We start from the raw sequence: 144179 nt of genomic DNA, 5'->3' as shown, positions 1-144179 counted from the left end.
ACCTTCATCCTTAATGAAGCCTCCCAGCCTGGCTATATCTTCCACCACTTGCCCTACCCAGACCACCGTGGTGGCGGTGTGGCCCCTATCACCAAATCACACCCAGGAGTCTGGCAGGTCCTCTGAACTCGGGAGTGTCAGCACTGTGCGTTCTCTGAACTCAGGTGTGTTAGCGCTGTACGTTCTCTGAACTCGGGAGTGTCAGTGCTGTACGTTCTCTGAACTCGGTAGTGTCAGCGCTGTATGTTCTATGAAATCGGTAGTGTCAGCGCTGTGTGTTCTCTGAACTCAGGTGTGTTAGCGCTGTACGTTCTCTGAACTCGGGAGTGTCAGCACTGTGCGTTCTCTGAACTCAGGACTGTCAGCACTGTGCGTTCTCTGAAGGTGTGTTAGCGCTGTACGTTCTCTGAACTCGGGAGTGTCAGCACTGTGCGTTCTCTGAACTCAGGACTGTCAGCACTGTGCGTTCTCTGAAGGTGTGTTAGCGCTGTACATTCTCTGAACTCACGAGTGTCAGAGCTGTGTGTTCTCTGAATTCGGGAGTCAGAGCGCTGTGCGTTCTCTGAACTCAGGTGTGTCAGCGCTGTACGTTCTCTGAACTCGGGAGTGTCAGTACTGTGCGTTCTCTGAACTCAGGAGTGTCAGTTCTGTGCGTTGTCTGAACTCGGTAGTGTCAGCGCTGTGCGTTCTCTGAACTCGGTAGTGTCAGCGCTGTGCATTCTATGAACTCGGTAGTGTCAGCACTGTGCGTTCTCTAGACTCGGTAGTGTCAGCGCTGTGCGTTCTCTGAACTCGGGAGTGTCAGCGCTGTGCATTCTCTGAACTCGGTAGTGTCAGTGCTGTGCATTCTCTGAACTCGGTAGTGTCAGCACTGTGCGTTCTCTAGACTCGGTAGTGTCAGCGCAATGCGTTCTCTGAACTCGGGAGTGTCAGCGCTGTGCGTTCTCTGAACTCGGTAGTGTCAGTGCTGTGCGTTCTCTGAACTCGGTAGTGTCAGTGCTGTGCGTTCTCTAGACTCGGTAGTGTCAGTCCTGTGCGTTCTCTGAACTCAGGGGTGTCAGCGCTGTGCATACTCTGAGCTCGGGACTGTCAGCGCTGTGCGCTCTCTGAATTCGGAAGTGTCAGCACTGTGCATTCTCTGAACTAGGGAGAGTAAACGCTGTGTGTTCTCTGAACTCGGGAGTGTCAGCGCTATGCGTTATCTGAACTCCAGAGTGTTAGCGCTGTGCGTTCTCTGAACTCGGTAGTGTCAGCGCTGTACGTTCTCTGAACTCGGTAGTGTCAGCGCTGTACGTTCTCTGAACGCGCGAATGTCAGCACCGTGTGTTCTCTGAATTCGGGAGTGTCAGCGCTGTGTGTTCTCTGAATTACCAGTGCCACTAGGTGGAACCACCAAGGTCACTAACGGTGGCCCTAAACGCAGCCAAATAAGTGGGACAGTTGCATCCCTATCCATCAGAGATGGAGAGACTGGGAACCCGCAGATGGGTGGTGACAGAACTTTAACATTTTTCACGCACATGATGAATTGATTTTATCAATGAGTGAACTGTTCCAGACCTCAGTATGGTCAATGGAAAGATTGTCACTTTTCCGATGAATAATTCATACTGCTTTCTGTTGTCTTCTAGGGCTTTCATGACTTCAAGAACAATCAGGGGAAATGGAAGAAGGCGATTCCGCGGAGGAGCTTAATTCCTCTGAAGGTGCTCCGTCATGTCATATCCAGCCATACACCAGCGCAAATACTCTCACCTCGGTGGGTCCTGTTCGGCAGATAGTTGGGTTGTCACCTGGTTATTCACCACTCAAAAGTGTGCACGGGCAGACACTGGTGGAAAGGGCAGCTGTGGAGAGTCTGTGTCAGAGGGCGCTTTCCTCTCCAAGCTCTGCTCAGCTGGACACAGATGCTGAACCCATCGCCGGCCATCGTTGAGAAGGAGAATGATTGAGGTACAGCTGCACCTTTGTGAGGTATTGGAAAAAGTGCCACACACACTCTCTATGAGAGGATAGAGGAGTCCAACTCAATTGCTGGTGGATTGTTGTCACAGGTAAGTGCAAGATTTTTTTGTAATGGAGAGAGTGATAGCCCTTTCAGTTCATGAACACTCCTGGCTCATGTGGAGGTCTCATTATGAAACCTGTTAGAGATGAGTGAATCCCTGGCATCACGGGAAGCAATGTGCATGGCTGCACTGGCGATGGGTTCCCGATCTTCATTTTCTTCCTCCTTCTCCTCTTCATCCTCCTCCTCCTCCTCCTCTTCCTCTTCTTCAAAGTTGGAGCTAGCGGAAGATGCTTGATGAGTGCATTCGACCTCCTCATTGGTGGGGTTTCTCACAGATGTCATGAGCCACTTTTGTAGGGGGTATCCCTTGTCACAAAGGAGCTGGCCCTTAAGTCTGTCTCCTGTTTGGAAGAAGTCCGGAATGTTGGACTCACGCAAAATAAATGAATCATGACAGCTGCTAGAGAATCTGGCATACACCTGCAGAAATCTCTTCTGGTGGTCGCACAACAGCTGTCCATTGATGGAGTGATAGCTCTTTTGGTTTATGAACACTCCTGGGTCATGTGAAGGTACTCAGATTGCTACGTGTGTGCAATTGATTGCGCCCTGCACCCATGGGAAGCCAACCAGAGTTGCCCTCTTAGTTTGGCTGATGTTGTTGCTGGGGAAGTTCACATAGTCAGATGAAATGGCAAACAAGCCATCCGTGACCTGTCTTATACACTTACGTGCAGACAACAGACATCCTGGAGATGTAAGGTTATGATGAATATAAGGTTCATAATACAGTAGAGAACCAGGCTGAACACATAAAGTACAGAGGAGATCTAAAAAAGAGAATGAGAGGGGCAAAGAGAGAATAGCATATGAACATAAGAAATAGGAGCAGGAGTAGGCCATACGGCCCCTCAAGCCTGCTCTGCCATTTAATGAGATCATGGCTGACCTTTGACCTCAACTCCACTTTCCCGCTCGATCCCCATATCCCTTGATTCCCTTAGAGTCCAAAAATCTATCAATCTCAGTCTATCAAGAATAGTAGGCAAATGTAAGGAATCTTACAACACCAGGTTATAGTCCAACTGTTTTATTTGAAAATCACAAGCTTTCGGAGGCTTTCTCCTTCGTCAGGTGAGTGTGGGATTCGGATTCCATGGAAGGTTACCGCATTTATAGTCAGAGAACAATATCTGGTGATTACAGATAATCTTTCCAACTGCCCGTTGTCAAGGCAATCAAAGTGTTCAGACAGAGAGATGTTACCTACAGGTGCACCGAATACGCAAACGGCCAGAACAAAAGAGAGAGAGAGAGAGAGAAACATCCGAAAGGAAGAGAAAGACAGAGAATGACCCGTTGTATTAAAAAGATAACTTTTTTTCTCTGGTGGGGTTACGTGTAGCGTGATATGAACCCAAGATCCCGGTTGAGGCCATCCTCATGGGTGCGGAACTTGGCTATCAATTTCTGCTCAACGATTTTGTGTTGTCGTTTGTCTCGAAGGCCGCCTTGGAGAACGCTTACCCGAAGATCGGTGGCTGAATGTCCTTGACTGCTGAAGTGTTCCCCGACTGGGAGGGAACCCTCCTGTCTGGCGATTGTTGCGCGGTGTCCGTTCATCCGTTGTCGCGGTGTCTGCATGGTCTCGCCAATGTACCATGCTCCGGGGCATCCTTTCCTGCAACGTATGAGGTAGACAACGTTGGCCGAGTCACAGGAGTATGAACCATGTACCTGGTGGGTGGTGTCCTCTCGTGTGATGGTGGTATCTGTGTCGATGATCTGGCATGTCTTGCAGAGGTTGCCGTGGCAGGGTTGTGTGGTGTTGTGGACGCTGTTCTCCTGAAAGCTGGGTAATTTGCTGCGAACGATGGTCTGTTTGAGGTTGGGTGGCTGTTGGGTGGCGACACTACAGACTTCCTACAAAAACTCAGCACCCACGGACCAGTTGAACCAGGAACACTTCTCACCACGATGGACGTCTCGGCACTATACACCAGTATCCCCCACGATGACGGCATCGCTGCAACAGCATCAGTACTCAACACCAACAACAGCCAATCCCCAGTCGCCACCCTACAACTCATCCGCTTCATCCTGGATCACAATGTCTTCACCTTCGACAACCAGTTCTTTACCCAAACACACGGAACAGCCATGGGGACCAAATTCGCACCCCAATACGCCAACATTTTCATGCACAAGTTCGAGCATGACTTCTTCACTGCACAGGACCTCCAACCAACGCTATACACCAGATACATCGACGACATTTTCTTCCTATGGACCCATGGCGAAGAATCACTGAAGAGACTACACGATAACATCAACAAGTTCCATCCCACCATCAAGCTCACCATGGACTACTCCTCAGAATCGGTTTCTTTCTTGGACACACGAATCTCCATCAAAGACGGGCACCTCAGCACCTCACTCTACCGCAAGTCCACGGACAACCTCACGATGCTCCACTTTTCCAGCTCCCACCCCAACCACGTCAAAGAGGCCATCCCCTATGGACAGGCCCTGCGAATACACAGGATCTGCTCAGACGAGGAGGAACGCGATGGACACCTACAGACGCTGAAAGACGCCCTCGTAAGAACGGGATATGACGCTCGACTCGTCGATCGACAGTTCCAACGGGCCACAGCGAAAAATCGCATAGACCTCCTCAGAAGACTAACATGGGACGCAACCAACAGAGTACCCTTCGTCGTCCAGTACTTCCCCGGAGTGGAGAAACTACGCCATGTTCTCCGCAGCCTTCAACATGTCATCGATGACGACGAACACCTCGCTAAGGCCATCCCCACACCTCCACTACTCGCCTTCAAACAGCCACCCAACCTCAAACAGACCATCGTTCGCAGCAAATTACCCAGCTTTCAGGAGAACAGCGTCCACGACACCACACAACCCTGCCACGGCAACCTCTGCAAGACATGCCAGATCATCGACACAGGTACCACCATCACACGAGAGGACACCCCCCACCAGGTACATGGTTCATACTCCTGTGACTCGGCCAACGTTGTCTACCTCATACGTTGCAGGAAAGGATGCCCCGGGGCATGGTACATTGGCGAGACCATGCAGACACTGCGACAACGGATGAATGGACACCGCGCAACAATCACCAGACAGGAGGGTTCCCTCCCAGTCGGGGAACACTTCAGCAGTCAAGGACATTCAGCCACCGATCTTCGGGTAAGCGTTCTCCAAGGCGGCCTTCGAGACACACGACAACACAAAATCGTCGAGCAGAAATTGATAGCCAAGTTCCGCACCCATGAGGACGGCCTCAACCGGGATCTTGGGTTCATGTCACGCTACACGTTACCCCACCAGCGAAAAAAAGTTATCTGTTTTTAATACAACGGGTCATTCTCTGTCTTTCTCTTCCTTTCGGATGTTTCTCTCTCTCTCTCTCTCTTTTGTTCTGGCCGTTTGTGTATTCGGTGATCCTGTAGGTAACATCTCTCTGTCTGAACACTTTGATTGCCTTGACAACGGGCAGTTGGAAAGATTATCTGTAATCACCAGATATTGTTCTCTGACTATAAATGCGGTAACCTTCCATGGAATCTGAATCCCACACTCACCTGACGAAGGAGAAAGCCTCCGAAAGCTTGTGATTTTCAAATAAAACAGTTGGACTATAACCTGGTGTTGTAAGATTCCTTGCATTTGTCAACCCCAGTCCATCACCGGCATCTCCACATCAAGAATAGTAGGAGAATAGATTAGCAGCTAATATGAAAGGGAACGCAAAAGTTTTTTATAAACATATAAATAGTAAAAGGGTAGTCAAAGGAAGGGTGGGACTGATTAGGGACAAAAAAGGAGATTTTCTTGTGGAGACAGAGGGCATGGCTGAGATACTAAATGAATATTTCTCATCTGTCTTCACTAGAGAAGAGGATGTTGCCATTGTAGCAGTAAAGGAGGAGGTTTTAGCGATATTAGATAGGATAAAAATAGATAGAGGAGGTATTCAAAAGATTGGCAGTACTCAAAGTAGAAAAGTCACCCGGTGGAGATGGAATGCATCCTAGGTTACTGAGGGAAGTAAGGGTGGAAATTGTGGAGGCTCTGGCCACAATCTTTCAATCCTGCTTAGATATGGGGACAGTGCCGGAGGACTGGAGGACTGCAAATGTTACACCCCCGTTCAAAATTAATGGGCACTTGGAAAAGTATGGCCTAATAAATGAAAGTCAGCACAGATTTGTTAAAGGAAAATCGTGTTTAACTAACTTGATTGAGTTTATTGATAAAGTAACGGAAAGGATTGATGAGAGTAATGTGGTTGATGTTGTATACATGGACTTTCAAATGGCATTAGTAAAATTAAAGCCCATGGGATTAAAGGGACAGTGGCAGCATGTATACAAAATTGGCTAGGGGACAAAAAGTAGAGAGTAGGGTGAACAGTTTTTCAGACTGGAGGGAAGTATACAGTGGTGTTCCCCAGGGGTCAGTATTAGGACCACTGCTCTTTTTGATATATATTAATGACCTGGACTTGGGTATAGAGGGTATAATTTCAAAGATTGCAGATTACACGAAACTCAGAAATGTAGTAAACAATGTGGAGGATAGTAACAGACTTCAAGAGGACTTAGACAGACTGGTGAAATGGGCAGACACATGGCAGATGACATTTAACGTAGAGAAGTGTGAAATGATTCATTTTGGTAGGAAGAATGAGGAGAGGCAATATAAACTAAATGGTGCAACTTTAAAGGGGGTACAGGAACAGAGAGACCTGGGGGTGTATGTACACAAGTCTTTGAAGGTGGCAGGACAAGTTGAGAAGGCTGTTATAAATGGAGGCATAGCAAAAGCAAGGAAGTTATGGTAAACCTTTATAAAACACTGGTTAGGCCTCAGCTGGAGTATTGTGTTCAATTCTGTGCACCACACTTTAGGAAGGATGTTAAGGCCTTAGAGAAGGTGCAGAAGAGATTTACTAGAATGATACCAGGGATGAGGGACTTCGGTTATGTGGAGAGACTAGAGAAGCTGGGGTTTCTTGGGAACAGAGAAAGTTAAGGGGAGATTTGATAGAGGTGTTCAAGATCATTAACGGTTTTGATAGAGTAAACAAGGAAAAACTGTTTCCAGTGGCAGAAAGGTGGTTAATAAGAGGACACAGATTTAAGGTGATGCGCTCCCGCTCCAAAAATCAACTATTTTTACTGCCCACTTACCCCCAACCCACCTGTTCTTGGGGGTTAAAATTACCCCCTTTGTCTTCAAAAAACTATGTAACTGATAAAAGGTTTGCCTTTTGTCCCTTTGGTGATGGGGGAAACAGACTGACAGAGCCACAGATGGCCCTGTCCTCTGTGACTAGGAAAATCCATCATAAGGTTTTGAAGCCCAGTATGAGAGGAAATATGGGAAGAAGACTACAATTTTCAGCCATTAACATTTCACTTACCAAAGTGTAAAAGCTGTTAACATCTCTGTTTCCTTGTTTACTTTAAAAGAAATGACTGTAGCATGAAAGAAGCCCCACTTCAAAAAATCACAGCTCTGGTTATTAATTTTCTATTCTGGCACAAATACAACAAACTCCTTGAGTAAATTGGAACTTGGATCTCCCACATGCAACTTTGCATCTTGAAGGTCTATCAAAGAGAAGGGCCTATTGGTTGCCAATAGATTATAAGGAGTGACTTTCTGAAAAAGAGAAGTTTTTTTTTGTTATTGGGATTTGGGCAATGCTGACAAAGCCGCATTTGTATTGCCCATCTCTAGCTGCCATGAGAAGGCAGTGGTAGTGGCCCTTCTCTTTGCCCTGCTGCAGTGTTTCTGTTGATGGTGTTCCAATGCTGAATTTAGGTAGGGATTTCTAGGATTTTAACCCACTAATGATGAAAGAACGATGGTATATGTCCAAGTCAGGCCTTTTAAAGGAATTTGGAGGTGGTAAGTGTTCCCATGACATTGCTGCTCCTGTCCTTCTTGGTGGTAATGGTCACGGCGCTGGAATATGCTGTCGATGTAAGCTTGGTGAATTGTAGTTGTGCATTCTCTGGATACTACATACTGAAGCCACAGTACACTGCTGGTGGAGTGGGTGGACATTGAGTTCAATGTCAGAGATGTTGATCAACTGGACTGCTCTGTGCTGGATGGTGTCGAACTTCTTAAATGTTGTTGCAGCTGCACCCATCCAGATAAGTGGTGAGTATTCCATCACACTCCTGACTTGAGCCTTGTAGATGGTGGAGAGACATTGAGGAGTCAGCATGTGAGCCATCCATCACAGAATACCTAGCCTCTGTCCTGCTCTTGTAGTTACATTGTTGATATGGCTAGTTACGTTTCTGGTCAATGGTCAACCCACCCCCCCTCCCCACCCCCGAATATTGATAGTGGGGGATTTGGTGATTGTGGCACCATGGAAGGGTAGGCGGAGGTGGTTTGGCCTCTTCTTGTTTGAGTTGGTCATTATGTGACATGAAGGTAACCTGCCACTTGTCAGCCCAAGTCTGGATGTTATCTATGTAAGGAGTCTTACAACACCAGGTTATAGTCCAACAGCTTTATTTGAAATCACAAGCTTTCGGAGCTTTCCTCCTTCGTCAGGCACCTGACGAAGGAGGAAAGCTCCGAAAGCTTGTGATTTCAAATAAAGCTGTTGGACTATAACCTGGTGTTGTAAGACTCCTTACATTTGTCCACCCTAGTCCATCACCAGCATCTCCACATCATGGATGTTATCTAGGTTCTGCTCTGGGCTGACATGGACGGCTACATTATCTAAAGAATGTAAATGAAGCTGAACACTAGAGTCATCAGCAAAAGCCCCACTTTTGATGTTATGACCTGGCTGACTGAGTTCTTTTGTTTTTTAAAATTGTGCTTTTTAGTATCTAGCTTGTCTCCTTGCTCTGCATATTATTTAATCTGTAAATAAATCTTTCAAAGTAGTTTTACCCCATATGCATTGGTCTGATACATTGTAATGTTCTGCTTTTTCACAGGTGACTAGAAAACATTGTGGGTGTGACATAAATTATATATTTTTGGCTATCTAGCTTTGGCTTGGTGATTGCTTCTTTAAATTCAGTCAGAATGCAGCCAGAATCTTGTACCAAGCTTAACTTGTTACATATGTTTCAAGTTTCCTTCAGTTATCTGCAAAGCTTGAGGGAGGAGACAAGCTACTTTTGAACAAACCCATACTTTATGATTTGTTCACTTACATGTACAACAGTCAATTATTTTCAAATCCGCTCAACAGTTATTCAAATCCAGGAAATCCCGGTAACTGTTTTCAATGGTACTTAAGGAACTGTGGCTGTTTGATTCTTTAAGTAGATTTGAAATTTTCAAGAGAATGATTCAGGTCACTATTGGCTCCTGCAGAGTAAGAAATACAAAAAGAAAAGGCACATTGCAGATATAAAAGCATTCTACAAAAGAATAGCTTAGCATTAGATTATGACCTGTTATTGTTTTTCTTTTGTAGAGTTAGATAAAGGGATTTTCATTGTAAACATATGTATTATATTACTGTTAGTTATACACGTCATCATTTATCAAAGGTGGAAGGGACATCCTCTAGCCGCATAGTATAATTTCAGTCATTAAAAATAACTAACAGAAAGGTTGTCCTCTTTGGTATCTTGAACACATTACCAAAAGGTAACGTAGACGTCAAGGCTAGTGAAGACACTCACAAAGGCATAGGGTGTTCAAACTTACCTGTAAAAGTGATATAGAGTAAGAAGGGTAGAAAAGCCCTGGAATCATAACAGTAAGCATCCATGTATTTCCCAGTAGGTCATTAGGCTAATTGTTAAACTTGGGCATGGTAACACATATACAGTGTTAAATAAAAATGTTTGTTTCAGTTTATAAGGGACCATTCTATTTATGTGAACAGGAGAGCAGGTGTTTCCAAATTGTAACACCCCTTCTTAAGAAATAACCTTTCTGATAAATACTCAACAATAAAATCCTTAATATTAATATTCAGAATCTTAAAAGTAACATGCACTCTTAAATTGAATATTACTAGTGAATCTCCCATGGCATTGCTTATACTTAGTCTGCAGTCTGGAGCATTGTTGTAATGTCTAGCTGTTAACTTGACTTGTCCTATGAAGGCTACTGCTCTAAATAGGCAAATCCAGTTGACTGTAGCTTCACACGAACTATTAAGATCAATTTGTAAATTTCAGGTTCATGGTCAATGACTGACTTTCTTCTCTTTTAAGTTAATGTGTAACAAAAGGTGCCACTTTGAATTGTGACATCAAAGGTATGACATTTGGAATGTGACGTCTGCAGTGTGATGAACTCACACTAGATACAAGACCTTGATATTTAGATAAGACGTATAGATGAGTTTATTCAATACAACATGTTATTTAATCTTATTGGTCTATAGTTTCCAGGTACATCCAGGTACATGAACGGTTTTGATAGAATAAATAAGGAGAAACTGTTACCAGTGGCAGAAGAGTTGGTGACCAGAGGACACATATTTAAGGTGATTGGCAAAAGAACCACAGGCGACATGACGAAACATTTTTTTACGCAGCGAGTTGTAATCATCTGGAATGCACTGCATGAAAGGGTGATGGAAGCAGATTCAATTGTAACTTTCAAAAGGGAATTGGATAAATATTTGAAGGGAAAAAAATTACAGGGCTATGGGGAAAGAGCAGGGGAATGGGACTAATTGGGCCAAATGGCCTCTTCCCGTGCTGTACCATACTATGATACTATGATCTTGTTACCCTATTTAGTGAGTAAAATGGAGTATTTATTTTAAAGGACTGGCATTTATATAGCACCTTTGACGATCTCAGGATGTCCCAAAGCACTTTACAGCCAATGAAGTACTTTTGAAGTACAATCACTTTTGTAATGTAGGGAAACGTGGCAGCCAAGTAGCGCACAGCAAGGTCCCACAAACAACAATGAGATACATGACCAGTTAATCTGTTTTTACTGATGTTGATTGAGGGATGAATATTGGCCAGGACACCAGGAGAAACCCCCTGCTCTTCTTCGAAAAGTGCCATGGGATCAAAAAAAATAAAATGGCAATATGCAATATCATTAAAAACTAAGTTTTGTATCTTCGCAAGCATAATTGTTGAATATGAAAACTTTTATTTTGACAGATTTTTGATACTGAGCTTTAGGATAAAACACCAAAAATAACAGCATCTGTATCATTAATTATAAACAGGACCAAGAGAAGGGAACAATTTGAAACAGTTCTGTTTAATTCAAACAGCACTTACATTAGGTAAGAACATCTCGGACATGAAACATATCCATTACAATAGTAAGAATTACAAGATTAATCTTACCCACTGCCTTCCAGCCCTTTGAGATGCAAATATCAAAGCAAAACATTTTTTGGAAATAAAGCAAAGTTAAAACTCTTTGGGGTATATTCTGCTCTGATAGGTAAAAAAGTGTGATTACTTTTTTCTAAATTTAAACACCAACCAATCAAAATGGTGGGTAGTGGTGATTTTCCTGCCATCAAATTCATGAAATATGAATTCGATAGTGGGGGAATGGCAGAATACCGCCAAATCCCCATGGACTGCCAATAGTGCTTTTTTCACATTCCACAGTCACCTAGATTGCATATCAATTGGTATAAATGCCAAAAGTTTTGTTCAGCCAGCTGTGGAATGCACATTACAGAGCAAAACTTTGTCCTCATGACTGGCCATCACATTTTAAAAGCCTGATTTACTGATTGGGCATGGAAGCAATGATCAATGTCATTCTTGAAAAAATAAACTACCTTTCTGGTGCTGTAAGGCAGTCAATCACTGTGCAGCAGAGATAATGAGCATGGCAAAACATCTGAAATCAGTTGAACTAGGAGTCCCAATCGGGTGAACCAGGCAGAAAGTACAAAATAAATGTCATAACATAGAAAAGACAACCCAGTGTAGGATATAATTTAAATATATAGTACCACCAAAGGACAGATATGGATATGGCAGGCAGACATGGTGTAAAATTGTGTATTTGTGATTGACTTTGAAATACTAATGAATTTGAAACTGCCAAATAACCTACTGAGATGAATATAAAGGACAGCAAAGAATGTGGAATTGGATCAATTGTTACTGATTGAGAAATGAATGAATTTCAAACTGTCAATTTGCCCTGCCTTAATTCATACTGTTCTTATAGGCAAGAGTTGCACACAATAGGAGAGTAAGAACTACAACAGGTGGTACAGCCTCCCAGGAAAAACATTTAACATTCATAGGAAAGGAGGTCCTTGAAGGCTTTTGGCCTAGTGCAGTTTGACAGGAGCACAAGCAGGTGTGCAAACTAACTGTAATAACCATATATTATATGATTTTTCTCCTTATGTTGCATCAAAGTGTCAGTACACATTGTTGTGCACAAGTGCTTAATAGTTCATATAACAACAACAGTACGCAAATGGATGAGTTTGCTTGTGTATTCACAATGTTCCCTCTGCTCTCTTTGCAGAGCTATGGGGATAAAGTGGTTTGCAGCACTCAGCGGCACCAAGACAGTCAGCACAACAATAACTGTCAGCATACACTCTTTACCAAACACCTTGCAACATTTAGGTAGTGACGTCTTTCAGGAAACACAGCAAATAGCACTGAATACCAGTGATGAAGGGACAGAAGAAGTACAGGATGATGAGAGGCAAGCAGGTAAAGGGTAGAGGACCCACAGGCTGCCTACCTTTCTTCAACTGTCTCAGGAAATAGACATTATGGGGCCTCCTGTTATACATAGAATGTTAAAACACAGACAGCATTGAAAAGTCACTTGTCTCCATACAATCAGTAACTATACCAGTGAAAAGTGAAATGGATATTTTACTCCAAGCAATCATGGCCAGCTTCAACTCACTTGGAAAATGCACAGACGCAACCATGGGGGAGGGGTTCATAGGATTCATGCTCGGAAAGAGCAGGGGGCCTCATGAGGGAAATTCCCCTCCCAGCAGTAGCTTGCGTGCAGAAGCACAGGAGCAGCCAGTTGGCTCTTATGTCAGGAGCAGTTCTGGGTGATTATGTAACTCTGCACAAGGGACAGCAAGTAATACATCCGGAATCACTGAGCCCACACGATTCAAACAAGTTGCAGTGAGTTTTACATATCACATACAGCTGGCCAGTTGTCTAAAGGAAAACCCACTACTTCTCCCTCAGCTATGGGAGTACTTGGGATAGGACACCAAGAGAAGTGGTACAAAGCAGTGTATGATTTAAAAACAATAAATGCACAGAAAAAATATGCTGAACACTTAGAGCACATGCACTTAAATAGCACATGTACTCAGACATCACATGCATTGAAAGACAATATAAAATTCTGTTACTTTGAATATCTATTGCACTCTGTCATTCTCTTTATTGTGCAGTAAAGAGTCAGCTCTCCAAAAGCAAAACAAACTGAGCAAATTCAGTTCTTAGCAAAAACTATGCAAGAAAGATAAGTAGCAACTCTTGTCATTGAAAAATATCCACTAGAAAGTAAAAGGGGTGAAATTAGTCCTTGGCGAAAGCATGAAATGGGAGATAATGAATCAGCAGCACATTTTACACTATTCCATTGTGGAAAAGAAAATCGAGCAACGGTATAAAACGGGCTGCGGTTTTGTGCTTTCGCTGACGATCAATTTCACCTCCATTATACCAAAATGCAGAGCTCACTGAGACTGGAGGAAGAACTGGGCAAAAAGGCCTTCCCTCACCCATCTCCCTGTCTGCAAAGACTGGTCTAAGGCTGGTGGCGTCTGTATACCACTGTCCTCCTAGTCTTCCATGGCTTGCTGCTGCTTCTCATTGAAGTCCACAATGTGTGTCCATGGTAATATTATGTGGCATGCAGTATACTGTTGTAATTTTTCAGGCCTTCTAGGAAACATATTACATCTTCTCACCCGAGTGGTCCAAAAAACTGAAGTGTTGCTTCAGCACCCCAAATGTCTCCTCAATGGGAAACCTGGTTCTTCTATATAATCTTTATGTCTGTTCTCTGTTAGGGTATAGGATTGGGAAGCTATCAATGTTGAAAAACACTCGTTGCTTTGGCTCCTCATGGTCTCTGCTGAAATGTGTGTGGGTGGATGAAACACTGTTTCAGTTACCAGCTCAGAGTGACTCTATGGTATAAAAGTGGAATGCAGTAATGACCTTCAGTACCACTGCCAGTGCATTATGAATTGTTCACTGTATGTGCAGATCTTTGTGGACCAGGTAGTATGCCTCAGTCATAGTGCCCTTCCTAAGTGTCAGCCTCAGCCTCAACATACTTCTGAGTCACTTTCTCCTCCAGTTCTTGCTGCATTATGGTCACTGCACCCATTCTGTGAAACGGAAAAATCCTCTGTACAATTGCTTTTTGTGGCAATGGTGTGCTAATGCATGCAAATCTTCTCCTTCCTTCACATCACTAATCCCTGTTCTGAACGAGAATTCAGGACACCTTTTTTGATAATCTACACCATGCACAAAAATGCACCTGTTTTTTAACATTGATCTTTAACGAGGCATCATTAACAAGACTTTAAGAAGCATTTTTCTCATTTTCTTTCACCAGTCTCCTTACAAACATTTTAGTTAGTGAGCGAACTGAGACTAGCAGTAATAACAGATGAAAAGCCTATTGCACATTTCTGGACTAGTCACATCTATTTTTTCATTCCTAGTTAACAACCAGAGGAAAATATACCCCTTTATTCCTTTTGGTTGGGCAACAAGATCAACAAATGGCGCATTTCAAAGTTATTAAAATATATGCTACCTAACACCCAATATTTTGTTCACTTTTCTTATGAGGTTATATTTCACGCTATTATTTTAACCATTATAGCAAAGCAATGGAGGAACACATCAGTGTTCGATCTTTTCCTGCCAGGAAATATAATATTGCTGTTTTGCACCAAAAGAAATAGCTGCAATGGATGATGGTTTGATGCGACTCCTTAGAACGGACCAATTTTTCCATAGGTTTTCCAAGTCCACTAATTGATGCAAATCAGCAATATGGTTCTTTTCAGGGACAGGTCAACTAAAAATAGGTCTTTCTTGTTTGAAATTACCCTTAATGCAATGTTTAATTTTTTTAAAAACAAATGAATACAACTAACATATACTGTTAATGTTATAACATCCTCCCTCCCACATACGCAAAGCACAAAGAGACAAAAAGTTAGCTTGTCCTGAAATTTCTGAAGGGCTCTATGTCCAATGAAGCAGTGATAGCCCTGGCATCAGAAATGTACCTGTAACAATTTCATTCAATTATCTTGTCTGCCAAATGCAACCAATTATGGTGATTAGGGCACTTTTTTGGACAATCGATTTTTGGAACACAGTGAAATTTAAGATACTATCCCATTCACAGCTGCTTCCTTTAAAAAAAGTCCTCCAGTTTGTTAAGTTGCGTATATAGCTGTTCTGTACTAGACAGTGTTCGCTTCTGTTCAACCAATGTAGCCCAATCAAAAGGATGGAGGATGAAAGAAAAGCTAAACTTAACATTTCTGTCATTCTTCATCAGCAGTGTCGACACTTTCTTCAGAAGCAAAATGGAAACTAACCAGGTATAAGCTGAAAATAATATTTACAATGTAAACTGAACATAACATGCATGTGGTTTAGATTGCCAAATCCTTCCCTATTAAGTTGTAGCCATTAAGAAACATCTGGATTCCACAATAAATCTATAAAGATGAGGTTAAGAGCTAAAGACACCATTACAAATAGATCAGTCTTTAGATTTACATTTCTAACACACGCAATTGTAAAGTTTTTTTAACACTATGATAAAAATAAGGCACCGATAAGATCGGTGTTTTGTAGGCATTAAAATGTGAGAGAACACAGGCATCATATAATGTGATTTTGTACTTCAATATAAAATTCAGACATACCCAGCATTTTATCTGTTGTGTTGTGTGCTACTGTGCTATGAAATGTGCTTCTGACATTGATACCAAACAAGCCACAATGCTACTTAGTTATTGCATTCATGATGTCAAATTATTGATTAAGCATAAAATATATAGAAGTTGTGTGACAATACTTTTAAAAGAGACGGTGGGGATATAAAAAGAATGATTACACCCATTCTTATCGGAGCTATTTAAAACATGTGCTTGCAGGACAAACAGCAAAGCCAAAAGCACATTAGCGCACAGCATTCTACATGAAAAGATTGTTAAAAATAAGATTTTTCATTCATTTAAAACAGTCATTATTTTACATTTGTGTGGAATGAACCGGATTCTTAATAGGGAGTAGTGACTTGAGTAATACTTGTGACAATTCTCATGTCTATTTATAAAATTTGTGGAGTCAATTTTAACCTATAGAGGGTTTCAGGCTGGCAGGAGGCGTTGGGCGAGTGCAAAACACACTCTCTGGCGTAGGTTTGAGCCCTATGGTATTTTAACCTGCCTTCACCTGGTGGGAAAGCCACAGCAGCTTCCTATCTCAGGCATGGGTTAAAATGCAAATGGAGTCCTATTGACGTAATAAATTCACAAGGCCCTTACCTGCTTTTGGCGGGCATCACAGCTGTCTGCAGAGTCCTGCAAGTTAAGATCGCAAGTGGCGGGAAAGGGGCAAGTTTCGAGTCTGTAACTAACCTGCTCGGTTTTAACTGCCCACCCGCCCGGTTTCAGCCTGGGCTGGTAGAATTAAAATCTACTGCTGTGATCAACTACTACCTATCAGGAATCTTCTGTTAATACATTACAATTTCAGTTCTGGATACATTCTGTATAACAACCAAATTTGTCTAGAGGTTACGCATTGTTTTAATTATGATCACTATATCCCTTACAATATCAGCATCTAAGTTTGAGCTTGGATGATGAATTTGTAATTATCAAGGGTACAATTAATATTTGATTATATGTTAATGATGGCTATGGATAAACTCCTACTTCAACATGATTGTTACAAGGCTAGTATTTTATTTTTACTTGTAATGCATCATTCATCCAGACTCTTTCAGGCTATTTGCATAAAGGCACCATAAGTAAATTTGATGTCAATATATTTTAAATTAAAAAAAATGATTTTCTTCAAATCCTGTTTTCATGTTGCCAGCAGGATTTTCTTTTTATTATTTGATAATGTATTGTGTCACGCTATCTGATACAGTCCCATTACTCTTAACTGACAACAGGACAATGTGGTGTTGACATATGGAAGGTGTTAAGATGTTACTGTCCTTGAAATATGGGTAACACCAGTTAGTGATGTACACATATTACAGAAAGACTTATATTTGAATGAAAAGGCACAATGATACATAGTCATACATTGGTAACTACACAGTACATTGTACCCCAGCAGACAAGTTTGTGTCAACACCTTGGTTTCTTTAATTCCTTTCATAATTTCCTTGTCTCCCTTTTTCATTTCTTTAAATATTTTTGCTCTTTTCCTACTTTCTGTTCTTGGTTTCAGTTTTACTGTGTTTTCTTATATTTTGATTAATTTACGTTTTGGCTACATTCAGCTTCTCTCGCTGCCCTTTTTCAAATCTATTTATGTTCTTTCCACATAAATTCTTCTGTGAATTTTGTGCTGATCAACATGAGGGATGTTAGCGTTGGGAATTAGAACTCTGTCCATTTTGGTACCCAGTATCAGCATCAAGCACTCCCAAATGTAGAATGATTAGGGCACGGCAAAGTTCTCTTTAATCTCTCCTCAACAATATGCCTCAGCCCCTGAGAAATGCATTATCCCTGATGCATCAGTATAACATTTTGCATTTCCCACAACAGCCTTTCCCGTGGTCTGTCTGAGTGAGATTGCCAATTTAGTGCTAATTATGGGTAGTTTTGTGCTGTGGGACCATACTCATTAGGTACTGGATTGAGACTGCCCAAACTCATTTTATATGTAGGACCCTTACAGCTAGCAGACAGGCGAAACTTTCATCCCATCAGTCTGAGCTGGTTTTGGCCCAGGTCCCAGAAGTGAAAGGCCTATTGATACTTAAAGTCTCTTTTGTCTTGCTTTCACTTGGCATCCTCATGCATTATAGGAGATTTTTTTCTTTTCTTCTCTCATTTATTTCTCTTTTTTCTTCTGTTGTTCTTTTGTTTTTATTTCCTTCTACATCTTTCCAGAATTTCATTTCCTCAGGTATCTATATTTCAGTTTCTCTTGTCTCTTTCATTGCTAAGAACATAAAAATGTATTACTGTACTAGAAAAGCTCATTCAGCATATTCACCTTACTGTAAAGTCTAACTCCTGTTTCAGGATATCCACCTTCTTGTCCAATGCCCTTTCACAGTCTCCAATTTCATTTTCCTTTTCTAAATGTTTTTTTCACTCTTTCATTTTGTTACCTATTCCCATTTCATCTTTTTGCTTCTATTGTTTCCATAATTTTTTTTCCTTCTTTAATTTCTTAACCTTTATAATGATGCATCTCCAGGGAATTCTGTACACACTCATCTGGCCATTTTTTGATTCACATCCATGAGGCTCAAGAATCATTTAATATTACATGTTTAGATAATATTACTGAGCTATCTGGAATAGCTTTATTACTGTAATGTTTATATATATATATGTATTTGTAGATGTATAATTATAGATATAAATAATTACTAAAACATTACTTATTTTCTGTCTCCTCACTCGCATTTTTGTTCTTCCACATTCTCACTTCTGTTAACAAGAAGTTATACTCCTATAACACCTTTAACATAATGAAACATCCCACACTGCTTTACAAAGATGTAGTCAGACAGCAAGGAGGAACTGGGAAATGACTAGCAGGTAACCAAAGGCATGGTTAAAGATTATAGGTTTTAAAGGTGGGCAGAGATGTTCAAAGGGATTTAAGGAGGGAATTTCAGAATGCAGTTCCATGATGGCTGAAGGCTCTGAGATCAATTCCCTTTGTAGTAAAAGTTTCAGGCCTTTCTAAAAGCTTCATTGGGAAAAAGGTCTGTTCTCAGCTGGCACGAGCTGGCTGAGGCTGACCGGTATGATTCCTAGGGAAACCAGTATCTCTCCCAGACACAACCCCTTGGCGTGATAGGGGGGGGGGGGTGGTTGGAAGATCTGCCCATGGATCCCTCCCCCACTCAAATTTAAAGAAGCAGTGCAAAGTGTGGTGGAATCCTGGCAGAACATGCTACTACCCTGAAATTCCTGACACCACTTGAGCGGAAATCTTACTTTCTGCCCTCTCCAGCCCCAGGAATTTCAAGGCCTTTATGTTCTTTTGAGCTGAATCTGTTGCCTCTGGACTATGAAATGTGGAGAAAAAGATAATTTTCCAGTGGATTACACATAATGAATGATCTTATTGGAGGGAGGGGCAGGATAATTGCTACTCTTTCTGCAGTTTTAATTCCTTACATCTATATTGTGGTTCATTTAATTTCTTTCAGCTATGTCTTTCTTTCTACAGTTTCTCTCTTTACCTTTCTTTTCTTATCTTTGTTTTTGTTTCTCCAATTCTTTTATTCTTTTTTTAAATCTTATTTTCTTGCTTTACCCTTGTCTATTTCTTCACATTTATTTATTTTAACTTTTTTCTGTTTCTACTTTATAATTTTTTTTGTTTTGCATTATTGTTATTTTTCTTTTCCTTTCATCTCTTCAGATCTTATTTTTGACTTTTCTGTCAGTATCTTTCATAGTTTCTTTCCACCGATTTGCATTTCTTCTAAGCTATTCTATTTTCAACCGTGGTATCTCCCAGCAGTAATTTCCCACTACTGTGATTAATTGTTGCCCCCGAAACTAGGTTTTAGGCTGCTACCTGACAGTCTTTTTAACCCAGGGTCTGTTTGTTTCTAGGAGGAAAACATAATTTCTCTCACGTTTTGTGATTTGACCTTCTGGAGTCATTTTTGTCATTTTATCTGTGTCTTTATGATGAACAGTCAGCCTAGTGTCTTTCTTGAGTGCTTGCTTAACTTGCTGACATAGTTCCCTTCCCTCTCACACCTGTGCACACACTACCAATACTGCTCATTGTACTTGAGCACAGACAGGTTTACCACAGTACTTTGCTAATCAATTAGCACTGTATTATAGATAGAGGGAGCATGTTGGGAACTGCAGCCTAGCACTACCAGAACCTCTAAATATTAGGGCTGCTACTGAAAAGAAAGCAATTTCTGGAAGAGGGTGCTTAAGCAAAAACAGCAGAGGCTCAGCCCCCCCCCCCCACCCCCACAGCCCTTTCTGGCATTGTCATTGCCACCTGCTTAAAAAAAAGTATGTAGAATATTTGCAGACTTTTTCAGCTCGGTGCTGTTAACTTCACTTTGACAGCACTGCAACATCTTGACTTTATTTACATTACATTCCAGATATGTGCCACATTAGACAGCCTTTCATTGCATTTTAATGTGTGTAGTCTACCAACCTCTAACATAATCTATAGTGTTAGAACTTATATAATAAAATGGGAAATGACAGATCAAATTATGTTAGTTAATAACACATTTGTACAGACTGGTTGTATTTAGTCATATTATGTTCAGTAACTGATATGCAGTATCACATAATTTATCTATGCTATTAACCTATACTGAATGCAACTTGTAAGTCTTTTGCATTTAAAAATAATTATTGTAAAAAATACTCAAAATAAATTAATTTTAGTTTTTTAAGAATTAGCACATTACCAAATAAATATTTGTTCCTTATCTCTGATCCAAATTGGCAACAATTACCATTAAATTTACTCATTCTTTTGAAGTAGGGTTTCTGACTGACAGAAGGCTTAATAATGTGAACATGGTCATCTTACAACTTTTTGTTTATTACATTTTATTCTTTGCTCTAAGGTCCCCAGCTTATTAACTATTTGCTGCTCAAGAGGAAAGATAGACAAATTGATCACTTTTCTCTGCCCATAGTGCTCAGTGAATAGCCACGCAGCTATTAGGAGATGCGAGAAAGTGAGTTGAGGTCAGTCACCTATTATTGTCCCTTCCTGTGCATGAGCACCTGGCCTCCAGTTGGGCTGCACTAGGATATACTTTAGCTGATATTATACCACACTTCATAAGCTGGGTATATGCCATATGAAAAAAAATGTGTTTACCCAACTTGGTGGAAGTTCACCACTAATGACCAGTTCCAGAGATTAACACACATTTGATAAAAATGGAAAACTAGGTGGTATCTTATAGGTTGCACTATTTCACCCATTCTTACCTAGATGGGTTTAAATTGATTGGCCAACAGTCTGAAAGTGCCTGGATTTGCTTCCAACTAAAATGATCAAATCAAACAGTTCAATTATTTGTGTTTTTTTAACGCCAGATCTGAAAACTGAGAACCTTACACACTGTACTGATAATTAGTATATAAGTATAAAGTCCAAAATGTCAAGATGAAATTCTGGGTTCCAGAACTATTAAAATACTCAGTAATCCCATAATGCAAATGTTTTCTAACATGGTCTGACAATGTAATTTTGTGGTAATTAATGAACTAGAAAGGACTAGTAAAAACTGAGCATATTTTTCCCCAGATAATTTGCTTGTACCAACACCTACTTTCCTAGTGTTGGTACCAATGCAAATCAGTAACTGGCCAGATACCTAAAAGCAGTTGCTGATTTACTATTTTTCTCTTTTTTTTGGTGTAGTTTGCTAAAAAAAACCTTGTTTACTCGAATCTTAAGGCTGAAACAAGTAGTTGCTTTGTTGCTCCAGCCAATGTGCTTTAAAAGAACAGCTGTCAGATAACAACTGCTTATCGTATCAAAGTATGAAATACTGAACTCCGTTGCAGTATGTGATAATTATATTGACCCTGTATAAAAAATCTGAGTTGTATTTCAATGCAACTTATTACAGGATAAATTCAGCAGTGCTGAGTAAAACTGATATAATTTGATATTCTTATATTGTTTGAACACACCAGATCATTATTCTTATTTTAAGAAAATGGTTATCCCATGACAAGTTCTCTGAAAGCTCTAAACTAAATCTGATACTTTTCCCCCTACAATTATGTACATTGAAATATGTTGTTATGAATTTGCTTTGTGCTCATAGAATTAACAATGCTGGTGATAGGAAAATTAATCTCCCCCAATTACATTTTGTGGCAGTCCACACTACTTCTAGGTCATGTACAGAATGGTGTGGGTGTAGGTCAGTACTACAGTAGACATTGCGGAAAAGCTGGCATTGGTAAGGACACATGTATCATAAAGGGACAGTACATCATTTATACAGCAGATGCGCACTCTAAATACAACTGCTATACCTATCAGAGATACTGGAGAAATGAATACTAGTGTCCCCCCCATCAGCAATGCATCATGTCCTGCCCTCAAAATAGCAGTTCCTCTGCTTTGGTGACCATATATAGTGTTGCTTTACAGCATCCATGTACAGGAGTTAAGAGGCTGATCAATACACCAGCCATTGGGCAATGCTAAGAGGAAATTTTCAACTTTTAATCCAGTGAGTACTAAAGGCACCTTCACATACCATATAACCAATTATTTTAGCGAGTGGTTATTTTTGCAAGTTTTTTTTTAATCATTAAAATGACAACTATTTCTGTTCACTATAATTAATAATTGTGGCCAATTATGTTTGAATGTTGGCTTCTGATACATTGACCAATCAACAGTATTATTGTGCTTGCTTTCTGTGGTACTAGATTTTGCTGCCGTGCTTTGAATGCAATTGCTTCCAATCACAAAGTTTGCTACGGGTAGCTACAGGGAGTCAGAGAGCAACTCACTTCAACAAAAAAAAAACAGATTCCAGTGGTGATGGCCATGTATATAAAATGTTAATAGCCAATATTTGCATATGTTTTTCTCCCTTTTGAAAATCACTAAAATATGAGATGCTAATATTTCACTGCCACCACCGTGTAACAGTAAAATTTGTGCCTCACCAAAATAATTCACTATAAAGTAGTTTCTTCTATTATGTAGCCTACATTCCAACGTCACAGAAACATCCTGTATTGCAATATATGACCACAATTTTTCTGCATATCCTCAACTAATGACTTGAACATGTTGTTTGGGCTTTTCAAACAGTATAATTTTTCTCTAATTCTCTAAAAACTCTTGTGCCTTATCCTAGATGTTACATTTATAGTAAATGATACACATTATACAGGAAATTGTGTTCCCTCACATTTTCCTTAAAGTCATTTCTTTTCCAGCATTTTCATGAACTGAGCCAATAATGAGGCAACTGTCGTGATCTGCAACCGTTAGTTTGGTTAAGAAAGAGTCTGAAAGAAATTGTGTTGAACCCCTGAGCCAAGGCCCACTGCAGTCCACAGCATATTCATTAGGATTCCAATAATGAATGCCACCGACAAACTTGCTGTCCCTTTGATTCTTTCATTTCAGTCCAATGGTTCAGTTCTTCCTCACCTGAGCTGTTGAGGCCTAGTGAAATCCAGCCAATCATTTCCTTGCGTTTCATGCTCCGTTTGTTATACACAGACAGTATGAGTGTCACATCGGAAAGCTGAAACAATGCTACCTGAAAAATGAACGTTTCTTTGTACACAGGATTTGGCTGGCCTCGACGGATGGACGTCTTACATTTGGACATCTCCTGACCCATAGAATTCAGTAATGTTAACTTGACATAAGTGTCTGGAAAACAATTTGGTTTAACAGCGGCATCAGAAGCAAGAAAACACTCTTTTTATAATCGCTATATTGCTACCAATATCAAACACTTAGCAAGCTTCCACTAGCCACAACACTTGGTAAGCATACTAGTCAGTCTCCATAACGGAATATACAATACATTGAAGAAATGAAAAGGTATGCCTAAAAGGCAGCAGAGGTGATGAAAATGAATCAGGAACAAGGGGCAACAGGGAGCACAGAGAATGCCATCAAAACAATTTGGCATGGGATGGACATTAAGTATAGCAATGCTGGAACAACAATCTCTCCATGGTTTTTTTTAGTTTTTGTTTAAATTCTGAACTAACTGGCAACAGTTATGAAGAAAATAAATTTGTTGTTATGTGAAAATAACTGAACCTATTTGAGAAACATTATGAACTTGAATCTTGATGAATCTGAATGTCCATTTCTGAATGTTGGGCATAACCTTTTTCTTGCAGTAATTTATTGTCTTTTTTTCCAATTTTGTACCGATCAAGGTGAGGGTTGACAGTGCTCAGAAATGTTAAATTTTCCTCTTTGTCGACAGTCATATATCATCAGGCATTCACAGCATAGGCTTCATTCAATAAACAACTCTCCTATCCTGGGTCAGCCCTAACTTCAGAAGAGCACTGTGAAATTTTCATTTCAAAATGGGCTTCCTGAGTGAGATTGCTAGTATTGTGCCAATTACTGCTGCATTTCAGATAGTTTTCTGCTGTGGATTATACCTGTGCTACATTGAAACTGCCCAAATTTACTTCATGTAGAACCTTTAACAGCAATCAGTCTGTACTGGATTTAAACACGGGTCCCAGAATTAAAAAGATGGTATACTAACATAATATGCTCATTAGGGCAACCTTTACTTTAAAAAGGAAGAAAAGCTATTTTGTCTTTGATATTCCTCATACATAGAAATTACAAAACAGAAACACAATATTCAGCCCCATCAGTCTGTGTTGGTGTATATCCTCTACATGAGTAGTCCGAATCCCCTGTGCCTGCTCTGTTTTCATATCCCTTTAATCCCATTTCACAATCACCAACCTATTCTTAAATGTTAACTTTGCTGCCCATTACTTGCCTGAAAAGTGGTCGACCAGCAGAGGAAAATCTGGTGGCCACTTTGGACAATTATTTGCATGCCTGATTCAATTTTCAGGCAGGTCTATAAATGGGCGGCCAGCACTCCCATCCAAAACAGGTGGGAGGCTGTTTAAATATGCAAATCAGGATCCAGTTATACTAGGCATTGAGTGGTCTAATCAGTGATGCTTAAAGGGACTGCTGCCGGCCACTCAGGTTTTTTAAAAAGATATTTGTGCAGCCAGGAGAAGCGTTCCACTCACTGCCGGCCCATTGTCATCCTCCCTTCAGGACCCTCTCCCCCAAAACAGGCCCTATTAGCCGGCTGGCTTAGTGGAGTAGCTGCCTGACTTTCTGCTGCCCGAAACTGTCGAGCTGCAGCTCGCCAGTAATATTCAAATAAGGCCCGAACCTGAAAATGGTTCGAGCCTCTCGACTGTGGCCTTGAGTGGGTGCCGCAGGTGCATCACCAACATCATGCCCATTTTGGACCTAAGTTGAAAATCCACCCTGTCATAGTCTCTGCTTCGATCACTAATTCTGGTAGTGCATTCCAAAGCCTCACAACCCTCTGTATAAAGAGATTTCTCCTGCTCTCTATCTTAATTCTCTTACATTTAATGTTATATTATGTCTTCTCATTCTAAACCCCTCAGTCACTAGAAACAGTCTGTTTCTATTAACATTGGCCCATCCCTTCATAATTTTAAACACCTCTTCATCTGTACTTTTTAGAAGAAAGGTAGCAACTGAACTAAATAATAGTTTTCTATTGCCAAAATATAAATATTATTGTGATTTATTTTATTTTTAATTTATTGCTCTATCCCTCCTGACTTTCAGTAATGTCCATTGGAGAAAGCTTTTTTGTTTGCCTGATCTGGTGGAGTTCAGCTGGCTACTTGAGCTGGTTTTCAGAATGTGAGCAGTTGTAATTTGGCAGAACCACAGTTTCGGGGCAAATTGTCACTTACCCTACTTGGATCTAGCTATCAAGAACATGGTTTTCCTAGTTTTACCTGCAATTTCCTAATTTTGGCACCATTTCCCACAATGAGTCACAGACTTAATTATAAAGTACATTTGGATTTGAACTCTGCTAATCTCAGTGTTTTGGTGATACATTATATTGTGACTGTTGGGGGGCGATTTTAACCTAACCTGGCTGTCGGGAAACTGACGGGATTGGGTGCAACGCCGGTTTTACACCCTGCCCGATTTTATTCTCCATTGAAGACAATTGAGAGCAATATTGGGCGAGGTGTAAAACTGGCCAATCCCCAGGGTTTCCCGCCTGGTTAGTTAGGTTAAAATTACCCCCTTGGTTTCAATTTTCTGGATGACTAATTCATCCAGATTATCTAGTAATTTTGTTTAGAATTTCTAGGTTTTCTAATTTGCAACCATTCATTATTAAAAATAAATTGTCAATCGTGGTTTACCATGTTCGACCAGATAATCACATTGTGATTCAAGGCATAAAACTCCAATGGACCAGATCACATTAATTCTATGAAATGCTGATCAGGGCACAAAACTTAAATGCAAGTTCTGAATCCAAGCATGAGACATTCCCAGTTCTGAATCTTCAAAATATTAAATTGGGTCAAACAACTGTCAAACATCACCCACAGAGAGCAGCACATTTTAGAAATTGTGTTAAATATATACACAGTTGTATTAAATATTTTCTGTTTTAATTTGGCAACTATTAAATAGTTAAATAAATTATTCATTCACAAATAATTAGGCAATAAAAGATTTGTCAACTATCTGCATCTGGAGCTTTATAAAAATCCTGATCAAACCCATTCAATTTCTTGGCAAAGCAGATATGCGTTTGTCAGAGTTCAGCAGCATCTTTGCTTTTAATTTAAAAACCACTAAACTTCTAATATTCTCATTCTATATACAGTAGTGATGCATAGAACTTTGTACCTAGTCTGAATGACCTTCCCCACATCTTTTTCCATAAGGAGAGATGGTTAGTTCCAGCAGTATAGTTTATCCTGATCACAGAAAATAACATTAGTTAAGTCTCTTTTAGTAAGCCAGCGCAAATGGTGGACAGCTTCACTGCTGGCAAGTTTCTTTCACATGAAAGAGACAAGAGCCACTAATAGCGATCCTGTACTGCAACTCACCTCGGATTATATAAACCTGCCCACCTATCAAGTGTTTTAGACAACAGAACAGTCCATCTGACAACAGGGGGTGGAAAGCAGTAAAAGAGATAATGGCCAGATGTCAATAGTTGGGTGAGAAAGGGTCATAGGTCAAAAGTTAAAACGAGGAACACTGTTTACTGCAGTGGTAAAAATACAAGAGCTTAACAGTTTAGTAACAAGAAAGAGTTCAACAGAGAGGGTTATTAGTATCCTTATGTAATGACACAATTTTTCATTATCATGCCACAAAAGTGCACACTTACAATTTTTTAGAAATGTAATTACTTTGCAATCTCAGTATATTACTACCTCTTCCCTCTTCATAAACAAGAAAGTCATAGGCCCTTGTTTCCCTCGTATTGCATAGTGACATCACATTGCCCACTTTATTGACCACTATGTCAAAATCTGGAACTAATTTTCTTTTTCATAAAGTGAAGTGAGTTTGTGATTTGTCTGGCTAACAGATATCAAACTAAAACATGGGGCCCAATATTAGGAGCGAGGCGAGTTGGCAGCGGGGGGTTGACTGGGCGCATGGGTAACGCTGCAGTGAAATCGGTGGTTTTGGCACGTGATCGTAAGTAAATTGAAGCCATTTACCTTGGCTTCTGGGTTTCGCGCTGGAAAGCTGCGCAGCGGGCGGACTGCGCACCTGCATCATAGGCTGTCAGCTGGAGGAGCCCTATTTAAAGGAGCAGTCCTCCACTGACGGATGCTGCAGAAAATAGGCAAAATTACAGCATGGAGCAGCCTAGGGGGAAGGCTGCTCCCAGGTTTAATGATGCCTCACTCTAGGTCTTACTGGATGGGGTGAGAAGGAGGAGGAGGAGGAGAAGGAGGGAGATCTTCCACCCGGCGGACGGGAGGAAGTGGCCTGCCTCTGCCACCACAAAGGCCTGGCTCAAGGTGGCAGAGGAGGTCACCAGCACCACCAACATATCACGCACCTGCATACAGTGCAGGAGGCGCTTCAATGTCCTAACCAGGTCAGCTGAAGTGAGTACCCTTATTCATTTCCTTACACTCCGTCTGCCACATCACCGCCCCCACCCCACATCTCCTTCTGCACTGCCAACACTACTCTATCTCATCACTTCTCACACCCACTGAACCCTCATCCTCATCTTACCTGCACTTTCTCACCTCCCCAGTACTCATTCCACCACTACCACTCAACCCAATCCTCATACAATCTCATGGCTCTGTTTCATACTCATCCTCTCATGCATCTCTTTCACGGTCAGCCTCACCCAACCTGCCACTACCTGTGCTGCAGCCACAGGGCATGCATCACGTATGTGTAGTAGGAGGCATAAGGCAAACGTGTCGTGAGCATGAAGGGGATGCACAAGGGTGTTTGAGGGTTTATCATGGTTTTTACTTATATTTGATTTCTGATCAACTCACATTACATATTATATTGTCACCACTACTGCCACGTCTTGGCCATTCTTGACTGGCTTGTGCAATAAGGCCCTTTTATGAGGTTCTCCATGAACATTCTTCATGCCACCCATTGGGTCACCCTACAGTGGGTGTATGTGTAGTTGCACGACTACTTTGTGCAGGTGCCTGTTGCGCAGCACTGTGTTGTGTAGCTCCACGTGACGGAGGTGGACGGCGTGCCTGGCGAGGCTGGTGATGTTGCTCGTCCTCCAATGGAGTGATGAATGCAGCTATGGAAACCCCCCCCATTCTGATGGTGTGAGTGTGAGGGGGTCCGCAAGGTAGGTAAATGTGTTTGGACAGCAGAGTTTAGGGTATTATGTAATAATTTTGAGTGTGGAGATAACGGTGTGGCAGGCAAAACTTTGTCTGAGGTGACAAGAGTGCCCTGCTGCAATGAATGAGGTACTCCTCCCAACTGTCAAGGAATCCTCTGCATCTCCCAATGGCTGCTGACTGAAACACGTCTGCAACAACAGGGAGTGTTTCCCACAGCATGGGAAACACGCTGAGGAGAGTCCAAAATCCCATCCCTGCTAAAATCTCTTCCCAATGAGGATTGTCAACGACCTCAAGTACCTCCATAACTATCTAAACTGTCATCCTGCCGGCTTTAATTGCCGGTGGGAGTCCCGCATGCGGGGGCTGCGCGCGCACCGATTTGCGTCATTGGGGAACCCGGAAGTGGGCGGGTTAGAGCCAGGCTCCGGACCCACTCCGGGATTCCCCAATTTTAGGAACCCCCACGCCACGAACGCACCCACTCGGCCATCCTAAAATTGACCCCATGATCTTTTCTGTGAACATTTAGGACGGGCCTTCAAATGTCACTTGAAGTGGGTTAACAAGTCCTTTTGAGATATATAAATTTTCAGAATGAGTTTCTTGTCAAGTGCAGTTTGTTTCTACACACAGTAATAGTGCAACAATTACAAACTTTAATGGTACAAGCAATGGGAAAAGAGTGTTAACTTTGAACTTTTCACCTCAGGCCATGTAGTGTAAAATGTTAGCGAGTTACATGACCAATCCAACAAAATAGGTTTCAAAAAAAGGTTACTTCAGGTACATGACTGAAAAAAGGCTGAAGTAAGCAAAATGATGCAGGAAAAAATGATAATGATCAAATTGAAAACAGTCAGATAGTCAAATATAGACAAATGTCGCTGTTACTTAGTAAGAAAATTGTTGCACTTCCACTGTTTTTATAAAACATGATGCTTATATCTATATAATAAAATACTAAAAGAATTGTTATCTACAGTCTGATGCACACAACAATAGTTTTACTAACTTCCAGTGGCTTTACCTCTGAGTGCCAGTATAACATAAAAAATCAATGTTTATTGCGAAAGGCAAACTTTTTCAAAACTTTTGCCAATTTATCAAAGTTCAATTTTCTACAATTTGCCTACAAATTATTTTCAGAATTATTGCAGAAAAATCCAATTATATGCAAAAAAAATTGCATTTTTGTAGATTGTAAAACCATTTTTCGGAATCAGAACCGAAGTCAGTAAAAAGTCAATGGGTTAAATAATATGGCTCGAATGTAATACCACCAACTATGGCACTGCTCAGGGCAATCAAAGTGCATTATGTGGTCACTGCTTCATTTAAATGGAACTTGGGTGGCTTGATGAGCCTAGCATTAAATTTGTCAGCAGGCTCCTAGCGCTTGTTGTATTGCCACTCATGTTGGGCTTTGCTGAGTGCCTCAGGCGCACTGTAGGCCTCAGGACTCTGTGCCCGATCTTCCAAGGACTGGGCAGCTTCTAACTTTATTGACTCCAATATGTATTACCAGAGCAAATACTTACCAGCAAAGCTCCATAAGCCTTGGTAAAATAATTGTATGAATAAACCAGGCAGCATCAGTAAGTTTCCCCATGGCAAAAGCCATAGTTTTTGAGTTAATGCAAAGTATTTGCACAATAAAACAAAGTATTAGGAATTTGTTTACAGTTTACAGTGTGAAGTTATTGAACAATATAAAGATGATTATGTTTAGAGGTTGCTATTAGAGTTTATAATATATTTTACAGTTTGTTAGCAATTGTTGGCAATACCTTTTGATTAGATATTTTTTAATGCAGGATTGTGAAGGATATTGAGGACACAAAAATGTTTGCAGGCTGGCCCTAAAAAACTACTGCTTGAGGGCTTTTGCAATTAAGTAATATCGTGTAAGCCTAGTTTAGTTTTAGTCATTCTGCAACAGAAAAGTTTGTGACTTGAAAGAAAAATATTAGGTTAATATGTACAGAATCTTAATTGATATTTTTCCAGATCTGTTTAATAACCTGGTCCAGGAAAGAGCTCAAACTACATAAGTTTTAGCAAAATACTTTTCCCGGCAACATTAATCTGTAAAGTGATGGGAGTACGCAGTGGAAGAAAGTCCTTAAAAGAGGCCCTTTTTCGACTGTTTTTGAAGTGTAATTGGGACCATAAATTAAATCTTCTCCACATTTGCCTTTAGTTTTAGTTCCTTTTATTTTCTCATAAAGTTGCTATTTTTATTGTAGATAATGACACTAGCATGAATAAAGGCTACTATGTCTGGCGGACATATGAGGCTAGAAATTACTGTTGGCAATAACAGTGGATGAACACTTAATTCATCCGTATGACATTCCCCTGTCCACTATTTAAATGGAGCTATTACCCATTTAAAATAAATATCACCAGTAGTGATTTCTAGCCTGTAAAGAAGATAATACAGATCTGAATAGTAATTAATTGAATATTAATTAATATTAATTAGTTTTTATTTGTTAGTCAAAAACGAATATTGCTGTAAGGCCTTCACATGCATAAGGTGGTATTTAAATTGTAAATTAGGCAGCAACCTAAAGAAGATTTGCACGTATGTACAAATGTATAAGTATATTTAGCTTTTTAATTTAGCTTTGGCTGAATTCAATATGGGAGTATATCATTGCTGTGGAATGAAACGTTTTCCATTTTGGGCACCCAGCGTAGCAACAAGTAATCCTAGGCCAGGTACAGGACAGTCATCTGCAGATTAAAGTTCTTTTTAATCTGCCCCAATCTTAATCCCAACTTCATAAAATGACCCATTACTGCACCAATATGATTTTTTCCATGTCCCAGACCAGTCATCCTTATGGACTAAGAATGCCCAAAAGAGACTGAGAATGCCCAGTTAGTGCTGAATCATTGATGGTGTTGTTCAGTGATTAACATCCACTTGTAACTGATATTGAGCAACTCGTTTCACCTAGTATTATTAACAGGCATCATAGAACAGGGATTTTCATCCCATCAGTCATCAATAAACTTGAGTGATAGAAGCGAAGGACAGTTTTAAACCAAGGCAATTGATACATCCACTCTGTACCAGGCATTTATAGGGATCAAATATAATTCAATAAGTAGTTTGAAATTTATTTTTGTCTTTTTATAGATCTGACTACTGAGAAGTAAAAAATTCAAACAACTACTTATTAGTTAGAATCTAGTACATATACTATACTGTAATATGAAACTTTCAATAAATGGCGAAGTGGTTACTCTCTTTTAGTACATGACTGTGTGCAGGATCTGACGCTGGTGCAATCTGGAAGCAATAACAATTTAACACAGAAAATATAAAGCAACATACATAACCAGGAGGAGAATGCTGACTATTATTTCATCAATGACCCAAATAGCTTTTAAGCATAATGACAGAGTCTTCCTACTGAAATAAAAGTTGGGACTTTACTCCTGACCATGTGTATTCCGTATATATCCCTTACTAAATTAGCATTACTGAAGATGAAAAAGTCAGGATTTCTCCACAGCTACACCCAATTTCCAATGAACATTACCTTATATGTTTTTTCTAATTAATAACAGAGAAGAAATATCTTCATTTGGTGACCAACTGAGCGCCTGCACTATTATAATAAGATTAAAAAATGTTTTTAAATGTTATATATACTTTCAGTCAACACAAGAGTCATTCATCATTGTTGGATTCTAGACAAGCCTTGTACTCACTAGGTGGTCTGTTCACTGCCAAGTTTTTGAAGTGGCTTCCTTTTATGACTTCGACTGACAGTCTGCCAGTGGTGGCATTATACAGCAGACCAACTAGGATTTCTGGTGTTGAGCCATGTGCCAGAGACTGGCAGGAAGAAGTACTTTCACTGCAGGACATCTCAGACATGCTCATCTGGGAGTCACAGCCCTAGAAGCAAAATATGAAAATATTACTATTTAAGATAAATGCACCAAACAAATGCACTGGAACTTTTATGTCTTCACATTTACTAACTAACTAACCAGAATTCCACTTTCCAAATATTTTTTTTTAAATTATGTTTTTACAAGACATCAACCTAACTTTCTCATTAGATGCTGACTGATATGAGTGCATTTACACCATTTTCTATTTTTCTTTTAGATTGCTGGTAATTATATGTTTTTTTATCTCTATCATATACCCTCAATTCATACAAAAGTTATAAACAGAAGCAAGTGGAATTTTGGCAAAAAGACTCATGAAAAGCCGTATTTCTGCTTTTCTCTGATCAAGTTTAATTATTATTTCCCTTCAAAATAGAGCTATAGTCAGATGTAAAGTACAACTTAATGTTTGTATAAGAAAGCACAAGAAACAACAGGTTTTATCAATGCAATGAAACTGGCATTGAAGAGCAATCACATAACATTTACATTTTTCAGGACAGTTCGTACAAATGCATTGTAATTCTGTTACCTTGGAATCGATTTTCGGATGGCCGAGCGGGTACGTTGGGGGCTCATAAAAACGGGGAATCCCGGAGCGGGTCTGGAGCCCGGCTCCAACCCGCCCACTTCCAGGTTCCCCAGTGACGCGTTCGGGTGCGCGCGCAGCTCCCACATGCGGGATTCCCACCGGCAATTAAAGCCGGCGGGATGACAATTTAAATACTTACTTACCTAGTTGAGGTACTTGACAGACCTCATTGACAGGAGATTTTGGCAGGGGTGCAATTTTCATGGCTCCTCAGCGTGTTTCCCGTGCTGTGGGAAACTCCCTGTTGGAGCAGACGTGTTTCAGTCAGCAGCCAGTGGGAGATGCAAAGGATTTTTTGACAGTTGGGGGGAATATCTCATTTATTGCAGTAGGGCACTCTGTCACTTCAGACAAAGTTTTGGCTGCAACAGCTTTGTCTTTCCACTCAAAATTATTAATTTATACCCTAAACTCTGCTGTTCAAACACATTTACCTACTTTACTGATCCCCTCAAACTCACACCGCCAGGATGGGGGGGGGGGGGGCGCCATGGCTGAATTCATCACTTCATCCGAGGACGAGCAACATCACCAGCCTCGCCAGGCATGCTGTCCACCTCCGTCACGTGGAACTCTACAACACAATGCTGCGCAACAGGCACCCGCACAAAAGAGTCGTGCAACTACACATACACCCACTGTAGGGTGACCCAATGGGTGGCATCAAGTGTGGGTGTTCATGGAGAACCTCATGAAAGGGCCTTATTGCATAAGCCAGTCAAGAATGGCCAAGACGTGGCAGTATTGGTGACAATATATTCAATGTGAGTTGAACCAAAATCAAATATAAATAAAAAACATGACAAACCTTCAAACACCCTTGTGCATCCCCTTTGTGCTCATGAAACCTTTGCCTTACGCTTCCTACTACTCATACGTGATGCATCCCCTGTGGCTGCAGCAGAGGTAGTGGCAGGTTGGGTGAGGGTGAGCGTGGAAGAGATGCATGAGAGGGTGAGTATGAGACAGAGCCATGAGATTGTATGAGGATTGGGTTGAGTGGTAGTGGTGGGATGAGTACTGGGGAGGTGAGTAAGTGCAGGTAAGTTGAGGATGAGGTTTGAGTGGGTGTGAGGAGCGATGTAATAGAGTAGTGTTGGCAGTGCAGAAGGAGTTGTGGGGTGGGGGCGGTGATGTGCAAGATGAAGTGTAGGAGAATAAGTGTGCTCACTTTGGCTGACCTAGTTAGGTCACTGAAGCGCTTCCTGCACTGTATCCAGGTGCGGGATATGTTGCTAGTGCTGCTGACCTTCTCTGCCACCTCGAGCCAGGCCTTCGTGGTGGCAGAGGCAGGCCACTTCCTTCCGTCCGCCGGGTGGAAGATCTCCCTCCTCCTCCTCCTTCTCACCCCATCCAGTAAGACCTGGAGTGAGGCATCATTAAACCTGGGAGCAGCCTTTCCCCTGGGCTGTAATTTTGGCTGTATGCTGCAGGGGCAGCATTGGAGGACTGCCCCTTTAAATAGGGCTCCTCCAGCTGACAGCCTGTGATGCGGGTGTGCAGTCCGCTCACTGTGCAGGTTTCCAATGGGAAACCCGGAAGCCAAGGTAAGTGGCTTCAATTTACTAACGATCGCATGGGGAACCCATCGATTTTACTGAGCGGGTTACCCACACGCCCAGTCGACCCCCCGCTGCCAACCCGACTCCCTGGTAATATCTGGGTCCTTGTGTATGTGGTTCAGGAAACATGCTGTGGTTATTAAAGGCAAAGAGAAAAATTCTTCTCTTTTTGGTGTTACGATGGATATTATAGCAATAGGAACATAGCAACAGGAGTAAGCCATTTAGCCCTCGAGCCAGTTCCGCCAATCAATGGGATCATGGCTGATCTGTGACCTAACTCCATATACGCACCTCAGCCCCATATCCCTTAATACCTTTGGTTAACAAAAATCTATCAATTTCAGATTTAAAACTAACAACTGAGCTAGCATCAACTGCCGTTTGCGGAAGAGAGTTCCAAACTTCTACCATCCTTTACGTGTAGAAGTAATTCCTAACTTCTCTCCTTAACTTCACTCCTTAATTTTTAGACTATGTCCCCTAGTCCTAGACTCCCCAACCAGCGGAAACAGTTTCTCTTTATCCACCCCATCAGTTCCCCATATCTTGAAAACTTTGATCAAATCACCCCTTAATATTCTAAATTCCAGGGAATACAACCCTAATTTGTGAAATCTCTCCTCGTAATTTAACCCTTGGAGTCCATGAACCATTCTAGTAAATCTGTGCTGCATTCTATCGAAGGCCAATATATCCTTCATAAGGTGCGGTGCCCAGAACTGAACACAGTACTCCAGGTGTGGTCTAACCAGGGCTTTTTATAGTTGTAGCATAACTACTACCACCTTGTATGCTAGTCCTCTAGATATAAAGGCCAGTATTCCATTCACCTTTTTGATTATTTTCTGTACCTGTCCATGACATTTTAATGATCTATGTACATGGACCCCTAAGTCTCTTTGGACCTCCACTGATTTGAGCTTTTCACCATTTAGAAAGTATTCTGATCTATCCTTTTTAGGTCTAAAGTGGATGACCTCCTGCCGCTCAACCTATTTCCTAAAATTTGCCCTCAATTCCATGAGCTTCAACTTTAGTTAACAGTCTCTTATGAGGGAATTTATCGAATGTCTTCTGGAAGTCCATATAAACAACGTCCATAGACATTGCCCTGTCCACTACTTTAGTCACCTCTACAAAAAATTCAATCAGGCATAACCTACCCTTTACAAATCCATGCTGGCTCTCTCTGATCAGCTGAAAATTTTCAAGGTGTTAAGTCACTTTATCCTTAATTATAGACTCTAGTAATTTCCCAATGTTAGGCGAACTGGTCTATAATTCCCTGGTTTCCCTCTCTCACCTTTCTTAAATAGCAGAGTGACATGTGCAATTTTCCAATCTAAAGGAACGGTTCCTGAATCGAGAGAACTTTGGTAGATTATAGTTAGGGCTTCTGCAAAGTTCTCACCTACTTCCTTTAAAACCCTGGAATGGAAGCCACCTGGGGATTGGTCACTCTTTAGTGCCATTATTTTCTTCATTGTTGTTTATTTGCTTACGTTAATTAAGATGAGTCCCTGATTCAACTAGACTGATGAGATTTTGATTGTTTGTGCCCAACTATAAATAAGTGTACTGTAACAAAACCTTTGACTGTTGTCATTGTACATTTCTATAGTCCAACAATGGTGCTAAAAACAATGACTGCTAGTCCATCATTTCCCTTTTTTAAATTCATAGTGAGGTGAATGTAGCACAAGTGAATGAGTAAACAGGCAGCTTTATAGTTATTAATAGGCATGAGCTGATCATACAGCATTTGTCTTCCAGTAACAAGAAGTGTCTCTCCTCATGACTTCTCCTGACACTGTGGCCACTAAAATGCACTCTCAGACATTCCTGGAGGCTTGGGGATAATAATCTTGCAGCGCTGCAATAAATAGTGCTTGCTGATTAAGTAACTCACATCAAACTTAAAAGTGATTTGTATCTCTTAACAGATTCTATAGATTAGAAGTATTTTAGTTACAATATAATTTAAAACAGAACAGGGAAAAAGTATAGCTTTTTTATACTACAGTATTCAAAAATATGTATTGCATTTGTTTTTCACCTTTACTTTAGGCCTTCCCACAGCTTGCAATTAAATGGGAGAAGTCTGAAGCACCCGGCCTTTGAATTGTACTCTTGAGATGATTGTTAGGAGGTCCACAAGAGTGGCCAGAGGCGTATTCAGCACATACTGGGGGTCATTTTGATTTTGGGCCAAAGTGTAAAACTGGCGACATCAAATTCAGCGTTATACATCTCTCCTGATCTTCAAAAGTGATATTGCCCGTTTTACACTATCACTCAAAGTCAAAATTACTCCCAATGTTTTTTTGCAAAAATTGTTTTGAGTGAATGAGAGATGAGCTTTGCAAAACATGGAATTATATGCTGCAACTTTCACTCCATTTATACCAGCTACATTAGCAAAACCATGAAGCATTTCAAGCTACTTCCTGTTCATATCAAGACGTTAACCATGCAGAGAACACATCAGAACATCAGTAGGTAGCAGGCGAAGCTAGGCCAGACATTTGGCAAACCAATAGGCCAGGAGCCCACTGATTTTATCTAGATAGAAATTAAAGTATATTGGCATATTTTTCAAATCTTAGATAAATTATTCAAGCACAAAACCACTGCTCTTTCATCAAGTTTATTGTATGGCTTTTGAGTAGCGTTGGGGGTGAAATTCAACTTCGGCAGGGGAGCAAAACAGAAGGTAACGGATCGGCCACCTGTTATACACCCCGTCCAATTTTCCCTTCCATTGAAGTCAGTGGAAATGAAAATCAGGTGGAATGTATAATGAGCAGCCGATCTGACACCATCTATTTTGTTCCCCCGCTGAAGTTGAATTTCACCCCCGCTGAGTTCAAATTTCATATAAACATTCCTTGGGGGGAAAAAATTCTTGTCCATTCATTTATAAGTTATTTTTTTAAACTTCCTAGCACTGAGGCTTCTTTTTGTCACTTATTTAAGTCACATCTTTCAGATACCATACTTTCCACAATTTGGAATATCACAAATTTTTCAACGCAACTTATCTGTTAAGCCTGTGACTTGTTTTAAAGAGAAAATAATTCTTAAGTTGTAGTGAAGGATTTTTGTGCTTTTAGACTGAGTTATTCACTTTCCCTGTCCTCCTTCAAAATTCAACTTCAATTGTACCTCTATTAGTACTGAAAAAGATCCATTGTCTATTTCTCTCTTGATTTGTGCATTCACTCCATTTAAATTAGGTAGCGAAAATGACTGCCAAACTCTGCTTACTTCTATAGCTGTCTCACTCTCCTGTACAGTGTTTCCAAGTTACCTAGCCTATTTGCTACACTAATACGACCTAAAGAAAATCTAAAGAAAAATAAAAAGCCAGAAGAGCATCAACATAAATTTATTTACAAGTCTTACACATGTTCACACTTCCTGTGCCTACAGGAGATATCACTTTGTACTACTTTTGTCTTGTCTAGCTGTCACACCTTGGTGTCAAGTTTAAACTATTAGTAAGTATATTGGAAATTTAAACCTATATACCGATCTTTTAGTACTCTCAGCTTCCAATTTGCATCCCCAAGATAGGTGGCGCCATTTACTTCACATTTGTTTTTGCCCTGACCCAATTGCTTCTGCTCCCTGATGCCCAGGACAGATCTTGCCTTCCACCTGCGATCAGAAAGTTGGCCTGCAGCCCTTGTAAGATAACTACCCCACCACCCTAACCATCTCAAAAGAACAGAAACAAATAGAAAGAGAGAGAACCAAAGACAGAGAGAAGTAGAAGTGGTAAGATGGAGAACAGGACAGAGAAAGAGACAGATGCAAATGAGAAGTAAGAGACAAAAACATTAGAGGACATAAACAGGGAGAAGCAGAAGAGCACAGAAACGAGAAACAAAGATGGAGAGAAAGACAAGACAAAGATATGGAAGGAAAGGACCTCAGATGGATGCACCCTCCTCCCCATAGCATGAAGATGCCAGAAACAGGTAAAGAAAAGAAAGGGCATCTTTCAACTCACGATGAGCAATGCCAAGGGAATCCACACATACTAGTTTTCCTCAGCTGCTAGTGACAGGTATGAAAAAAATCACTGTATTGAGAATTGGAATAGTAGCTGTTTTGCTGCACGTGCTTCAAGGTTTGGGTATGAGGTCATAACAGCTGCTTTCTTCAATCTCATTGAATTGGACTGGGTCTTGAACCTAGGTCTGAGCCAGAAACATGGCATTCTCCAGGATTACTATAGAAAACAATGTTGAATTAATCCAAATTTACATATGAATCCGAATCTGTTTTGTATAGTAAACAAAGTATTATTCTCTTTCAATTGGAGGCCTTTGGAAATAAGCCATGGATTTTCAATGCCAATTTAACTTTTGGAATCAGCTTGCACAGGAAAAGCTTATTTTGCCAGAGAAATTTCTTCAAACTTCCTTCTGAATCAGGTTTGTATCTGGCCCAACATCCTGCTGGTGCATATTTTATTACTATCAGTAGATTGTACAGTTTGTAAATCTCCCTTCAAAGTTATACTTCTAAAAACTGAAAGCCACTGGCAGAAATTGGATTGGCTCATGCGAGTTGAATCTATAAAGAATAATTTATTTATTGTAAGTTCATTTCCAAATATATTATAATAAGTCACTTATTCACATATCCCACAAGTGACAAAGTTCTGCATTGAACTATTTTCTAGTAGCTCAACACAAAAATTCTGCAAGAAGTTATATGAGGCATTGACTACATGATGGGTGTAACTTCAAGTGATTTGGTTAATCAGAATTTGTTGAATTAGGGTGTTTTGGTGAACTGTAGAAATGCACATATACATACAATCACCTTAATGTGTCAACGGAAAACTTCCCCTTGAGATATGAGTCAACCAAGTAGCTTGATTTTTGTCCATCTAACCGAATATGTGAATCAAAAGCCAAATCTGGCATTTGCATTTTCACCAACTTGGTTCTATATTAAAATGGCACAGCATATAGAAAGCAGGTCGGTGATATTATCACAGTAGTTACAACCCATTCACTCTTCAGGTGAAAATGGCATAACTGTAAATGTTCATCAATGAGATAAAAGAAACATTAGCAGAGATTGTACAACAACATATTTCATATTTCCATAGTAGAAGCACCACATAAGTGTCATATGGACAAATAGCGAACAGATAAAGCTGTGGGAAGAGCATTGGTAAATCAACACACTGTGCAAAGATTGGTTACATCTAGTTTCACACTCACAAATCCCTACATACCAAGTTCCCAAGCTTAACTAAGAAAAATCAACAGGTAAGTCATGCAGGGAAATTACTGGCATTTATTATTACAATTACAGAGTGATTTGCAGAATCTTGGGCAATAGGAACACCTCGGAACACCAACGCATGGTGCCATGGTGGAATGCAAACCTGTCCTACAGCATCAGTCAGTGGAGGACTGCCCCTTTAAATAGGGCTCCTCCAGCTGACAGCCTATGATGCAGGTGCGCAGTCTGCCTGCTGCGCAGCTTCCCAGCGTGAAACCCGGAAGCCAAGGTAAGTGGCTTCAATTTACTTGCGATCGCGTGCGCAGCACCCCGAATTCACTGGGCGCGTTACCCACGCGTCCAGTCGACCTCCTGCTGCCAACCCACCTCCCTCCTAATATCGAGCCCCACATCTCTAAGTTCCATTCAAGTGACTTCACACCTGAATGACACTACAGAGTTTGTGTTGAAGCAAAGCTGAAACCATTTTGCATCAATCCAGAAAGTGTAGTATAACTGGCCTATTAGAATCACATGAATGTGAACAGTGATATTTGGAATCCCTTCCTTAAGTGACAACAAAAAGAATACCCTGAGCTGTTCAGTTACAAGATTTAGTACAAGATTTCACAAAAAGATTATTTTTCTCATTGCAGGGGGTTGACAATATGATTATATAAAGTTAAAAATGCAATGCCAATAGTAAAACATTTAGTGAAATATTACTTTGTTTATTGTATTGTAATATATTCCTGATAGGCAAATTGGATTGGACATTTGCATCAGTCACATACAATTTTGCATCATGAAGATTTATATTTCATCCATCTTTCATCGAGGAGTCCTGTCACTTATCAAGCTATGTAAGAAGTATGATCTAAAAAGCGCATTTTAATCACTTGTGGATTGATCTTATCTTTATTGTTTTATGTATTATATTTTAAATAATTTGCTATGCCTTACTGATTCTGTGTATTATGGTAGTTTTAACCCATATGCTTTAATTGGATAGTGTGGAATTTTCTGTCTTTCGAAGAAAACAGGAGAGCGTGGTGGGGCATCCTACAAGATCTCCAGCGGCCATAGGTTTGCTGGTTACAGTTCACAGGAGACTTGGTCTGCTTATGGAAACTACCATTTTACTGTAAACATAAGATAAAATGGTGGGAGAAAGCCTGAAGCGCAACAAACAGTAAAAAAAATTAAATGAAAATGAGACCCTGAAATTCGACTTACGGTTTGTTTTCATTGGGTTTAAATATCTCTTTGGGCTCAATTTTGAAATGGTGGCAGGTTGACAGTGGGCGGTGGGGGGGGGGGGCGTGGTGCAGGTGCGCGTGGCAAACCCGAAAAACTTACCTTTTCTGACGTGATCGTGGTGTAATTGATGGTGATTAAAGTTGTTACCGGGTTTCGCACCCAGCAGCCAGCCTGATTGACAGGAGTGGAGGACACTGAAGATCGGTGGTTGGGGGAGAGGGGAAGATCGGGGGGGGGGGGGGGGGGGGGGCGGGGAGAGTGGAAGATTGGGGGTGAGAGGGGAAAATCGGGGGGGGGGGGGAGAGGGGAAGATCGGAGAGGGAGACATCGGGGACTGAGAGGGACATCGGAGAGGGAGACATCAGGGGCTGAGAGGGACATCGGAGAGGGAGACATCGGGGGCTGAGAGGGACATCGGAGAGGGAGACATCGGGGGCTGAGAGGGACATCGGAGAGGGAGACATCGGGGGCTGAGAGGGACATCGGAGAGGGAGACATCGGGGCTGAGAGGGATATCGGAGAGGGAGACATGGGGGGGAGGGGGAATTTGGAGAGGGAGACATTGGACATCGGAGCAGGGTGGAAAGGTAGGTTTATTTTATTTTTTAACTTTGTACAATGTCTGTGGGGAACCCGGAAGTTGGCGGATTGGAGCCGGCTTCCTCACCTGCTCGGGATTTCCCCGATTTTCGCAGCCCCACCTCCCCCCACCCCAAAGCACATGCAATTTCCTTTGAAAATCGGGGCCTTTGTATTTGGAATTGCGTTAGAGGTTAGTTCCTATTGTGGGATACTCTTGTGTATTATGATTTTCTTAGCTCATTAATGGCCATAATGGCGTAATTTTTTCCTGAAATCTATAATACAAAACTGATGAATCCCACTTTCCCTCAGCTGCTGCAACTCAACTGAGATCCACCCAATGTAATGGTCCATCAATTGAGTCACAATGCATTGCCGATGGGAGACACAGTCCATTTTGAGGGCCAGGGCTTATTAGCACAGGGCAGCAGCCGCAGCCCAGGTTGTTTTTTGTGGAGCCCAGAGGAACACTCCTGTCATAGGAGCTCAATTTGCATATTAAAAGGGTAAATCATCTGATTCAGGCAGGCACTCTGACTGCCCAGCGGCAAGCCCTGGGGGCAATAGAGGTGGCCACACTGTCGTTGGATTAGGGCCGCAAGTCATTCTCCACTGTTTTTGGAGGGGCTACTATTCCAGGTGGGAGGTTTCAAAATTTCCCCCAATTGCCTTAGAATGCAATACATACCAGAATATAAAATATATCATAACACCATGGCACGCATTGAAATTACCACGTAGCTCACCAGTGTGAGCCTGAATTCTTTGTTGCAGTACACGGATAGTAGTAGATAGATCTAACATTTTTGTGGCCAACTAATGGTTGCTGCAAACACTGACAACTTCTAAAACTCAGAGCACTACACTCAAATTCAAATTACTTTTAAAATGGCATTGTCACCTTTGTAAAGTTGTTATGGAAGCTTTTCTGGTCTAATTATAGACATTTATTGGCTGGTAAAGAGCCTCGCTGACTGGAAACACATATTGGAAATTTGGGTGCATGTTGCACTGTGGGCAGTATGTATCTATTTTGGATGGAAAATTGGGTTCTGAAAGCCCACGAGCCCATAGTAAATGCAGATTGAATTCAGAGTCAGGGCCTAACCTGACAGTGGAACGAGACTCCCTGGAGGAAGGAGTCTCATTTTGCTTTGCTTTGGAGTCAGTTCAGGCCTTGACACATAATTTTCACAAAAGTAAACATTTATAAACCACCATATCAAAAGTGCTTTACAACCAATGAATTAATTATGAAGTGCAGACATTGTTAGGTAGGTAAACATGGCAGTCAATGTACACACAGCAAGGTCCCACAAACAACAGATTATTTGCTCTTTCATTCACTGAATGTGGGATCTTCAGACGGGGCCTCGGTTTAATGTTTCATCTGAAATATAGCACCTCTGACAATACAGCACTCCCTCAGTATTGCACTGATGTGTTAGTCTAGATTATGTGCTCATGTTTGTAGTAAGACCTGAACCCACCTTTTGACTAAGAAGCGAGAGTGCTACCAACAGCATCAACCTGACAGCGTTTCGCACCAATGCTAAACTTTTGTATGAATGTATTATTATCAGTGGGTAAGTAAAACCATAGGCCCCAAATTCCAGGAGTCCCGCTCTGCTGGTGGAACTGCCATGGAGCAGGAGTCTTGTCCGCACATGGAGGCCGATGCAAACCCCATCCCAAATCATGGGGATGGGGTCATTATCATAATTGGGACATATCAGGGCGCATCAGAGGCATTTGCCTCAACAAGAGACCAGAAAATCGGAGCAGCGCCATGCCACTCCAATAGGAGAGGAAAAGGCCCTTGAAGGGCTAAAGAATCAAAGGGTTTTAAAAGCCCTGGTTTTAACTCAGGGCGGGAATCGGGTGGGGGTAGGGTGAGCCGCAAGTCCCATGACGTTGCTAGCATGAGGACTGTACAATTTTAACTACTGGGCCTCATTTTAATATGATTGACAGGTTGACCACCCAATTGCATCGGGAAATAGGAAGCCCGTCCATTTTCTCTCAGTAATTTCCGTCGGGCCTCCCAAGGCCTATTTAAAACAGGAAAGCACCTCTGAAAGGAACATTACATTGCCTGCTTCCAAATTTCATTGGAATGGTGTGGACAGAATTCTCATCGCAGTGAGGAGTTGCACGGCCGCCCCCAGATTTTCAGATGCCTCCCTGAAAGTCCTAGTTGATGGGGTTGGGGCAAGGAGGAAGGTACTGTTCCCCAGAAGCCCCAGGAGCATCCCCAGGGCGATTATCCAGCAGGCCTGGACAGAGGTGCCTGACAGGGTCAGTGCCAGCACCATCACCCCCAGGACATGGCATCAGTGTAGGAAGAGATTCAATGACCTCTGTAACAAGGGTGAATACAGCTCTCCATCTCTCTCAACAGCGCCTGACAACACTCCTTTCACCCCCTCCCCCACAACTCTCGCCAATTCCCTCCCTCTGTTACATCCTTCATACATAATCACAACGGCACACTGCAACATCTTTCTTCCTCATCCCAAACACACTCACCTCTTCCTTTCCTCTCTTCAAATCACACACTAGCAGCATTCTCCTCTCAAATCCTAGCACTTGCACAACCACTAACTCCTCCCAGCACTCCTTCCTTACTTCACATTCCATGCACTTAGCTTTACATTCATCGCCTCTCCGTCCTCATTCCATCTTGCTTTTTCTCCAGCTCTCAGCACATGCATTATATGCACATGCCCTGCACATCTCCACTTATCTTTTCAACAGCCACTCACTAACTTTCTCTGCAGGACAAAACATCACATAATGCCAGCGAGGGAGCAATGGGGAGGAGTTCTTAACATCATAGCCCTCACCCAAGTGGAAAACGAAGCCCGGGCAAAGCCATGAGCATTGAGGAAGACGAGTCTGATGGCTTATCTGAGCAAGGTGTCTGCATATTACTTGTAACCTTGCAATTAATCCTCTCTGGGATTAATTACGAGTTGTAATTATCTGGACTGCACTGCATGAAAGAGTGGTGGAAGTAGATTCAATAGTTTTCAAAAAGGAATTGGATAAACACTTGAAGGGAAAAAATTTACAGGGCTATGGGGAAAAGCAGGGTAATGGGACTAATTGGATAGCTCTTTTAAAGAGCCGGCACAGGCACAATGGGCCGAATGGCCTCCGCCTGAGCTGTACCTACTATGATACTAATTACTTTTCTCTAGTGCAGTCCTGGGAGTTTTACTAGGGCCTTAACAGAACTCAAATCCACTTTCCATCCTTCTGGACACTGGAATTTCAGCCCCATAGAGTTTACAGCTGAGAGGAAGTTCATTTAGCCCACCATGTCTGTACTGGTACTTTGTTAGGACAATTCAAAACTAATCCCACTGCCCTGCTCACTCCCATAGCTCTGTATCTTCTTCTGCTTCAAATATTTATCTGATTTTCCCATAAAAGCTACAATGGTCTCTGCCTCAAGTATTCTCTGTGGCAAAGTATTCCATGCTCCAACAACACACTGCATGAAGAAATTTCTTCTAGTCTCTCGCCTCACTCTCTTAGTAACAATTTTAAATTGATGATTCATCATCAATGACTCTCCATCAAAGGAAATAGTCTTTCCCTAGTCACTATCAAAACATTTCATAATTTTAAAATCCTTGAATAAATCACATCTTAGCCTTCTCTGTTTCTATCCTTTAGCATTCTGTTGCAAGCAATTTTAATTGAACTGCGGTGCCAGTATTAATTACACTAACATTTATAGTTGCCTTATCCAAGAGCTCAATTCTCAGCATATTTTAGAAAATAATTATTTCCATGCATTAAGTTCAGGCCTGAATATTTCTGCAATGTAGTACTGTACTAAAAGTTCTTTGAACATGTAGAATTCCAGTTCCTTGGAATGCATCAACATCAGTTATAAGAATTCAAATTATAATAAGTAGATTTTATCAATTACAAGCATACCAAGTTAAGCAATTTTGTCTGGAAACATATGTTTTTGTACTGTTTGCCATAATTATTACCATCATTAAGTTCACTGTTCACTCTTTTGCTTATACCGAGGTTGTAACTGGAACTATTACCACAGTAAAGGCTACACAATAACACTGGTTTATTCATTTTTATTTTTTGACAAATATTGAGCTCAACAAGGACAGGAATGTTTGTGCTAGGAAATGGAAGTATTTTCCATTTTAGGCTCCAGTCTTGAGCACTCTTAGGTCAGGTATAGCTCTGGTAGATGCAGTGTAAAGCTTTCTCTTGGATAACATTTTTAAAATAGAAACAGAAAACTTCAGTTGGTGTTGTCGCACAGCACATTAAAGCATCAACATGTTGTACCTTGGAATATAGAATTGTACCTGACACTCCCCCAACCTCACCCCTATGTTAAGTTCCCAACCTTATCCATGGTGTTGTGAGGAAGATTCTGAGTTGAGGCCAGACACTTCCCTCCCAGGGAACAAGGGAAATCAGAAGGAGTCATCCACAGGCTGCTCTTCCACGCCACCTAGTGGCAGATTTAAGGCAAGTAATGATGGAGGCTTGGGTGTGAATTGCCCACCTTTCCCCTTGTCTGTGGATGGTGTGGGGACATAGGCAGATGAAGGGGAAAAGAGAAAGGAAAATCACACCCCAAAAAGGAAAACAAATATAAAAAAACACATTTTAAAGGTGAATATCTTCAAATTACCTTTAACCACCTAAAGTGCATTATTTCTATTCTGTGTATGTTCCTTGAAATGTGATTTCAAATGAAGGTCTCTTTGTTTTTGAATTTAAGACACTCACTCTTGGTGATCACGGACACCCTTGCATAATTCTAGTAACAGAGTGGTCCTACCCTTCAAAGACTCTATTTATCTTCAACCAACAGGGTTCACATGTGTCTGTTACTTTTTAATCAAAATGGGTAGTACTACAAATGCTTCTAAGGAAAATCACCAAATTTTCTGCAGGCACTCTGATGGGTAAAAGTGTAAATGTATTTTTTTTTCTCTTTTAAACCAGAATTAGCAGTGACAAAATAGACGATTTTTGTTACATTTTGGATTTGGTGATACACTTTATAGACATTTAGTGAGTATTCCTTCTATTGTACTTAGCAAGAACTTATTGCACACAATTACATATGGTTAACCGCATGAATGGAGGTATACATTTATAACGCTTGTCTGGGTGAACAAATTATTGAATAAATTTTTACTATTCAATTGTCATTCACACAATTTATTCAACTACAGGGACTGGAAATAATTTCCTATTCTACTCAATCCCAGACTGGCTCAGTTATCACTATATTTCAATAATTTGTCCAGGCACTAGTTTACATTTCTATTGGTTCTGTAAATATAAATATGTTTTTGATTTTTTTTTTCCATTTTCCCCCTTTTTCTCCCCACCTCCCCTGAAGATGCTTACTTTCAGTTCCACGGATGCTGCAACCTTCTGGTAGCCTTTTACTTTGTGAAAGCCTAGCGAATGTAAGCAGACTATTCCATCATGAAGGGCTTCACAGCTTAGCCTGATCCATACATTCTAAACTAGAAAACTAGCAAAAGCTGACCAATACCCTTCAAAAAACTGAAAACTTGAAAACGCTCCTGAATATAGGCCTATGATTTGTGAAAACCAATAATTACACTGAAAGTGCAGTGGGGACAATGCGTTTTTGTAACTTAAGCTGTAAGTACACTCAACATTTTCTTATTTTTATTGCCGGATAAAAAACTAAAATACTCTGAATTTTTTTTCTCTATGATTAGAAAAGAAATCACTCTCCAAAGGAAGACTCAGTATTTGTTAACACAAAGCAGCTACTACATGTTGATAAGCACCAAGGCAGAATCACATAAACTATTTCTTTCTTTTGCTATGATTTACAGATATGACAACTGCTCTAAAGAATTTAATGACTTGTTTTAGGCTTTCAAAACTTCCTGCAAGCTAAAATGGAGTGGATTTGACTTCTGAACCTGGAGAGAGGCAGTCAGTAGGCATGCACATACCAGTTGTAGAATATCCAGCATATTTCAAAATGGCATTGGCCAAGCGTCAGTGTTAATGGGGCAGTGTCTATCGACCCCATTTTGAGGCCATTATCACCCCATTAATGCTGATTCTGGTCAGTTAAAATTGGCCTGTTTAAGTCTGATCTGCACCACTGCTTAAGCAGCAGTGCTGACATTACAAGTGGTAATAGGGGGGAAAAGTGTTGGGAGATTAACAAAGAAGAGGGAGGGAAAATGGAAAGTGAAAAATAAGAGAGAAAAATGAAGGAGCAGGAGAGACAGGGAAAGAAGTGATGGAAAGGAGGAAAAAATGGATTGAAAGGGAGAGAGAAATAGGAGTGATGGGGAAAGAAGACTGGGGTCTTGAGCCACCCCATTAGTCACTACAGCTCAGTTTTCAATGTGTTCATGTGCAGCTGCAGCATCACATGGTTGAGTGGGTCAGGAATACTGGAACAGTGAAGAACAACAAAGGCTGGTTTCACTTGACAAATGGAAAGATGGAATGAAATTATTTGTTTCCATTCTACACTTATTCTTTTAAACTTGAGTTGGAGCAGTCAAGTAAAATATTATTTCCCTTTATCACTGATAGTTTATTAGCAACATGCCAACTGTTCATGTTTTAAATGGGCAGTCAGTGTTTCAATCCAGTGTTGGCTTGTCTGTGTTTGCATCTGAAGATCAGCAGGGATTCAAACCTTATCCCATGAGCCATCATGGTTCTTTTGTAAGGTGCATGCACCGCTGCTTCCTGTGACTCCTGCACTAAATGGGACAGATCTAAGTGAGGATCGAGATTGGACCTCCTCTGTGGAGTGACTGTAAGTAAGGCAGGGGCTACAGCTTTAAAGTTAAATTGCTGCATGGCTAATGCAAATTTATTCTTTATTATATAATTGCATGCTATAGACTGTATTTAGGGGTCTTTTTGAATTGTCAGCTTTTTTGAGTTATATCAACTTTTTTGAAGGCATTAGTCAATTTTTGTTTTTTTTTTGGTTGGCATGTATGCACACACCTCACAGCTATGAATGTCATCATCACTAGCGGATACAGCGACAGTTTTTTAAAATTGGCAGTTTTTCTGAAGTACAGAGCATCACTGACAAACTCTCCATGCAGCCATTTGTGTGCTCACCACCAACCATATGGTAACTGGAAAGGCTACTCGTCAAAGTGCAAATAGTTCAGACCACTGCAAAAAAAATGCAACTCAATGTACAGTTCCCAGGGACTTTTGATGATGCTTTTATTCTGAGACATAGCCCTTTGAAAGAGGAAAGAAGATTGAAGCTATGGGCTCTGCAGTGTAACCATGCCTGATGACACCTCTGCACAACTCCTGTACAGCTACAACAAAGTGCATGTGCAAAGCAGGGCCTTCATTGCCGTGCTAAAGCAACATTTTAGATCCTTGGACTGATCAATATATACAGAGAAAGCCTGGTGCTTCAGAATATTGCTGTGGACAGAGGGCTCGCATATCGCCATGGACCACAGGGCTCACTGCAACAATATGCTACATACTGTATAATATTGCCATGGATAGTGGGCTCACCATTGACTGAAGAAAGAGCTGCCAGCTTGGACAACTACAAACATAGCACTGTTATATACCACCCTTGTTTGGCTTTTGAAATGTACCGCAGTTAAGTTAAGCTACGTACTTGAGTTAATTTAAGTGACAGTTTAGTAACCCTCTCAGAATTTACCTTGATAAAGAACCCCATTAGATGGTTTATAATAAATGTTCCTACAATGGACTATGCCATCAGTAAACCAATAGTGAAATAAGTTGCGAGTTTAATGATATTTCAATATGTGACAAAACTGTAATCGCACTGTTAACTGAAATGCCATGAATACTTTGCCCTCTTCTCATTTTTAAATTTATTTCTCGGGATGTGGATGTCGCTAGTAAGGCCCACATTTAACCAATGCTAATTGACATGTAAGAAGTTAACACAAAATAGTTTTCAGGTTCAAGCATTACCCAGTATTTGTGATAGCCTTATTGCATTGATCATTTAACCAATAAGGTATTAGAGCACACTGAATCTACAATTATTATAACCATTAGTTTTTATTTTCATTACTTACAGTGAGACTGCCGCAAGGCTCCAGCACAATTGGAACGGACATCTTGCCTTGCAGATTTAGCTTGGTGAGATAGAATAGCTTTTCACCAACAATCCTTTCTTTTTTCATGCGACGTATACTGTAGAGCCTAAATCGCACTGCATAATTACCAATCATCTCAGACTCAATGCGATTAAACTTAAAGGCCTCTGTGAAGACAGGGCTAGGCCCTCGTTGGACACTTGTTTTTGATCTTTGTTTCTTTGTGGGAAGAAGCACAAGATGTACTTGCCACGAGCTGTTGCCAGTTCGGTTGTGTGTTGGAATGTCTGTAACAGCTGTTACTGTTACCATAAGTTTCTGTGCTTGTGAGTCATAATCAAAAGTGACATCCAGTGTGCCATACTTTGATACAGGTTCTGGATCATAAGGTTTTGGTAGCTGTGCAGAAGATCCTCTAGCTGACATGTCCTATGGAACATAAAAAAGATTAAATAAATACAAATAACTTCAACTCTTTTTGGCATAGATAATGCCTCTCTTCCCTCCAATAAAAATATCAACTCTATAATCTCTGTGTTTCCAGTAAGACAGTGCACTATGCTGTTGCATGTGAACTACTCGACTGTGCTAAGATATCCAGCAAAAGCTTAATGTTCATAAGCTAATTATTTTAACCCTGTGGATGTGACTAGCTCTTCTTATTGACAGAAACAATACTAAATCATGTTAAGAAGCATGATTTCTCATAATATACATTATTTGAATTTGAATTATTTACTTAAGTAAACTAATACTAAGTTTAATTTATGTGAACAGCTGGGCAGAAGGTTGTAGGTACAGAGGTAAAGTAACACTTCAGAGACACCTGAAAAGGAGGACTGAAAGTACAAGTAACTTTACAGATTCAATCACTGAATGCTTCTTAAGACAACATATGAAACAAAGTACTAGAGTAGACGCTATAACGCATTTTCCTCTTTTCAGTGCACCTAGAACCTATCTCTCTCTTCAGTAATGCATGCCCCATCAGATCTGTTCAATGCCTTAAGATCCCCATACTTTCAGCCCCCATCTTCCCTCCAGTGCTAACAGCACCCATCTCCACCCTCTACAATCCTACAAGCCCTCTTTCTCCTTAGTGCTCACAGACCCCATCCGGCCCTCATTGCTTCCACAACCCAGTCTAATTCTGAGTGCTCCCATGCCTCATCTACCCCCAGAATTCCCATCCCCCAAGTACCTTCTTACTCGTACACCCAGCCTTCTTCAATGCTCACAGGTCTCCCATGCTCCAAGCTCCCAATACTCTGTCAGCGCACTGCACACTCAGCTTCTTCAGTTCTCTTAGACACACATCCTCCTGAATCCTCTCAGTCTGTAGGCCTTCTCCTAAGTGTACTTTAGAACTCCTCTCTACAACTTCCTCTTCCCATTGATTGCCATAGCTATCTCCAATCTGGTACATGTTACCACTCATCTTACTGCCTAACATAGGCCTTAAAAAAAAAGTAAGGGTTAGATTCTGAGTACATCAGTAAAGGAATATGTATGAGTACTATACAGAGACATTGGAGACATACCAAAGAGGGGAAAAGAACTTACAGAAACAGTGTGACAGAAACCATGAGAAAACAAGACTGAAACAGAAAGATATAGAGGTGATTTTGGTATCCGGTGTCCAGTGGGCAAGTGGTGGACAGGGCATCTGCTCTGCTTGTCTGAAGTAATGAAACATGCAGATGACGAGGCATTATCAATTAGCAACGGCGCAAAAGGAAAAGGACTTGGGAATGATTACTATTTATTCACTACAAGTCTCTAATCAATGTAAACCTGTTATCAAGGCTAATTATACACTGGAATGATTTCAAAGATATTTGATTAAGTCAAATCGAATATTGAAACCTTTTATAAATCAGTGATAAGTCACATCTGAAAAATTGGATGCTATTTTGGGCATTAATCCTTGATAATAGCAACTGCACCTCAAAAATAAGTCATTGATTGTGAAGCACTTTGAAACATCCTGGGTATGTGTAATTTCTTCTTTCTTAAGGACATTGATATGTTGGGGATGCTTCAGAGAAAGGCAAAGAGGATGATTCTGGGACTCAAGGTTCTAAGTTATGAGACCCACAGAACTGAACTTTTGGGTTAGAAAAAATGACTTAGATGGACATAGAAACATAGAAAATAGGAACAGGAGTAGGTCATTTGGCCCTTCGAGCCTGCTCCACCATTCAATATGATCATGGCTGATCCTCTATCTCAATACCATATTCCCGCTCTCTCCCCTTGATGCCTTTTGTGTCTAGAAATTTATCTATCTCCTTCTTAAATATATTCAGTGACTTGGCCTCCACAGCCTTCTGTGGTAGAGAATTCCACAGGTTCACCACCCTCTGAGTGAAGAAATTACTCCTCATCTCAGTCCTAAATATCCTACCCAGTATTCTGAGACTGTGACCCCTCGTTCTAGACCCCCCCAGCCAGGGGAAACATCCTCCCTGCATCCAGTCTGTCTAGCCCTGTCAGAATTTTATATGTTTCAATGAGATCCCCTCTCATTCTTCTAAACTCGAGTGAATACAGGCCAAGTCGACCCAATCTCTCCTCATATGACAGTCCTGCCATCCCAGGAATCAGTCTGGTGAACCTTCGCTGCACTCCCTCTATGGCAAGTATATCCTTTCTTAGGTAAAGAGACCAAAACTGCTCACAATACTCCAGGTGTGGTCTCACCAAGGCCCTGTATAACTGCAGTAAGACATCCTTGCTCCTGTACATGATTTAGGTCTCTGAAATGCTGAACAGCATCAATAATGTGAACTGTAAGCAAGCTGTTAACTTAAATCTTGAATGGTAAACTGGAGGATACAAAAAGAAATGAGTAAATCCCAAGCAAGATGAGAATTTAGCAATTTTTCTCTCACGGAATGTGATATGTGAAAGCAGCAAAAGTTGTTGATTAATTCTTTCAAAAAAATAATTTGGTAAATATCTAGTTAGGAATGGGATTTGAGACTATAAGGGTAGAAAGAGATAGAGATAATCAAATACGCCAATGGAAACCAGTGAATCCATGGAAGTCCATAAAATTGTATGGAACAAAAAAGGCCATTTGACCAATGAAATCCATTCCTTCCATCATGTAGAATTTGCCAATTGTCTCTCTGGACCCCTTAAAGGTAATTCAATTAAACTCCATATTATATATCTAACCTTACAAACAACATTAATATTGCTTGACTTGTTATTTTCTGTGGGATTATTTAGGCAACAGTGCAGTTCTGAGCATCCCATTATAAGAATGATATTTTGTAAAAACAATGGAAATGGTACAGCATATATTCATTAGGATATTACCTGCTGTGCAGAAAAATTTGAGAAGCTAGGGCTTTTTTCCCTAAAGCGAAAATGGTTAAGAGGTGTCTTAAAAAAGGCCATCAAGATTATGAAGGATTATAATAAGGAAAATAGTTGACAACTATTCAACAACAAACTGGTTGATAAAACAGTTACAAAGAGAGCACAAATTTAAGATACGTCTTCAGCACTGAAAAGGTGAACAATGTTGTGTTTCTGATGTACACAGGAGATTCTTGAATACTTTATGGACACAGATAGGATTGTTACATTGATTATATCAGACAACAATGAAAGGAAATGCATAATCTGGGACAGTACAATATCTATGGAAGCAATTCACTCTCCTAATCCCCATTAGATTATAAAACTTAAATTAAATAACCCAAAGAGAATATTTTCCAAGGTTTATTTTAGAAAAATAATTTGTAGATGCTTATGGGCCCATCCAGACCCATAAATCAAAAACAATTATATTGCATCAATTGAAAATATCAAGCTATCTTAAATTGGATACAATTATAGGTTAGATGCAGCATAGATACACCATTACACAATCCCAATAATACGCCTCAATCCCCAAAAAATGATCTGCAGTCCCTACTACCCCTACATGATATAATTAGGAACAGGACTGAACCTGTCAAAATCCATTTCATTTAGGATATCCAACAGTCAGCAGGAAGAGGAGGTTTTTGTTTCATCTCTCTAATTTAGATTGGAATCAAAGTCCCAGAGGTGAAAGGGTGAAAGCAAAAGCTTTCAGTAAATCTTACTTTGGTCAAAATAACGACTTAATCATTTTTTCTTTGCCAAACTTTCTATATTTACTCCCAATTATAAGAATAATAAACATGATTTATGCAGAATTTGTCAGAACTACATTTTTACTGAATGAAACTTTAAATAAGATTTTAACCCAAGATTATTCCAGTCTTTCCAATTCTTCAGACCTGTTGGGTCAAATGACCTAGACTTACTCGGGTTGCTAAGCTTGTTGTCTGGTTATAATATTTCAGAAGATGGATAAAACACAACTTGTCCCATGTAAACTGCAAAATGGTTAAGGTTCATAATTTTAAAAAATGTTCTCCAGTAACATTAGATAATTGACCAGAAGTAATCTTCACATAGTTAATTTTGTATTTAAAATAAAACCTGAATAGGTAATCAAGTAAACACATTTGGTCAAAAATACAGATAATTTGAAATTCAGTAGACAAAACAAGATCTACTTAATTGTTGTTCATTATTTCCACGTCGGTACACTGTAATCCTATTTACTGTGGTTTTACGCAATGCTGGCTGTATTAACTTTGTAACCTTCTACAATTTACAGCTGTATAGCAATCGTCTCCAGGATTATGACAGATGTTAACTGATGTGTCTGATGTTTCAGCAAAGCACTGGGGTTATCTCTGCCTTCTTCCTTATCACTGTGTACAGCAACATGCAAGGGAGTAACTACATCCACAATCACATTCCTGCTCCCAGATGAATTAATAAATCCTATCTTTACAAAAATGCCAATCAGTGTACCCTGGAGCTTAATATGAATATTATACTGTTGTACCACAGCATTGCTGCAAGCTGCTGTATCCAGTTCAGCATCAGAAATAGGTAAGTCTAAAGCTGCTAAATTTAATATACTCCTTTAAGTACTCCTTTTTATTTGTTTTGCAATTTAATTTATTTTGCAATAAACTTTGTATCACCAGGTTATTTTGGAATTATTTTATTCACATTACAAACAATTGACTCTATAATCTTTTGAATCAGCAAAGGTTAATAGATGATCCTAAATAGCACATTTATGAGATTACATTGTTACTGAACATTAATATATAACATCAAACCTCATGAATGAAGCAGCTGTGACAAGACTATAATATCACACATAAATGCTGAGTAACAATGGCATTGGTGTGGGGATCTGGTGCTTTGGTGTAGTTGTGCATAGTACTGCAGGATGATAAATATGGGTTTGTGCTCATGATTCCCTATAAGTCATGTTCCTATCTATTAATGTCATTTAAAGAGCCACTGAGCAGAGACGAGGCAGTTCTATAAAGAGACGGAGGAAAAAATGTACCATTCATTGATAACCCCCTACTGCGCACTACAGGACTGGAAAACATTATCAATGAGAAGGTAAGAATTTCCAACCATAGTGTAAGATAATATATCAAACTTTACCAAGAAGAGTGGTCTCATGGATCTCCAAGTGCTCTTCCCACACTTTTTATTATAGTTTTTTTTTAATCCCTCCTTAGGTTCCTCTCACCCCCCTTGTGAAAGATGGAGAGCGTGGCTAGAATCAAGCATTGGCAATGCTGCTGTGCAACTAGTACAAAGAAACTGCATGTGAGAACTATGGTGAGGCTGTCCTCTGATTTTTCCTCCCTCACTGTGGGATAGCACTCTGCCTCTGCTTGGTCCTGTCCTTGAACAACCTGCATGAGATCAGGAAGTCAGTAAAATAAGGATTTCAGACATGATCCCACATCCTACAGCATCCCTATTGGTACTTCAGCAAGCTGTCTCTTTGGACTACTTGATTCTATGTGATGAAAACATTGTGGAGGCTCAACTACCAAACTTTCCTGTGTGATATCACATGATAACAAATTTTCAAATATTTCATGTGATTTTCAATTACAAGCTGAGCAGTAGAATAATTCAAAAAGAATTGTACATTTTTGCCATGTACACAAGTAATAGAAAGCTCATTCTAAAATCCTATTACAAACATTGCCAGCAATAAGGGTGAAAAGCAAAAACACATAAAGAAAGACCTCAGCATCAGAAAAAAAGACTCGAAAATCAGAAAAACTAATCCTATATGAAGTTATTTTCTTCTGGGAACACAAGAATATTTAGAAAAAAGAATAAGGTTATTTGTCCCTTTTTTATAGATCAACTCTATTTACCCCATTTTCTTATATCTCTCAATCCACTCTTTCACCAGTTACCAATCTAATACTGCATGTGTATAAAACAGTTTAATTTTATTTTTGCGCCATTAATAAAAACAAGATTATTTCTTTTGTTGTGCTTCTACAACCTATTTGATTTATCAAATTTTCAAATATTTACCCACAAGAGCAACTGTGAAAAAGAAGACATTTAAATAAACTGGGATCATCCATTAAAATAATTTTATTTAGGCAACTAACATTTATTAAAAAATAACCGTTGTATTATGAATAATTTTAGGAATCCACAGTATTTTCAATGGGATATGCCTGGATTTGTAAGAAATGAGTCAATGGTTAGATATTTTGCTTTGTTTGCCATTTCCCAGATGGTGGAAGATAGCAAAGACCAAGCAGCTATGTAAGAAGAATAGATTAAAGACGGAGAAACTGAAGACAAGCAATAAATCAGTAAACATGTGCGTAGCACATTTAGGAAAATTAGTTACACCAGCATGTTTTTATTTGGGGTTATGTGAAATGATCTAACAAGGGTGGCAATATATTAAGGTCTTCCAATGCCCGATAATGAAATATACAAGACAGTAACTAAACTGAGATGTTTGAGGATATCACAAAACCCAAGTCGGATACAATTGCCTTGTATCTCACTGCCAACCATTTTCTCATTGATATACATGTAGTTTTATATATATTACATTTATTTAAGTATACATATACATTTAATATGCAGACCATCCAGTTAATATTGTAATATTAAGCTGTTTTGAGTTGTTTATTAGTGCACAGCTAGCTGTCTGGGTTGAGGCCTGTATGTATCAGATGATGCTTAAACGTGCTGTGTTAAGCTTAGAATGGTGTTGTCCAATACATTAGCAATGATCCACATGTGGCTAATTGGGAATTCAGATGTGGCTAATTGCATTTTTGATTAGTAAATAAAAAATAGATACCGTCGTTGGGCATGTGACTTCAATACTCATATTGGCATTGAGTATGCATATGTACTTTATCTTTTTTGTTGGTAAAATGGTAAGATGAAAAGCAGAGTGCGCGAGTGATTTTTGACTGTTGTGTGTGACTTACTTCCTTGGTTACTGCTTATTGGTTATCTACTAAAATGGTGTGTAACATGGGTGAAACCGCCAGACTTCAGCACCATGGAATCACCAGCAACATTATATAGAGAGGGGAGCAGTGATCATGGTCAGCTCAACCAATCAGAATAACCATTCCAGGCCAGCAGAAGAAAGCAAGCCCAATAACAGCAGCTCCAACAGGGCACATCATGGTAGAGGGCAAGCAGCATCCAACTGTGTTCTGGATGGAGAGCAGGGTTGGGTCAGGGACTGGCGCGTCTCGTTGTGCAAGTCAACATTCTCGGCATTAACTCTGACAAAGTCAAAGTACTGCTCACAACTGGTAGACAAAAACTTAGAAGCTGCACTAAGATGTGGTGTGTCTGATAGATCATGCCAGAATTCCAAACTTTGGTGAAAGAGAAAGACTGCAGAGTTTAGCACTGAATGGTAGCAGATGATTGTTAAGTAAATATACACCAGTATTGTGTGTATGGCGTTTTCTACTAAAATGAGTACATGTTGCTAAAAAGGTGTCGCTGTAACCACGCCTGTGGCTAGTCAGCAACACTGGCTTAGAATCACAGAAATTTCTGTGCAGAAGAAGGCCATTTGGCCCATCAGGCCTATGAATGGTGCTACCTCTAAATCAAAGCTAACTAATCCAATCCAACTTCCCTCTCCATCCCATATCTTTTAATAGTTTTCTTCTTCAAAGATCAAAAATTGTTCTGATTTCAGTGTAGCGACGCCATAAACATGTTCTTTGTAATTCATTGACGATGTCACTATGCATAGCGGCCAGAGCAACTCTTTTCCCACCTGTTTATATAATTCCCTTTTAAATATAGTTACTGAATCAGCTTCAATAGCCACTCCATATTCCAATAAACCTTCGTTGGAAAACAATCTTTTAAGTTCCCCTTTAATGTTTTTGGTACTAATAATAATCTTACGCCTCCTTCTTACTGATTCACCAACCACAGGAAATATTGGCCAGAAATTTCCTCGGAGATGCTCCTACTCCACCGCTATAACTTTGCTGGAAGTGCAGCGGAAGCCCTGTTTACACGCATTAATGGTGTTTCTGCTGTATTTATGGTAAGGTTACGAAGGCAGAGTGAAGCAGCTCTGAGGAAATTCCTGTCCATTCTTTCACTATTTAATCTAAAAAACCCTTCGATAATTTTGAACATTTCTGCTGGATCCCTGCTTAACCTTCAGTTTAAAAGCGGGGGGGCGGAGGGGGGAGAAAGGGAATTCAGTTTGGTTGCTAGGTTCAGCCCTATCTTTTTAATGATTGAAAATGCAAGAGGAGATGAAATATATAAACAAATGGACAGCAAGACACTACAGAGCTATATGAAGTTAAAGAATCTGCTTAACTCAAAGAAGGATGGATATGTGAGGGTAACAATACAATGAGGTCTTTCAATTTAAAATCATTGCGACTCCCGTAATTATTACGGATACTTGAAGAGTAAAATAACTCGATAAACCAGGAGTAAATCTCCATTCCTATTACCTCTGGACTGAGGATGGCAGTGCTGTCGCTGGGAACATCCTCCTCGTATCCTTTGTGGTGGTAGCTCTCAGTCTCATGCCCTACACTTCCCTCGCTAGGGCACTTACTGTATGAACAGCGTGGACTGTTGCAATCTGCACTGGAATGAGACAGTTCACACTTGTCATCAAGTTCTGATGGTGTGTACGAGAGATGTGGTGATCCATTATCATCCTGATAGGGGGGAGGTTGAAGTTCATCAAGTGGGGGTGTCCTCCTCATCCTCTGAATACAGTGTTCTAATTAGAATATAACATTATAAATTAATAATAAGCAAATACTTTTTCAACTTACTAATGGAATGGTGTGTCACTAACCAAATGATTAGTTGGCACCCATTTTATTTTACAGAAACATACCGTCTAAACCTTCCAGACTATTCAGTCCTGTTACTCTTTTTCGTATTCTAAACAATTTTAATTAATGTCTAGTAGTTGTTCCATATTTCAGCAATGATGAATGACAAAGTGTGTGTAAATCGGAGCTTTTACTATGCTAGCAATTACTTTGGTATAAGGTGTAATACAGTGCTAAAGTGATCACTGTTATGGAAAAACCCTGACATCCAGTGACCCTTGCTGGAAATGCACATGTGTGATTGTTGGGTAAGGTCAGGTTCAAGCTCAGCAGTGATGTCCTTGCAGCGGAAAAGTCTTCAAATACAAGATGTCAAGATAGTTATGGATGAGGATGATCATTTGGCCCATCTTTATTCATCCATTCAGAAAGACTCATTGTAGCATTCTTAAATGATTCCAGAGTTTTTGCCTCCACTACTCCATGTGGAAGTATATTCCACATGTTGATCGCACTTTGTATGAAGAAGAATTTCCTGATATCTGTCCTAAAATCACCTTTTATTGGTGAATACCCCTTAACTCTACTCCCAGAGTTTAATTTGAAGTAATATTGCAAGTTAACTTTTTCTAGGAATTTAACAATCTTATATATTTCGAAAAATTCACAACTCAAATGCCTCCTTTCTAGGCTGAAAAGTCCAAGTTTCTCCAGTCTTTCTTCAAAACTCAGATGCTTGACACTGGGGATCAGCTTCATGGGGCTTAATTTTAACACTGAAAAATGGGTGGGTTGGGGGTGGGGGGGCATTGAAAATTGCCAGCATTTCAGACCCACCTCCAACCCGCCCATTTCTGTTTCCACCGGGGCGGGAAGAGGGGGGCGATCAACTCGCAGCTAGGAGGTGGGTCGGGCCTTAAAACCTTTCAAGAAGGCTTCGGGCCTCCATTTTTCTGGACTTCCTGATTTCAATCCCAGGAGGCCGTGATTCCTGGGCCTTCTGTTTTACGCCTCGTGAAAGAAGGCGAGAAGGCCCAAGACTAACAGGTAGGTGCCTAGAAAGGCACAGCGTGTGGGCCGGGAGGAGCAGGACTGCTTCCCCCAGGCCTAACAAACCTACCTGTACCGACCCCCAACAATCGCAGACACACGACCCCCGATCGTGGACCCCCCTACTCCTGCTCACGGACCCCCGACCCTGGACCCCCCTTCCCCAATCACGGACCCCCTCCCCCCAATCGCGGACCCCTGGCCCCTGGCCCGCGACCCCGATCCTCCCCCCCACTCCGATCCTCCCACCCCCGACCCCTGATCCTCCCCCCGACTCCGAACCTCCCACCCCCAATCCTCCTCCACGATCGCGGACCCCCGCAATGACCCCCGATCCCAACACCCACCCCATGACTGATCCCCGATCACATCCTCATGACTCACGACCCCCGTGCCAACCTATGCCCCCCATGCCCCCACCCACCCCCATCCATACAAACAAATGCCTACTTGCAGACTTACCTGAAGACGTCCTCTCCCTGGCTGGTCGCCCATCCGACTGAGACCAGCCTGTCACTCAGGCTAGTCAGTCGGACGGGAAACTGACAAAAAAAAAGACCTCCTTACGTCAAAATCGTAAGGACGTCCGGGAAACCCGTATGAATGGGTTTCTCAACCTTAATTTGACCCCCCCCCCCACCCACTTCCCGGCCCAGTTTTAAAATTGAGCCCATGGTTTTTCTTGTACTGCCTCCAGTGCTTCAATGTCTCTCTTATATCTTGGCAATGAGAACTGGACACAGTATTCAAGATGCAATCTAACCAGAGTACCATAGAGTTTGATCATTACCTCCTTTGACTTATATTCTGCTGTTTTGGCTACGGAATTCAACATCCTCATGGCTTTGTTGATTGCTACCTGGGTTTAGCATCGAATCCCTTAAGACTCCCAAGTCTTTTTCAGCTTCATCCTTAGCTATTTCAACACCATTCATGAAGTACGTGTTGTCTAGTTTTCCGCCCTATGTGTAGCACCTTACGCTTAAATTTTATATGCCATTCTTCTGATCATTTATTCTGATATTTGCATATTATGTCCAATTTATCCCGTAATTTCTGATCTGCTACCTCCGATTCCACTGCCCTCTTAGTTTGGTGTCACCTGCAAATTTGGCCACTTTGCATTGAGTATCTGAATCCATGTCATTTATGTAAATTAAAAACAGCATTAGTCCACACTACCGAGCCCTGAGGCACCTCACTCAGTACTTCTCCTCTGACATAACTCTACCAAGTAATCATTGTTCCTATCCTTCAACTAGTTTCTTATCCATTCCAAGTGTTTGCCCTGAATCCCCACAGCTATGATTTTAATTAATAAACTTTTGTATGGCTATATATCAAAAGCCTTTTTGATGTTAACTCAACATTTAGGCTCAGAGATGAAGAATAGCCACTGGGCAAGGTACTGGAACACTGTCAGCGTCCATGGTACTCTAAAACGAGACTCTTAAGAAGCAGAATAAGACAAAAATATTGGAAAAGACACTGATTTGCACACGTCTTATTGTTCATTATTGACAATACTTTTTTCTTGTCAATAATATTTACTTTCTTACCAATTAAATAAGTAAACTCAGTTTAATTACAGTCACACTGCAATGGGAACAAGAGCAAGCAGAGTGAATGGTGAAATTCAAACTGAGTACAGTAAGTAGCTGCACTGGGGTTTTACAACACTGTATCACAGTAATAATCTAACAATGCTTGTGTGCAATAAAGGCCAAATAAATTAAAAATAATTTTTCCTTTCTTATAAGTAATATTACCATAAATTATCAGTCCAATATCGATAATCTATGTAAACATTACCCTGATTTCCTGTGTCATGATTTTTGAGTATTGCTTTCATGCCAACAATTAGAATGGGGAAATCCTATATTAACATTTACTTGTCACGCTGTAAGTTCAAGCCTTCCATGCTGCAACATCATTTTGTTTCTTCACCCAATTTTCCATATTTTTTACCTGATCTTTGGGCAGCTGACCTGTTTCTGGCTGCCTGATTCCAATTTTGATCCTCTAGTCAGGGCCTATCCATTCTCTACCTGCCCTATTTCCTTTCCTCAGTTGTAGTGACTGGCCTTGAACCTAGCACTTGAGCTTATCTGCCTAACCCACTTCCAGCTGCCGACTGGTGTTGAGGCCTCCTCCTGATCCCCCAACCCCTGTTTCATATAGCTGTTAGCAATTGCTGGGCCTCAGGCCTACCACCTCAGGCCTTACACCCGCATCATGACCCATGACCTCCTGACCTCCTACCCACTATCCCCCACCTCTTGTCTTGCTTGCAGCCTTCCTTCCCAATTGGAATTCTTCTCTGAGCTTCTTTCTTCATGCTTCCAGCACCAAAATCTTTTAACAAGAAGAATCCTTTACAACCAGTTGATCTGATTATACTATACAAATATTAACTCTTTAAATACTGTAATAAACTAAAGGTCTTTTTTTAGCTCACTGCTTTTAAACAGCCTTTTAGTTTTTTTTAAACATACTTTTCAAATCAGTGCAGATGGCACAATGAAATCTACCATTGGGAGACAATTTAAATGGTCATAAGGATGGCAAAACAGCCTCTGCATATCTACTCGTCATATGTTAATAGTCTTGAGTATAGTGTGCACTTCCTGTATGCATTACCCTTACTTCAACAATTTTCAGGTAACACTTCGTAACATTTATAATAGGAAAACCCTATGTCAACATTTGCAATGGGAAAACCTTGTGTCAACATTTGTAATAGAAAAATCACATTTATTGATTAACTTAAAGTAAAACAGCAGCAAATCAGACTGAAGAGATAGGAAATGTAAAATTCAAAAGTAGGGTAAGTGGCTAGAAATCTCTCAATGAAAAACTACTAAGGACTTATAAAAATAAACAATCCTAAAGGATCAGTCAGGAAAACCTACTGATATAAAAGAAAAAAAGGTGAACTAACTGAATCACTTTAATGCTTTTTGAAAAACAAAACTGGTTGCCATTTTTTCTCAGTAATTGAAATTTCTGTGTCCAAAATATGGGTTTAAAAAAAAATTTTAAAGTTACCTTTTTCGCAATAATATGATTACATTTATTCACTGGACTGTCCTTTGGGTCTTATACGCCTTCACTAAATTTCCCATTTGAAGAATTCAGCCTTTTCCAAAAGCCTGTACTTGAACTTGATATATTTGTCCAGAGCTGTGACTCTGTTAACTAAAGACAGATCTTGCTGTCTGACCATGTGCAGTATGCACAATTTCCCAGGTTGCATTAATGGTATTTAGCCATCTCCACTGCTGGAATGTTTGTCTTCAGCTTCCAACAATACTTACTTGGTTGAGTTTCAAAATTATCTGAAGAAAAGCTCGAGGAGAAATTGCAAAAGTTCTATTTGGGTAATGCTTATATTAAGATGGTCTCATGGCTGGAAGGGGAGTCCGAAGGCAGCAGATGCTCAAAATTTCTTTGCGCTCCTCTGGGCCCCACTAAGGAAAGATTTTCAACTTAGTTAGTGAGCCTCGCTGGCCTCCCGACAGCTTTACCCGGCGAGGTTACCGCTGCGGGCATCCCACTTGTGTCCGGCTGGAGCCTCATCCTGTTGTTGTTGGAAACCCCAGTGCCTGCTGGTAAGTGGATGAAGTGTCTGACCCCCCGCCCCTGTAAAGAACCAATTTCTAACCCCGCTTCTGACACCTTGGTAAGGGGGCCAATATTTCCTTTTGCTTTGGAGGTCTAGGTTGCTTCCCTGGCCTGGGTCCCCCACCCTCTGCCAGAGCCCACTTGCCTCATCTCACTGGGCATATCCCTGTCCAACTATATACTTAGTCCCCATGAGTTTGTGGATGTTGGAATTCGCTGTGTAGTGAGTCCCAAGCCCTATCCGTGGCTCACCCACAATCACGAATTCTGGAAAAGGACCATATTTGCATAATTTTTTGTTGTTAATGAGGCCCGCACGTACCAGCAGCATGACCCAATTTTGCCCCCAAAATCACTGGTTGAAAATCAGGTGCATTATGAATTAGACACATGCAGCTGTGGACCTGATCTCCCAACCACAGCCTGCAACGCTCCACACCACTGGTGGAGTCTCGAATAATTTAACCCTTTACTGTAATTCCAAAAATCATTTGTCTAGATTTCAGAACACAAAATGCGTAGCAATGTGGGTACCTAATGCCTATGGTACTGGACTAGCCACTCAGCAATCATAACCTTAAATCCCACCATAGCAAGTTGTGAAACTGAATTCAATAAATTTGATATTTTGTGGGCTAGTACCAGAAAAATGATTGTTAGAATGCTGTTGGATTGTTATAGAAACCCAACCAGTTCACTCAGGGAAGCAGAAGCAGAGTGGGAGAGCTCAGGCCGACAGTGGTCTGCGATACTTTTGTGCAACCAGGAGGAACACTCCTGCTCCTCATGGCTCCACAGGAATGTAACTTCTGAAAAGTTTTCTGGCCATTTTTTGTGCAGCCTCCAGTGGTCCTTTTAAGAATTGCAGATTAGGCGGTTCAAGACCTGGAACAACTGGACAGAGCATGTGTGGAGCAAGGTCCGCCTAATAGTACACAATTTTTAATCGGAGTCTTACAGTCGGTGTTAGGACCCCAATTTGCATATGCAAGGGCCTAATGCCTGTTTCAGGCCAGTGCCCTGCATACCTAAACATTGCGGGCTTCCAATGTGGCGGCCAGCACACTTCAGAGGGAGATCAACATGGGAGATTGCAATCTGAAATTCATCTCCCTATTCTTTATTTTACTCCCAAAAAACTAATGAAACGATGTTGAGTTTCTCCCCCATACAGTCCAAAACCACTTACTCAGGTTTTAGTAGGCTATCGGGCCTGTTTAAACCACTGTCTGAATATATAGCCAATAAAATATAAATCTGCCTATCAGATACAACATCCCCTGACTGCAATACTGTTTGATATTCCACAACCTTTGATATGACATGCATTATTTATGGCTCTCTCACTTACAGAGAAAACGGATAAAGCATCCTGTCTATAACATAGCCCTTACTATAAGACATTGGTTGTATTGCTCTTAGCGACTATTATAAAGCAGGTCAGCTGTATGCAGATTTATAACAACTAAGAATTTATTGTAGAAAAGACTATTTATGTGTCCCTCATAGAAACTTTAAAAAAAAAATCCTTCCTTTTAAAGAAAACTTTCCTCCTAAGCAATGTTTTGTAAAGTAGTGAAAAATTAGATTTGCTTCACACTGGTGTACTCACAATTTTGCAGCCTAGCAGAATTCTATATCTGAATCCACCAGCATTATGAGTTTCACTTTTCATCAGCTTTCAGCTATTCCACTAGGCAGTGTCCATATACGGGGAAACATGCTAGCTTGTTCATCCTAACTTGCAGCGTCTCCCTGAGTAAGATCAGCATTGATGTTGAAGTTGTGAGGAGATTTGCTATTGGTCTGTCCAACCTCCCAGTTAAGGAGTTAAAGGAGAATGTAAGAAAGTGAGTTGCTATGACTGAAAGGATTGAGATGACATGTATTCATAAATCCAACTATGATGTATTCTGTATGAATTGCAAAAATGTGAAAGTACATTTCCAGATGGACAAAATATTTCTGAATGGAAATTATAAATGATCAAAACAGTGACCAAAATGGTCAACAGCAACAACAATTTGCACTTTTTATAGCATTCCTCGTATAGAAAAAAATCTTGGCGAGCTTTAGATGAAATGAGGAGGACGCCAAGCAGGAGATGGGAAACATTAAGGGAGGCACCAAAAGCATAGTTGAAGACAAAGGTTTTTAAGAGGCTTTTGGAGAAAGGAATATCAACATAAAGCGGTTTTGGGAAAGTTGCAAAGAGCAAGGGCACAGTGGTGAAAGCTCAACCACTGATAGTGGAGCAGGGGCTGGGGAACAAACAGTAATGCAGTTGGAATAGCAGAGGTGCAAGATGGGACAAGAAATTAGAGAAAATCACTCAATTGAGGTGGGCAAGATTGTGGAGGAATCCAAAGACGATTGGGCACTTTCCAGCAGGAGTCATGAATAGCAATCAGTAGCATGAACCCTAGCTGATTTCCCCCCCTCTCCCAGCTGCAGTGCCCTAAATCCCACCCAGCTAATGTTTGCTAACTCAGCACAGACCAGAGATCAAACTTTGACTTTATTGGTTGGTGTGACTCAGTTCTACACAGGGCAACAAATCACCAACTGACCCAATTGGACAGATGAAATATTTTGATATACTTTAAAAAAATATTCCAGCCATCAAAAAGCCGTCTGAGGCAGTTTATGTATGAATTTAAGTTGAGTAATGAAATACAAATTTTTATCATCTATACTACTTCTTGCCAATTTTATCATCTATTGCTACTTCTTGCCAATTACAGCTCCTCTAGATCCGTCTTTTATTTCTTTACTTGTCCCATTACCACCCTCCTTGCCTTGCACCATCATCCCTTTTGCCATTTATTCACTCCTGCCCTCCACCCTATCAGAGACCTCCCCTTTTGTTCTTTCCTCCTCTCACCTTTGCCTGGCTCTGTATTTGCTTAAAAACTGTTAAATCTTTAACTTCTTCCAGTTCTGACGAAAGATCATCGACCTGAAACGTTGGCCCCGATATTAGGAGGGAGGCGGGTTGGCAGCGGGGGGTCGACTGGGCGCGTGCTTCCAGGTTTCCCGTTGCAGACCTGCGCAGCGGGCGCACTGCACACCCGCATCACAGGCTGTCAGCAGGAGGAGCCCTATTTAAAGGGGCAGTCCTCCAATGCTCCTCCTGCAACAAAGAACCAAATTGGCAGCATGGAGCAGCCCAGAGGCAAGGCTGCTCCAAGATTCTCAGACTCCTCACTCCAGGTGCTGCTCGATGGGGTCAGGAGGAGGAGGGAAATGTTTTTCCCAGCGGACGGGAGGAAGTGGCCTGCCTCTGCCACCAAGAAGGCCTGGCTCGAGGTGGCAGAGGAGGTCACCAGCAGCAGTAACATCTCCCGAACCTGGGTCCAGTGCAGGAAGCGCTGTCAGCCAAAGTGAGTATACTTATGCATTCTCCCACACTCCGTCCTCCACATCACCTCCACCACCAAACAACTCCTTCTGCACTGCCACCACAATGCTCTCACATCACTCCTCATATCCACTCAACCATCATCCTCACCTTGCCTGCACTTACTCACCACTTCAGTTTCCATTTGAACACTACCATGCAACCCAATCTTCCTACAATCTCATGGCTATGTCTCACATGCACCCTCCCATGCATCTCCCTCACGGTCACCCCCATCCACACCAATGCATGCAGCGGGGCAGTATGCAACCATCACTCAATCTTGCCTCTCTGTGTTTTGCCTTGATAGGAGAAGAGATGCCAGAATGCCCAGAAGAGGGCAAGGACCGGAGGGTGCCCGCCACACCAGGTAGTCCTCACCGATGCAGAGCAGCAGGTACTGGAATTAAGCCATACGCTGGAGTGCCTGTCCGTGGCAGACGCCGAGACTGGGAGTGCACAAGCGGCTGGTGACAGAAATCTAACCCTCAGTACTCATGATAGCGAATGGTCTTAACATCACTTGGCATCTGCAGCACCTCAAATCTGTCCATATGCTTAATATTGCTTTCTGTTCTCTTGCAGGGCCATCTGCGACTGCCGTGACTGCGGAGGGCGATTCCTCAGAGGACCTGCCGGCCTCTGAGGAGGCATCGTCACATCTGAGCCAGCCATCCACCAGCGCAGATACACACACCTCGGTGGCTCCCCGTCCTCAGTTAGTTGGGGTTGCACATGGTGAGTCACCACGCACATCTGAGCAGACCCTGGTGGCAGGGGCAGGCGTGGAGAGTCCGCGTCGGTGGGAGCACTTTTCTCCAGGCTCTACTCAGCTGGACCCAGATGGTGAACCCTGGGGGCCAGCCATGAAAAGGAGAGTCATTGAGGGGCAGCAGCACATTGCCAAAGTACTGGAACAGTTGCCACGCGCACTCTCCACAATGTGCAGAGGATGGAGGAGTCCAACTCCTGCATGAGTGGAATACTGTCACAGGGATGTGAAAACATCTCTGAGATAGCGTTGCGGGTAAGTGCGGGAATGTCTGCAATGGAGGGAAGGCTAGCCTCCATCGGGCTTCAAGCATGGCTCAACGATGAGTCCATTCAGGCCCTGACAATGGTCGTTTGGATTCAGGGTGAGCAACATTCTGCCGCCTTAAACAGGCTGACAGATATATTACAACTGGCCTTCCAAGGCTTCACACAAGTCCTCCAAAGGAAGGAGTGATGTGGGCCTGGCCCAGGAGAGGGATGATGGTGAAAGAGGACATGGAAGTGGGGACGCCACTCAAAGCACTCCCACGTCTCACCCGTTGCCCCCCTCTCAACCAGTACCCGCAATGCTGCCTCCTCTCCAAGTGGTTGAGTCTGCCCCTGCACAGGTGCAGGTGGAGCAGTCTTTGGAGGGGCCCTCACGGGCACTGAAATCCAGTGGGCATCCGCGCAAAGCATCTCATCGGTCAGGGCATGGACAAGAGCAACCTGCCACTACCTCTGCCGAAGCCACAGGGGCAGCACCACATAGGGGTTCCTGTAAACGTATGGCTAAGGTTTTGTGAGCACAAAGGGGTGCACAAGGGTGTATGACGGAATGTCATGTTTTTCATTTAGATTTGTTTCTTTTGCCACTCACATTAAATGTTTTTATCACCACTACTGCCATGTCTTTGCAAATCTTGTCTGGCTTGTGCAATAATTCCCTTTCCTGAGGATCAACATGAAGACCCACACCTGATGCCACCCATTGGGTCACTGCAGAGTGGGTGTAGGTGTATTTGCAGGTCTTTTGTGCAGATGACTAAGAGATGCCGGCGATGTCCCCAATGGCACCCTGGAAGAATTCGGAGGAGAAGAAATTGAGGGCAGTGGTGACTTTGACAGCGACAGGTAAGAAGATGCTGCTCGGGCCAGCCGGGAGCAGCTCGGCATCAAGGAGGCTGCAGATGTCCATGACTACACCAGGGTTGAGGTTCCAAGTTGGTGAATTTTAGTGTTAGGAGGAGGGTGGTGCAGGCCAAACTTTGTCCAAACTGAGAGTGGCCTCCTGCAATGAGTGAGTGTCTCCCCCCAACCTGTCAAATGGACCTCTGCAGCTCCCACTGGCTGGTGGCTGCAACACGTCTGTTTCAACTGGGAGTGTTTCCCCCAGCACGGGAAACACGCTCTGTTGAGATGAAAATCCCACCCCTCCTAAAATATCATGTCAATCAGGTCTGCAAATGACCTGAACAATCTAAATAATTGCTTTAAGTGGGATCCTGCCGGTGGGAGTCCCACATGCGGGGGCTGCGCACGCATCTAAGCGCGTCATTGGGGAACCCAGAAGTGGGCGGGTTGGAGCCGGGCTCCGGACCTGCTCCGGGATTCCCTGATTTTAGCAACCCCCCGCCACGAACGCACCCGCTCGGCCATCCTAAAATTGTTATCTCTGTTTCTTTCTCCACAGATGCTGCCTGACTTGCTGTATGAATTGCAAACAGAAAATCCAGCATTTTCTATTTTTATTTCAGATTTCCAGCATCCGGAGTATTTTGCTTTCAATTGCTATTTCTGTTGTGCGGTATTGAAACGAGACCCTGAAATGTGACAAGGTTGGAATATGTGGTCTGGTTTAGATTTTTTTTAAACATGTCGGCTGAGAAATTCCAGAGATGCAATAGAACTGTGGCTGGGAAAATATCCACGCTACAGCGTGCACAGACTGAGATGCCTTCCCTGAGTTTGTGTAAGGCATTGTCTGAGAGGGATGCATTTTCCACTTGAAGTATTATCTGAGTTATGCCAGCTGCTGGCCCCTGAAATGTAGCCCATTTGATCAGGGGTACAGCCCTGTCGATGAATGTAAAAGTTACACGTGCTTTGACCTTTTGTGCCATCTGATCTTTCCAGGCTTCTACCGAGGACATAAGCCACATAAGTCAGTCTGTAGTGCATCACTGCATCAAACAGGTGACAGATGTTCTGTTCTGGTGGACATCGCAGTTTATTTCATTTACAATGGATCCAGTTAAGCAGAGAGAGTATGCTGTTAACTTTTAAAGGGTGGCTAGGTTTCCCCAGGTCCAGGGTGCCATTAATGGGCCCCATGTGTCAATAAAAGCTCCACATGATCACCCACTGAACTATATCAACAGAAAGGGTTTTCCCTCACTCAATGTCCAGCTGGAACATGATGCTAGCTGCAATATTCTTCGTGTGAATGCACACTATCTGGGAAGCTGCAACAATGGTTTTGTGCTTTGCCTGTCTACTATCGCAGGATTATTCAGCCAGAGGCATGTGTCCAGATAGTTGCTCAGTGGCCAGGATAACCTGTACAACCATGGCTACACTTCAAAAGTACTTCATTGGCTGTAAAGCACTTTAAGAACATAAGAACATAAGAAATAGGAGCAGGAGTAGGCCAATCGGCCCCTCGAGCCTGCTCCGCCATTCAATAAGATCATGGCTGATCTGATCCTAACCTCAAATCTAAATTCATGTCCAATTTCCTGCCCGCTCCCCGTAACCCCTAATTCCCTTCACAATCTTATATGTTTCAATAAGATCGCCTCTCATTCTTCTGAACTCCAATGAGTAGAGTCCCAATCTACTCAACCTCTCCTCATATGTCCGCCCCCTCATCCCCGGGATTAACCAAGTGAACCTTCTTTGTACTGCCTCGAGAGCAAGTACTTTGGGACGTCCTGAAGACATGAAAGATGCTTTACAAGTGCAAATCTTTCTTTCTTTTTCATGAAGTAGCAACCCTTTCTGCATATTGATACTATGAAGGATGTAGCAAGCTACAATTATTCTGGAGACACTTGCTGGGCTATACTGTAGGGCTCCACCAAATTAACCCTGGCACCTAAAAGGAGACTTCAAATATCCATGATCTGCTCTATTAAAATCCTTATAGTCCTCATTATATTTGTTCTTCCTCTATGTCTGGAGTCATAAGCTATGACTGCAGGGGATATCCCTAATCACCAATCAACCACCCTGATACGTGGATCTAAGTCATCAAGGCTGGTATGATTGATTGTCACATGGTAAAAGTGTCATGACAACTTCCTGGGTAGCAAGCATTAACATGCATGATATAAGGTGATTGGCATCACACAGTAGTTGAAAATTTATTGAATAAAAGTCTCTTATTAATGAAATTAAGAGGGTTATCATATGAGGCTTTCAATGCCACATTGGTTCCATCAATTACTTTTTGCACCAGTAGAAATCATGTCCATCTGTAAAATTGGACAGTTCACTCTCTTTGTGTTGCAGGGTCCATGGAGAAGGTAATAAACTGCAAGGCCCTCCTGAATTCGTGACCTTTCTCATACAATATTGTGCTGCTGCCTGACTAATGTGAAAAAGGTCATCTGATGATGTTTGGAAGAACCCAGTGGCAAAATAATTTAAGCTCACTTTCAATGCTATAGAAAAAGCTGTTCCCTGGTGAAAGTGGGCTTGTGCAAGTTCTTAGCCTGCAGCTGGCATAACTCCCCAGAAGTCTCTGGTAGGAAGTGCAGCCTTTTGTGACATTGACAACCATTGTGTCATCTAAATAAGACCCACTAGATCTAAAGACCCTGTGGGGTGGGTAACAACATGTTGGATTGGTGCCTCAGGGTAAGGGCGCCCTGATATACTATGCGGGAGCAGGGCTGATCACCTCCAATTTTGTGATACTGTGATGTCACAATTCATCTTAAAGGGAGGATGTCCTTTTACGTGCTTTTTCCATAACATTATGCCTATTTTTGGTCCACCCCAGCAGTGTATGGAGGATGTGATCTGTAGATGAATAGATTTTAAAAATTCATCATGTACTTTTCTCCTGAATAATTTAGCATCCTCTAAGCTTCCCACAGACAGTCGTGTGAAACAAAAATTGAATTTTCATGTTTTATGAGCTGCAATGCTACACTGACTACGGCTCATAGATCATGTCAAAAGCTCCCCATAGGGCACAGAAAAGTCCAGTAGCAACATAAACAAATGAAGAATCATTATGTACAGTTGCCTTCTCTATATTTATTATTTAAAAAAATATGTGAATACATTGCACATGAATGGATATTAACCTCATTTGGAAATCACTGAAATGCAACCTCAAAATCAATAGAAGTTAAAATAAAAGATTGCAAATTAAATGTTTCATTCATTGTCATGTTAAATATTTACGGTATGCACTTATAAATTGTGCTTTTAGCTACTTACCCATCTATCAAGAAATTATATTGACTGCTAAACTTTTACAAAAGGGGCATTTCATCTAAAGTACTGAGTTATTCTAAATAACTCTATTTTTTAAAAATAGTTTTGAAATCCTTTTAATTCTGAAAGTTATTGTTAAATATTAAAACAAAATACTACAGATGCTGGAAATCTGAAACAAAAACAGAAAATGCTGGAAACACTCAGCAGGTCAAGCAGCATCTGTAGAGAAAAAAAAAGGGTTAAATTCGATAACCCCCGAATCCGGGCGCAGGCAACGAGGTCCGCGATTAACCCGAGCCCGGTGCTTCTGGTCATTAACATGATTTCTACGTGCAGCCAGTGCTACCTGCACTGTTGAGAGACTGCACGCACAAGCAGGGGGTCCGAAATGGGGCGTGGCCAGCACTCTTAAAGGGGAGGTGCACAGTCAATGAGAGCAGTGCAGGATGGCAGGCAAGATTGCTGGACTGGCAAGAGAGCGCGCACCAAGGTTCTCGGACGACGCGCTGGAGGCACTGAAGATGGTGCATAACAGCCAGTAGCAGGAGAGACCTGAGGGATGCCTCAACCTGCTGGAATAGACAGTGTTATGCATCATTGGTGGAGGAAGTGGACAAAAGAAGCACCATCTTGTACCTGCAGGGTGATAGGAGACCCTCCAGACACAGGTAGTGGCCCAGGAAGTGAATGCCAGGAGCACTGCACCACACATGTTGGTGCAGTGCCGAAAAAAGTTCAATGATTTGATACGAGTGGTCAAGGTGAGTGAATGCAAGTATCAAATACCACATCCTACCAACTGCACCACAGCTCCATGCACAACATCCCCCCGGTCACCCACCCACCAACAAATGCTGCCCATCCGTACGCAAAGCTGCACTTCGCATGCTGCATCTCACCCTCACATAGTACCACAGTTGCAGACCAAACAGCCACCACTCACAGGTCACATACACTGGCAGCTATTTGACCATGACAGGCATATCACCCAGACACCTTGCAGAATACTCAATGACACACTTCCCACTGTCTTGCAGGAGAAGGTGGTGTGGAACAGCCAGCAGCAGGAGAGACCTGAGGGAGGACAGGCATCCTACACGTCCTCACCCTGCTGGAGGAAACAGTGTTGCGCATCATTGGGCGGGCCGTCGCTCCGGACGTGGCCACCAGCAGCGCTGGAGGTCCCGATGAAGGGGGTCTCTGAATACCTAATCCTCCTTCTCGTTTCCCACATCTCCCTCATCCCACAATCCTTTCTGACTCACGTGCTGCAGATGGTTTCAGCACGCACATCTTATTTGCTCCTCTCCCCGCTCCACTACTCACATGGTGAGGCAATGGACACAAGTGCGCAGGAGCTGGGGCGGGGGGAACGGATACTACAAGTGCCAGCTTGCTGGAGGGTGAAGTCGCACAATGGTTCCGCTGCCGAGGGGTCAGAAGATGACGTCGATGGGCCAGGCTACAGAAAACGGCTGATGGACGTACACCACCAAATGCTTGGTGTACTGGAAAGCCTGCCAGAAAGTCTGCGCACATGTCAAGGGGCTTGGAGGAGTCCAGCTCTAACTTGGAACAGGGCTTTGCGGAGAGATTGGAGCGCATACGTACCCACATGGAACAGGTGGTCAGCTCCATCAGCACACCTGAGGAACCCTCCGTGATGCAGCGTCTGATGTCGCGGCTTCCATTGCAGCACAAACAGCTGCCATTGCAGCAGAAACCGATGTCATCAAAGGTCTGCAAACTTCAGTTGAAGCTCAGACTGCTGCTATCGTGGCTCTGGGTATCACTGTGGAATGCGGCTGCCAGGGCATCATAGCACTCCTCCAATTCGTTCTCCAGCTGATCACCAGGAGCGCTAAGGTGCCACCCCATGCAAATGGCAGCGGTGCCATGGCAATCGAACCTGCTGTCCTCTGTCCAGACAACAGCATTCCTGCTCCCACCCCTGCCAATCGGCCAGTGCCCTTGCTGTTGCCTATCAGCCAGCCAGGCCGGACTGTTGCCTTTCATGCCGAGATAGTGCGGTTTGAAGCTGGGCCCTCCCGGCCGAGAGCTGCTTGAGGACGTCCTCCAAGGCCATCTACACGCTCCTCCATTGAAGGTCAGCTACCTTCCACCACCCATGCTCCAGCCACTGGGGATGCACCTCGTAGGAGAACTAGGATAGGTAAAGGCACACAATCAACAGGCACTAAGGGAATGCACAAGGGTGAATAGTGTTAATTTATAAATGTGAATTTGAATTTGCATTTGGTGGTGGGTTTTATTTCTGCAATGAGCTGAGGGAGGAAGCAATGTAATCATATGGAGGGTGATTTGATGGTCATGTGGGAGAGGACTTGGGAGATGTCGGTCACGTTATTGATATCGCTCACGGATCAGGTGAGCATGCAGAGCCCTGGCAGACAGGACCAATCTTCCATGTTGCCCCCTTGCCTCTTTCTCCATTTTCCCCCTCCATCTCCTCCCCCTCATCCTCAGCCTCTTATTTCTCCTCTTCCTCTGACTCAGGGTCTTGCCGGATAATCGGTTGCAAGAGCTGTTCCCTCATAATGGCGAGGTTGTGCAGCATGCAGCATAGCACGACGAATCTTGACACCCACTCAGCTGAGTACTGCAGGCCTCCAACACAACGGTCCAGGCAGTGGAAGCGTTGTTTTAGGACGCCTATGGTATGCTCAATGGCGTTGCGTATGGCAGCATGGCTCTCGTTGTATGCCCGCTCTGTACGTGTGAATGCGTTCCTGACCGGGGTCATGAGTCACCTCATGAGGAGATAGCCCTTGTCACCCAATAGCCAGCCTTTCACTTGCCGAGCCGATTCAAAGATAGCTGGCACGTTGGACAGCCGCATAGGGAAGGCGTCGTGACTGCTCCCAGGGTAGCGGGCATTGACCTCCATGATGTGTTGCATGTGGTTGCACACCAGCTGCACATTCAGGGAGTGGAACCCCTTTTGGTCCATGAAGATGGCTGAGTTGACATGTGGAGCACGCATGGCAATATGCGTGCAGTCAACGGCACCCTACACCATGGGGAAGCCTGCAATGCGAGCAAACCCTCGTGCTCGCTCGTTCTGCTTCTCTCTATCAAGAGGGAACGTGATAAACCTGTTGCGCATCTCGTATAAATGTGTCTGTGACCTCCTTTATTCAGCAGTGCACTGCACGCTGTGAGATGTTGCACAGATCGCCAGCAGATGCCAGAAAGGATCCAGAGCCGTAGAAGTTCAGCGCCACCTTTACCTTCACAGCCACAGGCAATGCTGTCCTTGCCCTGCTCTGAGGCTGTAGTTGTGGCAGCAGCAGATGACAGATCTCCGTCACGACCTCGTTGGTGAACCTTAGCCATCGAATGCACTGATCCTCACTCATCTGGAGGTAAGAGTGGTGTTCCCTGAAGGCCCTCATGGAATATGGCCTCCTACTAAGTGCCGCCTCCTCCTCCTCCTCCCTCTCCTCGCAGCTTGACCTGCTCTGCGTGGCCTCTCTGCATGCTCCCAGTCGTGTTCTATGCCCAGCGGGAGTCCTAGCAGACCACCCATGGTTGCTAGGAATCTTGTTTAAACACTGCTGTAAATTACACCAACCGTAGGGCAGTACCTGCCAAACCACTCTCAAATACACTATAGCAACTCTCTGTAAGTACAGGAAGCTTCAACAAACTACCAGTTTGTTGAAGCTATTCTACCAGTTTGTTGAAGCTATTCTACCAGCAGCCAGAAACAATAATCCAGCAACTAACCAGCATGATCCTTTTAAATAGCGCTGGTGTGGGAGGGGTCCTCCAGGCCATCTAAGACATGTTCAGGTGTTCGTGGTTAAGACAATGCATTGAGTGGAGTGTTAAGTACCAAAATGGTGTCTATCACTTTAAATCAGCGTTGCACACTGATCTAACGATTCTCCCTACTTTACATGCTGCCGGCATTCATTAACTATGTGTGCGCGAAACCCTTTACCAAGATGGCATCTGGCACACATAACGCTAGAAGCGTGCGCGTGAATTCCGGGTGTCATTTTGGGACTTTGGGAGGCTGCGTAGCGATGAAATAATGGGCACTACATGGCCCCAATTTCTAGCCCATAATGTTTTAGGTCAAAATGCGTGTGAAATCACTTACTGGTTTCACTCCTGCTGCTATATTGCTTTCAGCAGCCAGATAACGGATCTAAGAATCAAGTTACACTGCCAGTTTTAGTAATAAATAATTAACACTTGCATTTATATAGAGCATTATCTGGTTTAAAAGCCACAAAAAGGTTCATAAAATGAAAAGTACAGTGACTGCTGTTATGTAGGCAAATATGGCAAACATTCTATGCCAGTAATGCTCTATAAGCAACAAGATAAATGATCAATTAATCTGTTGTTTTGGTGATATTAGTTGAGGGAGAAATATCGATTGGGACATCCAAAGAACTCCCAGCTTTTGGAAATGCAAATTGTACTTTTAACTAATTTAGAAACTGCTTTGCATCAACATGCTGGTAGTATAATTCTCTGTAAAGCTCTTTCAATTTTATAACCTAGAATTTCCTTGGCACTAGTCTCACTGCACCGCCCTAACTTCACCGGATGTGCAACAGAAACCCAATTTACATGAGTCAACGGGGTTTCCGGCAAAGTTATGGTGGTGGAGTGGGAGCAGGTCTGACAAAATACTGCGCCTATCTCTTCTTTGGAGCTTTTCCATGCAAATTGAGACCAGACTTAGCCATTTTACTTTTAATACCTTCACCATCATCTACATATATATATATATATATATATATAAAATATTGTAAGCCCTAGGTTCCTTCCACTTCAGTAAAATGAAAATATTTTTGCCAAGGAAGAGCTAAGAAGACAATTTAAATGCTAAATACTTATGATACTAACATATTTATTTTTAGTTTTGCAATATTACTTTTAGGGTACATTTACCCAATATCTCATCTGATCGTTTTGTTGGCATTAACCTTCTGATACAAGCAAAGTATTACCCATATAGGACAGCATTCATCAATTGTGGTTTGTCCTACTATATTTGCAATCAACAGAATTTAATCATTTTTTTTGCCAACATTCTCCTCTCCTCTTGTTGGTTTCATGAATGCCAGCCACCTTTTCGAACCTCACCCAAGTAGACATTCATCATGTGGGAGCCTAGGCAATGAATGGCTGCAGCCAATTTAACTATAAGGCACATCACAGGGAGCCCAATCCTGTACTCATTCAATGTTCACACCCAAATTCTCCAACAGAATTTCCAACATGTTCACTGGATACTGATCAGGAGAGGCTGATTTTGCCCTCCCAACCCAAAGGTGCTGAAGCCAAGATAAGAAACTTTATTGCCCTTTGGCTGAGATCATCTAACTCAGCACAGAGAAGGAATTAAAACTTGGAACCTTCCTAGTATGTGCAGTTTAGCTACATGCTGCCATTATCAACTGAGCCATTGAGGAAGCTACGATATCTTTAAGTGGCATTGCACAAATGAAGAAATGAAAAAATATATTCATTGGTCACATAACAAGCAAAAGTGAATTTTAAAATTACAAATGCTGATGAAATTTATCCCAGAGTTCTGAAAGAGAAGGGGGAGATTTGTGAATTGAAAATTCTACACTCATTAGTCTCAATTTCATTTCATGTCAAATAATGGAATTGATTATCGGGGTAAACTTGAGGATTATCTGTACAATAATAGGGGTAGAAATTGGACCTCATTATGCCCATTTTATAAACGGCTCATGCCCTAAGGACACCTGAAAGATGCCTGACGCGATATTGGGTCAGGCCATTTTTCAGGAGTCCTTGGCAGCCATCTAAAACAGGCGTTAGGCCCCTTCCATATATAAATGAGGGGCCTAATGCCTGGCTTATGCCCCCTCTACCAAATATGACATTGCAGTGCAGAACAGATGCCATCTAGATAGATACAGCCAATTAGGCTTTGCTGACTGATGGGGCATGATTTTAGCTCGCAGCCGGGAACGTAGTGCGTCCGTAAATATTCACGAGGGGAACCCAGATGCCAAATGAGTGCATCGCATTCTGCGATCGCAACTCAATTGAAGGTGAGTATTTGTGCTTCCGTGGTTCCCATGCGCCAGGCAGCCAGATTAAGGAAGGGCGGGGGAAGTGGGGTACGTGGAAGGCATCAGGTGGGCCTTGGAGAAGATTGGGAGTCCAGCATCGGGGGTGGGGGGGGGGGGGGGGGGGGGGGAGGCCAATTGCAGGGATCCGATCATGCCAATAGAGCTTGTCGGTGCAATAAAGGCAGTCACCTCATGGATCTGGCCCTTCCTTCCTGCTTTCACCTGACATGAATCGGAAGTGATGGGAAACCCAAACCGGTAAGGTTAAATATGTTTGATATTTCTAATACACAAAAAATTAAGTGTCTCAATTATTGCAATGAGGTACATTGCCCTTTTAAGTAGCGGCCCACCTGCTTTACGTGGGGACGGGACTTCCGGGTTTCTGTTGTGCACGCGTATCCAAACGTGCCTGGGTTAAACCCGGAAGTGGGCGTGTTGGAGCCGGGATGCAGTCCTGCTCCAAAAATCCACCATTTTCACTGCCCACCCGCCCCCAACCCATCTGTTCTTGGGGGTTAAAATTACCCTCATGATCTCCCTGACATGCCTTCTTTCGTGCAATTGGTATGCTCCTGAAGAGTGTTTAGTCAGGTTTCCACACGTATCTGTGCCATTGGGCCTGTTGTCATGACTTACCTTGAGGGTTGGAACCTTAGAATGCACTAATCGTCTACTAAAATGAAGTCTGGTTACTTCTGTCTGTAGATGCAGGAATGCAGATAATGGGCATCGAGCATTTCTTGCCCTATCAGCCTCGTATTTCTTCAGTGGTCTTTGTCTTCTATCTGCAGCTCATAAAACATGAAAAGAAACCTATTGATGTTGGTAATAGTGCTGAAGGCATTCACTTGCATTATTCTGGAGTGATGGTTACATGCAAGGTGAATGTTGATTGAGTGGAATTCCTTGTGGTTCTTCTGTGGGGCACTTCTGTTTATTGGAGCACTCAAATTTATTTGCTTTCCATGAAAGACAGCCAGGACTTTGAGGAAACCTTCCATTTGAAAAAACCTCCTGTTGTTCTCATTTTCCAAGGGGAAAGTGATGTCGTTATTTGCTCTGGCGAATAATACATCAGCCCTGTGTTTTATGCAGAGTTGCAGACTGATTGATGCTACTGATGTTCCCATTGAACCTTTGGAAAGAAACTGAAGAAAAAAAAGTTTACGGCAGCTATCATTTTCATGCTGTTGGCAGCGCCATACTTGTCCTGCCATTTGGCTGCAGGTGCTCCTGCAGCATGTTATGCAACTCAATCATAGTTTCCCTCATGAATCTGAGACCGCAAAGACATTCCTCTGTAGGGTCAAAATCATTGTGTCATGGCTGATAAAGTCAGTTGGCAGGGTTCCTCCGAGTAGGAGCCTCCTGCGCTTTGTTGCATCACTTCCCTAGCATCCAACAGTTCCTGTTCTACAATGGCACCCCTAAGAGGATAGCCATTGTATATGAGCAATGGTGGCAGGTGACAAATGGGCTCCTCAAGCACTGCTTTGAATCCCTTGGTGAAGGCCTACTGCTGCCTAACACTTTCAAATACACTGCTGCTTTGGTACTCACTTTTGTTACCTGCTCAGCATTGACGCACCCACTTATTATGGGTGAGGCTAGTGCTGTGGGTTGAGCCTTGCCCGACCTCATGAATTCAGGCATGGGTCCTATTTAGCAAAATTTTGCATTTAGAGTAGGCCATGCCTGCTTGTAGTGCTGTCCCCTTCCGTCTCCCCACTCTCAAATTGTGCTTTGCGAAATCGGGTCTTTAATAATAGCTTTTCAATAAATGGTGGCACAATATTATAAGTTGTACAGTGCTACTGGAAAATGAGTTTCAGAACTGCCTGTCACAGTTAAAATAATTTTGTTAATTATAATTATTATTCATTTACCCACAAAAAAATACTTTGAAAAGCCAGTTGGGCAATTTTGCTAGAAGAATGGAGAAAAAATATGTCCTGGTTGCAAAGAGTTAGAAAAAATCTGAAATTGAGCAAGTCAATGACACATGAAATTCAGTATAGGTAAGTGCAAGCTACTACACACTGGTAGTAAAAATGGATGTCAAAGTATACTGCAGGTAGCATAGAAACAGCTAAAGGTGAAGAGAAAGGGATATGGGTGTGATTATAGGAGACCTTATAGATGTATACAAGATATTCTATGACACGGATGAGGTTAATCCAGAGCATTACTTCAAGGTATGTCAGAATGCTAGAACAAGGGGACATAGGTTAAAACTGGTGAAAGGAAAGTTTAGGAAGAACCTCTGCATTCAAAGATTGACCTTTCTGGTAGCGAAGCTGAAAACCTTAGAGTTGTTCAAAAAACAATTAGAATGATGTGATGGTGAGGAATGTAAGTTTTCCTTTAGGTTGGTGGTGCCCCTGTTATTTGCCATTTCAACTGTGCTTTTTATTTTGTCACAAGTGTAGTGGGGGGAAAATGAGAGAAAATGGAATGAAAATCAGGCATTCCATAACGGGTAGGTGATCCCCTCTGCTAGATTATTGCCCATCAGATGAAAACAAAAATTTACTCACCGTGTCAAACAGGAGCCCAATCCTTCATTATTTGGCTCACATTCACAAATATACACAAGGAATTTAAAAAACTCATGGAATTGCATTATTCACAGATAATTAAATGGACACTGCAACAAGAGCAACTCCTATTAAATGATTGCAAAGCAGTTCTGAGAGTACTTGGGGCAGCTGGCAGAGACTGCTAGAAGGTGAACAGCACCCAAATGCAGGCTAATTAAAACGCTCAAAAATCTGATATCACAAGCCCTGAAATGAGTAAAATCTTGACTAAAACTAGTTGATTCAACATATACTATACTCTTTGAATGGTAAATTTTAAGTATAGTGGTCTAACCATTTTATAAGTTGCAATGTTATTTCTAATAAATCAAGAATGAAGGTTGTCAGAATGTGGCACAGCTAAGAAACCACCGAGATCTAAACCTGAATCTATTCTGTGACAGGGTGAATGAAGGAGCCTTTAAGCCACTGACTGTGTAATTTGTTGCTTAGCAACCCACAAATGATATTAGTGCCTGTGGTTCCAAATGGTTTAAACTTGGGTTGATGCCAACTATAGATGAAATAGTTATAGCAGTTTTAATTGATGAGCTGGAAAGTAAAGGACTTCTCTTTACAAAAACAAATATTGTAACTGACCATGGAGAGTGGGAAAAGATGTTTGTCTTTTGACAACTCTGGAATTTTTTTCTTCTTTTCACTGGTAAATAATGGGATAGATTGTTTATTACCTAACAACTGTATCAGATCATAAGAATATGTATACTTTTATTGGAATTGTTAGTTTGCCAATATTGTAACAACAACTTACATTTACATAGTGCCTTTAATGTAGAAAACTTCTCATGACACTTCACAAAAGAGGAAGAAAAAGTTAATTAGGAATACATAAGCCATGATAAGCCTGTAATTATTCCAGGCGAGCGATGGAAGGAGAGTTAGGAGAGGTGATTGAAAGCTTTGTTGAAAAGATGGGATTTTAAAAAACTTTTAAAGGTAGGGTGGTGGAGGGGTCACGGGAGGAAGTTCCTGTGAGTATCGCTGAGGCAACTGAAAGTTGTGCCACCAATAATAGGACAAAAGGAGGGGGGTACACAAAAGGAGGACCTAAAGGTGTGGGAGAGGATATAAGACTGAAGGAGGTTGCAGAGATCAGGAAGCCTAGACCTTGGAGGGATTTGAAGACAAAGACGATTTTAAATTTAATGTGTTGGGAGACTGGGAGCCAATATACGTTAGCATAGATGGGGTGGTGGAGAAGTGGGACTTAGTGCAGGACAGGATACGGATGGCTGCATTGTGGATGAGTTGGAGTTTATTGAATTTGGAGATGGGGGGCCAGCAAGGAGGACATTAGTGAATTAAAGACTTGAGGTGACACTATAATAGGTAAAGATTTCAGTGGTGGAGGGGCTGAGGTCGGGCGGGAAGCAGGCAATGTTGCAGAGTGCCTGTGTTCCCACTCCAATTTCCAGGCATAAGACCCTACCAGAGGCAGGTCTGTGCCAGGGTGTAGCCCACCAAATTTGGGCACTCTGCCGCCTGGATAGGCATGGCACACTTTGGGCATGCTATGTGTCCAGTGCCCAAGGACGGGGGCGGGGGGGAGGGGGGGGAGGAGTATATCAGGGCCTATGTTTTGTGATAATTTTTAATTGTTGGTAAACTAATAGAGCTTTTTTTTCTCTAATTATTATCTTTCCTATCTTGCAGGTGCTTATTCTTGCTGTCAAAAGCAGCAAGAGGCCCCAAGAACTTTATCCAGTGGTCATTCTCCATGTGCGATGGTGAGAGTGGGCTTGCTACTCAACTACTTAGGGCACCACAGCCAAGCCCAATCTTTATCTCATCCAACATTCACACACAAACTTTGCAGCAGGTTACAGGATAGTGATTAAGAGCATGACCCTGGATGATTTTGCCACTGTAGCCCAGGAATGCTGTAGAAATTGTAGCATCCCTAAATCTGTTACAGCACAGGTCTGGGGTCAAACTTGGGACTTCCATGGTCTGTATGGGTCAGTACTGCAATATACATGAGGTTTGCTTTAACACTGCTGTGCAGTATTTAGATTTTTGCATAATTATATTTAAATCTATTTTCCTTTATAGTAACTTAAAAAAAATTATAACTAAAATGCAATAGAATTATAGACAAGTTGGTTTTAAGAAAGTTAGGAAAATGTCATTTGTGCAACACGGGTAAATAAGCAGGTAATCAAGGATTTGTTTTCAGTACTCACAAACATCAGAGCCCACCTTTCCAACAGCTGTAAAAAACTGTTTTATAAATAATACTTGATGCTCTACAAAGATCTAAATAAACACAAACTTTCAGCATCTACTGGGTTTCTGGTTTAATTTAAAAATGGTTCTACAGGTATTGTTGTATTCACAATTTAAATTAGATACATACGTTTCAACCATTATTATGATTCTACTATTATAGCAAGTACAGTACTACAATGACAGGTTATCGGGTTGTTTCCTGGAGCTTTTACAGTTACTCTAGTCAGAGAAAGAGACACACACACACAAAACACATAAAAGATTTAAATTCAAGCTACTACATTACATATCTAACAAAATGTTGGCAAGTTATCAGATAATTATTTTAAATATAATTTATAGTTTCTTAAAACCAAGTGCAATTCTATTTTGTGCTGGTTATCTGGAAAATGCCAATTTTGTTTTTTCAAATTTTACTTGTATAATTTTGATTCTTCTAGTGGATGCTACTGTACCTATCCATGCCCAACTCTAGCAGTGTAGTCTATAATAAAGCATCATGGTAATACCTTTATTAATAGGATTAGTGTTTGTTGAAAGTGGGTCCTACCATACAATTGATCTATTTAACAGTTTCAAAATGTTTTCTTCTTCGTGCACCAGATCTGAATGGTTTGTCTCCTTGACTTTAATTTCAAAGATCTTGGGGTAAATTTTAACCCCATGAACGAGTGGGTTGGGGGAGGGTGGAAAGGTAAAAATTGTATCCAGTTTTAACGGAGGCGGGTCGAGGGGCAGGCATCCAACCCTCTCTCAGGAGGCGGGTCGGTCAGTAAAATATTTTAAGAAGGCTGTGGGCCTCCATTTTAATAGGTTTTTTATTTTTAGTTTCTGGGGGCCGGGATTCCCGGGCCTTCTGCTTCACGCCACGTAAGAGGAAGCATGAAGGCCCGGATCAACAGGTAAGTGCCTTCATTGCACAGCTTGTGGGCCAGGAGGAGCAGGAATGTTTTCTCCAGACCCAACAAGCTTACCTGCCGCGATCCAACACCACACGATCGACTGACCCGACACCCCAACCGTGTCCAACTCTCCCCACGATCAACCCCCCCCGATGACTGCTGACCCCGATGACTCCCCACAATGGCCCCCGACCCCGACGACTCCCCCGATGAACCACGACCCCGATGACTCCCCCGATGATCCCCCCAATGACCCCCTCCCCCGATGATCCACCCCCATGACCGACCCCTCCCACCGATGATCCACCTGTCCCCCAACGACCAAACCCCACCCCGATCTAAGACTAACCTGCTGCCATCTGCACCCTGGCTGCTCTCCCATCTGACTGACAGCCAGCCTGTCAATCTGGCTGGCTATTGGGTGGGAAACCTACTGAAAAAAATTTAAAGATGCCCTTACGTCAAAGTCATAAGGACATCCGGGAAACCCATTCTTCCGCGTTTCCCGTTAGGAAAGCCCCCCCCCCCCACTCTCTTCCCAGCTCCCCGTTAAAATTTACCCCCTCCCATCAGATTGATTTGTTGATTTAAATTGCAGATGGTCTCATTGTAGCAGGGTTTATTCCACAGTAAAGAGATTACATAAGAGATTGATTTGATATGGGAAAAGAATTACCTAGAAGTATTGGTTTTGACATCTATGACATTTAAAGCAGCAGCTTTGAGACAGCGTGGAAGCTGGAGTAAAAACATGTGAGATTCATAGCACATTATAGAGAACTTTTTTATATATACACATTCTCAGGAATGTGTATATATATGGCAAGGCCACATTTATTGCCTATCCCTAGTTGACCTGGGCAGGTGGTGGTTATATAAGAACATAAGAAATAGCAACAGAAGTAGGCCATGCAGCCCCTCGAGCCTGTTCCGCCATTCAATCAGATCATGACTGACCTTCAACCTCAACTCCACTTTCCTGCCCGAAACCCATATCCCTTGATTCCCCAAGAGTCCAGAAATCTATCTATCTCAGCCTTGAATATACTCAATGACTCAGCATCCACAGCCCTCTGGGGTAGAGAATTCCAAAGATTCACAACCCTCTGAGTGAAGAAATTTCTCCTCATCTCAGTCCTAAATGGCTGACCCCTTATCCTGCGACTATGCCCCCTAGTTCTAGACTCTCCAGCCATGGGAAAGAACCTCTCAGCATCTACCCTGTCAAGCCCCCTCATCAATTAGATCACCGCTCAGTCTTCTAAACTCCAGAGAGTATAGGCCCATTCTACTCAACCTCGCCTCATAGGACAACCCTCTCATCCCAGGAATTAATCTAGTGAACCTTAGCTGCACTGCCTCTAAGGCAAGTATATCCTTCCTTAGATAAGGAGACCAAAACTGTGCACAGTACTCCAGGTGAGGTCTCACCAAAGCCCTGTACAATTGTAATAAGATTTCCTTACTCTTGTACTCCAACTCCCTTGCAATAAAGCCCAATATGCAATTTGTCTTCCTTATTGCTTGCTGTACCTGCATGCTAACTTTTTGTGTTTCTTGTACGAGGACATCCAAATCTCTCTCAACACCAACATTTAATAGTTTTTCACCATTTAAAAAATATTGTTTCTCTATTCTTCCTACCAAAGTGAATAACCTCACATTTCCTCACATTATACTCCATCTGCCACTTGCCCACTCACTTAAACTGTCCAAATCTCTTTGCAGGCTCTTTGTGACCTCCTCACAGCTTACTTTCCCACCTAGCTTTGTATTGTCAGCAAACGTGGATACATTACACTCGGTCCCTTCATCTAAGTCATTAATATAGATTGTAAATAGCTGAGGCCCAAGTACTGATCCTTGCGGCACTCCACTATTTACAGCCTGTCAACCTGAAAGTGACCCGTTTATCCCTACTCTCTGTTTTCTGTCCGTTAACCAATCCTCTATCCACACTAATATATTACCCCAAATCCCAGGAGACCTTACCTTGTATTACAACCTTTTATGTGGCACCTTATCGAATGCCTTTTGAAAATCCAAATATACTTCATCCACTGGATCCCCTTTATCTACCCTGCTAGTTACATCCTCAAAAAACTCTAATAAATTTGTCAAACATGATTTCCCTTTCATAAAACCCGTCTTGACTCTGCCTAATCATATTATGATTTTCTAAGTGCCCTGTTACCACTTCCTTAATAATGGATTCCAGCATTTTCCAGACGACTAATGTCAGGCTAACTGGTCTGTAGTTCCCTGTTTTCTCTCTCTCTGCTTTCTTTAATAGCAGGGTTACATTTGCTACCTTCCAATCTGCTGGGACTGTCCTAGAATCTAGGGAATTTTAGAAGATCATAACCAATGCATCCACTATCTCGGCAGCCACCTCTTTTAGAACCCTAGGATGTAGGCCATCAGATCCAGCGGACTTATCAGCTTTTAACCCTATTAGTTTCTCCAGTACTTTTTCTCTACTGATATTAATTACATTAAGTTCCTCACTCTCATTAGCCCCTTGGTTCCCCACTATTTCTGATATGCTTTTTGTGTCTTCTACTGTGAAGACAGAAACAAAATATTTTGTTTCACGTCTCTGCCATTTCCTTATTCCCCGTTATAATTTCTCCTGTCTCAGCCTCTAAGGGACCAACGTTTACTTTTGCTACTCTCTTCCTTATTACATACTTTTAGAAGCTCTTAAAATCTGTTTTTATATTTCTTGCTGGTTTACTTCCATATTCTATTTTCTTATGCTATATAGTACTTTTAGTATTTGCCATTTCTTATGCTTCACAATGCTATTTGCAAATAAAGTTATTTGTGGTTTTAGTCTGTAGAGCTCTGGTCAGTGCAGTAATATGTAACCTTTTTGAAGGGAATTAATTAGCATTTATAAGTCAAATACAAAAGATGCTGTAGATGGAGCAGCGCCCTGTGCATGCCTCAGGAATTTGTTGATAGGACAATGTTTACATATTGGTTATTAACTGCCATCCTTGAGTCCATACTTTAACCATATTTGTTCTCAAATTCTTCTTTCATCCAAGCATCCAAATTTCTGCTATATCACCTGACTAGCCTAACACAAATGGACTATTTGGGTGTCATAACATTTCAACTTGAGCAATGTTATTCAAAGTTTATCTTATGTAATATACAGTGTTCAATGATATTATCCCTCAAGTATCTTTGTATTGTTGATGGTTTATATGCATATAAAGATAAATAAAAAGCTGTTTATTCACATTAATTAAATTCAGAAAGATAATTAAAACCAACATCTAAAGAGTCACTGCCATAATCTTCATAGGTTTTGTGTTAAATGGTTAAATTTGTTTACATTTTTGTACAATGGTTCCAAAATGCAATTAATCTCTAAATTAATTTTAGTCTTGTTTTTAAAAAATGTACATTCTAAAAATGGCTGGAATGTAAATTAAAAATACTAGAATTTTCCCCCTTCCCTACATCTCTCTTATAGACGTCATCCATCTTGCACTTCCAATAAGCTCTTTTTACTGCAGATTTCTCTTGTCACATTGCTAATCCATGGATTATACTCCTCCCTCCCTTCTCTGGTCACCAGGAGTCTGATTTGGACATTGACTGAACCTAAGTGGTCCTCTAGACTACCTTAATCGCAGATATCCTAGCTGTCGTCAACTTGTCACATTTCTGGAACTTTGGTTCAACAGAGCCCTTTTGTTGCTTGGGCTCAGTGTTTTACTCTTTCTTTTTTTCCTTTCAATACAATTCATTAAATTGTGTATATACTGACATTTATATTTGTTAATGCAATGATTGTAATATTTGCAGTTCTCAGCACATTCCAGTGATGATATTCCAGCATGTATTTTGCAAAATGTAAACAGTTAAACACTGCTGCTTGTAGGGATTAATATATATTATTTTCCTGTAAGCTTGATGATGTCCTCTTTCATTGATGGGTGAAGCAGCTCAAGGAATGGATATCTGCATGATCACAGCGACTGTGTAATTGACACTAGAGGCCCATCTATCATTGTCTTCTCCAGATAAGGAGAAATGCTTTGCAATTCAGAGGCATCTTATGTGGAATCTCAGATCAGAACAATCAAAAGACATCATAACTGTACAACTGTGGTTGGCAGATTCAGTGACAGGTAGGTCTGGGACTTAAATCTGCAACTTTCAAATCCATTAAATAATTAAATTGGTAAATAACGAGGTTTTATCATCAATATAAAACAATAAAGGAAGATTACTGGCTATAAGTGTAATATGTGAAATAAGTTTGGACAGTTCCTAATGGGTATGGGCACATGGCATAGAACTGTCCCTAATTTTACCTAAATTGGGAAACATCTGCAAAGACATCACCAAGATGATTGATATGAGAAATGGAAAATGGTCAAACAATACTGGTACAGTAGGGAGTGGCATATTTTTGAGGCTGAATAGAGGAAGCTTTACTCTACATCTAACCATGCTAAGCCTGAAAGAAATAAAGCAAATTACTGCAGATGTTGGAATTCTGAAATAAACACAGAAAATGCTGGAAACACTCAACAGGCCAGGCAACATCTGTGGACAGAGGAAGCTAAGGTTAATGTTTCAGGTCTTATGACCCTTCGTCAAACATCAACCCTACCTACCTCTCTCACAGATGCTGCCTGATGTGTTGAGAGTTTCCAGTAATTTCTGTTTTTATTTCATGCTATGCGTGATTTGGGAGTAAGTGATGTTAACACTGGTGCCTGAAATAGAAGGTGTTTCATTTCCCAGCACTAACATCTTTCACCTTGATGAGCACAGAATTCACCAACAATTTCTGACGGCTTTTTTAAAATGTACATGTTTTCTTCTTCCAGCTAGGTCAATATATTTATTCACAACAGTCACTGAGTGTAACCTCAACAACTTGTAAGAATTATCACTGTGTGGTTTAACAATATTTGAAGTGAATAGCTAAACATGCACTCGGCTATTTATAACTTGCCATGTCTATAGCACATTTAAAATTCAGAGCATGTTTACATTCTCCATCTAGAAGGGTAATGGAACTGTGCATCAGGCAGGCATGCATAATTCAAATCAACATCCTCAGGCTTACAACTTCAAGCTAAGGTTTGGCTTTGAATGAATTGAAATACAACTGTACCATGTAAAGCCATTATATAAATTTGGTAAAGATGCTTCTTTTTAAACATGCAAATTAACAACAACTGGCTGTTTGGGTGGGAATACTAATCATTCTGTACAGAGCCTCTAAATTACAAATGTTCTGTTTTGCACACTTACAATGCAAAAACAACAGGGACAGGCATTCTCCACTATTAGCATTTTGCAATAACGTTGCTTCTTTTTAGCAATTTATATGGGATCTTTATTTACTACATGCTAGTGTTTCATATCTACTGGCTATTTAGTACAATAAAATATCACCACTGTGCTACATATTCCTCATTTATTAAATGGAACACAGCATAACTAGAAGATTATCACTGCCATTAAAAACTAACAAGCTAATATAAAAGTAGTTCTCTGAACTCAACTATGACATGGAGTGTGGCACCACAGTGGGCATGCCAACCCCAAGCAGCATGCCATCTAAGATTTCACCAGCAAAGCTGCATGTCAAAAGCTCAACAACTCTATTTACACCACTGCTGGTAACTTGAATCCTTTTGTTCAAGTTTACTGCTGTTATTTGACTTGCTACTTACACTGCCACTTGGGACACAAGAGGATTCAGAGCAGATGTCACAGGATTTGACATTTTGCGAGAGGCATATCTAGACTTCAATGTGCGCAGCAACACATTATGAGTTGTCTAGTTCAATCTCTGAGGAATGAGTGAGTTCATAGTGCTGAAGATCAAATCAGACAACTGCAGGGCAGCCACAGATCTGGGACTTGTAGGAGTCCTTATTCAGCTGTAGATTTATTTGTTAGTAGTTATTTTAGCAATCTAAATACAAAACAGAAGTATAAGTAGGGTTTCTAAGATGTCCACTTGCATTATGGAAATGAAGTACTGTGTATAAAAGAATAAATTTAAAGAACTATATGTGACAAAAATGAAGCATTTTTGTCTGTGATGGTTCATGTTACTGGCTTCTTTTTGTTACTTAGAATTACATATAATGTACAGCCAGAAACAGGCCATTCGGCCCAACAGGTCCACGCCGGTGTTTATACTCCACACAAGCTTCCTCCCTCCCTACTTCATCTAACCCTATCAGCATATCCTTCTATTCCTTTCTCCCTTTCATGTGTTTATCTAGCTTCCCTTTAAGTGCATCTATGCTAGTCGCCTCAACTACTCCTTGTGGTAGCGAGTTCCACATTCTAACCACTTTCTGGGTGAAGAAGTTTCTCCTGAATTCACTATTGGATTTATTAGTGACTATCCTTTATTTATGGTTCAGGTCTTCCCCTCAAGTGGAAACACGTTGTGCGCTAAATCGGGCCATGTAGCGCCCATTGTTTCAGCGCTATGCTGCCTCTCGAACATCTAAGATGGCGCCATGGCTGCACATGCATGTTTCCAGCGTGACGTGCGCCGGACGCCACCTTGGTACAGACATTAGTGCACATGCAAATACTGAACGCTGGAAGCATGTAAAGTAAGGAGAAAATGGATACAATCAATGTGCAATGTTGATTTAAAGTGATATTCACCATTTTGGGACATAACGCTCAACTCAACGCAGAGTCTTAACCCTGACCATCTGAATGTGTCTTAAAGTGCCTGGAGGACTCCCAACAGCGCTACTTAAAGGGACCATACAGGATTTATAGGTTAGTGGCTGGATTGTTGCTTCTGGCTGCCGAGATATTTGTAATTGTTTTTGGAGGTCTCCTATACTTGAATACTAGGACAAGGTGACATAGCCTAACATTTAGAGCCAGGACGTGCAGGATTGAAGTTGGGAAACGCTTCTACTCGCAAAAGATGGTAGAAGTTTGGAACGCTCTCTGCAAACGGCACTTGATGCTAGCTCGATTGTGAATTCTAAATCTGAGATTGATAGATTTCTGTGAACCAAGGGTATTAAGGGATATGGGGCTAAGGAGGGTATATGGAGTTAGGTCACAGGTCCACCATGATCTCACTGAATGCCATTGCCACTTGCTGCCTCCTGTTATGCGCCACCTTCTCCTGCAAGAAAGCGGAACATGTGTCTGGGTGATGTGCCTGTCATGGTTAAATAGCTGTCAGTGTGTATGGCCTGTGAGTTGTGGGTGGGCGGCTTGCAACAGTAATAATGTGTAAGGGTGAGAGGAAGCATCTGATTGGAAGAATTGAGTATGGATCGAAAGAGTTTGTTAGTATGTGGGTAATGGGGGTGTAGTGCATGAAGCAGTGGGTGCGGCTAGTGGTGTAGTTGGTAGGAGATGCCACTTGACAGTTGACCTCACTCACCTTGACCATTCTTGTCAAAGCATTGAACTTCTTCCTGCACTGCATCCATGTTCACAGCACTGTGCGCCTGGCATTGACTTCGTCCCCCGTTGCCTCCCACTGCCTTTTGGCCATATGTCTGGAGGACTTCTTGCCCTCCTCTCCTCCCCTCCCCCCCCCCCCCCACCCATGCTCTAACACTCATCTAAGGTGAGGGATCTTAAAGGGGAAGAAGATCCCTGCAGCATCTTTGCAGATCTACAAAGGTAACTTCATGGAACCAGATTGGTGGGAGAAGAGGCCTCTACTAGACCCTCTTCCTCTATTACTGCTGGGGCCTACCACCACCTTCTACTAGGTGGTCCTAGGAAACAGTAATAACAGGGGCAGATAGGAAAGAAATGGGACAGGAGGCTTGGTCCTGGTCCCTCTTCTCAACGGCATTTACATGGGCAGTAGATCTCACCACCCCATGAGGAGCTCATGGATTTCTTAGTTACTAAGATAGAGACCATCCATTCAGCAGCTTCTATAGCTTCTCCCTTCCCCATGCCCTCCAAGCTAAATCCCCACCACCCCTACCAACCAGTCTCCCCCTATCCTAGCCCTGAACTCCGTATCTCTCTATAATTTTTTTCCTCACCCTCTCTTCCTGACTACTCAACTTTTCTTCCTTGCTCCCCCTTCTAGTTGATACTGTAAATACTTCCCTCTCCTCCGGTACTATTCCCCTTCCTTTCAAAACCACCATCTTTACCCTACTCCAAAATCAAAATATTGCGGATGCTGTAAATCTGAAATAAAAACAGAAAATGCTGGAAATATTCAGCAGGTCAGGCAGCATCTGTGGAGAGAGAAACAGTTAACGTTAAGGTCATTGACCTGAAATGTTGGGAGGAATTTTAACCCCCAAGAACGGGTGAGTTGGGGGCAGGTGGGAAGTTAAAAATAATTGCTTTTTGGGGTTGTGACCGCAAAATTTTCTGACTTTGCATTCCTAGTGGGGAGCCTGTACTTTTATGCACCCATGTTAAACCCAGAAGTGGAACTGGGTCAAAAAATATTTATAATGAGTACATTGTTACATGGTGAATTTTTTTTCAATAGTTATTTAAACAATGTAAACCAGGATGTTTCATTTAAAAGATGTTAAAAAAAATGATGAGCCATGAAAAATAAGGCAAATAAAAATATAATTATAATAATCCTTGGTCCAACCCAATCACACTGGAGGAAAAAATAATTGTCCCTAGAGACTCTCCTTTACAATAAGTGAAATCACTGACACAGATAACTTTTACAAGTAGCTCAATTCTGGTGACTATGACAGCAGAGTTACTATAGACAGGGCAGTGTTTTTCCTTGAGTTGCGACTCAAAAAACAACTATTTTCAATTCCCACCTGACCCCAACTCACCCTTTCTTGGGGGTTAAAATTCCCCCCGTTAACTCTGTTTCTCTCTCCAGATGTTGCCCGACCTGCTGAGTATTTCCAGCATTTTCTGTTTTTATCTTTACCCTACTCCTTGATCCATTTATCCTTCCTAACCACCACCCATCTCCAACCCCACTGCCAGCATTTCCCTCATTCGCCACCACTATCCCATCCCATTTTGGACAGGGTCACAGAGGAGAATCCAGTCAAATTCCTTCAATGTGCTGGCCTCCCATCATCCTCTTTCCATAATTTCCAACTTGTCCAAAATTCAGCTGCCTGTATCCTAGATCCCACTCTCCCATCACTCCTGTCCTCGTTGACCTACATTGGCTCTCAGTCTCCCAGAGCATTGAATTTAAAATTCTCATCCTTGTCTTCAAATCCCTCCAAGGCCTCACCCCACTTTATCTCTGAAACCTTCCCCAGTCTTGTACCCTCCTGCAATCTTCAATCCTCTTTAGTGCATCCTCCTCCCTTCACCCCACCATTAACGACAGAACCTTTAACCACCCCAGCATTTCTGCAGCTCTTCCTAATCCTGTTTGCCTCTCTACTTCTTTCCCCATCCTTAAAAACCTTCTCAAAACCGATCTTTTCAACAAAACTTTCAGTTTCCTTTCCTAACTCTCCCACCACAGCTCAGTATTCTGTACTTTTTTCCTGTTAATTATTTATCTCCTCCCTCTACATTAAAGATACTTGCCTGGAATTTCCGTGGGGGTTCTCCTGATCTATTGCCGTAACTTTAGTAGAATATCGGCAGAACCCCCAGAAAAAGTGTGTGAATTGCTGAAAACGGACATTTACACATTTTCACCAACTTCTGCCGAAGTTTTGGTGAGGGATCGAGAGAATCCCACAGAAACTCTTCCCCACTACATAAATGCAATTTCTTGTTGTTTTAGTCTATCATGCACATTGACACTGGCACATTCTATGAGTTATAGTCCACCAGTGTGATGTGCACAGGGTCACATTGGTGCCTTATGGGACTCTGGTTTTAGCCTCTTTACTCACACAAACCTCACATATAAAATGGAATCTGGGGAATGCAAGAACTCAAGCCTTAGGCTCATGAGAAAGTGGCAGGCCTGTGCTGGGGAAACTTATTGGAGGTATTTCTAACAACAATGGATGATTTAGGTTTTTTTCAGACTTATTTTTTTTATGCATCTATTATGTTATAAATATGGCTGTATATTCAGCTGGATCAGAAATCAAGTTGGTAGCTGAAATCAACTTCAAAAAAATTAAATGGCGATGTGACTGGTTCCTTGTGTGATAGCTGCTAGAATTAGATTGACACCTGACTGAAAAAAATCTGAGCGACTGACAGGTTGGTTTTATGCAGGATCCTCATTCTTGATAAGCAGCTTTCGAAGTGAAGTACCTGAACAGCACATCATAAACTCAGCACCCATATAAAATGGGTGCTTTCCATCTTTCCCTTAAATGTATACGACTGTTTTTGGTATATCTGTTTGCAAGTCACGGGCAGTAATTTTAACCCCAAAAACGGTGAGCTGGGGGCGGGTGAAGTTAAAATAATAGCTTTTGAAGCATAACCGTAACCCGGCTCCAACGTGCCCACCGGGTTTAACCCAGGCACATTTAGATGCGTGCTCATCCGAAACCCGGAAGTCCCATCCCCACTTAATGCTGGCGGGCGGATTGTTAAAGTGGCAATTTACCTCACTGAGATAGTTGAGGTACTTAATTTTTTGTTGATTCTATGTCTGAAATTAATTTATCCTCCCCTGCACGGGTTTCCCATGGCTTCTGAATCTCGTCAGGTGAAAGGAGGCAAGAAGGAAACAGAGAGTAGTGGTGAATGGTTCTTTTTCGGACTGGAGGGAGGTGTACAGTGGTGTTCTCCAGGGTTTGGTGCTGGAACCACTGCTTTTCTTGATATATATTAATGACTTGGACTTGGGTGTACAGGGCACAATTTCAAAATTTGCAGATGACACAAAACTTGGAAGGGTAGTAAACAATGAGGAGGATAGTGATAGACTTCAAGAGGATATAGACAGGCTGATGGCATGGGCAGACACATGGCAAATGAAATTTAACGCAGAAAAATGCGAAGTGATACATTTCAGTAGGAAGAACGAGGAGAGACAATATAAACTAGAGGGCACAACTCTAAAAGTGGTACAGGAACAGAGAGATCTGGGGAAAATGTGCACAAATCGTTGAAGGTGACAGGGCAGGTTGAGAAAGCAGTTAAAAAACCATATGGGATCCTGGGCTTTATAAACAGAGGCACAGAGTACAAAAGTATGGAAGTCATGATGAACCTTTATAAAACATTGATTCGGCCACAAGTGGAGTATTGTGTCCAGTCCTGGGCACCGCACTTTAGGAAAGATGTGACGGCCTTAGAGAGGGTGCAGAGGAGATTTACTAGAATGATTCCAGGGATGAGGGACTTTAGTTACATGGATAGTCCGGAGAAGCTGGGGTTGTTCTCCTTAGAACAGAGAAGGTTACGAGGAGATTTGATAGACGTATTCAAAATCATGAAAAGTATAGACAGAGTAGATGGAGAAAAACTGTTCACATTGGTGAAAGGGTCAAGAACCAAAGGACATAGATTTAAGGTGATTGGCAGAAGAACCAAAGGTAACATGAGGAAAAGCTTTTTTACACAGCGAGTGGTTAGGATCTGGAATGCACTGCCCGAGGGGGTGGTGGAGGCAGATTCAATCATGGCCTTCAAAAGGGAACTGGATAAATACTTGAAAGGAAAAGATTTGCAGGGCTACGGGATAGGGCGGGGGAGTGGGACTAGCTGGATTGCTCTTGCATAGAGCCAGCATGGACTCGATGGGCCAAATGGCCTGCTTCTATACTGTAACCTTTATATGATTCTGAGGGCTGGATCCATGAACTGAGTGCCTTTACTGCACTGCTTGTGGGCCAGGAGAAGCAGGAGTGCATCATCCAGGCCCAACAAGCTTACCTGGCACGATTGGACCCCCCTGATGGTAGACCTCCCCCCGATTCCTCCCAACCTACAACTTCTCCTGACCTCCGACCTCTTGCAACCTCTGATCTTCCGCCGACCTCCGATCTTCTGCCGACCTCTGATCTTTTCCACATTACAGAAGATGAATCTGATGTTTAATTTTCTAATACTTATAGCTGATGAGTTTATCAGTTCACATGTGCTTCTTGGTGATTTTTCACAATCAAGACCCAGTTTCAGCTTTGCTGTGACATTAGCGGTCTTCATAAACAAAGCTTTTTTACAAACTGCAAAGCTGGGCTTAAAACCAGTTTTCAGCCAAAGAATACCCTTTGGTAACTTCTAGGATTGCATCCCAAGTTGTCACTTTAAGAACTCTTTAAAATAATTCCTTGGTCTGATTTTTCTGTTGGGTTCTAAACGCATTTGGAAGTCACCATACATAGCCTGAGGCTCTTGAAGGTAAGTTCTGCAAACAGTACCACAGTGTCCTCTTCCCCACCCCCATCCCCACCACCGATTTCCTTCACAGCCTCGATCTCTCCCTCCTCTCCGATCCCTGGGCTTCCTGCCTGACAGCCTGTCAATCAGGTTGGCTGCCGGGAGCGAAACCAGGAAGTAAAATTTATTGCCTTCAATTAGGTCGCGATCGCAGATTACGACCCGCCAACTTTACTTTCAGGTTTTGTATCTGATTACTTTCCCCCCCGCCCTCTTCCTGTCTCAATGTAAAAATCATGCCCACTGTGTCTCTTCTTTTTGCTGTTGTTTTGTTGAACAAAGTAAGGGAAACTTTTTGAAGTCTAACTGATGGCATCTTAAAGCTATGCATCTGTTACCTATGCCTGTCCATTGAACAATTCCAGTGTGCTGATCTGCAAGGAGCTATGACTAGCCCTATAAGCATACCTCTTTTTGCAAATTCAGAAGATCGAGAAAGAGGATCTGAGAAGGCATGCCAGATAGGTGTCTTTAATCCTAAAATGATCTATTAGAATCCATCCCATGCCACCACCTGTGTGTACAGGGGCAGGTTCTTAGGTCTAGACATGTCTGAAGCTACCTGCATACAGAGGCTACGGCCTCGATTTTAACCCCCCTCCCGATGGGCAGGAAAGGATCGGGCAAGTGGTTAAAATACTGGAAATTGCGATCCCTCCCCCAACCTGCCACGTTCCCAGCTGCTGCAATACTAACGGCGGCGAGTATCCGGGTCAACGAATCTCCTGCTATAGAGAGGCGGGAGGCTCATGAATATATGTAAATTGGGGTCCTATGTTGCAACTAGGACCCTGATGTGATTTTAGCGTAGCATGGGTTTCACGCTGGTCAGCAAGGTCACTAGGGGAACGGGATTGGGTCCTGAAGGATCAGTGTGCTGAATGTAAAGGGGCCACAATGTGAATAAAGCTGCAACATTCACAGATGCTCTTTCACTTCATTGTGGGTTGTGATTCTGTGATCACTGTTTGCTTTGGCTTGTGTCTTGGAGAATCTTTACATAAAAAATAGGAGCAACTGATTATGGGTGCTGCTCTAGCTGAACTCTATTGGAGTGAAGAGGAGGAGGAAGAGGAGCAGCAGCAGCAAAGACATGATGAAGGAGCCGCAGGAGGGCCACAGAGAAGGTTGCAACAGAGGTGCTTTACCCACCTCACAGGGTGTACAGACAGAGGCTCAGCTTCCTTGACCCGTCTGAGGAGCAGTGCTTCAGGAGGCTCAGATTGTCAAGGCAGATAGTCGCAGACCTCTGCAGCCATCTCGAAGAAGACCTGCTGCCTTTCAATGCCACTGGCAGCCATGCCATGCCAGTGGCATTGAAAGTCACCACCGCCCTCAACCTTTACACTTCTGGATCCTTCCAGGCTGCCACGGGGGATATATCGAGAATGTCACAGTCAGCCACCCACAAATGCATCAAGCAGGACAAAGAATCCTTATTTGCAAGGGCCAGCCGGTATATCTCCTTTCCAACAGCAGTCAGATGGAAAGAGCATTGGGGTTTGCAACTCTGGCTGAGGTGAGAGTGACTGCCCTTGACATCAAGGCAGCATCTGACCGAGTGTGGCACCAAGGAGCCCTAGTAAAATTGAAGTCAATGGGAATCAGGGGAAAACTCTCTAGTGGCTGAAGTCATACCTAGCACAAAGGAAGATGGTAGTGGTTGTCGGAGGTCAATCGTCTCAGCCCCAGGACATTGCTGCAGGAGTTCCTCAAGGCAGTGTCCTAGGCCCAACCATCTTCAGCAGCTTCATCAATGACCTTCTCTCCATCATAAGGTCAGAAATGGGGATGTTCGCTGATGATTGCACAGTGTTCAGTTCCATTCGCAACCCCTCAAATAATGAAGCAGTCCGAGCCCGCATGCAGCAAGACATGGACAACATCCAGGCTTGGGCTCATAAGTGGTAAGTAACATTCGCGCCAGATAAGTGCCAGGCAATAACCATCTCCAACAAGAGAGAGTCTAACCACCTCCCCTTGACATTCAACGGCATTACCATCGCCGAATCCCCACCATCAACATCCTGGGGGTCACCATTGACCAGAAACTTAACTGGACCAGCCATATAAATACTGTGGCTACAAGAGCAGGTCAGAGGCTGGGTTATCTGCGGTGAGTGACTCACCTCCTGACTCCTCAAAGCCTTTCCACCGTCTACAAGGCACAAGTCAGGAGTGTGATGGAATACTCTCCACTTGCTTGGATGAATGCAGCTCCAACAACACTCAAGAAGCTCAACACCATCCAAGATAAAGCAGCCCGCTTGATTGGCACCCCATCCACCACCCTAAACATTCACTCCCTTCACCACCAGCACACAGTGGCTGCAGTGTGTACCATCCACAGGATGCAATGCAGCAACTCGCCAAGGCTTCTTCGACAGCACCTCCCAAACCTGCGACCTCTACCACCTAGAAGGACAAGAGCAGCAAGCACATGGGAACAACACCACCTGCACGTTCCCCTCCAAGTCACACACCATCCCGACTTGGAAATATATTGCCGTTCCTTCATTGTCGCTGGGTCAAAATCCTGGAACTCCCTTCCTAACAGCACTGTGGGAGAACCATCACCACACGGACTGCAGCGGTTCAAGAAGGCGGCTCACCACCACCTTCTCAAGGGCAATTAGGGATGGGCAATAAATGCCGGCCTCGCCAGCAACGCCCACATCCCATGAACGAATTAAAAAAAACAGGGTGCCATAAACTGCACACACATAGCCATAACGGCACCTTTTGACCAGCCAGGAGCCTTTGTTAACCGCAAGGGCTTATACTCCATCAACGTGCAACTCATGTGCAACTACAAGAGGTTCATGCAAGTATGTTCCCGATACCCAGGAAGCTGCCATGATGCCTTCATCTTACGTCAGTCCAATATCCACCCCCATATTTCAACCTGCCACCAGTGTTAGAGGATAGCTGCTTGGGGACAAGGGATACCCCCTTTTACCATGACTGATGACGCCTCTTCGGAACCCCACCACTCCACAGCAGCCACATCACGACAAGATGCATCATAGAGCAGGCCATCAGGATGCCCAAGTTGAGGTTCAGGTGCCTTGATAGGTCAAGAGTATCCCTGCAATACTCGCCACCCAGAGTATCCAGAATAATTGAGGCATGCTGCGTTCTGCATAACATCGCTCAATGAAAAGGACTGGAGGTGCAGGAGGAAGAAGACCCACGGGACTCATCATCTGATGAGGAAGAGGATGGTGAAGAGGACACTGGAGGACACGAGGCACGGTGCAAGGAGCACCTTGCTGCCCGAGATGCAAGGGATGTACTCATTGCGCAGTGCTTCACCTAGAGATCTCCTACTCATACCACTCTTATGTGAATAGACCCCCTTACACTAACAGACCTGCAACCTACGCCCCATTGATTTACAATCCTCCAACTTGTCACCTTAAAAATATCCACATCTATGACACAATGACAAGGCAGACACAGAAATTGCTATGAAAGCAGAGGGCGCACAGGAGTGACAAAAGTGAGAAAGGTTTTAATGTGCACCAGGAAACAAATATCTCCAGACCAGGTACTGAAACACCCAAGTGTGAACCCTAAGTGCTCTTTTTAGCCAATGGCTTCCTGGGTCTACTACTCCTACGATGTGGTACCCCAGTGGCTTAAGCAAAGCTTGTGGCAGGCTGCTGTGCATCTTCCTTAGGCTCGTGAGATGCTTGCGGCCGACGGCCTCGGAGTGTTGCAGCCAGTGAGGGGCTGCTACTGTTTGCTGCTCCTGGACTTCTGCTCGGGCAGTTTGGGCCAGCTGGAGTTCAGGCACCATGTCGGGTATTGGTTGGAGGGGGGGTGGCTAGGGAGGAGACGTGCTGACATCCTGTGAGAGGTCTGCACATACAGCGTCCGTTCCGCCAAACTCCCTCCCATTGGGCAGCAGCACATCAGTCATGCTGGTCGTCTGGAGAGCAGACTGGAGGAGATGAGTCACGCCTTGGAAGTCCCGATGTACTTTGTCCACCAGCTTCTCTAAGGTGGAACAGTCAATGGAGCCCAGAGTCTGTAATGCAGCTGGTTGAGCCACTATCAAGTCTACAAAGGCTGGTAGCACTGACTCCTGCTGTGGGGGCCCGACTGCTATGTCCATTAAGATGGCTGCACGCTCCATGGTAGATTGTAGAATTGAGAACCCCAGCGAAAGCACCCCAGAGATGGTGGAAGTGGATTCCATCATCCTCCCTGCCATAGCGGACAGAGTGCCGGGCAGGACTGCCAACACCTCACACATTTGCTCCTGTGCTTCAAGTATTCTCCTTTTCATGACTGGCCCCTGGAGTTGTAATGTCTGTCCTGCTGAGTTGAGCTTGGAGATGTCAGCGCCCTCTGGCGCATATTCTCCTCTGCTGTTTCCATCATCACTATCTGCTCCTGCTCACTTGTGCTGTGAGACTCACCCGGTGCCGGCCCACGTATCTGACTAACATGCCCACTCAATGTGCAATGCATGTATCGTGTGATGATGCTTCCTCAGGAGGCATAAATTCCTCCGTGGAGTCTTCTTCCTCTGTGGGCAGGGGCTCATGCTCGTCATATGAGTTCCCTGGAGGAAGAAAAAAAGTTGAAGATTTAGTAATGGTAGCTAAAAAAATGTAAATTTCCACATGAAGCACTTAATCATATAGGTTTGATGTGTTGAAGTAGGCTGAAGATACGGTTGGTTGTGGGAGATGAATGGATGAAAGTTGAAATTAGGCACCCTGCTCTGTGAATCCGCCAACCTCACCATCACCAATACTGAGGGTATTACTGGTTCTGCTTATTTCAAGGGCCTCCTCCTCCGCGGTGTCACTTCCACAAAATCTTGGTGTCCTGGCCCTCTCTCTGGAATTCTGCGCTCCCTTCCCCTACAAAATGAGTGGCTGGTGCAGACGTGTGCTTCCTCTGGATTTACTGCATAAGGTGAAAGGGAGAATCAGGCAGATATCATAGGAGTGGGGGTGTCATACATTTGCAGAAAGTGGCTACAGTGAAAATTGAAGTGGTGTGCTGAGAGTCGGTGCAGGTCAAGCAGCTTAGATGAGATGAGATGAGGATGGGGTTATTGGCAGTAGTGAGAGGAGGAAGCGGGAGTTGGGCATGTGTAAGGAGTGAGGATGAGAGGTGATGCAGTGCACCACTGCGATTGGTGCTGAGGAAAGTGATGCAAGGGGAGGAGTGGTATGAATGGTGTAGGAAGGACAAGAGAGAGTAGAAGGAGGTGCATTACAGGAGATGGCTAAAGGACATGTGCTGACCTTTCCTGACCTAGTCAGGTCATTGAAACATTTCCTGCACTGGATCCAGGACCTTGGCGTGATGCTCCTGCTGCTAACTTTCTCAGCCACCTCTGTCCATTTCTTCTTGGTTGTGGCAACAGATTCCTTCTTCCCAATTGTGGGGAACAACACAGCCATCCTGACCCTCACTGCACCCTGCAGGACTTCCAGGGAAGCATCTGAGAACCTAGGGGCCATCTTCCCTTTCTTTCCAGCCATATTTTTAACAGTATTTTCCACTCTTCCTTGCAGAGATCATAGAATCATAGAAAGGTTACAGCATGGAAGGAGGCCATTTGGCCCATCAAGTCTGTGCCGGCTCTATGCGAGAGCAATCCAGCTAGTCCCATTCCCCCGCCCTATCCCCGTAGCCCTGCAAGTTTTTTCCTTTCAAGTACTTATCCAGTTCCCTTTTGAAAGCCACAATTGAATCTGCCTCCGCCACCACCAACACCCACCCCGCAGCAGTGCATTCCAGATCCTAACCACTCGCTGCATAAAAGAGTTTTTCCTCATGTCACCTTTGGTTCTTTTGCCAATCACCTTAAATCTATGTCCTCTGGCTCTTGACCCTTCCGCCAATGGGAACAGAAGCACTGAAGCTTTAAATTCTGGCAGGGAAATTGCGTTATGTGGGTTGGCGGTACACCTGCTAACATGTGACAATGATACGAAACTGTAAGCATTATTTAAATGATACCTGGCCATTAAAATCAGCCAGGCTTCCATATTGTGCAATGTTGCTGATTCCTTGCACGCCCTCGCATGCTTCATTCCCATCTCCGAATAAAAATCGGGGCCTAAGATTCCCAAAGGAGACCATAACAGTACTATGAACATTACTGCAGTCTGACTTGAGCACCACTTCCAGGACATTGACAATTCTGTCAGTGACTGTGAAAGTTACAGCTCTGCTGAACTTTTATACAGCGGGTTCCTTCCAAGCTACCACAGGTGATCTATGTCATATCTCCCAATCTTAAGTGCACACTTGCATCATGCAGGTCACTGACACATTGTTAGCCAGAGGAATTGAATTCATCAGTTTCCCTGTAGAAAGCAGCCATCAACAGAAAGCATCCTCCATTTCTACCCTGCGGCAAGACTTCCAGAAATCAGGACATACTCTTTCATGAATGAGCAGCTAGTCTGTGGTCATAGGAACAGAATTATATACGTAGATTCCCCTGGCAGCTCCCATAATTTCTTCATCTGACGTCAATCAATAGGGCAGGTCCCAATGGACACCCCAGCCCCAGGTACTTACAGTGAACTTTCTAATTGCCGAGTTGCACCTCTAGCTCTCTGAAGTCATGCAGATCGCGTGACCTTTCCCAACCCTGCAAAGTTTGGCAGCATCAGCAGCAGAGGTCAGAGGCAGGTGCATCTTGGCATTTATGTCGAGAGACGCACTGCCCCATGGACTTTTTAGGCCGAGTGTTTTACTGTTAAGAGACAGCATAAGCCGCTCGACCCTAATATCTTTGTTCCACTTATGGAAAGCTTGAACAAAATTATCAATATTATCTTCTTCTTTAAAATTTGGAATTCAATTAGATTTAATAAAATTATTCCTAGCAGGATTATGGGTTTAAATGATCTGTATCCTCACCCATTGGATTCACTGTTGATACATGTTTCACTGTCAATTTAATAGCATGACAATGTTATTTCTTCTTCTCATTGGCCATGACTTCATGTTGTTCTTTTTTCTTCCTTCATTCTCTCTCATCTTCCTGTCTAAGGTGCTCTTTCCCTTTCTTGCATTTCAGCAACTCTAGTTGGTACTCTCTCTTTCTTTTGTTTTCTCTTCAGCAGTTACGCAAGCTAGGTCCAATTCTTTCTCTATTTCTTTTTGTGATCTTGCTTGCATAATTTTTTATCTACTATAAAGCTGTTAATATTCGGCCTGTTTTAAATTTTGCATCAGATCTCTATGAGCTCTATAAATCTGAATTTCTGCCATCATTACTACCTTTTTGGATCTTTTCTAGCCTCCCAAGCCTATATTATTTAGCTCACATGTTTTGGATTGTTCTGATAGGTACGTCCCAATGCCGCAAGCCATGTGTCAATTTGGTTCAGTGGTGTCTTTCTTGCCTGTCAGAAAATTATGGATTCAAGCCTCACAGTAGGACTTGAGTACATAATCTAGGCAGATACTTCAGTGCAGTACTGAGGGAGTATTGTATTGTCAGGGGTGCTGTCTTTCAACTAAAATGGGGCCCCATCTGCCTGTTCAGGTGGATTAAGAGATCCCATACTACAATTTCAAGAGGTGGATTTAATTTAGTATTCTGGTATTTATTTAACATCTTTTCATGTTCCATCATAGCTGTCTCTTAGCGATTGTTGAATGAGATGCTTAAACCATGTCCTAGAGAGGCTGAAAGTGTGGTACAATTATACAGAATTACATAGAATGTATAGCACAAAAACAGGCCATTCAGCCCAATGGGTCCATGCTGGTGTTTATGCTCCACAAAAGCCTCCTCCCTCCCTCCCTGGACTGGAGGGAGGTATACAGTGGTATTCCCCAGGGGTCGGTACTAGGACAACATCAAATCAGGTACAGAAAGAGAAATAAAGAGAGGGAAAGAAAGATTGAATTGAGAGAGAAAAAAAAGAGACAGAAAGGAAAAGTTAAAAAGAAATTAAATTTTAAATTTTACATTTTTAAAATCTCCAACAATTAATACCTGAAGGAATGAGAATCTACACTTGTATCATAGCATCACAGTGTGTTACAGCACAGGAGGAGGCCATTCAGTCCATCGTGCCTGTGGCTCTTTGAAAGAGCTATCAAATTAGTCCCACTCCCCTGCTCTTTCCCTATAGCCATGTAAATTTTTTCCCTTCAAGTGTTTATCTAATTCCCTTTCAAGCAGTGCATTCCAGATCATAACAACTCTGAGTAGAAAAATGTTTCCTCATGTCGCCTGTGGTTCTTTTGCCAATCAACTTAAATCTGTGTCCTCTGGTCACCGACCCTTCTGCCATTGGAAACAGTTTCTCCTTATTTACTCAACCAAAACCATTCATGATTTTGAACACCTCTATCAAATCTCCTATTAACCTTCTCTGCTTTAAGGAGAACAACCCCAGCTTCTCCAGTCTCTCCACATGACTGAAGTCTCTCATCCCTGGTACCATTCTAGCAAATCTCTTCTGCACCCTCTCTAAGGCCTTGACATCCTTCCTAAAGTGTGGTGCCCAGAATTGAACACAATACTCCAGCTGAGGCCTAACCAGTGTTTTATAAACGTTTAGCAAAACAGTAATAGTTCATTTTCAGTGCCAGAGAGGTTGATTGGCAGTAATTAGCAATTATCATGTTGTTAAAAGTCTTCAAATGACAAGACTTAATTTTCTGTGGCGAGTTCAGTTTGTATCTACTGCACAAATACATCAACTTCACGCCATTCAATGCATTTCAATGGTGAGGCAGACAGTGAGATGTCGTTTTCGCGAAGCTAACGATGGAGCGGTGCAACTTGGACGCCAACTTTTAGGTACTGGCATTTAACCCTCGCCTGAAGTTGATGTACCATTTACGCTTAAATAATGGCGAGCGCCATTAGCCTCACTGTTATTTTGACAGCAAAATCTGGGCCAACATATAATTCAGGCCTTTAAGCGACAACTAACTAGTTGGACCTTATTTGTGTTTACACAGTTATCAATTATCACGTTAAAAGATAGTGATAATTTCACTAACCTCTATGTATTAAATATGAATAAATTACAAAACTGCCCCTTCCTCATTATTGGAAGAAACTCAAATGACTGAGACAGCAAGTCATCAATGAAAACATCTAGAATAGTTATTCACAAGGTTTAGTTTCATACTGAACCAGTGTGTTTTGAAAGGCATTGAAGTAAAAAGGGGACACATCCCTAACAGATGTAAACCAAAAAGGCCTTTGTTTTGCATTCTATTTATCTATTCCTATACGTATTTCTATTCCCATATGGATTTGAAACAAATATCTTAAACTCTACAAATAACCTTTATTGAAGGGATCGTACATGCACCTTAATCAACATGCTGACATGGAATACATTCTTGCAGCTTGCATTTACCATTTCTAGCTCTTTTAAAACTTTATTTTGGCTCTCATTTTATCGTTTGCCTCATGACCTCCTAAACCACCAGCTCTAGACTCAGATGATCTTGTTTGCAACATAGTTACGAGAAACATGTACCTATGTGGCCACCTAGTGGACAAAATATCATCTGCATGTACTGTCAAATCTCAAATTTTGCTTTTTTTCACATCACAAGCTAAATATGAATCAGGAAGGCCATTCAGCTCATTGAATTATTCATACAGAAGAAAATCTTACAGTATACCGATCACACCATCTAACTGTTTCTTAAATGATTCAATGTGGGCTAAATTAGGCCAGGTGGCGCCTGTTTTTCAGGCTTTACGCAGCCTCCCAAGGCTCCAAAATGGCAAGCAAGAAGCATGTGCACACTTCCAGATGGAAGTGAGTCGCCCACCATATTGGCTAAGGACAAACAAGAGGTGTCCATTACCCATGCCTGAAGCAGGCATTAGGCCCTTTGCATATGCAAATAAGAGGCCTAGCGCTTGCTTCAGGAGCCTGCTGCCACTTTGGTTTGCCTCGAGGTAGCCAGCGCAGGGAAAACCAATCCTAAGCACTGCCTAAATTAAAAAAAGGTGAATACTTGCTACAATCAGCATTCCGATCGCCTTCACTCCGGGTCCTGAAATCCAGGCTCCCTGACCTCCGATGTCTTCACCCTGGCCCCGACCTCCAGGACCCCTGATCTCCGATCCCTCTTCCGAAGCCCTGACTGCAACCCCATGACCCCCAATCCCTCCACCGAAGCACCAACTGCAACCCCCCAGACCCCACCCCTGTATCCCAAGCCCCGACTCCAAAGTGCAACAACTTACCTGTGCGGTACCTACCGTGCGCTGCCTGCTCCGGCAATACCATGCTCATTATGATGAGGTCAGAGGCCCCATATCCAGGCCTCGTAGGACCTCACCATTTGTGCGCGGTGGAATAACCTTGCATCGGGGGGCACCCAAAAGTGGGTGCTCCCGAATTTAAACCCCAAGGCTTTACCTCCAAACCCCTGTCAGCTTGGCTCAGCTGGTAGTTCTCTTGCTTCTAAATCAGAAAGTTGCGGCCTCAGAGTCCCACGTTATGGAATTCCCTCCCTAAATCCTACCACCTCTCTACCTCACAATCCTCCTTTAAGACCGTCCTTAAAACCCACCTATTTGACCAAATCTTTGATCGCCCCTCCTATTATCCCCTTCTTTGGCTTAGCAGCTATTTTTTCCTTACGTCTCTTTGAAGCGCCTTGGTGCTGTTGGAATACCTATACCTTAAGTTACAACGTCACCACAATTTTCCGCCAGGCAGGATAGGTTAAAATTACTCCTAATATTTCCACCTCTGCTCTGCTAGTGTTCATATTTTGCCTTACAGTTTTTAGCTATATTTGGGGAGCATTTTAGTTCATTATCTGAATGGCTGATATTCAATGTTTTGAGGGATGAACTTCTCCCCAATTTCTCACTTTTAATCCCTCAAGGTGAAATTCAAGGCAGTAATCAAAAAGGGGAAATTTTCAAAAGGGAATTGGATATATACTTGAAAAGGAAAAATTTGCAGGGCTGTATGGAAAGAGTGGGGGAGTGGGACTCTTTCAAAGAGCAGGCACAGGCACGATGGGCCAAATGGCAACCTTCTGTGCTATAAAATACCATGACCCTGATATTTACGGGGAGGTGGGGAGGGGATGGGGGCGTGTGTTTGCGGCCAGGAAACCCGTAAATGCTGGAATCGGGGAGGTCCTGCCGAATTTAACGGCAGGACCTCATTAGCAATTTTTTACTCCATTTCCAGATTGAGAGGCTGGCCGGCTGCCAGGCGGGAAAGCCAGTGGTAGAAGGCTATAACCGGGGACCGCTGGGGTTGATCCCTGGCAATCGGAGAAGATTGGGGCATGGTGGGGGGGGCTCGGAGCACGACAGTAAGGAGTGAGGGAGGGAGAGATCGTAGCGGGGAGTCGGCTGATCAGGGGGAAGGAGAGATCGCGGGGAGGGAGGCAGATCATGGCAGAAGATTAGCTTGAGGTGTCGGGGGAAACACTCCTACTCCTCCTGGCCAAAATGCAGTGCTGGAAAAGCACCTACTTCCTGGATCTGGCATGTCCTGCCTACCTTTAGCTGCTGGGTTTCCCAAGCCCTGGAAAACCCAGCCGGCAGCTGATAAATTCAAATAGCTCTCAAAGTCTGAAGAACGGAGCCTCATTTAAATATTATTATTACAGAGATGGACCCGCCTCTCCAGAGTGGGTTACTCGGACGCCCGCAAACCCGCCATGGTTAAACCAAAAGTCGGTGCATTTGCGGCGGGTTAGGGTCAGGACTCACATTTTTACAGATTTAACCCCCCATCCCCCACCACCGACCCTCTCCCGCCCGTCGTGGGGAGGTTAAAATTCCCCCCTATGATTCTATGAATATTAATCCTGCGCAAACCGGGCAGCCAGGCAGTTAAAGTCGTCCAGAGTACTTATCCGCCAACGTCCCATTCTCTTTCTGCAGACTTCGAACATTAACCTATTTTTATAAACAGGTGGGATGGACACCCGCCAGAATTAGGTTGGGTCCTTCTTTAAATATCAGATCAGGCTCTAATAACATAATCAGGGACCAAGGGCCCGATTTTACCAGGGGTGCGGGTTCCCGGCGGATGGGCAAGCGGGCGCGTGAAAACAGTGGGTTTCCCGCGCGATCGCAGCAGGCAACCCACTAATTGGATCCACTTACCTGCTCCTCCGGGTTCCCCGCTGCTGATCTGCGCGTCGGGCGGGCTTCGCATGCGCAGTAAGATCTGTCAGCTGGAGGCGCTCTATTTAAAGGGGCAGTCCTTCACTGACAGATGCTGCAAGAAATAGCAAAGATGACTGCATGGAGCAGCCCAGGGGGACAGCTGCTCCCAGTTTAATGAATCCCTCACCCCAGGTATCAATACATGGGGTGAGGAGGAGGGGGAGGACAGAGATCTTCCACCCGGCGGGTGGGAGGAAGCGGCCCGCCTCTGCCACCAGGAAGGCCTGGCTCGAGCTGGCAGAGGGGGTCACCCCCTCATACCCACTCAAACCTCATCCTCATCTTACCTGCACCTACTCACCTCGCCAGTACTCACCCCGCCACTACCACGCAACTCAATCCTCATACAATGTCATGGCTCTATCCCATACTCACCCTCTCGTGCATCTCTCTCACGGCCAGCCTCACTCAACCTGCCACTACCTGTGCTGCAGCCACAGGGCATGCATCACATATGTGCAGTAGGCAGCGTAAGGCAAACGTGTCGTGAGCATGAAGGGGATGCACAAGGGTGTTTGAGGGTTTGTCATGGTTGTTACTTCTATTGAATTTCAGAACAACTCACATCACACATTCTATTGGCACCACTACTGCCATGTCTTCGCGAATCCTGTCCGGTTTGTGCAATAAAGCCCACTCGTGGGTATCACTATGAGGACCCACCACTGATGCCACCCATTGTGTCACTACAGAGTGGGTGTAGGTGTATTTGCAGGGCTCTTCTGCGCAGACGACTGAGAGACATCGGCGATGTCCCCGGTGGCACCCTGGAAGGATGCGGAGGAGAAGTTCGGGAGGGCAGTGGTGACTTTGACACCGACAGGTAGGAAGATGGTGCACGGGCCAGCCGGGAGCAGCTCGGCATGAAAAAGGCTGCAGATGTCCACGGCTACATGTCGACTGACTCTGAGCCTCCGTGTGCACTGCTGCTCAGAGAGGTCCAGGAGGCTGCGCCTCGGTCTGTGGACCTTGTGGCGAGGGTAGTGCACTCTGCGACGCATCTCTCTCTGCGGTAGCCCTCCCTCCTGCTGTGCAGGTGGATGTGTCACAGCACTCTGTTGTGGAGCTCCACGTGTCAGAGGTGGACGGCGTGGATGGCGAGGCTGGCGAGGCTGTTCGCCCTCTGAGGAGGTCATGACTGCAGCTACGGCGGCCCGCATCCGCACGATGTACATCTGAGGGGGTCCGCAAGGCAGGTACATGTCTCCGGACCCCGGGGTAAGTGTGCAGGTTGGTGACTTTGACCGTCAGGAGGAGGGTGGTGGAGGCCAAACTTTGTCCCAAGTGACAGAGTGGCCTCCTGCAATGAGTGAGGGTCTCCCCCCCAACCTGTCAAATGGACCTTTGCAGCTGCCACAGGCTGACAGCTGCAACACGTCCATTCCAGCTGGGAGTGTTTCCCCGAGTACAGGAAACAGTCCCATGTTGCTCAAAAATCACACACAGTCCCTTAATCAGGTCAGTTAATGACCTGAAATAGCAAAGTAAATAGCGTCAAGTGGCATCCCGCTGACTTTAATTGCCTGCGGGATTCCCACCAGCGGGGGCTGCGCGCGCACGCCCGCGTGTCAGCGGGGAACCCGGAAGTGGGCGGGATCGAGGCGCGATCCGGTCCCGCTCCTGGATTTCGCAATTTTCGAGGCCCCCCCGCTGAGAACGCACCCGAGAGCGGGTGCTAAAATCGGGCCCCAACTGTTATTTTAACCATGGGCCTAAGCAGGGAAGCAGTTGTGGCTTTCCCACCAGGTCAACCTAGCATAAAGCGGAAGCAGAGCCAGAAGAGTCCAAAGAAGTAAGTCTAATTAACTTTTTTCTATCTTCCTTGTGAGGCTCGGAGGAGCAAGGATGCTCATCCGGGCCCCACAAGGAAAGTTTAGGCCTCCCCTGATCCGGGCTCCCCACTCCTGATTGCAAGGCCCTCCCGAAATCCCATTCCCTCAACTCTCCTGGAACTGTTCCTTTACCCAACACTGTGCTCCAGCCTGCTGGTCAGCTGCCGCTTCACACCAGTTTCAGTCTGGCAACTGACTAGGGGCATGCAGTTCAGGCCCCGGAGTTAAAATAACCTGGGCCTCACACTACCAAGGTCAGGATGGTTTGCTGCCCGCCTCGACCCCTGCCTGCCCAATTCCCACGACTGAGTTAATATCAGGGCTAAAGCCTCTGGAAAGAGGTGTAAGATGCCTCAATAAAATCACAAAAGACATGAATAAGTTCTCTAATTTTAAATTAGTCCTGATTAAATCGATGTAACTTTATATTACACTTCAGGTTCAAATAGAATACTAAATGGCAAGTTCTATGAGGTAAATTTAATCATTTACCACAAAACAATTCAAATAAGAAACACAAAACATGTTTAACAGTGCTATATATCTGAGAAGTAACCAGTTTAAAAAATAATTCTAATACAGGGTAAATCTTTTTCAAAAATGTCATAAGCACAATATTTGTCATGACCATTGTATATATACTGTCAAATGTAAAGAATATTTCAATATTTAAAAATGAGAAAAATTACCTGGTAACATGAACCTATTTCAAGCATTGGCACTCAGACTAATTTTGCTTTTTTCCCTTATAGAGGTGGAAAAGTGATTTGTATCGAAATAATGTACAATTGACAGATACATCACGTTACTGAGTTATACAACAAAAAACCTAGTCAGCATTTGCTTTAGGTAACTACAAGTGTTCTAAACTTGGTTGAACATGAATAATATTTTGTACTCAAATCAGGTATCTGTAACATTTTCATTTTTAGTTGTAGCTATGTAATCATGTGATTTGTCTTACCTTCATCTGCAGATGCCTCACTGCTGTAGCCATCATATTCAGCTGACAGAGGACTATATTTGAGTCTGGATTCCCACATGTAACCTTTTTGATGGTGTCTGCCGTCTGGTGCTGCACCAGAGGCGATCTGTGTTTTGGACAAAGCCTCGTGGTATTTGCCAAGCACCTCTTCTTCACTGTCTGATGAGGAACCATGGTGGTCTCCATCACCATAGCTGTTATCTGGGTAACACAACAATGACAGTATGCATCAGGCACCAACCAGACACACCAGAATGATGAAGAACAAGTCACCTGCTTAGTATGATAAGAACATAAGAAATAGGAGCAGGAGTAGGCCAATCGGCCCCTTGAGCCTGCTCCGCCATTCAATAAGATCATGGCTGATCTGATCCTAACCTCAAATCTAAATTCATGTCCAATTTCCTGCCCGCTCCCCGTAACCCCTAAAAATGATAATCTGTAGTTATTTAATGTTTCACGGTGTTATCCCATTTGTTTTTTAATGTATCTTTTAACAGATTAGATTAGCTCATTTGAGAAATACTTCACACTAATAACAATAATCATATTTGTGGCTTTGATCAAGTACTTATGAATAGATATTTTGGGAGTGAACTTCCAGGGGGTTCTCCCACTTATCTGCCACAACTTTGGCAGATGAGCTGCAGAAACACCGAGAAAACGGCTGAAGTTACGGCAGATCCCTCCTCTTCCTCATCTACATGCTGATCCTCGGCGACATCATCCAAAGATATAGCATAAGGTTCCATAACCTGCTCTACCTCTCCAACATCTCTCTCGACCTCTCCACTGCTTCCATGTTGTCAGCCTGCTTTTCTGACATCCAGTTCATCCATAAGTTCCAATTTTCTCCTGTTAAACATTGGAAAGACTGAAGCCATCGTCTTCAGATCCCACCACAAACTCCGTACCCTCACCATCGATTCCATCCCCTTCCCCGGCATTGTCTCAGGTTGAAGGTGATTGTTCGCAACCTCAGTGTCCTATTTGTCCCCAAGTTGAGCTTCCAATCCCATATCCTCTCCATCACAAAGCCCGCCTACTTCCACATTCATAACATTGCCTGTCTCCACCCCGCCTCAGTCCATCTGCTGCCGAAACCTTCATCCATGCCGTTGTCACCTCCAGACTCAAGTATTCCAATGCTCTCCTGGCCCGGCCTCCCATCATCCGCCCTCCATAAACTTCAACTCATTCAAAACATTTCTGCATCAAATCCAGCTCACCTATCAACCCTCAGTTTACTGACCTACATTGGCTCCTGGTCCCCCAGTGCCTCAAATTTAAAATTCTCATCCTCGTGTTCTCCTCTGAACAGTTCTGATGAGAGGTCATCGACCTGAAAAGTTAATTCCCTTTCTCTCTCCACGGATGTTGCCTGAACTGCTGAGTTTCTCCAGCATTTTCTGTTTTTATTTCATTAAATAGCTTCCGAGCCTCTCCTCCCAAACGTGCAGCTCAGAAATCTACTGCTATAAAAAGAATGCAAGTGCTTTTATGTTGTTCCATTCATTATTCTTGACCCAAAATTATCATTATGAGTGGAATACTGCTTAATTGTTTAAAGTGTTGGTGAGTGCTGAACAGCACAAATCAGTAGTGCATCATTGGGCTAATGGCAAAGAACCTTGTCTGTTGTTATCAGAAAATCGCAGGTGCATTGCCCACGATTTTCCATCCACATTGAATGAAAAATCACAGGCAGTGATTTTATAATATGATAATATGTGCTGGCAGTAGGTAGGTTCCTTGCTGCCAGTGCATACTCAAAAATTTAGATTGGTGAGTCATTCTCAAGATCCTGTACAGTTAACTAATTAAGGACAATAAGCAGCTCATTAGTAACATTACTAACCATTTACATGTTAAATGGTGCAGATTAACATTACAACTAAGGCAATTCTTTTTCAGTAATAGAGAATTGCCATTGAATGATCAATGCAACCGAACCGCACTGAAGACCAGGAGAATTCCTTGCTCTTCTCTGAATAATGCCACAATGATCCTAACCAAGCTCTTGTCCCAGACTCTTCCATCACCATCCCTGGGTATGTCCTGTCCCATCGGCAGGACAGACCCACCAGAGGTGACGGTACAGTGATATACAATCAGGAGGGAGTGGCCCTGGGAGTCCTCAACATTGACTCTCTACCCCATGAAATCTCATGGCATCAGGTCAAACATGGGCAAGGAAACCTCCTGCTGATTACCACCTACCGTCCTCCCTCAGCTGATGATTCAGTCCTCCTCCATGTTGAGCACCACTTGGAGGAAGCACTGAGGGTAGCAAGGGCACAAAACGTACTCTGGGTGGGGGACTTCAATGTCCATCACCAAGAGTGGCTCGGTAGCACCACTACTGACTGAGCTGGCCGAGTCCTGAAGGACATAGCTGCCAGACTGGGCCTGCGGCAGGTGGTGAGCGAACCAACACGAGGGAAAAACTTACTTGACCTCGTCCTCACCAATCTACCTGTCGCAAATGCATCTGTTCATGACAGTATTGGTAGGAGTGACCACCGCACAGTCCTCGTGGAGATGAAGTCCCGTCTTCACACTGAGGACACCATCCAACATGTTGTGTGGCACTACCACCGTGCTAAATGGGATAGATTCAGAACAGATCTAGCAGCTCAAAACTGGGCAACCATGAGGCATTGTGGGCCATCAGCAGCAGCAGAATTGTATTCCAGCACAATCTGTAACCTCATGGCCCGGCATATTCCTCACTCTACCATTACCAACAAGCCAGGGGATCAACCCTGATTCAATGAGGAGTGTAGAAGAGCATGCCAGGAGCAGCACCAGGCGTACCTAAAAATGAGGTGCCAACCTGGTGAAGCTACAACTCAGGACTACATGCGTGCTAAACAGCGGAAGCAACATGCTATAGACAGAGCTAAGCGATTCCACAACCAAGGGATCAGATCAAAGCTCTGCAGTCCTGCCACATCCAGTAGTGAATGGTGGTGGACAATTAAACAACTAACGGGAGGAGGAGGCTCTGCAAACATCCCCATCCTCAATGATGGCGGAGTCCAGCACGTGAGTGCAAAAGACAAGACTGAAGCGTTTGCAACCATCTTCAGCCAGAAGTGCCGAGTGCATGATCCATCTCGGTCTCCTCCCAATATCCCCACCATCACAGGAGCCAGTCTTCAGCCAATTCGATTCACTCCACGTGATATCAAGAAATGGCTGAGTGCACTGGATACTGCAAAAGCTATGGGCCCCGACAACATCCCAGCTGTAGTGCTGAAGACTTGTGCTCCAGAACTAGCTGCGCCTCTAGCCAAGCTGTTCCAGTACAGCTACAACACTGGCATCTACCCGACAATGTGGAAAATTGCCCAGGTATGTCCTGTCCACAAAAAGCAGGACAAATCCAATCCGGCCAATTACCGCCCCATCAGTCTACTCTCAATCATCAGCAAAGTGACGGAAGGTGTCATCGACAGTGCTATCGAGCGGCACTTACTCACCAATAACCTGCTCACCGATGCTCAGTTTGGATTCCGCCAGGACCACTCGGCTCCAGACCTCATTACAGCCTTGGTCCAAACATGGACAAAAGAGCTGAATTCCAGAGGTGAGGTGAGAGTGACTGCCCTTGACATCAAGGCAGCATTTGACCGAGTGTGGCACCAAGGAGCCCTAGTAAAATTGAAGTCAATGGGAATCAGGGGGAAAACTCTCCAGTGGCTGGAGTCATACCTAGCACAAAGGAAGATGGTAGTGGTTGTTGGAGGCCAATCATCTCAGCCCCAGGACATTGCTGCAGGAGTTCCTCAAGGCAGTGTCCTAGGCCCAACCATCTTCAGCTGCTTCATCAATGACCTTCCCTCCATCATAAGGTCAGAAATGGGGATGTTCGCTGATGATTGCACAGTGTTCAGTTCCATTCGCAACCCCTCAGATAATGAAGCAGTCCGGGCCCGCATGCAGCAAGACCTGGACAACATCCAGGCTTGGGCTCATAAGTGGTAAGTAACATTCGCGCCAGATAAGTGCCAGGCAATGACCATCTCCAACAAGAGAGAGTCTAACCACCTCCCCTTGACATTCAACGGCATTACCATCGCCGAATCCCCCACCATCAACATCCTGGGGGTCACCATTGACCAGAAACTTAACTGGACTAGCCATATAAATACTGTGGCTACGAGAGCAGGTCAGAGGCTGGGTATTCTGCGGCGAGTGACTCACCTCCTGACTCCACAAAGCCTTTCCACAAGGCACAAGTCAGAAGTCAGGAGTGTGATGGAATACTCTCCACTTGCTTGGATGAGTGCAGCTCCAACAACACTCAAGAAGCTCGACACCATCCAAGATAAAGCAGCCCGCTTGATTGGCGCCCCATCCACCACCCTAAACATTCACTCCCTTCACCACCGGCACACAGTGGCTGCAGTGTGTACCATCCACAGGATGCAATGCAGCAACTCGCCAAGGCTTCTTCGACAGCACCTCCCAAACCCGCGACCTCTACCACCTAGAAGGACAAGAGCAGCAGGCACATGGGAACAACACCACCTGCACATTCCCCTCCAAGTCACACTCCATCCCGACTTGGAAACATATCGCCGTTCCTTCATCGTCGCTGGGTCAAAATCCTGGAACTCCCTTCCTAACAGCACTATGGGAGAAACGTCACCACACGGACTGCAGCGGTTCAAGAAGGCGGCTCACCACCACCTTCTCAAGGGCAATTAGGGATGGGCAATAAATGCCGGCCTCGCCAGCGACGCCCACATCCCATGAACGAATAAAAAAAAGCAGACAGAGCTAGTTTAACTATTTTTGAATAATGACAAGGGCTGCCTCTAACTAACATCTTTTACTATGATGAACATATAAATTGAAAGAATTAAGTGTCATCTTGGCTCATTGGTAGCACTCTTGCCTCTGAACCAGAAGAATGTGGGTTCAAGCCCCTGTAGGATTTTTGGATATTATCTAGGCTGACACGTCAATGTAGTACGCAGTTAGTTCTATATTGTTGGTGGTGCTCTCCTTTGGATTAGATGTTCAACTAAGGCCCTATCTACTTGTTTGGGATCATGTAGCACCATTAGGCAGGTAGTACTCCTAGTCTGTTGGCTGACATTTATCCCTCAACCTGTACTATCAAAATAGGTTAACTGGTCATTTATCTCATTTACTGTTTGTAGAACATTGTGCACAAATTGGTGTTGCATTTGCCTACGTAACAACTGTGACCACACTTCAAAAGTAATTCACAGGCTATGAAGTACTGTTGGATGCTATTAGGATATGGAAGGTGCTATATAAATGCAAGTTATTTCTTAAATTTAAGAAAAAAATCGTTAAAAGTATGTATCACCTAAATATCAACAGGCTTCTTAACTGAAAGATGAAATTCCTGTAATTGCTAAATTTAGCAAAAAAGCAGACACGAGTACAAAGTGGTGGAACGCTTTTTCAGTGAAATTAGTGAAGAAAGGAATTTTACCCCGAATTATGGTCACAAAATTTAAAATCCTCAATTGAGACTATGTAGTGGAAAATATTTTGCACAAGAGAATGTTGCGTGGGTGGAATATATCAAAATGCTATGTGAATTAATTTCTTTGAAAAGAATCTGTATAATTGGGAATTACATTGCAGAATATAAGGATAAGTACAGTCAGAGATGAGCAAGTGCTTCAGAAAGTATGATGCGCCATGTACTGCTGGAAACCACTGAAATATGGGGGGAAATTTTATCCTAACTCGCCTGGCAGGAAACTGACAGGACCAGGTTCAACGCTGGTGTTACACCGCACCTGATTTTACTCTCCAATTAAGTTAATGGAGGGTAATATCGGGCAAGGTGTAAATCTAGTGTTACACCCATTCCTGTCAGTTTCCCATCCGGCGCGATTAAAATTGCCCCCAGTATCTCTGTCAATAATGCAGGTGGTAGTGTCAGAATGGTACCCTTAAGTTTCACTAGATTACCTTAGGGGCTTGGTGAAAAGATTTTATAGAAATTTATTGGGCTCGATGTTAGCAGGGCTGCGGGCTCGCAACGGGTGGGGGGGGGGGCTATCGGGCGCGTGGGTAACGCGCCCGGTGAAATTAGTCAGCCACCCGCGCGATCGCAGCCCAATTGGATCCACTTACCTTGTCCTCCGGGTTCCCCACTGCTGATCTGCGCGTCGGGCGGGCTGCGCATGCGCAGTAAGATCTGTCAGCTGGAGGAGCTCTATTTAAAGGGGCAGTCCTCCACTGACAGATGCTGCAGCAAATAGAAAAAATTACAGCATGGAGCAGTCCAGGGGGAAGGCTGCTCCCAGTTTAATGATGCCTCACTCCAGGTATTAATAGATGGGGTGAGGAGGAGGGGGAGGACAGAGATCTTCCCCCCAGCGGGCGGGAGGAAGCGGCCTGCCTCTGCCACCAGGAAGGCCTGGCTCGAGGTGGCAGAGGAGGTGACCTGCACCACCAACATATCGCCCACCTGCATACAATGCAGGAGGCGCTCCAATGACCTCAGTAGGTCAGCCAAAATGAGTACACTTACTCATTCCCCTACACACCATCTGCCACATCACCGCCCCCACCCCACACCTCCTTCTGCACTGCCAACACTACTCTGTCACATCACCCCTCATACCCACTCAAACCTCATCCTCATCTTACCTGCACTTACTCACCTCGCCAGTACTCATCCCGCCACTACCACTCAACCCAATCCTCATACAATCTCATGGCTCTATCTCATACTCACCCTCTCGTGCATCTCTTTCACGGTCAGCCTCACTCAACCTGCCACTACCTGTGCTGCAGCCACAGGGCATGCATCACATATGTGCAGTAGGCAGCGTAAGGCAAACGTGTCGTGAGCATGAAGGGGATGCACAAGGGTGTTTGAGGATTTGTCATGGTTGTTACTTATATTGAATTTCTGACCAACTCACATTACATAATATATTGGCACCACTACTGCCATGTCTTTGCGAATCTTGTCTGGTTTGTGCAATAATGCCCGTTCCTGAGGATCACTATGAAGACCCACACCTGATGCCACCCATTGTGTCACTGCAGAGTGGGTGTAGGTGTATTTGCAGGGCTCTTTTGTGCAGACGGCTGAGAGACGTCGGCGATATCCCCGGTGGCACCCTGGAAGGATGCGGAGGAGAAGTTGTTGAGGGCAGTAGTGACTTTGACAGCGACAGGTAAGAAGATGGTGCTCGGGCCAGCCAGGAGCAGCTTGGCATGAAGGAGGCTGCAGATGTCCACGGCTACATGTCGAGTGACTCTGAGCCTCCGTGTGCACTGCTGCTCAGAGAGGTCCAGGAAGCTGAGCCTCGGTCTGTGGACCCTGTGGCGAGGGTAGTGCCCTCTGCGACGCATCTCTCTCTGCGGTAGCCCTCCCTCCTGCTGTACAGGTGGATGTGTCACAGCACTCTGTTGTGGAGCTCCACGTGTCAGAGGTGGACGGCGAGGCTGGTGATGCTGTTCGCCCTCCGAGGAGGTCATGACTGCAGCTACGCCGGCCCCCATCCGGAAGATGTACATCTGAGGGAGTCCGCAAGGTAGGTACATGTCTCTGGACCCCGGGGTAAGTGTGCAAGTTGGTGACATTCATTATCAGGAGGAGGGTGGTGGAGGCCAAACTTTGTCCCAAGTGACAGAGTGGCCTCCTGCAATGAGTGACAGTCTCCCCCGACCTGTCAAATGGACCTTTGCAGCTGCCACAGGCTGATGGCTGCAACAGGTCCATTTGAACTGGGAGTGTTTCCCCCAGTATGGGAAACAGTCCCAGTTTGCTATAAAATCCCACCCCTCCTCACATAATCCCTTAATCAGGTCAGTTAATGACCTGAACAAGCAAAATAAATTCCTTCAAGTGGAACCCCGCTGGCTTTAATTGCCTGCGGGATTCCCACCAGCGGGGGCTGCGCGCGCACGCCGGCGCATCAGTGGGGAACCCGGAAGTGGGCGGGTTGGAGCCGGGCTCCCGACCCGCTCCAGGATTCTCCGATTTTCGGAGCCCCCCCGCCAGGAACGCTCCCAATAGCGGGTGCTAAAATGATGCCCCTTATCTCAGAAGTTTTAGCCTTGGTCATTCCTTGCATTTGATTACTTTTGTTGGTCAGAGTCCATGATAGGGCAAATTGTACATGATGAGTGGAAAGAGGGGTCTTGCTTTTCTTGTTCGTATTGAGTTCCACTTTTTTTACTTTATATGTTTACCTCAAAAGATCTCAAACAGCATGCATGAATTGTATTTTATTCCTTATTGTGGCAAACAATGTCACCTAATATTTTCTCTAAGTAGTATTTAGAATTAAAGTTGTGCTGGCATATTTGCTACTGGAGTACATAAGAACATAGGAACACAGGAACAGGAGTAGGCCATTCAGCCCCTCATGCCTGCTCCGCCATTTGATAAGATCATGGCTGATCTGTGATCTAACTCCATATACCTGCCTTTGGCCCATATCCCTTAATACCTTTGGTTGCCAAAAAGCTATCTATCTCAGATTTAAATTTAGCAATTGAGCTAGTATCAATTGCCATTTGCGGAAGAGAGTTCCAAACTTCTACCACCCTTTGTGTGTAGAAATGTTTTCTAATCTCGCTCCTGAAAGATCTGGCTCTAATTTTTAGACTGTGCCCCCTACTCCCAAAATTCCCAACCAGCGGAAATAGTTTCTCTCTATCCACCCTATCTGTTCCCCTTAATATCTTATAAACTTCGATAAGATCACCCCTTAACCTTCGAAACTCTAGAGAATACAACTCCAATTTGTGTAATCTCTCCTTGTAACTTAACCCTTGAAGTCCGGGTATCATTCTAGTAAACCTACGCTGCACTCCCTCCAAGGCCAATATGTCCTTCTGAAGGTGCGGTGCCCAGAACTGCTCACAGTACTCCAGGTGCGGTCAAACCAGGGTTTTGTATAGCTGCAGCATAACTTCTGCCCCCTTGTACTCTAGTCCTCTAGATATAAAGGCCAACATTCCATTTGCCTTCTTGATTATTTTCTGCACCTGTTCATGACACTTCAATGATCTATGTACCTGAACCCCTAAGTCCCTTTGGACATCCACTGTTTTTAACTTTTTACCATTTAGAAAGTACCCTGTTCTATCCTTTTTTGATCCAAAGTGGATGACCTCACATTTGTCTACATTGAATTCCATTTGCCACAGTTTTGCCCATTCACCTAATCTATCAATATCCCTTTGTAATTTTATGTTTTCATCTACACTGCTTACAATGCCACCAATCTTTGTGTCATCGGCAAACTTAGATATGAGACTTTCTATGCCTTCATCTAAGTCGTTAATAAATATTGTGAATAATTGAGGTCCCAAGACAGATCCCTGCGGGACTCCACTAGTCACATCCTGCCAATGTGAGTACCTTCCCATTATCCCTACTCTCTGTCGCCTTTCGCTCAGCCAACTTCCTAACCAAGTCCGTACTTTTCCCTCGATTCCATGGGCTTCTATCTTAGCTAACAGTCTCTTATGTGGGACCTTATCAAATGCCTTCTGGAAGTCCATATAAATAACATCCATTGACATTCCCCTGTCCACTACTTTAGTCACCTCTTCAAAAAATTCAATCAGGTTTGTCAGGCACGACCTACCTTTCACAAATCCATGCTGGCTCTCTCTGATTAACTGAAAATTCTCGAGGTGCTCAGTCACCCTATCCTTAATTATAGACTCCAGCATTTTCCCCACAACAGATGTTAGGCTAACTGGTCTATAATTCCCTAGTTTCCCTCTCTCTCCTTTCTTAAAAAGCAGAGTGACATGTGCAATTTTCCAATATAGAGGGACAGTTCCTGAATCGAGAGAACTTTGAAAGATTATAGTTAGGGCATCCGCAATGTGCTCACCTACTTCCTTTAAAACCCTAGGATGGAAACCATCTGGTCCTGGGGATTTGTCACTCTTTAGTGCTATTATTTTCTTCATTACTGTTGCTTTACTTATGTTAATTTTATCGAGTCCCTGTCCCCGATTCAATATAAGTTTTCTTGGGATTTCCGGCATGCTATCCTCTTTTTCGACTGTAAATACTGACGCAAAGTAATTGTTCAACATGTCCGCCATTTCCCCATTGTCAATGACAATATCCCCACTTTCAGTTTTTAAGGGGCCAACACTGCTCCTGACCACTCTCTTTTTCCTAATATAACTATAAAAGTTCTTCGTATTGGTTTTGATATCCCTTGCAAGTTTCTTTTCATACTCTCTTTTTCTAGCTCTTACTATCTGTTGAGTGACCCTTTGTTGATCTTTGTATCTTTCCCATTCGCCAGGATCTGTGCCATTTTTTGCCTTTTTGTATGCCCTTTCCTTATGTCTTATACTCACCCTTACCTCTTTAGTTGTCCATGGCTATTTTTTTTGGCAAGAGGAGTTCTTGCCCCTCAGGGGTATAAACCGGTTCTGTATCACGTTAAATGTTTCTTTAAACATTTCCCACTGATCATCAGTCGTTTTACCCATTAACAGATTTGCCCAGTTTACTGTGGACAGTCTCTGTCTCATCCCATTGAAGTCGGCCTTGCCCAAGTCTAGAATCTTAGCAGCTGATTCACTTTTTTCCCTTTCAAACACTACATTGAACTCGATCATGTTATGATCACTATTGGATAGATGTTCATGCACAGTTAAGCCGTTAACTAAATCTGGTTCATTACTCATTACTAAATCTAGTATGGCTTGCCCCCTTGTTGCCTCTAGGACCACCCAACAAACCAATCACATTACTCAAGCTATTTTTTCAAATTGATTTCAGCTGCCATTTTAATTTGTGGTCAAATTGAATATACAGTCATATAACATTTGTAACATAATAAAAAAATAAAATAATTTTGAAAAAAACACTATGCATACCCTAAAATCAATGTTTATATGTTGGAGATACCTCCAAGGAGTTACCCTTAGAGTCCTCCTCTAACTGAAGCACGGGGCTTCAGATCTGCTGCATTCTCCAGCTCCTTTTGCATATCTGGGCTTTACCTGAGTGAAGAATTATGAAATTCCAGTATACACCAGTATCACCATGTGCATATCACGCTAATGGAAAATAACCCCAGAATACACCAGTATTAATCTGTGTGTAACTCTGATGAACTATCAGAATGCAGCTTAAATATGCCACTTCCTACCGAGTGTAATCCAGTATGCAACAGGTAAAATGGGGCTTACAAACAAGAAGTTATGACATACTCTCTGAATGGATAGTCTTCATGTCAGTCATTAAAAAGAACCTGTGTTTTAAAGACACTTCCCGATTTTCTGATTGGACAAGCAAAAAAAACCTTCTCCCAACCATGTGATTGGAAATCAGATCCAAGTAAAAGAATGTTCTCTCAGAACAGTTAACATTATAGTTCATCATATCCCCAGCATTATTAAACAGGCAACCTCCTACATCTCTCAAGGTCCAGTGGTTTTAATTTTAATATTCACCATCTCCCATCACTATTGTCAGCTTCCTGGCACCCTCTTCTGGGCTATACTCACTGCCCCCAACTGCTCTCCATTCATAGGTCCCTGCTGTAATCCAGTCCATGGCATCCCATGCTATCTCCACTACCTGGCTTTCCACCCATTATGCTTTTCTCCCCAGTGTGATCGACTCACCAGCGTCTACTGTGCTCTGCTCCCTAGCTCTCCATTTTGCTCCACTCTCCAATCCCCACTGTGCTCTATTCTCTGAACCCACATTTGCCCACACTGCTGTGCTTCATTCCAGGTTCCTACTTATTTCTGCTCCCAGTTCCCTAACTGTGGTCTGCTCCCTAGATCCCTGCTATGTTCTACTTCCTACTCATCCTTATGGAGAACAATCTCAAAGTAACTACACTGGTGCAGCCAGTGATTGATCTCAGACGAATACAGTAGGAAAACATCAGAGACATCCTTCCTACAGCAGCACAAGTAGAAATTCTTAGCTGAAGAAACAGCAATCAAATGTTGGTGGTCACTGAACATGCCATGCAATGAAATGAATATACCATGTCAACTGCATTACCTGGGAAAATGTATGCATGACATAACAACCAAGCAAAGGGCTAAAAAATGCATACACTACATAGTAAAGTTAACTGTACCCCTTATATTACCAACAAAAACAGAAAATGCTGAAAAAGCTCAGCAAGTGAGGCAGTTTCTGTGTCCTCCAGCGCTGGCCCAGCTGGAGTTTGCAGGGATCAATTGGAAGCATGTGTCAAATTACTTCAGTGATACTCTTTGTACCGGCCATGTATCATCTGATGAGAGTAAATGCTATTTTGGCAATTATGTCTATAGTTCTTGTTCAGACATGGTGAGGTGATGATGTTTTTAACTACTATTACTCTTCCCAAAAAGAACAGATTGAAAAAAGACTACAATGGTACTATATAGCCTAAGAACCAATGTCTGTGTAATGGAATTGTATGGGGAGTTTCAATGCTAAAACACAGTGCCAGTGGAAGGCTTTGCACTTAACATTACATAAATGTCAATTACAATGCCGCCTACAGGTGTAACAGGTACTGTAGATAAACGTTCACACTTTTAAAATGGGTTTCCCCATTGACAAAGCCTGACATAGGAGTTTTCAATGCATTTGAGATTGACTGTTGCAACCCATCCAGCATTTTTAATATATAATAGATATTTTCATTAAGGTAGTAACCAGTATCTAGTAGTTTTATATGTAAATTGAGAGGATAAAACCTGAGGCTTTGGTCTAGGCTGCCTCCAAAACCCAGGGTCTGTAGCTAACTGTAGCATCTCGGCTGAGATCAATGAACTGAGCAAGGACCGAGAATTGCATCCAGCATTCTCTGACCTAAATGGTTCAAAGATGGTGAATTTACCTCTGAACTATTTCTACGCCATTTTTAAGTCCTGTGATAAATTTTAACAGGTGACAGATGACTTAAAGTCAATCCAACTTTTCACTTAATGTTTAAGACATGAATAATGATTTTGACTGCATGCATAATTTTGAAAGAATTCTTGTAAAACATTATCAAAAGTAATAAAGCCAACTACATGGAAAGAATGTTACCAAAGTTATCCTTGAAGAATAGGAAAAAGTGAAAGAGGACTTCTCTAACACAAGGTCAGAAACAGACGTGTTGCCACAGTTCCAAAAGTTAGAGAAGAAAGTTCCAAAATCTTTTAATAGTGCTGATGACAGAGTATAGTAGTTCAGGCTGAAGTTATACAGCAGATCAAGTTGGAAAAATGCACCTCACCTTTGTGTGAAGTTTTCTTTTCTTGTTTCTCTTTCTTGGCATTTTTGCTTTCTTCTGATATTTTGGTACTAGAGATTTCTCTTTCTCCTTTTTTATTATTTTCTTTAGAAAGTTCTTTTTGTCTTTGTAATTCATTTTTATGATCTGTGGAGTGTTTTTTACCATTTGAAAAACTCTCCTCATGCTTTTTAGAACGTTTTTCTGAAGAAGGGTCAGGTTTATCTGTGGCCGATTTCTTTGCAGCTTCTGATAGCCGACGGCTCGTTTTTTTCACTTCATTATCTCTTTTTTGCCCTTTCACGTCCAGTACTATAGTAGTTTGGTCAGTTCCTTTGTTATCCCCAATATCAATTACCGATGACTTCCTTTTGTCCTTTCTATGCACCTGCTCTTTCTGTTTATCCACAGCTACATATAGCTCATTGTTGTGCACTTCATTATTTGAGGCTTCAGTTTTATGTTTACTAGACTTGATTGAACTATTCTTTTTGTCTCTTAAAGTTGGATCATTGTTGGTCTTCTTCAAACCTACATCAGATGACATGCATTTGAACTTTTTAGTCTTTTCCTCTATTGTTTGAGACTCAGGGGCTTGTGCAACACCGTTGCAATCTGAAATAGTGTAATTATCTTCCTTGAGTAGTGTTCCTTTGCCACCTTCATAATTCTTTCCTTTCTGCTTTAGACTTTTCTTGACTTCTCTGTCTTTTAACTTCTCTGATTCCATATGGTGACTTTTTGATGTTTTGTGCCGCTGCACTTCCTTTTGTCCCACAGTAACATCTGAAATATCTGTGTGTTGTGGAGAGGCAATCTTCTCCACTGGTTTATGAACCAGTTCATTATAATACTTTGTATTTGTCTCTGCAGAAACATCACCTGTTAAACTGCTAACTGAAATTTGGTATTGTAACTGCCTCTGCCTTTTTCCGTTTTTACCTTCTGATACAACATACCTTGCACTATCTTGCAACTCTCCTGAGTTAACATCTGGTTCGCTATTTGTTGCACAGTTTCGCATTTCTTCTCTTTCTTCAGCAAACAGCTTCTGTGTTTTAACTTCTGCACTGCTACTTCGAGATGCTGAACTATCATCTGCACAAACTTCAGAAGGTTCCTCTTCTGTACGCAAGCCATTTAGCATATGTGTTACCTGTTCTGTGACTGAATCAGCCACAGTGTACCCAGCCTGCCCAACTACATCACTCAGGTCCTCTACAGCACTGCTAAGCTGCTCAACTAAAGAGGACACTGATGGCAAAGTCAGGCTTTGTTGAAAACTCTTGAAAAACGACATTTAATCAAGCAGTCTTTTTAACCCCAAGAAAGTAAAACCCCATTCAGAGGCATAGTGTAATTTTTAACGTTGTTAAATTGGTCATCCTTTTCAGCTTACCTCTGTTAGTAAATAAATGCAAAGGGTTTAAAATTAATTATGACATGCACATCCAATAAACATATAAGTGCAAATTTTCAACCATTAGCTTAAACCCACCATGTGGCCATTGGCAAATGGCTCTTATTTCGGATTTAAGAACAAGTAGCTCTTAAGGACAGGTATAGGAAATCTGAGCTCCATAGACTAATCCAGAAAACTCGATTTGGAACCAACCTGGATGCCAATCTTGAGGTGCTGCAAACAGGCACCTTAGCATCAACACTTAGGGCCAATTTTCTTATTTTGCGTTATGGGCAGGGAACCTTGCCTGCCAAATGTATAAATGGGGAAATCGCAGGTGCACAGCCCATAATTTTACATCCATTGGTTCCCCGATGGTAACGCAAAGTGGGAAAATTACCCCCTCCCCCATTTTGAGATTTGTTGGGAATTGGAGAATCTGTAGATCAGGTAATCTCAGGTATTTGTTTCCCATATTCCCATGGGAATCATGCTAAACGTAGGTTTCCATATAGAAATATTAGAAAACTATTACGTGTAATGTTTGTTGAGTTATAGAGAGTAACTTATTTGGAGAACAAGAAGACTCACTGGACCGTAACTCATTATTGTGATGCAATTAAAGTTATCTTGAATTGAATAAAAATGACCTATTAATTATCAATGATTTTATTAAAAGAATGATAGAATTCAAAAGAATTTCATTCTATTGGAATCTGAAGATTGACATTCTAGAAGAATTAATATGATGTTTGTACTTCTAGCAACATTATAAAGAAATTGAGTTAAATAAGATTCAATTTGCACATACTGGCTTTTTCTAGCAAAATACACATTTTTCCACTTCCAGAAACTAAAAGGATTAAGACCTAAAATAAAGCACTTACGGATATCATCTTGTAAATCTTTGTTGGCCCTGTATTCTGCATCAAGGCACGGAAACTCTCCTATGTTCTCAAAGCACAGTCTTTTGTTGATATATAGAAACAGGAGGATCATGAGAATGATAATCACCCCAACAGCAGAGAGGAAGCCAACTGCCTCTGGAGATACTGAAAAAGAATGAAAGACATTAAAATAATACCTTCAAGTGACCCCAAGGACATTGCCACCAAATATATATTTATACAGATATCAATTGTCACAAAAAAATGACAGCCTCGCCTCTGAGTCAGAAAATTGTGGGATCAAACTCTATTCCAGAGATTTCATATAATCTAGGCTGATACTTCAGTGTAGTACTGCAGCAGTATCCTTGGAGATGCCATCTTTCAGATGAGATGTTAAACCCAGGGCTCGTCTGCCCTCTCAAGTGGACAGAAAATATCCCATTGCACTATTTGAAGAAGGGCATTGATTTCTCCCGGCATCCTGGCCAACATTTATTCCTCATCCAACACAACTAAAACAGTTTAATTGTTCATTTATCTCAATGCTGCTTCTGCACAAATTGGCTGCCGCATTTTCCTTGGGTCTTGGCACGGGTGGGGGGGTGGGGGGGGTAGGAATTGTGGACCTCGGAGCCAGGGGTGGAGGGAGGTCGGGGACCTTAGGGTCAGGGGGAGGGAGATCATGGGCCAGGGAGCCGAGAAGTCGGGAGTCAGGGATCTCGGTGCCAGGGGGTGGGGCAGGAGTGGCGGCAATTGGGAGGATGCTTTAATGTGGGGTTGGGAGGAGCACTCTTGCTGCTCCCGGCTCCACATTCAGAGATAAGTAACTTACCTTTTTGTTGAAGGCGATCTGTAAGGTTGGTTTCCCTGAGTGCAGCCAGTGATGGCGCTGGCCGGCTCAGGTCAAACAAATCTTGCAGTGGGGTCCTCAAGCAGGCGTTAAGCCCATTTGCAAATGCGAAGGGCCTAAGGCTGGCTTCAGGCATGGGTAAAGAATGCCACTTGTTTGTCCTTACCCGTGACGCACTTCGGGTCGGGAAGTCAATGGAAAAGAAAATTGTACACAGTGTAAAATGGGCTGCCGATTCACTATGTGTCTGTTTTGCGCTACTGGCACAGACCAATTTCACCCCCTAGGTGCCAAAAGGCAAAGTCACAATATCTATGAAAAGTATCATTATTTCCAGGTCCTAATTTTACTTATAGTTGTTATTTTGTGTGAAACTTAGAAATACTAGAACATCACCCATGGTGTTGCTTGTGGGCTGAGGAGGAAGCTGGGCTATGTGTCTTACATTTTGGAGAGTGCGATTTTTTACTTATATAACGTCATAATGCGTCTCTCTGGAGTGCGGTGACCACTTTTATGTAAGCAAACGTGGCAACCTTTTTCACATTGCAAGATTCCACAAACAGCAATGAGATGAATGACCAGCTTCATTCATCTCACTGAATGTTTTGTTGACGTTAATTGAGGGAGGAACTGTTGTAATGAAAGCAGGGAAGAATTACCCTACTCTCTTTGAAACAATTCCATGGGATCTTTAATATCCACTTTGACATTTCATCTGAAGGATGGTACACCCAACAATCCAGAACTTCATTACTACAGCACTGAAGTGTCAGCATAGATTATATGCTTAAGTCCTGGACTGGGACTTAAACCTACAACCTTCTGACTCAGAGGCAAGAGTGCTACCAACTGAGCCACACTTATCAATACATGAAATAAAGACAGAAAATATTTTAAATACTTAGCAGATCAGACAGCATTAGGTCATCGACCTGAAACGTTAACTCTTTCTCTCTCCACAGATGCATGCCTGACCTGCTGAGTACTTCTAGCATTTTCTGTTTTTATTTCAGATTTCCAGCAGTATTTTGCTTTTGTATCAATATATGAGATGAGCTTGCAATACATAACTTGTCAGCTACTCTACCTTTATACTTGCAGTTTCCAGCAACTGATCAAATAAAAATGGAAAAAAGAGTTCACTAAAAATATTTGGGTATAATTTCCAGTCTTCGGTGAGGGGGGGGTTTACAATTCCAGCAGGGAAGCCACAATTTGTGGCAGAACCCGAATCCGCAAGGTTTCTGCCCCTCACAACCTCTCTGACAAATTGTGCGCCAGGACAGCCTTCCCCCATTACATCTTTGGGGGCATGTCTGGAGACATTCACAGGGCACCTCAGAAATTGCATCCAGCTCACCCCTAATAAGCCCAGTGGAACCTATGCTTACTCAGAGCAGAAGCAATTTTCATTCTAGGCCTTCTGAAGTTCCCAAAACTGAAGAATTCAAAGGTAATTAAACCCTCTGGGATTGATTACCTTTGTAAGGCTGGCTTTACGCTCCCTGACGGGCATTCTGATAAAAAATTTTTACAACTTATCTTCAGCTTGCTTCAGGCCTCAGGCATCCCCTTTCAAAGTGGCACGGTGCCATTCCAACTTCCACTTCCACAGCAGGGCGGGCACCTCTGATGCACTGCTATAGGCACAGGTGCTCGCCCTGAATATTAAACTCAATCCGTCCCTAAAATTTGGGACAGAGTCAATAGCAAGCCAAAGTCGAGTGGAAGTCCTGCCTCACAGCACTTCCATTCCCTCCAAAGGCACTATGGGATTTCAGGGCTATTGAAATTTATATAGGGAGGGGCATTTTCAATGTTCTCATGTAGGTACACCAATAAAATACCTTCTGTTTCATAGGAGATATGTCTAGTTTTATTTTTTTTAATATAGACTATGCAGACCAAATATTTTGGGGTAGAAACTGGTCCTCGTTGCACCCTTTTTACAGGCGTAAAACAGGCGCAAAAAGGACAAATTTCAGGGAGACATGCCCAATCCGCACCAGGCTAAGTTAGCATAGGTGGCTGCGCAGGTGCTCATGGCACCTGCCTGAAGTAGGTGTTAGGCCTCTTGCATATGTAAATTAGGAGCCTAACATCTGTTTCAGGATGCCTACAGAAAATTGGGCAGCGCTGAGCAGGTACTGGGCCTGCTCCACTCAGGTTTCCGTAGCAGCCACCATCAACTGCTACTTTGGTTTTTCCAACCTGTCCTCCTTTCCCCCCTGGACTTACTGGCAGCTCGTCCCTATTATTACAATGAGGCCCAATTTCTGTCAAGCTTCAGGCCTCCCGGTTGGGGCGCACTCTGGCTATGCATCTGAAAAAGGGCCATAATCAATTTCGCCCCCTTTGTATTTCTCTTCATACCAAGCAGCTTCTCCAACATTCACTGAATACAGTGCTGGTATTTCCTGGCCCCAACACGTTCTCAATCAGCAGCCTGCAATCAGTTCACAGTTGCCCAATGGAGCTGCAAACTTATGCCTCTGTAGCTTACCTCAGAGACCTGGCTTCTCAATGTAAGGAGAGATCCAATTCAACGATTCTACATGAACTGCAAAAACTACAATTTAAGTGGACATATCTTCTGCAATACAAGACAGTTTTAAACAGTTTTTTCCACAATATCTAAATAAATAGGGCCAAAGTAGATTTCCCAAAATGTTACAATAACATTGCAACAACAGGGGATACTTTACTTTATTTTTTTGCTCTCTCAATTTATCTAGAAACAATGGGTTATTTTGTGTGTTCTAATCTCACATTAGAATGAAAATATTCTATCTCATTCCTCACATATCTGTTAATAATCTTCATCAGTACGTCACTCACATAGCTGCTACACTCCAGGCATCACATTTTGTTATGGGGTGAAACAATATTAAAGTGCTGGCTGCTCCTCAACTGCAATTTGAAACTGTCAAGCATATTATATTCTGCAAAACTCTTGGACTAAGCAACAATTAGTTCTGTGTGATTTCATTACTTATAACAATTTAGTCTTTCTGATCAGTTCTACTTTAGCAGCAAAATAATACGTCGTTCAATATATGGTACAGTACTCCTGTCATTTTAAAACAGAGTAACATGTGATTTACGGTGAGCAACACAAGAGATCTGCTAGTATATTTAAAAATTTGATCATGCAAAGGGCTCCAGTAGCCATTTAAAGAATCAAAGAACGTATATTTGTGAACTAGAAACTGGCCTCAAGTGCGAGGTTACAAACAAATGCATCATACTTTTGCTAATGTTGCACTTTTGGATAGAAATTAGGTTGTTGCAGAATCACGTCCTAAAGTTACACATTTTTCAAAAAGTACATAGAGGATGTGTGATAAGAACCCATGGGATATGATTCACATCGCATGAGTGAAATGAGCTGATAAGGCAGAAAAATCAAAGCTACAAATGAGTTGCAGTCTGCACCACAAATAGGATAGAAATTATATCCCCTAGTTTTTCACCACAATTTCTGTTTCTATCACATTAAGACAGAAAAACCTGTAGGGAGTACAGTTTGTACAAGTAGCATCCAAATTTTTCATCTCTCTCTCTCCATTTATATACAGACAATTGTAATGTCTAATCTTCTCCTCAGGTCACTCTGGCACTCTAGTGACATTATTGATGGGGAGGTACCACATCTTTATCCTTTTATTTTGCACCAATACTCCATCCCACCTCTACCCCTCCCCCTACCCTTTGCCTCTGCACAGCAAATAAGAGGCTGGCTGCTTGGGGACAAGGGCTATCTGCACATTTAGTTCACTACTCCTCTCATAAACCCATGCTCACCAGCCAAACTGTACTGCAATCAGGTCTTGTTACAGAAAGCGACACAAGTCCGTGACAGCCTCCCTGTGACAGTCTCCTTATGCACTGCTCCTCTGAGAAATGCTGGTATGTAACTCTGGGCCTATACACCCTTTGAGCTCTTCTCCTCTTCTGTGGTTTCCCATCTCCATGTTGTCCTTCCACCTGCTGCTGCTGCTGCTCGTTTTCCACTTCCTCTAGCTAGAATGAAATGGCCAAAAGATCCCCATTTTCAGAAGAAGAGCATTGCCTGTATCCCCCTTAAGCTTCCTAAAAGTTGTACAGTAACTACAAGCAATTCTGCATCTGAAAACAACTGAGAAATTCAATCAAGATGTCTGTCAGATGAATGCTCCTTTAAATACCTCTGCAACGTCATTTCTCACCCTGTACCATCCATGATTAAGGACAGGTTTAGGAAGCAGTGTTGGCAGAGCTGACTCACACGAAAATGGCATCTGGATCCTAATCACATCATGGGACTTTCATTTAAATTTATTTATTAGGCTCCTGCCTGTTTCCGGCAGGAGCAATGGCCGCCTAAATCAAGACCTACTCGAAAATTACAACAGGCAAGCCTCCGGCAGAAACTTAGCGACTTTTGTTCATGATTTTCATTGTGCTACTACCCCTTTCACACCAAAAAATGGGGCAGTACGCAGACAAAAACCAGCCCTGTATTGGTGTATGGATTTTGAGCTACTTCTACTGATGTCACTGTTATTAATTGTTTCATACGGCTATTTTTAATTAAGAAATTTCCATGGAGTATAATGCTTCTATTGTCTAGCCTTTGGTCCTCCATTCACCACGACATTTCTGCAGCTACCGATCTGCTCAATCACGCCCTCGCCTCCACCTTTGATGCCCTTGTCCCCATTAAAATCATTACTCTCTCACCCTGATCATTCCCCTGGCATGAGCCTCATCTCCACTTCCTTAAGTCCAAGGGACGCAGACTTGAACGTTTATGGTAGACAACTGATTTAGCCATTCATTGCCAGATCTGGCTGGACCACATAAAGTACTATCGGGACCTGCTCTCCTCTGCCAAAACGGCTCACTATTCTAGGATCATCCTGGAATTCAAAGGTAACTCCCAGCTTCTCTTCTCCACTACAAACCATCTTCTTAAACCCCTCTCCCCTGTCTCCTCCACCCTTACAAGTGCAAGGCGCTCATGGACTTTTTTGTCACTAAGATTGAGACCATTCATTTAGATTCCACTACCGCTTCCCTCCCTTCCCCTAGTCCACCAAGCCAAACTTCCCCTAAGGTTCCCCCCGCCCTAGCCTTGAGCTCACATCTTTTCCTAGATTCTCTCCTATCTCCCCTAATGCCGTCTCTGAGCTCATCTTGTCCACGAGACCAATGTCCTGCTCCCTAGGCCCTATTCCCACCAAACTGCTGACCAGCCAACTTCCCTTCCTGGCCCCCACAAAAGCAGATATTGTTAACAGTTCACTCTCCTCATGTACTGTCCCCCTGCCCTTCAATTCTATCGTCATCAACCACTCCACAAAAAACCCACACTTGACCTCTCTGTCCTTGCAAACTACTGCCCCATCTCCAACCTCTTTTTCCTCTTCAAAGTCCTTCAACGTGTTGTCGCCTCCCAAATCAGTGCCCATCTTTCCCAAAATCCCATGTTTGAACCCCTCCAATCAGGTTTCTGTCCCTGTCACAGCAATGAAACGGCCCTTATCAAAGTCATAAATGACATCCTATGTGACTGTGACCATGGTAAACTATCCCTCCTCATCCTTCTTGACCTGTCTGCAGCCTTTGACACAGCTGACCACACCATCCTCCTCCAATGCCTCTCCTCCGTCATTCAGCTGGGTGGGACCGCCCTCGCCTGATTCTTATTTATCCAGACGTAGCCAGAGAATCATCTGAAATGGCTTCGCTTCCCACTCCCACACCGTTACCTCTGGAGTCCCCCAAGGATCAATCCACTGCCCCCTTCTATTTCTCATCCACATGCTGCCCCTTGACGATATCATCCAAAAACAGGTCACGTTCCACATGTACGCTGACGACACCCAGCTCTACCTCACCAGAACCTCTCTCGACCCCTCCACTGCCTCTGATTTGTCACGCTGCTTGTCCCACATCCAGTACTGGATGAGCAGAAATTTCCTCCAACAAAATATTGGGAAGACCGAAGCCATTGTCTTCAGTCCCCACCACAAACTCCATTCCCTAGCCACAGACTCCATCACTCTCCCTGATCACTGTCTGAGGCTGAACCAGACCGTTAGAAACCTTGGTGTCCTATTTGACTCTGAGATAAGCTTCTGACCATATATCCGCTCCATCAACAAGACCTCCTACTTCCACCTCCGTAACCACGCCCTTCTCCGCCCCTCCTCAGCCCATCTGCTGCTGAACCCCTCATCCATGCCTTTGTTACCTCTACACTTGACTATTCCAATGCTCTCCTGGCCGGCCTCCCATCTTCCACCCTCCATAAACTTGAGCTCATCCAAAACTCTGCTGCCTATATCCTACTCACACCAAGTCCCGTTTACCCATCACCACTGTGTTCGCTGACCTACAATGGCTCCCAGTCCAGTGACACCTCCCTTTTAAAATTCTCATCCTTGTTTTCAAATTCCTCCATGTCCTCACCTCTCCCTACCTCTGTGACCTCCTACAGCTGTACAACCTTCCAAGATCTCTATGCTCCAATTCTGACCTCTTGTGCATCCCGATTTTAATTGCTCCACCATTGCTGGTCGTGCCTTCAGCTGCCTAGGCCCGAATTCCCTCCCTAAACCTCTCTACCTTTCTCTCCTCCTTTAAGACACTCCTTAAAACCTACCTCTTTGATCAAGCTTTTGGTCTTCTGTCCTAATATCTCATGTGGCGCGGTGTCAAATTTTGATTGATAACGCTCCTGTGAAGCGCCTTGGGAGTTTTACTACGTCAAAGGCGCTATATAAATGCACGTTATTGTTGTATTCAAAGTTGGGCTGAATTTTAATAAACACTGGCAAATTTCCCACGTAGTTGCTCATGGCAGTCCAGGACCTGCAACGCAGTTTCTGATGGTTACCCTGGTTCCACTGCATTCAAAATGTGACAACAATTCAACAGTCACTAATACAGCAAATTTAATGAAGCAATATATCAAATAACTGATTGAAGGTAAAATATTACATGTCTTATTGATACTGAATTCAGCATTGTTTAACCTGTCAATTTCTAAACCTTACTTAAGATGCAATTAACTTTGTTCTTCCCTTAATACGCTCATTCCTGGTTACTTACATTATAATATATCTATATATGCTGAAGATGCAAGTACTTTATTTGTGTATTCTTTCCTCTTCCCTTTCCAAAAGTTACTTTGCAGCAATATTAAAATAATTGCAGTTTACTGTACGGCATTCAGGATGCAAAACAGCAAACTATCTTACCAAACAGCAGCTGGAGAATTTGGTAATGTATTCCAATTTCTAATCTTTGTTGCGCAGTTAAATATTCATGCTACCTCTATGATGCATTCATTGTATTGGAGTTAACACAATACTTCATCTTTGCCAAGGGGATTTTCAAGGTAATGGCTATTTCCAACTGGAGAGAATCAGCTCATGAAACTTAAAGGGAAGTTTTAAAAAAACACCAAAGCTGTAAAAATCTCTATTGGAACAGTTAAAATTTGATTTGAAATTTAAATTTAAACAAAAAGATCACTACAAAAGTAGTATAAACAGAAAACAATGCAAGCCAATGAGCGTCATGCCTTTCTCACCAGTTGAATAACTTACTTCTCTGTTCGACAATTTGTCTCTTCCATGTATTTCTCATTAAAATACTGACACTACTAACACTGTATTTAGTTAAAAAAAACATTTTTAAGCCACATTCAATCTTATACAAGGTTAGAGTATTTTTTAAACATGTTTTACAAATACAGGTAGTCTATGTATTCAATATTTTGTTCTGATATTATGTTAAAATGTAATGCTTTTGAAGAAATGTACTTTAACAAAATGTTTGGAAATCATGTTTATCTTTCAAACACTTAAAAGTCTCAAATAGATAACCTCTTAAAGACAATTTAGTGACAAGGTTTTTTCTGTAATAAGTAGTGAATTCTACCATTGCAGGCAGCCATCTATTTTTAAGAAAAGTTCAGAAATTATCTGGTCGAAACCTCAAATGGCATGCAATTTATTGACAGCCATGGTGTGAAATTTGTTAGACTGTATTACTCACCCTAATTTTATTTTTCCTCTTCTATTCAAATCTTAAATTTTCATCTACATATTCTGAGTTCTTAGACAGCTGAAACATTCAAAAACACTTCCCAAACTTTTCCATTTGCTCTCTGTACTCATGATGTGATGTGTGGAGGACGCCAATTCACTAAAATATTTTGGTTTCAAATTCCGAAATGACTTTCCCTTTAGCAGTCAGACTCCAGCAAAAAGATGCCTTTGGCTACAAAATTATGAAACGTATGATAAATACATCTAAAACTATATATCAAAAGTAAAATGACAAGCTGGTTTCAAGCCTGTTGTAATCTGAGGCCATCTGTTAGTGATCCATACAGCCTTCTACAGTATTGGGTGACACCATATGGTTAACCACCTATATGTCAAGGAATATGAATTATTTATGTGATTACTGCAACATTATCCTATTCATACACAAATGAGCAACCAAGTAAGGAACCAAGTAATGAAAATAAAATGTTCCAGATACCACCTGAGGCACTTGCTTTACAATTAGCTATTGGAGGCAGTACTGCAGGATAGGATACAGCCTCCACTTTTCACCTATAAGCATTGCTCTAAGTAAGAATTTACAGATTGATGATTTTATGGTGGTACAAATCATGGGCAGTTGTGTCTTCAAAACTCCTAAAACATGGACAGTGTAGAATGTAAAGCTAAATAATGAAGGAAAACATTCAAGTTTCAACAGATGGCTAGACTAGGTGTATTTCCCCACTAAATTAGCAGGAATCAGAATAATGTCCACCTTTCAAACCCTCTGAACAAAGTAGAGGGTAGATTTCTGCTCTCTGAGCCTGGTGGCGTAGGAGTGGAAGAGTCATGGGGGAGGGAGATGACTGGAAAATCTGGCTAAGTTCCATATAGCCGGACCTGTGCCACTTTTCCACAGAGCGTGATTTTCCAGTGGCCATGTTAGACCAGTATAAAATGGTCTTGATGAAAAAGAACCATAGTTTCATTGAAATATTTGAACTCCTTTTAATAAGCTAGCACAATTTTCCATCTGCTTAAACTGGGATTAAACTGGATAGTCCCTACCCCCACCTGGAGTGGTCCTTAGGGAAGTTAATAATTGATGAAGTTCTTTAAGGGTCTGAGCCTCTTTAGCCTTTGTCTTGCAGTATGCTTTTAGTACAGAATCCCATTATTATTTTTTATTGACAATTTTTCATTTTTTTTGGAGATTCTTTTTATCTTTCTCCTGTGTGGAATCAAAAGTAATTGAACATTGTCTGCTAATTAACTGGAAGGCCGACTGTAATTGAAGCATTTACAAGACTTCAGAACAAGAAAAACTGAAAAAAAGGTCACATGCAAAAGGAGTTCTTATAATGCCAAATTTCATGGGCACTCAAAAAACACAACAGTCGCAGTATCTCATGGTTGAAGAGGTGCAAAATAAAAGAAGGCATGCCAAGGATGTCAGCCTTCACCTGACCTGGAGTTTCTGCACATGTTATCATACCATCAACCACATCTGTAAGCCCTGGCACATGTATGTGGCAATGACCACGAGGATCTGACTCTGCAAGTGATAATGGTACCAGTTGCAGATCTGTGCCATCTACTGAAGTGCGCTTACCTTTCATGTATGTTGTAGTTCTGAATAAACTAACAAATTGAAAAACTATTTTATCTGTTGCTTTAAATCTCTTAGCACTTGCAAAATATAAATATTTCTTGGCTTTGACAGTTGAAATTGTGCTAAGCAATGTTAGTAACAAAGCCTAGGCTGGGATTTTCCATTTACCTGCATAAACAGGGCTTCCGTCGTACTTCCAGCAAAATTACAGCGGCAGAGCGGGACCAGCTCTGAGGAAATTCCCTACCCAAGATAGTCTATATCATTTTGGGGGTAATTTCAACGTATAATCAAGACAAGCAATTTTTTTGGCATTATAATGGGATGGAAACCACGTATGCCAGTTCTCTGCTCCATACTGAAACCGCTCTAAATTTTCTTGTGCTTTCTGGCCTTTCCTATGATCTACACATTGGCCTCGATATTCACAACACCGCCCCCCCCCCAGACCCTCTCCCACCCATTGAGGGGGGGGGTTAAAAATTAAAAATTGGGGAGCGTGTCGCCAACCCGCTGCGTACGTGCCAGCCACCATTTTCACGGTGGCAGGTTGCATGGCATGCAATTGGGACCCTGATTTAAATTTAACAGCTGCTGGCCAGGTTTCCCAGGGCTCAATTCTGATTTTCTGCTGTTTACTTTGAACCAACCACCAAAGTGTGACCACAAAAGCGTGATGTTCATGAAGGTTCATGACCAAGGTAGAGAAACTGTAGCTAAAGCTGATAGGGTATTGAGTTGTATTGATAGAACCCTTCAGTATAAATCAAAGGACAACATTTTGACACTATACAGGTTGCTGGTCAGACCGCATCTGGAGTGGTGTCCAGTTTTGGTCCCCCACATGGTGGGTGATATAGTGGCCCTGGAAAAGGTACAGAAGAGAGATGCAAGAATGATTCCTAGCTTAAAGAGTCTCAGCCAGTCAGATAGGTTCAAGGACCTTCGTCTATTTATTTTAGAGCAGCGTAGACTTAGAGGTGACCTGATAGAGGTCTATAAAATAATTTTAAGGGCTGGATAGCATACCTATTGATAGATTATTTCAGTTTAACAGTTTGCAGAGGACCAGGGGCCACGAGTTTAAACTATGTAAGAGTAGGAATGGGCTGGATGTTAGGCCGTTCTTCTTTTCACAGAGAGTAGTAAGCCTCTGGAATACAATGCCGGCTGGTGTGGTGGGCGCTGACTCTGCATGCCTTCAAGAGGGAGCTGGACAGTTCTTGACTGGGGCAGAGATAGCATGATATAGAATTTAAGAGTTTTTATAGATAGCACTTGGCCCATGTGATCTCCTGGACTGAGGATTGCCTGAGAGAGTCAGAAAAGAATTTTCCAAAGTATTTTTTTCCTTATAGGCCCTGGGTTTTTTCTGTTCTGCTGCCTCTCCCAGGAGATTGGATGGCTGCAGAGGGGTAGGGGGAGGTAGGGAGGAAGTGTTTAGTGTTTAGCGTTTTTAACCATCTTCAGCCAGAAGCGCCGAGTGGATGATCCATCTTGGCTTCTGCCCGAGATCCCCACCATCACAGACACCAGTCTTCAGCCAATTGGATTCACTCCAAGTGATATCAAGAAATGGCTGAGTGCATTAGATACAGCAAATGGGCCCCAAAAACATCCCGACTGTAGTGCTGAAGACTTGTGCTCCAGAACTGGTCGCACCACTAGCCAAGCTGTTCCAGTACAGCTACAACACTGGCATCTACCCGACAGAGTGAAAAATTGCCCAGGTAGGTACTGTCCACAAAAAGCAGGACAAATCCAATCCGGCCAATTACCACCCCATCAGTCTACTGTCAATCAATCAGCAAAGTGATGGAAGGTGTCGTCGACAGTGCTATCAAGCAGCACTTACTCACCAATAACCTGCTCACCGATGCTCAGTTTGGGTTCCGCCAGGACCACTTGGCTCCAGAACTCATTACAGCCTTGGTCCAAACATAGACAAAAGTGCTGAATTCCAGAGGTGAGGTGAGAGTGACTGCCTTTGACATCAATGCAGCATTTGACCGAGTGTGGCACCAAAGAGCCCTAGTAAAATTGAAGTCAATGGGAATCAGGGGGAAAACTCTCCAGTGGCTGGAGTCATACCTAGCACAAAGAAAGATGGTAGTGGTTGTTGGAGGCCAATCATCTCAGCCCCAGGACATCGTTGCAGGAGTTCCTCAGGGCAGTGTCCTTGGCCCAACCATCTTCAGCTGCTTCATCAATGACGTTCCCTCCATCATAAGGTCAGAAATGGGGATTTTCACTGATGATTGCACAGTGTTCAGTTCCATTCACAACCCCTCAGATAATGAAGCAGCCCGTGCCCACATGCAGCAAGACCTGGACAACATCCAGGCTTGGGCTCATAAGTGGCAAGTAACATTCGCGCCAGATAAGTGCCAGGCAATGACCATCTCCAACAAGAGAGAGTCTAACCTCCTCCCCTTGACATTCAATGGCATTACCATCGCCAATTCCCCCACCAACAACTTCCTGGGGGCTACCATTGACCAGATACTTAACTGGACGAGCCATATAAATACTGTGGCTACAAGAGCAGGTCAGAGGCTGGGTGTTCTGTGGCGAGTGACTCACCTCTTGACTCCCCAAAGCCTTTCCACCATCTACAAGGCACAAGTCAGGAGTGTGATGGAATACTCTCCACTTGCCTGGATGAGTGCAGCTCCAACAACACTCAAGAAGCTCGACACATCCAGGACAAAGCAGCCCGCTTGATTGGCGCCCCATCCACCACCTTAAACATTCACTCCCTCCACCACCAGCGCACCATGGCTGCAGTGTGTACCATTTACAAGATGCACTGCAGCAACTCGCCAAGGCTTCTTCGACAGCACCTCCCAAACATGCGACCTCTACCATCTGGAAAGACAAGGGCAGCAGGCGAATGGGAACACCACCACTTGCACATTCCCCTCCAAGTCACACAAAATCCTGACTTGGAAATATATCGCCGTTCCTTCACCATCGCTGGGTCAAAATCCTGGAACTCCCTACCTAACAGCACTGCGGGAGAACCTTCACCGCACGGACTGCAGCGGTTCAAGAAGGCAGCTCACTGCCACCTTCTCAAAGGCAATTAGGGATGGGCAGTAATAAGACCATAAGAGATAGGAGCAGGAGTAGGCCATTCGGCCCCTCGAGCCTGCTCCGTCATTCAATTAGATCATGGCTGATCTGATTTTTACCTCAACTCCACTTTCCCGCCTTTTCCCCATATCCTTTGACTCCTTTGCTCATCAAAAATTTGTCTAACTCAGCCTTGAACGTATTCAATGACTCAGCCTGCACAGCTTTTTAGGGTAAAGAATTCCAAAGATTCACGACCCTTTTGGAGAAGAAATTCATCCTCATTTCCATCTTAAACGGGCGACCCCTTATTCTGAGACTATGCCTCCTAGTTTTAGATTCCCCCATGAGGGGTAACATCCTCTCAGCATCTACCCTAACGAGTCCCTTCAGAATCTTGTATGTTTCAATAAGATCTCTTCTCATTCTTCTAAACTCCAATGAGTATAGACCCAACCTGTTCAATCTTTCCTCATAAGACAACCCTTCCATACCCTCAATCAACTTAGTGAACCTTCTCTGAACTGCCTCCAATGCAAGTATGTCCTTCCTTAAATAAGGGCACCAGAACTGTACGCAGTACTCCAGGTGTGGTCTCACCAGCACCCTGTACAGTTGTAGCATGGCTTCCCTGCTTTTATACTCCATCCCCCTAGAAATAAAGGCCAATATTCCGTTTGCCTTCCGGATTACCTGCTGCACCTGTATGTTGACTTTTTGTGTTTGATGTACAAGGACACCCAGATCTCTCTGTACCGCAGCATTTTGTAGTATTTCTCCATTCAAATAATATTTTGCTTTTTTATTTTTCCTCCCAAAGTGGATGACTTCACTTTTTCCCACATTATATTCCATCTGCCAAATTTTTGCCCATTCGCTTAGCCTGTCAATATCCCTTTGCAGACACTTTGTGTCCTCATCGCAACTTGTTTTTCAACCTAAATGCTGGCCTTGCCAGCGACGCCCACATCCCATGAATGAATTTTTAAAAATCATGATGCTCCAGCCACCACGGTGTGGGGCAGTCTTGATGGACCACCTGGTCTTTTCCTGCCCGTCAATTTCATACATTCGTATGTTACAGGAGATAATTGTGAGAAACGGGAAGCGCGCATTAGAAGCACGGCTTTTATATATTATGTTGGATAGATATATATACACAGGAGCATTACATCTGATAATACAACCCTGGGGCGGCACTGTTCAGGTGCTCCACACTTGTGCAAAAATGTGCTAACCTTACCTGCGAATGTAAGGTCAGCTCATATGAATTTCTGGTGCTCCAAGCAAGCACAGCTCGCCGGGACCATGAGGGATGTAAGTTTAGGTGCCAGTCGCCAGTAAAGGGCTGCTGTTTGTCCTTTCAGCACTGGGAGGACTTTCTGTTATGGGACAGGAGAGACACCATGAATAGTAGAAATAGCATGGGGGCAGGGTATAATCTGGACTGGTGGGCTGAGGTGGCATGAGGACAGTAATTGCACCATGCAGGGTTGCCAGGATATTTTGTTGTTTAATTGGAGTGCAGTGTAGCTGGAGCGCTGCTCAAGAGCTTCCTTTACATTATGGGACATCTCCCAAATATCAAAACAGGGGCCTAACAGGCTTTGTATACCACTTGTATACAAGTTCCCAGCACTTCTACATTGGGGCACACTGAGTGTCTTGGGCATGCCGCAGGCCTCAGGCCTCCATGCAGGATATTATGGGGAGAAATCAACAAATACATTTCAGCACACTGGGCGTGGGCATCAGATTATCTGCCTCAATGTATTATTATATAAGTTGATCTGTGGTGTTGCTCACAAACAGGACTTGAAGACATAATCTATACTGACACTTTGATGCAGTGCTGCATTGTCAGTGGTGCTGTTCTTCATGTAAGACATTAAACAAATGTCTTATTTCCCTATTCAGGTGGTTTAGGCAAATGTAAAAGATCTATGGCACTATTTGAAGAAGAGCAGAGTTATCCTGCTGTCCTGACCATCACGTTTTCTTTAACTAATGCCACGAAAAAAAAAACAAATTAACATCATTCGTCTCACTATGGTTTGTGGGACATTCCTAGCTCAGAGTGGCTGCAATGTTTGCCTTCATAACAGTCACTGCTTTTCAATTCAATACTTGTGAAGTACTTTTGAGATGTATCAATGTGCGACCCCCCTCCCTTTCAAAACTGCCATCTTCACTCCCTCAAAAACAACACCTTCAACAGAAAGAGTAGACAACGGTGATGCAGTAGATGTAATATATTTGGATTTTCAAAAGGCCTTCAATAAGGTACCACATTGTAGCTTCGTGACTAAGGTCAGAGCATGTGGAGTCAGGGGACAGGTAGCAGAATGGATAGCAAGTTGGCTACAAAACAAAAAAGAGAGTAGGGGTTAAGGGTAGCTACTCAGATTGGCAAAAGGTAGGAAGTAGTGTTCCACAGGGATCGGTGCTGGGACCACTGTTCACAATTTACATTAACGATTTGGATTCAGGAATCGGAAGTACAATTTCAAAATTTGTCGACAACACCAAATTGGGGGGTGTAGTTAATACAAAGGAAGAATGCGTCAAAATGCAAGAAGACATTAATAAACTTGCAGAATGAGCGTGTAATTGGCAAATGAGCTTTGATATAGATAAATGTGAGGTGGTGGACTTTGGGAGGAAGAATAGGGGGCCACATATTGCTTGCATAATAAGAGTCTAAATGGAATAGAGGAGCAAAGGAATCCATGGGTACAGGTAGACAAATCACTAAAAGTAGCAATGCAGGTTAATAAGGCCATAAAAAGACAAATCAAGCACTGGGGCTCCTTTCTAGAGGGATAGAATTGAAAAGCAGAGAAGTTATGTTAAAATTGTATAGAAGCTTGGTTAGACCACACTTGGGAGTATTGTGCACAGTTCTGGTCTCCATGTTATAAAAAGGATATAGAGGCATTGGAGAGGGTGCAAAAAAGATTCACAAGGATGATACCAGAACTGAGAGGATGTATTTATCAGGAAAGGCTGAACAGGCTGGGCTCTTTTGTCTAGAAAATAAAAGGCTGAGGGGTGATGTGATAGAGGTTTTTAAGATAATGAAAGGATTTGATAGGGTAGACATAGAGAAAATGTTTCCCCTTGTGGGGGAGTCCAAAATTAGAGGTCATAAATATAAAATAATCACTAATAAATCCAATAGGGAATTCAGGAGAAACTTCTTTACCCAAAAAGTTGTAAGAATGTGGAACGCACTACCACAAGGAGTAGATGAGGCAAACAGGATAGATACATCTAAGGGGAAGCTAGATAAGCACATGAGGGAGAAAGAAATAGAAGGGTATGCTGATAGGGTTAGATGAAGTACGGAGGGAGGAGGCTCATGTGGAGCATAAACGCTGGCATTGACCAACTGAGCCGAATGGCCCGTTTCTGCGCTGTAGTTTCGATGTAACTCGATGTAAGGGCCCCCTCAGTCCCATGACCCTTTTGTTTAACATAAGCAGCAAACCACTTCTGAGTCATTATTGATCATTTCATCTTTAG

The 144179-nt window shown here is 42.8% G+C and overlaps 1 protein-coding gene across 2 annotated transcripts; it reads right to left on the bottom strand.

Annotated features, from left to right (window-relative positions):
- Window positions 1-23052: 23052 nt before the first annotated feature.
- On the bottom strand, window positions 23053-127224 carry syt14a (synaptotagmin XIVa). Of its 2 annotated transcripts, XM_067988313.1 has the most exons (6): window positions 127067-127224; window positions 111528-111749; window positions 58816-59093; window positions 49928-50377; window positions 32391-32580; window positions 23053-23652 (listed from the first exon to the last, which is right to left on the bottom strand). In XM_067988313.1, exons 1-6 carry the CDS (start codon window positions 127176-127178, stop codon window positions 23339-23341), a joined length of 1566 nt encoding a protein of 521 aa, XP_067844414.1. In that variant the 5' UTR covers window positions 127179-127224; the 3' UTR covers window positions 23053-23338. The 2 variants fall into 2 exon arrangements, with proteins under 2 accessions (XP_067844414.1, XP_067844413.1); XM_067988312.1 differs by lacking the exons at window positions 23053-23652; window positions 32391-32580; window positions 127067-127224 and adding an exon at window positions 124781-125603 and having other exon boundaries at window positions 49892-50377.
- Between the last annotated feature and the right edge of the window lie 16955 nt (window positions 127225-144179).

Source organism: Heptranchias perlo, chromosome 8 (genome assembly GCF_035084215.1).
Source record: "Heptranchias perlo isolate sHepPer1 chromosome 8, sHepPer1.hap1, whole genome shotgun sequence".
NCBI lineage: Eukaryota > Metazoa > Chordata > Chondrichthyes > Hexanchiformes > Hexanchidae > Heptranchias > Heptranchias perlo.
The sequence above is the reverse complement of the archived record's forward strand: the minus strand, read 5'-3'. Positions and strand labels throughout refer to the sequence as shown.

Bases quoted from the DNA above. Each gene is read 5' to 3' on its own strand.
- syt14a (XM_067988312.1), bottom strand. From the start codon at position 125,507: ATGGAATCAGAGAAGTTAAAAGACAGAGAAGTCAAGAAAAGTCTAAAG. The intron at 111,750-124,780 runs GTGAGGTGCATT...TGTGTTACCCAG, and splicing joins AAAGAAAACTTCACACAAAG to ATAACAGCTATGGTGATGGA. The intron at 59,094-111,527 runs GTAAGACAAATC...TATTCTAATTAG, and splicing joins TGAGGCATCTGCAGATGAAG to AACACTGTATTCAGAGGATG.